We start from the raw sequence: 144179 nt of genomic DNA, 5'->3' as shown, positions 1-144179 counted from the left end.
GACCTGGGACCAACTCCAAAAGCGAGGCATACATGGCCCCCCTGTTATAGACATTTTTGGGCACTGCAACCCCAATCATAAATGTCCATAAACCAAGGGTTCTTAGGTGCCTAAAAGTGTTGTTCCAACCTCTAAAAGAACAAGGTCAACTGATTACATCTTCTCCCAGAAGTTCTCAATGAAAAACTGCTCAAAACTGGTCAAAACTGGACCATCTCACCTGCTCCATGGTCAAAGTGCGTTGCATCCCACCTAAATACACATAGTAGGTGCGATGCATCTTGAAAATCCATTCTATGGGGTGCGATGGGCGAAAGTGGACTAATGGCAGGGTCAATCTGCAAGGTGGAGGATCATGAAATCTTCTAGAAACTTCTCCTGTGACACTTGCCACTCTGCATTCACCCAGGGATGAGTAATAGATCATAAATCTCCAAGTGGAATCAAGAACTATCAGAGAGAGGACACTAATCAACTCTCAAAAGCTGACTCACCCCCCTTGCAAACATCTATATATGGATCCCTCATCCCAGAGATTCAAAGGCTGGAATTTTGTATCTTGTAAGGAAGTGTTGTTGGTTTCTTGGTGCAATATCATAGTGTTGGGTGATCTAAGCTTTTCATGAGGTGAAGAAGGGATTTCTTGCTGAGAGGATGATGTTGGGTTAGAACAATTGGTTGTAATCCTCTTTTCTCTTTCTTGATTATCAATAAAGCTATTCAAGTTTTCCTCCATATTCTTGTATGATCGATGTTATATGCATTTATGTGGTCAATATATATCTGGTCCTATATTGTTTATGATAATAGATCTATGTTCTTGGATAGTGTTATGCTGCTTTGATTCTACAGGTGCTCTTTGAAACTGGGTAGGCAAGGAAGCGAGTAGCAAAGATCTATTAGAAGGGAGAGGAATCAAGCAAGGAACCAAGCGCAAGACAGAGGTTGGTCTCCTTATTCCCCTCTTATCTATTTCTCATAAAGGAAAATGAAAGTAGTTTTAGTTTGTTTATTTCTAAGGTAGCTACCAGCCTTAGTGGGACTAGCAGCTCTGCATAGACAATAGTTTTCCCAATAACAAAATGGCGACTCCACTGGGGAGTGAATAGATTGTTTGTTTATCTGCATTTTTTTACTTTATAAACTTACAGACGGAGCCTGAAGTTAAGCCAACTAACCTTCAAACTGCATTTGCTATGCAAGTGCAAAGTATATCAATGCTGCTTCAATCTATCTCTGGGTTTTGTTTATAAACTGAAAAATTGATTTACAAACTCTCTAATTGCCCTTGTGGTGGCTCTAGTAACCTCTTTAGATCTACCCCTGTGATTGATTTACTGATTACCACTTGCTCGGCCTAAATCCCTGAACTAAGCTGAAAACTGTGACCCAGAACCCAGTTAAAGTCTCATCCCTGGTCCAGTGCACTGTCTCTTCCGTGAATTCTAGATGCATCACAATTCCTGAGTGTAGTAGGTGAGCTACATCTCTAGTTCACTGTGTTACAGGTGCACTGATCAGACAAGGCCTTTCTTGCTCCTAGATTTGGTTTCTGTGTTCACTATTTTCAGCTCTATTCAAGAGTTTTACTGCCTGTAGTCAGTACACCTCTATTGAAACCCCCTTCCTTGCCATTATTCAGCCTCCATTGTGCAAAGGATTGTAAATGTTTTTATGTATTTTGAGCCATCTTCAGTTCTCTTTTACAAAGAAGTAGCGTAATCGTACTGTTGTTTCTTGATTTGAAAGTGTCACAAGTGTTTTTTTCAGTCATAGAAGGGAATCTGATATTTCTTGATAGTCGATTACACTATTACACTTGTATTTGATTTGAATTAGTAGTTTTTCAAGTGTCGAAAGCAAGTTTTCATTTCCAAATCACAAAGTGTCAACATTGTCCTCATTTTGTCTTGAAGAGAAACTTGTTAGTAACGTTGCTTTGAAAAATAATTCAGATTTGTGCTTAGCTTTCTTTTTATCATTCACACATTAAGAAGGTTGAAAACAAATACATGCACGTGCATTTTGCATTTAGACTGTTTGTTGGTTTGATTAGGACAGTGCATCTAGTGTGTGCTCTCTGCTCTATGTTGAAAGAATGTCATCTCTCTTTCCTTAGTAGCTAGAATTTTCATTGCAAAAAGAAGATTAAATGACTGCTTATCATCTTATATTGCATTTTAGGAATTGTACATCTATATCATGCGGTGAACCTGAAAGGAAAATTTCTTAAGAAAGATCAACTGTAAAATAAATTTAATGAATCTAAAAACGCTTTAGAACCTAACGCACAACATTTAGAAGTCTAGGCTAGAGACGTATTCCGGCGTCGTAAAATATGGTAACTGTTGTTTTCATTGTTGGTTGGGTGATTCGTCCACCTTGAGACGATAAGTGCCAGTACGGACTTGTGCTCCCACGTACCGTCAATTATATATTGGAAGACCACAATAGGCTTTATCCTTTATCCATAGGAAGACGTGTTTTCCACCCTATCGATCGCAATGCACTGAACATAGCATTCGTGAAGATTGACTGTCGTACCGTAAAAGGTATTTTGTAGTTTTGTGATTGGTTTGGTAATCCCTCTGTCTAGATTTCTAGAGCAGTCTCTTTCGTTCCTCTTCGGAATCCTTAAAGGAAAAGGTCCATCTAAGCACTTGTCACTTCAGGCTCATTAAAAATCAAAGGCAACTAGAGTCATCTTTTGTTTTTTATCGACTCTTAAAAATTGAAAAAACAAGTTGTGTTAAAGCATCCAAAATTCATCTAATTCGGAAACATACTTCCCCTTGATTTTTAGTTGATTGAGTAATCCACAATCGTGGAAGAAAGTCAATTGAAACCCTGTCGTTCATGGAGGCTTATGAGTCGACGGTCTTTTTCTCCAGAATTGAAACCGTTACGGACAAAGCGAACTTGTTTAACTGGTTCCAAATCCCCTAGTAAAGTTATAACAAACATTCCAACACCATCGGAGACTCCGGTTACTCCAAACATTTCTGGTATCCCTACCTTTACAGAAGAAGTTCAGCAGCCACAAAAGGACAGTAGAACTGATCCTAGTGTGAAGGTAAACACTTCTATTACTGAACCAGCTCCATCTACAGCTGATTCGGCAGGTGTTATTCCCCAAACATCTGTCACTGCAGATTCTATACCTTCTTCGGCACCAGAGATATTTTATGGACCTGACGGTCTACCTCTTCCACCTGGTTTGATTGCTATAGAAGAGACCGTGGAGGATCCTCCAACTAGTACTCCATTGCGATTTGGAGTCGGGATCACTCTATATCCTTCTTCATCAGAAATTATTCTTCTGTCATCGGAAGCTCCTGTAGAATCGCTAAGAAATATTTTGGATAGACTAGAAATGTCTGAACAACCGTCGACATCTAGGACTATGTCATCCGACACAGCGACGGTAGAACTTCCTGCTGTCACTCCAACAATGTTCGCTGGCATACCATCTGTCCCAACTAGCTCTGAATCGCTAGAAGGGGCCCACTTAGGGGCTATTTCGACAGTATGGTCTGTCCCTGTTTGTTCATCCGGAATAGTGTCCAGGAACGCTTATGTTGAGTCTCAGCAAATTGATCCTTCAGGGTGTCAATTTGGGTAGTCTAGTTCTCAAGGACAAACAATTCCTTTGAGTACCGGATTACCGCCGTATGGGGGCAGTACACCCTTTCATTGTCTCCTCTGGGAGGACAACCATACAAGAGTTCACAACAAAATTCAAGTTATGATGGAATTACATCTAGCAGTTGGGTGCCAATACTACCTCAACAACCAAGAGTTGTATATTCGATGCAACAATGTTTACCTATGTCAAATATACCAACTACACCGGCTATTGTGACGGTGTCGCAAGTACAAGCATTGCCTGTTGTATGTCAACCTCAGGTTTCTCAGGTTGTAATGCAACAACCTCTTGTCATTGCGACTCAACCACAATCGCCAACTAGTGGAATGACACATGCCCAAATGGGTAAAATTACCCCTCATCTTGGTCAAATGGTTAGTATTAGACAATAGCACATGGTTTCGGAACCATGGCTGGTGCAATACCAACAACCACAATTCCAAAAAGTATACCCAGGATCTAAGCAACAAATCTTTGCAAATAGTGGGCAGCCGTATATTCAAAATGGCCAAAATCAACCATTATACAATGGTTATGCCCATCAACCTTACCAAAGTTACCAGCATCAAATGCATTATACTGGTATGCAAATACCAACTGCTCAGGAAATTCCATCATATCCTGGGTATGCTTCGCCAAACCTGAATCAACAGTTACCCTTCGTGGCAACTTTAGAGTTACCGGATCTAAATCGACTAATGAATGGTCCAATTGCTTACGCCCCTTGGTGGCCAGCGATTCCGCATAAAATTCCATCAGATATTCCTAAATTTAATGGAAATCAGGGTGAAGAACCGTCGAATCATGTGATTACATTTCATCTGTGGTGTTCATCAAACACCCTAAATGATGATTCGATTAGGCTTCGCCTTTTTGAGAGGACGTTAACTAGTCCAGCAGCAAAGTGGTATATCGAGTTACCCAGAGCTTCGTTTGACAACTTCAGTGCCCTAGCCACAACCTTTTTAACCCATTTTTAGTTACCAATAAGGTACAAAATGGGAACAGAACTTTTAACCAATTTCAAGCAAACAACGGCCACTCACATATCCGATCATATTCATGAGTGGCGACGTCGTCAAAGAATGGTAAAAACGTATGTTCCGATCAGCTTTTAGCTGAATGGTTTATTAAGTCATTATTACCTTCCATTATAGAAGATGTGGCAAAAGGAGGATTTGTCACCGAAGAGCAGGTTATTGCTCATGTGCATTATTTAGACTTGATTTATACTCAGTCTAGCACGCTCTACGATAAAATCCCCGATGCTCCCAGACCGGAATTTTTTGTCCCTCCTCCTCCTAAATCGAACAATGACTCTCATGTCGACAATGGCGTGATTGGTACGACAGACACAAAATCGACAAAGGCTACATCTAAAAAGGCCCATAAGATTTCCAGTCAAAATTCAAAAGAAGAACTTCTCGCCTCAGAAGTAAATGTTGTCTCGGCTGACAAAGGCAAAGAAACCAAGCAACTGGGAGGCAAGAAGAAAAACAAAGGGAAGAAGAAGAAACAGGAGGAATCATCACCTTGAAAATTCTTCTGCAAACCCTCCTGGAGATAGGAAATCAAAAAGTCCATGCTTAATATGTGATGAGGATCATTGGACAAGAGATTGTCCACATACAGCTGAGCTTAAAATATTCTTCAAGAATTCAAAAACCTCGGCAGTATTAACTAATCTGTTTCCAAATCTATGGATAAATCTGGTTGCTAGTGAAAATGCTTCCCCGTCCCAAGTGCAGATGTTGTCGGTTTCGAAACAACAAAATGATGGTTTGATATCGACAAGGAATAAAGATTATGGGAATCCACATCTGTCGAACAACAAGGATAAAGATCAACCTAGTAGTTCAACAACAACTTCGACAGAAGTTGCGTCGCCCATCATTCCAGAGCTAACAATAAAACCGCCAAAGGGCGTAGTACACAAGTCGACATTTAATCCTCGTGCCAGAGCAACACAACATTATAACATAGTAGAAGATCTGGCCCAATCGCCATCTGCTATGTCGACACTTGAAGTACTAAAAAATTGCCCATCCCAAAAGCAGGCTTTATTATCATCTATAGGTGGGATAGACCCAAAGGATTCTAATCTTGTGTCCTTTAATCACAAAGGATATGATCCTCAATTACCAGCTCAATTAGCTTTCCTCATTCAAGTGAAAGCCCTCAACAAAACTGTTCATCGAACCATTATTGATGAGGGGCATCTACATGTCTTATGTCGATGAGTTGCTGGAAAACTTTAGGATATCCAACCTTGTCATGATCTTTGACGACATTAAAAGCGTTTGACCGATGAACATATACCACATATGGTATTCTAAGTAACTTGCAAGTTGAACTAGGGGGGAAAACAGTAGAAATAGATGTCGAAGTAATCGACAGAAACCTCGATTACAACATCCTACTGGGAAGACCATGGATATATGCTATGGCTGCGGTTGTGTTGACCTACTTTAGGAAGATTTCATTTCCTTTTCAAGGAGGAATTACAATCGTCGACCAACAAACATTTATCCCCAATAGTTCCCAAGTTACGAGAAGCATTCTGATGATCCATGGAAGCCCCCATTCGCTTCAAAATATCGGAGTAGGCCTACTAAAAGACCCTATATTAATGGGGACTTTTGCCCTCCTGCCTCCAATCAATCTGGCAGAAGTGGCGACAGTAGGAGCCTACAATATGATATCTTCGACTCAAAAGATCTCAGAAAACGATATTAATATGGATCATCCGTAGGTATTGCCTCCCAGCCCAATAGAAATATTGTAGCAATCAATGTTTTTGGCATGGGAGGCAAACCCAAATCAACGCTCATCAAGCTTTTGGATAGATAGGTGTAAGGAATATGACACCCCTTCAGATCCTTGGTCATAAGTGCATTACACAGACGAAGGAATTGTTCAGTCAATGACAATTGAAGGGGCGCCATGGGAAGATTACCACCATCGTTCCCATCTTCCGCATTGTCAAGAAGATACTCTTGATGACCTTCATCATCCTTCGGTTTTTGATTTCCTATCAAATACTGTAAACACGGTGGATTCTGAGCGAAACTTGTCCAATATTGAAGAGACTATCGCCATAAATATCTCGACCAAAATGGATGTTGTAGAGAATATTTATGTTGGAAAATGTTGTTCTCCATCAAAACTGGAAATATATAATGCTCTCTTTCACGAATTCAGATATGTCTTCACTTGGTCATATGATATAATGCCAGGCATTGACTCGAGTATAGTTGAACATGAAATCAAGATGTATCCAGATGTCAACCCGGTACGACAACGGCTACGGCAGGTGCACCCCAAGAAAGCTGCTGCCATCAAGGAAAAAGTTGAGAAACTTCTCCATGCTGGTTTTATATACCCAGTTCCTCTAACCGACTGGGTATCAAACATTGTTCCTGTGATGAAAAAACAAGGAACGATTAGAGTGTGCGTCGATTATAGGGATGTAAATCAAGCTTGTCCGAAAGACAACTACCCTACACCCTTTATTGACCAGATAATTGATGAATGCGCCGGATGTGAAATCTTTTCACTTATGGATGGATTCTCTGGATATAATCAAATAAATATCTGCCCACAGGACCAGTCAAAGACTGCATTTATTTTTCCGCGGGCACATTTGCATATTGCAAATTACCCTTTGGTTTAAAGAACGTAGGGGCAACATTTCAGAGGGAAATGAATTATGCCTTCCATGACATCAAAAACATTGTTGAACCATATCTCGACGACCTTCCAGCTCATTCGCGAAAGCGAACCGATCATCCACAGTATTTGAGAGCAATATTTCTACGTTGCCGAAACTACAAGATACGACTCAATCCACACAAATGTGTGTTCTGTGTCAGTTCTGGTCATTTGCTTGGTTTGTAGTCTCAAAGGGCAGGATTCGTCTCGACCCATGTAAGGTTCAGGCAATCATAAATTTGCCTCCACCTTCAAATTTGCTTCAGATTCAGAAACTCCAAGGGAAATCAAACTTTCTGAGGAGGTTCATTACAAATTATGCCGAACTTGCTAAAGGTTATACACGTCTATTGAAAATGGAAGTGCCCTTCGTTTGGGATCAGGTTGCACAAGCTTCCTTTGATGCTTTAAAATAATCCCTAATGAAAGCATCATTAATGTATGCTCCTGATTATCAAAAAGACTTTAACCTGTATCTGGCTGCAGCGGATACAACCATCGCAATGGTTTTAGTTCAAGAAGACAACGGAATTGAACATCCTATATATTATTTGAGTAGGAACTTAAATGACACAGAAAGTAAGTATTCCTATGTTGAAAAGTTAGCTCTCGCAACTGTTCAAGCGATACAGGGATTTCGACACTATGTCCTCTTTCGAAAAACTACCATTTTCTCAGATTGCAACCCCATGACTTATATATTGTCGCGACAGTTGCTAGGGGGAAAATATTCGAAATGGATAGAAATTCTCCAAGAGTTTGACCTAGAATTCGTAAAATCCAAATCAAAGAAATCCCTAGTTTTTGTGGAACTACTATGCGATCTCCCATCGTCATCCAACGATGAAACATCCGAAGAAACCATCGTGGATGAATATTTGTTTCTGATATCTTCAAGCAATCTGTGGTATGGAGATATAATCATCTATCTCCAAACCCAAAAATATAGGTCTAATACCTCCTTGTCGGAACAAAAACGTATTCGATACCAATCAAAAGACTACATGATCGTCGGTGACACTCTACCATCGCGGTGTCGATACAGTTCTGAGGAGGTGCCTCACCCAAGAGGAGGCCGAAAAAGTCCTGAATGATTTCCATTTACGCACGTGTGGGGGGCATCAATTTGGTTATGCTACAGTGCAAATTTTTTTACGAGCAGGATACTTCTGGCCAACAATGTTCAAAGATTGCATAACCGCAGTCAGAAGTTGCCATGCATGTCAAATTTTTGATAGCAAAACCAGAAAACCACCCGCACCTCTGCAACTGATAGTTGTTGTTGGGCCATTCACCAAATGGGGCATTGATTTCACGACATGTAACCCCAGCTCGACCAGGGGGCCTGGGTATATCATAGTCGCCGTAGACTATTTTACCAAATGGGCCGAGGCGATGCGTACATTAGATAACACTGGTGAAACAGCTGCCCTTTTATTTTTTAATCATGTAGTCGCCAGATTCGGCGTTCCACAGGCTATAGTCACAGATCATGGATCGCATTTTTGCAATCACATGATGGTTGAATTGGCTGCCAAATTAGAGTTGTCCCATGACAGCTCTACTCCATATTACCCGTAGGCCAATGGACAAGTTGAAGAAATCAACAAAGTCCTGAAGTAGATGCTGCAAAGGATGATTGGAGTCCACAAAAGGAGTTGGCACCTAATCTTGTACTCAGCCTTGTGGGCATACCGAACATCGGTAAGGAATGCAACTGGGTTCACACCTTTTCAACTGGTGCACGACCTAGAAGTAATCATACCAGTTCAGTGTGAAATCTCGTCCCTCAAACTCAGAGTCGACCTTCTCCCCGGAACTTCAGAAGAGGAGGCTCGTTTCTTGGAACTAATCCAATTGGATGAAAGCCGTCGTGATGCTGCTTTGGCTAACGAAGCCCATAAGAAATGAGTCAAGGCGTAGTTCGACAAGAATGTCAAACCCCGTGTCTTCTTGGAAGGTGACTTGGTCTTACTTATGACCAGGAATCCGATAAATTGGGAGCAGGTAAGTTCAAGTCTTTATCGATGGGCCCCTATATTGTTAAGCGAGTGTTAGCAAAATGAGCCTACGAGTTAATGGATTATGACGGGATTCCACTAGCGCAACCCCGTAACGGGTTGTACCTTAAGCATTACTTTGCATGATTCAGTGTGGTAACCTATATGCTTTTGTTACATTTTTTTTTTTCGCTAAGAGTAATTGTTTTGGTCAAGTAATCCACTTTTTACATCTGTCACAGATGTCGAACCTATTGGAATCTTTCGTTGGATATGCCGACGGAGCGAGTCATAGTTTGCGGAATCTATCTTCTGCGGCCTGGGCCATTTTTGATCCAAGCGGCGAGTTAGTAAGTTTCAGAGGGGTATGTATTGGTCGGTCAACAAATAACATCATTGAATATAGAGTGTTGATAGAACTTATCTCTGATGCCATCACACATGGCATAAGCCGACTTTTCATCAGGCTAGACTCACAGCTCGTCATACTACAACTCACTGGTATCTACTCCGTCCGAAATCCAGCTATCTATCATATGTTCCTAAGGGTCAAGATTTTGGAAAGACAATTTGATTTCATTCAATATCAGCATATTTCCAGAAACTTAAACATATTAACAGACTCATTGGAAAATTATGTGTTAGATAGACATTTGCAACATTTCTAAAAAGAAGCATTTCATCAGTATTTGCATCAAGATCATGTAACTTAACCAAAATAAAACTCCGAAAATCAAAAATATATGTATAGTGGTTTATGTTTTACACATAATGTTTTGTAACCAAGAAAAAATTGGTCAAATGACCCAAAACTCAAAACTCTAGGGGGCACCCTAGTCTAATGACGCTGGTGATAACAAGTCACCACCTGTGCAATCATGTGTAACAGCCTAGTCCACCAACTCGACACACCAGTAGTATGTCGCTGCAACCTCAAGGGCAGCTCGTCGGTCCTCACGTCCGGAATACCAAGAGTAAGGCCCTCAACCTGATCCTGCAATGCTGAAAGAGTCTCGACCACATCAAGGTCGCGAAGGATAGCCCTTCCCGCACCCTCTCCTGCTGGAGCGGCAGCTGGCACTCTCAGGCGTACTACTGGTCAAACTGGTCCAACATCTGCATGAGCACATGATTTTTGATTAGTCCTGATAGAAGAAAGCACAAGAACATTATAAAGAGAAATGATAAATAGAGATATGGTCAGAGAATTTAACGATGACACCCCACTGCTCGCCAGCACGCAATACCAAATCCGGATCACCCTGGAAGTCCATACCAACATATGGATACTCGGAAAAAACCATCTCCTGACGGTTGAACCACTCGAAAAGGGTATCAGAGAAAGAAATCTGGGACTGACTAGCATTTCTGGCCATAAGGTCGACCCATCTCTGCAACTGTGGCTCAGTCGGTGGAGGCAAACCAAGTGAAACATACTGCGGCTGCATCAACGGGATCTTTTCCAACGCGAAAGCTGTCAAGATAGAACCATATCCAAAGTTCTTCAATCTTCCATTTTTCACCTTGGTCAGTTGTTCTTTCATCATAGAGAGTACTGCATCACACCAGTTGAACACCTTTGGTTCAAGGCATTGCAAGGCGTACTGCATATAAGACCTGTTGGCCACGTGAAGAGCCGCACTACTAGCAAGTCTAGCAAAAGTTAACAGAATGGTCCTTAGGGACCTATCAGTGATATCTCGGATAATGATCTTGCCATCCTTACTCAGCTGAGGTCCCTCTTTGCAATACCTGTAAATGTAATCTCTCGCAGATTCACCCCCACGGGCCAAACCTGAAGATGAGATAGGGTCACCTCGCCTCGATAATCCAGTCAAAAAATAGATGTCCATGATAATCAAGGGGATGGAATTGCCCCTAATCTGGAACAGCTGGGTGGTAGGATCCCATGCATCAAGAAAATATTGGAACAAGTTGATTTGTTGCCTCATGCAAGAGATGCGGAAAAACTTGAACAGGCCACAGTTCCGCAGTGAATTTACCGTAACCGGATCATGTAAAGCAAGCATGTTCTCTTCTTCATGCTCACGTTCTCGCCATGTAACAAGCATTTTGCTCCAATGAATCTTTGAAACAAACAAGAGAAGAGTCAAGGTCCTGATTTGGTGAGAACCAGGCAAAAATTTCCATGAAAAACTGTGCATAAATGGCCCTCTTTGCACCCATCACACCCCAGTAGTGTTCTAGGTGGGATGCATGCTGACTGGCCAATGGCCAAGCCAGCATGCATCGCACCTTTCGATGTAGAAGAGGTGCGATGGAGCCAGGGCGAGTTTTTCAAACCCCAGAGGCTCAGAAAAACCAGAAAACATGCTCAGAATGCAAAATGGAAAGGATGAAATTAAAGAGCCCAGGTTTAGCTCCTACCTGGTCTAGACGATGCCGAGAATCGTCCACAGAATCTCCCGGAATCAGTTAGTGAAAATCAAGGCAGAAAGCACCTCCAAAGCTCCAACAAACCAAAGTTCAAATGAAATGGTAAAATGAGAGGTAAAAAGCACTTTTAAATTACTTTTCATGTAATTCAAGTAAAATATTAGTGTTTTAACTCATTTTTCAAACGTATATTGTTCGTTTCTAACTAGTTTGTTGGAGCAATTGAGTAGGTAGTACGACCTTTGAAGAAGAAAGTTGTCAATGGTAAAATCAAGACAATCAATGACCATTATTTCGAGCAGTTTTAATGCGGAATTCAAGCTCGTTAAAAAATAAACATAAGCAATGAGCAAATGTTCCCCCAGAGTTTAAGCTCATTAAAAAATGAACCTTTCCGGTAAATAACCATTGTGAATGTATTATCACCAGCCTTTGAATCCTAGTCGTGTTCTCATCATCACCTCCACTCTGTATTGGCTGATCATTCACCTCCATTTGATTGTTTACCCTTTTTTAGGAACAACTACGAAGAGTGATCCTGTTAGCCATCCTTGTGACACTGCCGTGATTGGAAAATTCCAAACCTTACCTGGAATCAGCTGCTACCCATATTTATCACTCGTTCCTCAAAAAACGAGTCTCCTTTAAGCTCTTTTCAACTGACTCATAAAATATGAAAAGATTGCTGAGCCATTGGCCTCTACAGCTGGTTAAAGGGACCGTAAGTGCTATCCCTCCTTTAGATTTTAATCTTTTTGGACTTGAGGGATTATTACACAAAAAGATTGAGCGCTTGCTTTGTTCGGCTCGTTAAAAGTACCGAAAATCCATCCCTTTTATATTGTTTTATACTTTTTTGGACTCAAGGGATTATATGAGGAAAAATGATTATTGGAGTTTCCTTTACGTCCCTTTTTCAGACTCTCTAAAATTGAAAAGGACCGAGTTATCCTTGTCGCTAAACTCGTTAAAACCGAATAGCGACAAACTTGTCCGTACAGACAATAACAAGTTTCACTATCTCTAGGCTCATTAAAACATAGTGATGGGTTTGCCCGAAGGGAAAATTATAGAACAAGCATATGTTATCCTCCTCAAGCTTGACAAAAATAAAGAGGTACTGGTCAGTAATGACTGGGGAAAAATTGGGAAGAAAACTTGAAGAAACTTTATTGGTAGCAAGTCGTCGTTGAACATGACACTTTCACTCCTCATCCAAGTCGGGTTGGGTTGTTCCGTTCACTGGTCACATCACCATGGTTTCGTCACACCATCCATATTTGGGGTTAATGCTACCAATCCATCATGTCAGTGTCACCGATATGTTCAAGAGAAGTCGCTCAGAGAATTCGCCTGTGTCTCACCCATTGCAATACATTCACGCTCCATTCTTTCATGACCGCCACCCTGAACCTTATATCACCAGATCGTTTTCACCTCCGTTAAAATCATTTGCTTTGTTCTGTGTCATTGATGTGGGATTCACTAAGGCCCTCCTATGACAGATCGCTTCTTGTCCACATCAGCTCATTATCCAAGAAGTCGATCTATGAACAACCCTTTCAGTACTTTGAAGCTTGCATGCCTCAATGGCAAGTTTCTCACTTCCGGCGACAGGTTTACATCAATGGCCTTCGACCGAAAGATTTTGTGTGGTGTTCGATGCCAAGTCCCTTATTCACACCACGTGAATTGTACTGCAGTACCTTGAGGGTCATCATCATTATGGGTGGTTCCTCTTGCGCCTGTTAACAACTTACATCATTGGCTAGTAATCAGGTGATGTTTTTCCATGTTCGACTCTAGAATATCTCTCATGTGGATCGACTTGTACTTTGAGTGAAGATCGAATGAGATTGAAGACCCCGGATCTAGTTTCATCCATCCGGGCTGCGATATATATTCAGGAAAATAAAGACATCTAATGTACATCATTACTGCACAGATAATCATCCAATCTAAGGGATGATGGCTCTACCAGAATCATCAGTCTACACTCAGACGATTGTCTGTCTTATGTACATGAAAATGAATTTATAAAGCTGAGCATGGGAATGCCCGCCTTAGCTAGATCGTGAAAATATTATGAAGATAATGTGCTGTATTGTATCTTATTACAGGTCGCCTTCCGGCTTGAAAGAACTTCAGATCCTCATGATAAAGCATTTCACCCGACATCAACAGATTAACGACATCATGCTTTAGGGGGCAATTGTTATAGACATTTTTGGGCACTGCAACCCCAATCATAAATGTCCATAAACCAAGGGCTCTTAAGTCCCTAAAAGTGTTGTTCCAACCTCTAAAAGAACAAGGTCAACTGATTACATATTCTCCCAGAAGTTCTCCATGAAAAACTACTTAGAACTAGTCAAAACTAGACCATCTCACCTGCTCCATGGTCAAAGTGCACTGCATCCCACCTAAATACACATAGTAGGTGTGATTCATCTTGAAAAGCCCTTCTATGGGGTGCGATGGGCGAAAGTGGACAAATGGACGGGTAAATCTACAAGGTGGAGGATCATGGAATCTTCTAGAAACTTCTCCTGTGACATTTGCCTCTCTGCATTCGCCTAGGGATGAGTAAGAGACCATCAATCTCCAAGTGGAATCAAGAACTATCAGAGAGAGGACACTAATCAACTCTCAAAAGCTGACTCACCCCCCTTGCAAACATCTATATATGGATCCCTCATCCCAGAGATCCAGAGGTTGTAATTTTGTATCTTGTAAGGAAGTGCTACTGGTTTCTTGGTGCAATATCATAGTGTTGGGTGATCTAAGCTTTTCATGAGGTGAAGAAGGGCTTTCTTGCTGAGAGGATGATGCTGGGTCAAAACAATTGGTTGTAATGCTCTTTGCTCTTTCTTGATTATCAATAAAGCTATTCAAGTTTTCCTCCATATTCTTGTATGATTGATGTTATATGCATTTATGTGGTCAATATATATATGGTCCTATATTGTTTATGATAATAGATCTATGTTCTTGGATAGTGTTATGCTGCTTTGATTCTACAGGTGCTCTTTGAAACTGGGTAGACAAGGAAGCGAGTAGCAAAGATCTATCAGAAGGGAGAGGAATCAAGCAAGGAACCAAGCGCAAGACAGAGGTTGGTCTCCTTATTCCCCTCTTATCTATTTCTCATAAAGGAAAATGAAAGTAGTTTTAGTTAGTTTGTTTCTAAGGTAGCTACCAGCCTTAGTGGGACTAGCAACTTTGCATAGACACTAGTTTTCCCGATAACACCCCCCAAATGCAATCTTTGCAAGCAAGAACAGGAAACACAGGAACAACTCATGAAATCGTGTAAAGGAGCTCAACAACAATGGGAAGAGGTTAGGAAACTCTTTCGAAGGACTCACAGAGATCAACAGAGCATTAAAAACACAAGTAAAGTTTGGGGAGGTGGACAATTCACTAGCCTAGTGGTAAGAAGAGCCTGGAGTCGAACAATAGGGATGAATATGTGGATGATCTAGAAAGAAAGAAATAGAAGAATCTTCCAAAACAAAGAAATGACAAAAGACCAAATCTGAGGGAAAACATTGAGTCATATTTGTGAGACCATACTTGCGGACACTTGGAATGTAGAAGACTGGGAAACGACACCAGAAGAAGATCAGATTTTAGGGAAGTTGAACCCGCATCAAGGGATGGTGGCTCCTCAGATATGGAAAGAACCCAAGATTGGATATAAGAGCCCCATGCACTTCTCTCGCCCCATGGCTGGATTCATAAAGTTAAATTTCGATGGGGCATCCAAAGGAAATCCAGGCCCAGTAAGGATTTGATGACTCTTTCGGGATGATCAAGGCAGAACAAAATGGATTTACTCAGATAATGGTGGCATCATGAGCAACAATGAAGCTGAATTGATGGCAGTACGTTAAGGACTAAAGATAGCAATCAGAAATAGTTACAATAACCTGGAAGTGGAAGGGGACTCCCAAATGGTCATACATGTAATAAAAAAACGTAATAATGGAACCTCATGGGATAAAGTTACGCAGAGTTGGAGAACGACGAGTCTAATCCAGGAGCTGGAAATTATCATAAAAATATTTGAATATATGATTATTAAGCATGTTAGAAGAGAGGGCAAAAGACCAATGGATTTTCTTGCGAACTGGGGTGGCCACGAACAAGGAAGGAAACTGGATAACATATGGACTATGTATTCAGAGGACTCAGATTTAGAGCAGCTAAGAATGATTCTAAACCATGATAATCATGAAGACACGATTCAAAGGTAATAGAGATAGATGGCCCTCAATCGGGATGTGGAAAAAAGTAGGTGAGGGTGGCAGACGGGTTTATGATCATGGCAGGATAGCAAGACTAACCCATACGTACGACACCGTCCTTCCATCCAGAACAATGAGCTGCATGTCAGTGCAATTTTCAAAAAACCGGAGTGGGGGAGGTGGAAGAAAGGAGATGAGCAGTAGTGGCAGCGATAGTGGAAGAGAGAGAGGGATAGATGAGTGGTATTTTATGAAGATGGTGAAGCTTGAAGGAAGGGTAGACTAAGTTGGGAGGAAGAGGAGCAGGGCGAAGCACAAATGGAAGGAGCTTTCAAGGAGGTTAACGATTCCAGGTATGTTATCTCTGAGACCCCTTCAACCCTTTCCTCTGTCATAATTGGTAAAATTGATAAATTTATTACTTTTGAAGCCTCTGAGGAAGAAATGGACTGGTGTGAACCCGCTTTTCACTCTGCAATGCTTTGTGAGGGTCCATCGGGTTAGGATTAGGGAAGGTTTCTTGATGAATGGGGGAATTGTAGCCATGAGAATAGTTCGAGAAGAAAAGTGGGGGGCTGTATCAACCAACCCATTGCAAAGGTGTAGGGGGAGACTGAGGAAAGGGATATGAATATTTTGTCCCTAGCCCAACAGTTAATATAAATGACTGAAGGCCTTCTTAAATTCTTGCATCTCGAAAATGACAAGCATCGTAACACCCAAACAAATGGCAGAAACTATAGCAGGAGAAGAGGAATAACCACAGAGAAAAATGAAGAGGAAGACACTGATGCTAAACCTCAAAAACTGATCTATGTGAATGAAAATTGTCAACAGGATAAGGTATACAGCAGGATGGCATGCCTGGGTTGTGGCAGAGGGTGTGGAAGCAGAGGACGTCTGAGACAGGGGAATCAAGAGGAATAACTAGCAAATGCTCCAAGCAACTAGGGTAGAGGGAGAAGATCTACTTTGATAGCAATCCAGGAGGCTGCCAAAGCTTATAGGAAAGGTACGAGTGAAGAAATTCGTCAAGTTATTCAAGATATGGAGACCAGTGTGATGGAGGAACAGTCTGACTCCGAGACAGAAGGGTGGGCTGAAGTGATCAGTGATCCGGGGAATACGCGAGGAAGGTTGACGCTGTATAGGCAGACTCTTCATATCTACTGGGTGTTAAAACGCCTTCTGGCAAAAGCCTTGGAGCAGGTGGCGAAGGAAATGGCCGAAATTGCAAATGGTGTGCCAAACCTGCAAAAAGAAATGAAAAATTTCCAAGTTATCATGATCAAGCAGAATAACAAGCTGGAGGAAATGCATCAACAGCTGTCTCGGATGGCTCATACAACTCCAAGGCAGGCTGAACCAGTGGATATTCCCATGGATATGGACCTAAATATTGGTATCAGAAAGGAATGATCCTTTCGGGTTTCTTAAGTGTTTCAGTGAATCTTTTTGCTTTTACCATTTCATGCATGTTAGTAGCTTACTAAGTAGTTTCAGTTGTATAGTGCACATAGCCAGGATGGAAAGACTTGTTAAATTTTGTTTTTGGAATGCATACAGTAAACTAAGGTGGCCAACAGACCTGGTTTCCCTCCGGGGCAGGTTGAGGCCACCAATACGATGTATCTGGTCTCTTTGGTTATTTTAAATAGAAAAGAAAGGCACTACCTACACTTACAAAAAAAACAAATGGTTGAAAGAGAAAAACGCTCTCATGAAATTATGGAAAGTTATTATTCACACAGTCAATTATTCTACTTAACCATTTTGCAATCAAAGTATAAAGTACAAGACTGGTATGTGTTAAAAATATATGGTTAAGTAGAATAACCCTTATAATGGGTAAAATCTATTCTCATTACAATTGTAAGAACTGTATTAGTACATATATAGCTAAGATAGGTAAATAGAAGTAGGGTAAAATAAGGTTTACTACTCTCTATAAGAAATTTATACTTAGTTATTTGTACATATATGCAAGAACAGATAGATATGTAATATACAGATAAGTGTAGATAACAAGCTACATCGTTGGGTAAAAGTGTGGAGAACAAAAACGTAGTGACATGGAAAAGAATTGTCTATTACTAGTGAGTCATTTTACACACAGAAATATAATGATAAATTCAAAAAATTAAAATAATTTCTTCTAATGGGAATAGTGAATTCCATATATTTAAGAGGGGAAGAAAGACCAAGAAATAAACTTCTGTACTAAAAAAAATATTGAATAAAAATAACTCAGTGAATGTAAAGAATTATACAGTAAAAATTCACGACAAAATATATAAACAACTGTTTAATTTAAAAAAACAAACAATATAAAAATTGAGTCACATTATCATATATAGTTCGAAAACACCGTACTAAAGGATTTTTGGAAAATCCTTTGAGAAAAAGTAAAGAAAATGAAATTCTTCGGACAACAAAGGCGTTATGTCACTAATTTGCTTCCAATATAGGAAGGGACCGAAAAACTATGATATTTCCGTAATATAAAATAGTTAATTAAAACACTGGTGCAGGCAGCATGGACTCGAGAAGTAAAAGCCAAACATTCGAACTGGAAATAGACACATGTAAATTTGGTCAGAGTTTTCCAAGAAAATTTACCTTCACCAGTAAGATTAGTAATACCTATAGGAAAAATAGTTTGTAAAACTATGAAACAACATTACACAACCAGGGACTGAACATATAGAAAAGAAAAAGAAAACTTTGAGTTTTTTGCTAACAGCGTGATCATAATATAAGTTATTACCGAGGGTAAGGAAAGCATAGATTAGTGGAAGTGAAAAGTCCTCTGTGGTATTCCTCCAGAGAGAGTCAAATGACTACACAAAGGATCACACTAAAACCTTGAGGAAAAATGTTTGGAGATAATATTCCTCTGAATTCCTTAACACATACTAGATGCCCACAAAGGACTCACAAGCAGTAAAAAGGAGAATGAAAATATATTTAGACAAAACTAGTCTGCCAACACAATTATAAACAAATTAACGATATTTGACAGAGAAACTAAATAATTGTTGTGAAATGAGACTATGAGCTCACTTACCTCCACTGACAAGAGAGAAATGTGGAAGAGCATATCATCTCGTTTTACAGACGGAAGGTCAAAATAATGTAAACAACTTTAGAAAAATGTTGGGGGGAAAATCAACTATCGAACCCTAGCTGCATAATAGCTTCTCTGGTGAAAAATCATGAACAATTGAATGCTTAAAGGAATGGTAGGGTAGTCATTAAGGCACGATAAACCCAACAATGTTTCCACAACGTTGTTAAAATGAAGATTGATGCCAAATGTCAATTGGTAAGGTCAGCATACACAAACGTGGGGTCCCTTATTAAAAGCCACGTATACTGTGTAAGGTTCTTGAGAAATCTTGAAAACCAAACTTAGCCTTTTATATTTAGCAATACATGAATATATCAAAGTTAAAATTCCACATTTATAACAATGTAAAGGAGCTGGATTATTTAAAAGGTTTACGAAATCCAACCCATTGTGTTTAAAGCATTTCAAGGGCTATGAATGCTATACCTGAGCAGTGTGTACCTGTCAAAGGTTATATACATACGCTATAGTTTAATAATATGTGATAGGCAATATTGTTGTATGTTGAATTATAATGTTTACATATGTTAATGCAAATAAATTTGAAGTGTAATCCGAGATTACAATGGTAATCTTAACGGTTGATAATATAGATATAAAATGGTTAGTAAATCCACATCCTTTTTAATAAACAAGATAATGACACGGATTATAAATAAATAAATAAAGGATTAATAGAACAATGTGTATATAAAAAAAGTGACACTGTACATTTATGCATAGATCTTAAATCTGTTAAAAGATCAAAATGTTGTCATTAGCGGGCTGGAAAGTCTATTCTCTTGAAACGATATAGATTGTACGATGTTATCAGATGTATACATATCAACAAATAAATTAATACAACATCATTTGAAGATTGTATTATCCAATTTCACTAATAATACAAGAAGGTGTTATCGATGAAGGTGTTATTCATAAATAAAAGAAGATGGTATATAAGCTTTGATTAGGAATTGTTAATGTTATTAGTTAAGTAAACAAATAAATTAAATTAAGGGTGTGTACTGGAGTCATTAAAAGTGGTATCAAAGTTGTGAGTTACAACAGTGAGCTTCTTGGCTGAACAGATTAATCAACATAGTTCTATAGGATCACCGAGAGTTGGTGAGGTACACGACACTAAGTTAGGAAAGGTGGGTGGTGGAATCAACAATGCAAAAAAAAAGTAATATGAATTTTAAAGATAGATTAGATATTAAGGAAAACTAAGAAAGGTTGGCAAAATCCAAAGAGGAATAGGAGGAGATTAATGACTATTTGTTAAGAAATATGGAGTATCAAATATTTAGCAAGAAGAATCATAGGAAAGGGTCTAGAACCAAATCTACTAGTAGAACCAATTTCTTAACTCCTAGTGAAATCCAAATGAATGAGTTTTGTGATCAAGGAGAACATAAATCAAGTAGCAACACCTCTATGCCTAGAAAAACGACATCTTCCTCTGAGTTATGGGGAGAGTTTAAAAACATTAGGCTTCCTAATTTCAATGGATAATCTAAAGAAGGAGTGGAGGCATGGCTTCTTATGCTTCTTGGAAGGACAATATGTAGAATATATGGATTGAAGGAACCCATTGATAATGACATTCTGAAACCAACATCAGCTGATGCTCAATGTCTAGCAGAATGGAAGAAGTCTATAGCCAAGGTGAGGGGAATCATATTGGAGGGATGATAAGACCACATTGTCTCAAATATACATGACAAAGAGACTTCTAATGCAATGTGGAAAGCACTAAAATATTTGTTCTAGAATAGTAGTGACCATAGGAAGTTTATGCTCAAGGAAAAACTTCAAACTATCAAGATGTAAAAGAATGAGACTATTCTACTATACCTAAGTAGGTTCACACAATGTTCTGATAAAATTGGTCAAGTTGGTGTTACTACCAGAGAATACGATTTGGTAAGACTATCCCTTCTAGGCCTTCACAAGAGTTCTCACAACTACCAACATTTAGTGAATGGGAGGGAGAAACTACTGAATTGGGAGCACCCTTAGTCTGACTTGGTGCAAGAGGAAATAAGGTAGAATACCATATTTGGGACTTAATCCAAGGGTTAGGATGAAGAAAATTTTTCCTTGGCTGGAAAGGCAAAGAAGGGGAAAGGGAGGAAATCCCAATCTGAAGCAAATTCTAGTCAATGGGGCAAGAAGGAAGACTTATACAGAATCAAGTGCTTCCATTGTCATGAATTCAGGCACTATGCCATGAATTTTCCACACAAGAATATAAGCTAAAAGACCTCAAGAGAAGCACTAGGTGAAGCCTTGGCTTCATAGTTCGAGCTTCACTTTACTCTCATTACATGCATGGCCAGCATAGTGATGGGGAGCATATGGTACTTGGACAGTGGTGCCTCATTCCACATGATGGGGAATAGATATTCTTTTAGTGATTTGGAGGAGAAAGATCTCCAAATGCACATTGATATGAGAGATGATGGAAGGTACAATGAGAATAGGGTTGGTATAGTCACCTTTAAGAGGGAGTCATGCTCCCCTCTCAGACTTGATGATGTGATGTTTGTTCTAGGTCCAAAGAAAAATATTGTATTCGTTGTAGTTTTGGAAGACCGTGGTTATGACACATAGTCGCATAGCCACAGGAAAAGTGAAGTAGATCAAGGTTCGTGTGCAGAACCTGTATAAGCTAGATGTGGATGATTATGTTTCATTTAGCACAAAGGCGGAAAAGGTGCAAAGTCATGATGTTGGTGAAATTTGGCATAAAATACTTGGCCGTTTGAATCATGGGGGTTTGAAGATGATGAAGCATATAACCACAGGCCTCCCCAAAGGGACAATAGAGAAGCAAGACACATGCAAAGGGTGTAAATTGGGGAATTACACATAATCCACTTTCCATGATCAGGATAGCAAAGCACATGAAGTCCTTGAAAGGATCCACTCTGGTGTCTGTGGACCTTTCTCAACATCCTCCACTACGAGGTACAAATATTTTTTCATATTTATTGATGATTTATCATGGAAGTGGTACTTAGTCTTCATGTGGAAGAAGGATAAGGCATTCTCCAAGTTTCTAGATTTTGAGGCACAGGTTGAGAAAGAAACGGGAAAGAAGATGAAGGCTCTCAAAAGTGATAATGTGTTGAATGAACTTAGATTTTTTTGTGCAAAAGAAGGCATTTGATGATATTTGACAACATCCCATAACCCATAGCAGAATGGGGTAGCTGAGAGGGAGAACCACAACATTGTGGTAATAGTGAGGGCGACGTTGCATGATGATCACCTACCTCTAAATTTGTGGGCCGATCCATACAACACGACAATCTATTTTCAGAATAGGAGTCCTCATTGGATTCATGGCATGATTACCCTAGAAGAGACTTTCTCGAGGAGGAAGTCAGACGTGCCACACTTCACGATTTTTGGAGCCTCTATTGCTGCCATGTCTCCAAAGAATCAAGGAAGAAACTAGAGCCAACAAAAGAATTGGGATTATTTGTGAGTTACATAGAAACTCCCCACAACTACCGTGTATACTTGTCATCCCTTATAATGATAGTTATGTGAAGGGATCTAAAATTTGATGAAGACAAAGTCATGCAGTGCTCTATTGAGAGGGAGCTTGAGATCATACCAGAAGAGGAGATTTTAGCTCCAAAGGAAGAACCTCAAGAAGTTGTGAAGAAACCACAAGTTGAGGAGTGGAGAGTGGAGATAGCCAATGAGGAAGAAGCATCTAGAGAAGGTAGGAAGAGGAATAGGGAAGATAAGGGACTTGTGTAGGATGAATGTGGGTTCTTCTTCAAATTAGCATAGGTAGAGAAGGTCACTAGATTAGTACATTAGCTACATGGATCAAATGGCTGAGCTTGTAGAGGTTGAGCCATCCTCTTTCGAGGAAGAGGGAAAGACACTTGTATGGGTTGACGCAATGATGGAGGAGTGTGAATCCATTGTAAAAAATAGTTTTTTTGAAGTGGTCCTAAGACCAGCAAAAAAACCAGTTGTGGGTTCGAGATGGGTCTTCAAAGTGAAGCATGGAGAAGACGGAAGAATAGAAAAGTGCAAGACCAAATTTCTGGACAAGGGGTGCTCTTAGGTTGAGGGGATTGAGTATGAGGAGACCTTTTCTCCTGTAGCAAGGTACTCAGCCATCAGATCAATCCTTTCTCTAGCTACATAAATGGGGTAGAAGATGCACCAAATGGATATGAAAACAATATTCCTAAATGGATTTATTGAGGAGGAGTTGTATATCAAGAAACCAAAAGGCTTTGAGACTTTTGATTGGGAGTCTCATATTTCTAGACTCAAGCAAGTATTATATGGACTCAAGTAAGAAGCTTGTGCTTGGTACACTAAGATCGATAGCTATCTCACTGGTTTAGGCTTCACCAAAAGTGAAGCGATAGAAAGATGTATCATATTTTGGAAGAAGGTGAATTCTTGATTATTGTCTTATATGTTGATGACTTTATTTTGGTTGGTGATGAGAAGTTGATCAGATCTTGCAAGGAGGACATTGCCAGAGAGATTTAAATGAAGGATATGGGTCTCATGCACTACTTCGTCGGATTGGAACTATGGCAAGGTGATGGGGAACTATTTGTCTCTCGAGGAATGTATGCCAATGATATAATTCATAGGTTCCACATGGATAGATGCAAACCCATGGAGACACGTCTAGTGACCAACTGGAGGAAAGAGGATGCCACTTCAGGTGAGGAACTAGTTGCTACCATTTATTGGCAGTTGGTGGGTTCATTGATGTATCTCATGAACACATGCCCGGATATGTGCTATGTAGTCAACCAGTTGAACCAAGATATCATTAGGCCAACCAAACTATTTTGGAGGGAAGTTAATCATGTTCTAGAGTACCTCAAAGGCACTACCTAGTTTGGACTATGGGACAGACGAAGAGACTGAGTGAAGTTGTGTGGGATCACATCTGTAGATTAGATGTGGAGTCCATCATATTGAAAGAGTAAATTAGGTGTAATTTTAAGTGTTGAGTCCATAGCAGTTTCTTGGTACAACCAGAAGTAAATATTTGTGGCACTTAGCTCGAAAAAGATAGAATACACGGCTACAAGTAAAAAAACATGTGAGGTGATCTAGATGAGAAAGATACTTGTTGGATTGTTTGATCCAATGATGGATCCAATAGTGATCTGATGTGATAGTCAGATTCACATCAAGCTCTATGAAAATGTTTTTATTAATGATCGATCCAAACATATAAATATCAAGTATTACCATTTACTGATATCACCATTTACGAGCTTGTGTGCAGAGGCAAATAATGTTGTTGCAATACATTACAACAAGATGCCAATATTTTAACAAAGGCCATGTCAAGAAGGAAGTTTGAGTTCCACAGCTGTAGGATAGATGTGGTTGATAATCGCTTTCTTGTTGAGAGGGAGTGTTGAAAATGCAGCAATAAAATCTCAGTTTGACTTTGCCTTGGTCAAACTAGAGAAAATTCGAATTCCTATTTCAGCAAAAATCTTCGAGGTAGTTAACTGAGGTGACAAAGCACTTGTCACTTAGTCAACTCAATTAATTCAAATTGGGAAATATTGATTTCATTTCATATGATTTCTAATTTGTAGCAATCTATTTCAGTTAAGTTGAGTTATTGTTAGTTAAACTAGTTCTAACTATTAGAAGAACTAGTAGAGGTCTAGCTCTTGAAGTAGAACTTCAACCACACTCATCGATCAACCGGTTAGTTGATCAACCAGCCAAAAATAATTGTTTCATGTAGAGGATTTGATTTACCCAGTAGAGATTGAGATTCCAAGGCAGTTTAATATCAGTTGTAAACTATTCCGATGTATATAGATGGTGCATATAGTGAAATTAAGGACCTAGAGGAATTGCGCAATCCAACTGAGTGAATTTCCTAATTATAATAGGGGCTAATTTCCTCAAGGAACAATGCAACGAAATAGGAACTTGAAGGGCTTAAAAATTGGCTAAGTTTTGGCTAGAGTCAATCAGACAAGAAGAGAGATAGACTATATTCTTGCATGTTATGCTAAGGCTTGAAAAAGCATATGCATTCATCTCTATTCTTTGATTAACACAATACAGATAGGAAGGGGTATTGAGTAGTCTCTTTCCCCTAGATAAATCTCTATGCATGTGTGATCATTCTTATTGCATGTTAATTATTTGTGTTCTCTATCATGAATTGAATTCCGAAAAGTATTAGAGTAGATTTGAGTCTAGTGTTTTAGTAAATTTCATGAGCAGTTTCAGATATACACAATAATTTATACAATTAATGGAAGTAATACTTCGCATAATAATATTCTATGCACTAACCACTGATGTACCATGTATGTAAAACATGGGAATTATACTCATCATTTTCCCAATTTCCCTTGATATATGGATGGGTTAGTCCCTATCTATCACGCCTCCACTGTCATACCATCACTACCACTAACCCTGGATATTGATGATGCACCATCTACCATCTACTATGTCACTATCTCAAATAACCATTGGATGTCATAACCTTGTGCAATGTATCGTGAAACTCATCTCACCTATATATGTCCTTTACTCATCATATATTACTGCCACCACAAGACTTAGGTGACATATCCATCACATCAAGTGCCCAATCTACCTCTAGATGAGGATGCTACTGAAACAGTAAGTACCTCTACCATATTAAGATATGATCCCACTCCTAGTGTGGTTCCTGTCACACTGATGCAACTGTTAGAAGTTCAAACTACCCTATCACTTGGGCCATGGTAAGAGATTCATCTACCCCCTAGTAGTAATGACAAACGTAATCAAGAGCATATCCACCATGTTTCTTCATTCATGGTGAAGGTGATACTAGTAATTTACTCATCATTTCATGATGTTTATATTTCTTCATCCAAAACAAAGGTAGTGCAAACAACGACATCACTAACCCATCCCATCTATGTTGTTTCCTGATCCATTAGTCCTATGGAATCTAGTATGATATTGAATGCTTGCATGTCCACTCATACTTCGATACATGAACCATTACCTCATGACTCGTCGATGATGCCACCAAATTTCTTGGGTATCTTCCACTCTAATGAAGCCACCTTCATAGTCATGATAGAAACTGAGTGTCATTGGGATGCCATGCATCACTTTTCCTTCATTATACCAGGATGTGTCTTTAACATCATCACACCACCTATGACTAATATATGTGCAATAGAAACAAAGGATTTCATTCCCTCAAGTCATGTTTTCTATTTCAAAGGCCCCATCCCTACATCATATACCTTCATGGAAGGAAATACAGAAAACATATCTACTACCTTCAAGGTCAACATTTCAACTAAACCCAGTGATGTCCAAGAGATAACACTAGGGCAACTTACTCATTTAAAGAGGGTTTTTTGTACAAGGTCATATTCCAAGAATATCATGACATATTCACATGGACATATGCAAAAAATTATATTATTATTCATACCATTATAAAACACCATATCGACACTTGGTCAAATGCTTCTCCTATTCACTAGAACTAGTGTCCTCTATACCGATGAAAATACATAGCTATCAAAACTTAAATCATAAATTTTCATAAACCTGGTTTAATTTACCCTATCACTTACACCTATTAGGTGTCTAATCCTATACATGTAATAAAGAAACAAGATATCATTCAGATACATACTAATTTCTATAATTTGAGAAAAGAATATCCAAAGGACAATTCATTGACCTATGTGTCAACCAAAAAGCTCTATCCTTCAAAGATGGCTTCTCAAGCTACAACATATTCAAATATGTTATGCAGATTAGTACAACACTATATTTACCACCCTTTAGGGAACCTTGACTTATCATGTGATTTCCTTTGGCATAAAAAACATTAGCAGCGCCTTCTAATAAGCTATGAGTTATACCTTCCATGATATACCTAATATTATCCTAACCTACTTAGATTATCTCACTGCTCACTCAAAGCAGTGCTTTCAACACCCTTACACTCTTCGCTTTATGTTCCTATATCTTCCTCAATATAACCTCCGCTTAAACCCTATAAACTATGCTTTTATTTGTCTTGGCTAGATGCTTGCTTAGATTCATTGTTTCTTAGCATGGTATTATGGTGGACCCTCCCAAAGTACAAGTCATTCATGTGATCCCCGCACACAAAATGTTATTCCAATTCCATAGACTTCATGGCAAGGCCAACTTGTTACAATGCTTTATCCTAGACTATTCCACTTGCACTAACAAATTTTTCTTCACATCCTTCATCAAGGTCTCCCATTCAAATGGGATGAAAAAGTGCAACAAGATTTTAAGGATTTAAAGGGCACATTATCAAAAACACTATTAATTAGCCATCCTAATTATAACAAAGACTATACCATTTACCTATCATTATCTAAGGTAACCATCACAAGGGTATTAGTGCAAGAAGGAGCTTACAATAGAGATAATGTCATGTACTAAAAGAGTAAAAACTTATAAGTAGCAACTCTATGTTATGAACTAGACCAAAAAAATGTCCTTGCATTAGTGCACACAATCCAAAAACTACAACATTACATTATCCTAAGGACTATGAAACTATTCGCAGGTTTGAACAACATGGAATACCATCTTACATGTAGAATGATGAATCATAAATTTTCTCGATGGGTGGTCATTATTGATTAATTTAACCTTTACATTCCCTCACACAAGAGTAATAAAGTCACTGTACTTGTATAATTCAGCATTGATTTAACGCAAATACCAAAAGTCTACTATTTGATGATGCATTCATCAATGAACAACTCTTTGTTATCTCATCAGATAGCCTTGGTATGGTCATATTCTTATATAATTGGGAACCTAAAAGTTGGTGGGTTCATTTATGTATCTCATGAACACATGACCGGATATGTGCTATGCAGTCAACCAGCTGAGCCAAGATATCATTAGGCCAACCAAACTATTTTGGAGGGAAGTTAATCATGTTCTAGAGTACCTCAGAGGAACTACCCAGTTTGGACTATGGGACAGATGGACAGACTGAGTGGATTTGTGTTGGATCACATATGTAGATTAGATGTGGAGTCCATGAGATCGAAAGAGTAAATTAGGTGGAATTTTAAGTGTTGGGTCCATGGCGGTTTCTTGGTACAACCAGAAGTAAATATTTTTGGCCCTTAGCTCAAAAAAGGTAGAATACATGGCTGCAAGTCAAGCAACATGTGAGGCGATTTGGATGAGAAAGATAGTTGTTGGATTGTTTGATCCAATGATGGATCCAACTGTTATCTAATGTGATAGTCATAGTTGCATCAAGTTCTCTGAAAATGTTTGTAGTAACGATTGATCCACACATGTAGATATCAGGTATTACCATTTATTTATATCACTATTTATGGGATTGTGTGCAAAGGCGAATAATGTTGTTGCAATACATTACAACAAGATGCTAATATTTTAACAAAGGCCATGCCAAGAGGGAAGTTTGAGTTGCACAGCTGTAGGATAGATGTGGTTGATAATCCCTTTCTTGTTGAGAGGGAGTGTTGAAAATGCAGCAATAAAATCTCAGTTTGACTTTGCCTTGGTCAAACTAGAGAAAATTTGAATTCCTATTTCAGCAAAAATCTTGGAGGTAGTTAACTAAGTGACAAGGCACTTATCACTTGGTCAACTCAATTAATTCGACTCAGGAAATATTGAGTTCATTTCATATGATTGCTAATTTGTAGCAATCTATTTCAGTTAAATTGAGTTACTGTTATTTAAACTAGTTCTAACTATTAGAAGAACTAGTAGAGGTCAAGTTCTTGAAGTAGAACTTCAACCACACTTAGTGATCAATCGGTTAGTTGATCAACCAACCAAAATAGTTGTTGCATGCAAGAATTTGATTTGCCTAATAGAGATGGAGATTCCAAGGCAATTTACTATTAGTTGTAGACTATTCCCATGTGTATAGGTGGTGCATACAATGAAATTAAGGACCTAGAGGAATTGTGCAATGCGACTGACTAAATTTCCTAATTATAATAGGGGCTAATTTCCTCAAGGAACAATGCAAGGAAATAGGAACTTGGAGGGCTTGAAAATTGGCTAAGTTTTCACTAGCAAAAATCAATTAGGAAGAGAGATAGACTATAGACCTCCAGGTTACGCTGAGGCTTGAACAAGCATATGTATTCATCTCTATTCTTTGATTAGTGCAATACAGATAGGAAGGGGTATTGACTAGTTTATTTCCCCTAGATAAATCTTTATGCATGTGTGATCATTCTTATTGCATCTTAATTATTAGCGTTCTCTATCATGAATTGAATTCTGAAAAATAGTAGAGTAGATTTGAGTCTAGTGTTTTAGTAAATTCCATGAGCAGTTTCAGATAGAAACAATAATTTATACAACTAACAGAAGGAATACTTCACATAATAATATTCTATGCACTAACCACTGATGTACCATGTGTGTGCAACATGGGAATTATACTCATCATTGTCCCAATTTCCCTTGATATAGGGATGGGTTAGTCCCTACCTATCATGCCTCGACTGTCATACCATCGCTGCCACTAACCCTGGATATTGACGATGCACCATCCACCATCTGCTGTGTCACTATCTCAAATAATCAGTGGATGTCATAACCTTGTGCATTGTGTCGTGACACTCATCTCACCTATATATGTCTTTTACTCATCACATATTACTGACACCACAGGACTTAGGTGACATATCCATCACATCAAGTGCCCAATCTTCCTCTAGATGAGGATGCTACTGAAACGGTAAGTACCTCAACCATATCAAGAGATGATCCCACTCCTAGTGTGGTTCCTATCACACTGATGCAACTGTTAGAAGTTCAAACTACCCTATCACTTGGGCCATGGTAAGAGATTCATCTAACCCCTAGTAGTAATGACAAATGTAATCAAGAGCATATCTACTATGTTTCTTCATTCATGGTTAAGGTGATACTAGTCATTTACTCATCATGATATTTCTTTGTCCAAAACAATGGTAGTGCAAACACCGACATCACTAACCCATCCCATATATGTTGTTTCCTCCTCCATTAGTCCTATGGAATCTAGTATGATATTGAATGCTTGCATGTGCACTCATACTTCAATACACGAACCATTACTTCATGTCTCGTCGATGATGACACCAAATATCTTGGGTATCTTCCACTCTAATGAACCCACCTTCATAGTCATGATATAACCTGAGTGCCATTGGGATGCCATACATCACTCTTCCTTCATTATACCAGGATGTGACTTGACCACCATCACACCACCTATGACTAATATATGTGCAATAGAAACAAAGGATTTCATTCCCTCAAGCCATGTTTACTATTTCAAAAGCCCCATCCCTACATCATATACCTTCATGGAAGGAAATATAGAAAACATATGTACTACCTTCAAGGTCAACCTTTCAACTAAACCCGGGGTTGTCCAAGAGATAACACTAGGGGAAACTTACTCATTTAAAGAGTGGTTTTTGTAAAAGGTCATATTCCAAGAATATCATGACATATTCACATGGTCGTATGACCCTCCCAAAGTACAAGTCATTCATGTGATCCCCCCACCCAAAATGTTATTCCAATTCCATAGACTTCATGGCAAGGCCAACTTGTTAAAATGCTTTATCCTAGACTATTCCACTTGCACTAACAAATTTTTCTTCACATCCTTCATCAAGGTATCCCATTCAAATGGGATGAAAAAGTACAACAAGACTTTAAGGATTTAAAGGGTACATTATCAAAAGCAACATTAATTAGTCATCCTATTTATAACAAAGACTATATTATTTACGTGTCATTATCTGAGGTAACCATCACAAGGGTATTAGTGCAAGAAGCAGCTTACAATAGAGATAATTTCATTTACTAAATGAGTAAAAACTTGTAAGTAGCAACTCTATGTTGTGAACTAGATGAAAAAAATGTCCTTGCATTAGTGCACATAATCCAAAAACTACAACATTACATTATCGTAAGGACTATGAAACTATTTGCATGTTTGAACAACATGGAATACCTTCTTACATGTAGAATGATGAATCATAAATTTTCTCGATGGGTGGTCATTATTCAAGAATTTAACCTTTACATTCCCTCACACAAGAGTAATAAAGCCCTGGTACTTGTATAATTCAGCATTGATTTAACACAAATACCAAAAGTCTACTATTTGACGATGCATTCATCAATGAATAGCTCTTTGTTATCTCATCAGATAATCCTTGGTATGGTCAGATTCTTATCTAATTGGGAACCTAAAATTTTGGTCCTCACCTTTTGTGAGATGATTGAAAACATATCTTTCATTAGGCACCTCGATATCTCCTCATTGGACATGCTTTCTAACATCATGGAAATGATTTCATTTTATGTTAATGCATCACTTTTTAATAATATTAGTGAGTCTTAAATGAATTCCATAGCAAGGCCTTTAATGGAAATCTCTCTAGAATTTCAACCACTCATAAAATCCTTGAGACTAATTATTTTTGGTATTCACTATCTTGAGATTGGATATAGGTAGCCAAACAATTCACAAAATGTTAGCTTTATTTCCACCAAACACAATATTATTTGTCTCCATTGCATCTTATTATTTTAACAATCTCCTTATGCCAATGGGGCATTGATTTCATGACTTGTAATTCCTTGTCCAAGAATAATCACAAGTACATAGTCATCATCATCGACTACTTCAACAAGTGGATCAAGGCCATATCCACTTTCAATAACATCGTCAAATTGCGACTTGGTTTTTCTTTAACCAAGCCATTACAACATTTTGTGTCCCCAAGGAGATAGTGTCTAATGATCAGTAAAAATTTGACGATGATGCCTTCCATTAGATCACTTCTCTCCCTAGCTCCAGTCATGAATTTCCTTCCCCATAATATCCCAAATCTAGTGTCCAAATTAAAGTCGTCAATAATGATCTGAAAGCAATGTTGTAGTGCATGGTGAAAAAAATGAACAAAATTAGCATCACATGATGTTATTAGCCTTATGGATGTATTTAACATGAGTCAAAACCTCCATCAAGTTCACTCACTCCCACCTCATGCACAAAATTGAAGATGTCATACCTAAAGAATATGAGATCCACACTTTGCGCATTGGTATGGAACTCCACCAACATATCACTCCCCCTAAGAAATGGCTAAATCAACTAGAAAATGTTGATGAATATCAGTGAAATTATCTCCATCACAAGAAATCCATTAACAAATGATCCAAAGTAGCATACAATCACAACATTAACCCTCACACCTTTAGAATAGGGTACTTTTCCCTACATGATGTTGTTGCTAATGTGTACTTGGGACCTAGGAAGTCCAAAATATTATGGAAAGGGTTGTACATTGTCAAAAATTTCCTTTTAAAGAGACACGCATCCAAGATAAACCTCACAAAACATGTCTCAAACACCCCATCAATGGATTCAACATCAACAAATTCCATCAATGAAAATAATGTTTGGTGTCCCTTAGTTTTTTTTATACTTATTTTTCATCTCTTATGAGTTAATAGCCTCGAAAACATCTCTTTGATATTTTCCTTCTCATTTCCTCATAGATGGGTCACCCACCAGTGCACTTCCTTGATTTTGTTGATGGTGCTTCTTATTGGACGTAGAACCAAGCCTTGGAAACTTGTACCAATTACTCTCCCAATCATACCCTAATCCACACAAGAGGATCATGTATCATATCAAAAATAAAGAATTAAGTTGAATACCATGTCATCATAGGCCTAGTGGTTGATTCCATCCACTTTTTTCATTCACCACTTACATATGTTCCTTGACTCCTAGCTTGTAATCACCCAGGTAAACCACAATTGTTTAGGTTCATGATGCTTTTTTATTTAGAATGTAACTACATTCCAAGTTGTTAGGACGGAGTATTGACAACATAATACTTTCACATATATCATGAAGTTAGAGCCAATTCATCAACCCCATAGAAAATAATTTCATAGGATGGAAAGAATCACATTAATCATGAATAACCATCAACATACATGTAACAAAAAAACATGAAAAGCATCATAAATACATCATAGAACCATCACATCAGAAGAAACATGTCATACGAAAATACATCGCATGAGAACAAATACGCACACACACATACACACACACACACACACACAAAATGCTAAGAGCTTGCATAAATTTGTGGTTTTCAACCATCAATAATGTGGGAGAGCAAAAAAATATGGGGAAAATTATCATAAAGGATGCTTCCCCTCATAAAAAATGAGATGTACAAAAACAACACTAAGAGGGCCACAAAGTAAAGGTACCATCTTTCCCTCCTCCCCTATCAGTAGGAATATCTCATCATGCCCCTCATTCTCGTACCAAAATGAGTATTTCCATCGCTACCACCATTGATGCTCTCCAACATACCAAGTTTCTACTCTTCATATGGCGTCAACATTACATCAATGATATCCTCTCCCAAAATGGCCCAACAATCCTCTAGGTTTCCAAGAAGGATACTTGCCATCGTCTAGCATACATCCATATCATGATAGTCTAGAATCACTGCTTGTTTATGAAGCTAGCATATCTTCACATCACAGTGGTCCTCCTTCATCTTCTCCTAAACTAGGGTAACCCCTACCCCTACGCTAAAGAAAAACTCCAAACGTTATTGTTTGGGTCCCTATTGTTCTCCCTCTATCGTATGTACATGGCCAACTCTAATAGGACACCACCCATGATCACCTCCATGGGCATGATCTCCTATAATCAAAACCTCACATCCCCATGACCTCATACCTAAAACTAAACGCCAAGGGGCATATTAGTATCATCATACATAATTAAAGTATCCAAACTTGAGATAAATGCATATATTAATCAAACATGCTCATGTGCATGGCCATGCCTCACCTAGGGCCGGTAGCATGTCAAGGTCCTCGAACTCCACCCCGACATAGGGGAACTCTAGGATGATTTTTTGCATAGAAAGCCACCACTAATGGACCTTGTCAGTTAGAAATCACACCACCTCCCATCCCCGCTCACGAATCATGAGAATACCTTGCCTCATGATAGATTACCATCTAAGAGGAGTAACATCAAGGTGGATCTATGGCCATATCAACCCTGCCCATTCAATACAAACAATATAGAGGATAATCCTCAAGGAAAGCTTATGCATTCAGTGATCTATGGCCCTAGTTAGTTGTATAATATATTTTATGTGTAGAAGGTGAGCCCAATCATAGAATGTCTCCCTCGTAATCCTCTCCATTACCCTTAGCTATAAGCCTATAATATAGTAGAGCACTTAAAATCCTAACGGCCATGGTAGTTGTGCCCTGCATACTGATATCTTATATTGGCCAGATTTAGATGTCGTATCCCTTCACTTCCACAACCATATAGTTCTCCCCTCCAACTCCTCTAGAGCCTCCCTCAATCTTAGAGGCTCCGTGGGGACTTCTTCTCTGTAGGGCTATAGTTCCATTAGGAAGTAGATATGTACTTCCACTGTAATCTCTTGGTATTCCCCTCAAACCTAAAACACCCCCTATAGGGCCTGCAACAACTCATTAGGAAATGGAACAACTCCTGTTGTGACCAGATCAAGGGGCACTCAAACTAATTGAGTAGCCCCCACCTAGCTAGATCCTACCTCAAACAACGGTCATATTGCATGCATACTTTGATCTCTATGTAGTCTTCCACAATCTACATAGAAGTGGTGAGTCCCTTCCAAAAAAAATTATCACTGTTGCATTGACATAACTTAACCATACATAATTTCACTAACTGCACACATGTATCTCCCATAGGCATGCATGGACCCACATGTCTCTTTATTAAAAAAATGTGATTGCACCATGACTATTAGCCTTCCAAGTGTGCAACTCACTATATCCCTATACCCCATATAGTCATGGTTCTCAGTATGACTATACCCCATCCAATTGATATGCGAACATGGTTGGAACCCCTCCATACATGTAGCACACTACACACCTATGTAATTTATAGTTGCGGCCATTATAGCAACTGTGTACTTACCCTATGTGCAGTTCCCATATCTCCCACCAAAATTCTCACATGGTTGTGGGTCCACAAAGAAAAAGATGGCCATACAACCCCCCTAATCTACAATAAAAATTACAAGGGTGAAAGTGAGATGAATCACTAGTCTCTCTCATAATTACAAATGGTACTTTGATATCCTCATGAATGAGAAATTATCATGATCAAGCTCTGTAATTGTCGGCTCACATGCATCCAAATGTGGTGGAATAGTGGGCCCACCCACCTTTTATACACCTCATTCTCTAGCTTGCTCTAGACCATTTGGGAGCTCATGAGCTCCATTTCCCAAACTATTCATACCCTTAGGATCAACACAATGTGCATTTTGCATCATCCTCTTCCTTTGTCCATATCAAAATTTGGTCTTGTGGCCTCTCATCACTCTCATGGTTCTACTCAAGTGCGCCATTTTTTATCATTATCTTATTAGAATATTTACTTGGTTTATTTCATCAATCTATGGTTCTTTCACTTCTAGTTTTCTAGATCACGTTTACAACCCCAATTGTTTCACTCACACTAGTTACCCTATATGTAAGGTAACACAATGACACTAGAGGTATCATTTCCATCAAATTATCATGACAAATTCTTCCTTTCAGAATTTGCATAACCGAGTACATTCCCCTTTAGTTAACTATATGGACATTGAATCTCAATCACATTTTCCAACACATTCTTTTTACACTCGATAAATGTCAACATTCGGTCAAAAATTCATACACCACCATGGATTTCCTCATGTAGTAGTACACTTTGAATTACTAGCATCCTTGTCACATTGCCTCGCCCAGGAATCACTTCTTTGCATAATTCAAATCATTGCCTCATGCTTCAATGTTATCTTAATACTAACATCTCGTGTTCCTATGAACATAAAAATCTGATTGACATTAGATGTGCCACCTCATTTCTCACTTGGAATCTCACACCTTAACCAATAGTTGACCATTTTCATTATCATCATCCATTCTTCACCATCACACTGAGACTAGCTAAAGGGGCCCCCATCCTCTATTATTACTCCTTAACACCCTCACATAGGCTACCACAAAATTGGGTGCCTGTCTCCATGTTTTTACATTTAAAACCATCATTATATTCTTTTGGAATGTGTAAAAACATTTGTTGGAAACAATAAGCTCACCAATTACCATACTTTTGACATACTACCCAATGACAATATTGAGTTACCAATGGTTTGAACACTTACATTTTCATCACGTTCGCTTAATACCGACTTCATGTTGTGACCCACTACAATCCCTAGCCATCACATGATAATGGTCAACCCACTCTTTTAATTCAAAATAACCACCTATCAAACCCCCCTCCTCCAAAACATCCTTTCAATTCTAGGGGCATGCTTACCTCAGTTCATTTTCACTACCACCACCACCATTTTGCACCAACCATGATAGGTTGATAGTCTCCATTTCCCATTAATCTCACCCATGATGACCTATACACCTCATCATGGTTTAGTATCTCAATTTTCTTCATGTGGGTTTCTCGAAGAACCTCTATCTTTTAATATTTTTTTCTTCCTTCCTATAAACATTAGCTAATTTTCCAATAAGGAAGAAGTACATTGGTTTTCATTACCATAATTCAAATATGAATGTGGCATGGACTGATCTAACTAATCAATGTCCACAAAGTTCAACAACCTCTCTATCATTCAACTTCGACATTATTTCATGATGAGATGTCTCATACTTTGCGATAGTTTCAACTTTCTATTTTATTCAAAAAACCATGCACCACACCAGCAGCTCACCACCTATAGTTCCATCATCATTGGTTATGCCGGACACATGGGGGCATGCACATAATTAATAGTTTATTCTATTAGTGCACCCTTGAGACTGAAGCACTCGTCTATGCGAGCATCAATAATCATGTTCTCATCATTTTTTACAAGATCATTCTTGCACATACACATAATAATAATTGTAATTTTCATGCTCACAAGAATGGGACATGCATGCCTTGTATCTATAGTGTTTATGCTTTTGTTTAAATAGTGGATTCCATGGTTATCCATCAATATCCTTCCTCTATGTCTTCAACTAGGGTATCATTCTCTGGAAGTAGCATGATTCCATCAAGCATAATGTGTTTTGTTTTGGCTACACATATCCTTCTAACCTCACACATCATGGGGCAATTATTATCACATAAAAATTATGTACTAAAATATGCTAATAAGGGTTTGAACATGTTAAAGATCACCAAATTCAAAGGTTCTCAAAGTTCAAAAAATTTGGTGCTCACAAGCAAATGATTTCTTTTTACTAAACATAGTTTAATTAGTTCACACAAATCTTCTCTTCTAGGTTCACAAAAATAATTGTAGTTATTTCTTCGATAATCGCATGAATATTATGAAGTGATACATGAACCATTTGTGGAGAAAATCATCTTAATTCTTCCCCCCCCCTTCTCCACCCTACCCTGCTAGTAGGTGAAAGTAAAATATCAATTCCTGATTCTAAGGCCTCCACACCATTAACATTTTTATATTAATAATTTCAAAAAGATTATCAAGTAGCCCAAGCATATAAACTAAATGGATGCCTAAATGGTTGATAACTTTTGATAGGAAAAAATCCTAAAAATGACTTAACCGTAAAAAATTATTATTATTATTATTATATATAACAAGATTATGAATCAAGTAAATTCACTCCTACTTTACAGTGTCTCCAAATAGGATTTGTTAAAATAACATGGACCAATATCATGGCTTGTCAATGTGACAAAAGAACATAACTCATTTCATATGACACTTGCTAGCTCATTTCATGTGACACTTGCTAATATAACATTTTCTATAATTAATCAATCTAATTAAATGGGGAAAATGACATAGCTACTTTGGAGATAAATATCAACCTTTCATGTGTGCATAGTATTAAGAATATTCTAGAATATTTCATGAATGTAAAATCCCTAGCATCCACCTAATAATTCTTGATAATTAAACTAAAATTTTAAAAGCCCTATTTTAAAATAGACATGACTATCTATTTTTTTTGCAACTATTATTTAAACTAAAATGATATTGTTAAACTATTGGAGATGTCCTTTCAAACAATTATCCTTTAATAAATTTAAAAAATTCCAAATAATGTATTACATAAGAATGCAATATATTTTATAAAACAATATAATAATTATATCTAATATCATCCCCATATATATATATATATATATATGTTATATATATATATATATATATAAATATATATATTCACTATGAGATAATGGATCTACCTCTATGTAGTAATTTAACTATTAATGTCTATAAAATAATACATATTCTACTTCTTTTTGGATTTAAATATGTATTTTCTTAAGAGAAAACACATGCTCTTAATCATTAAACTCACTCTAATTATATATAATTGAGAAACAAGTGCTCTTAATCCTTAAACACGCTCAAATTATAGATAATTGAGATGTAAATTTGAAAGTACTAATTAAGTGGATAAATCAATTTTCAAATATAAAAAATTAAAAATCATTCTTTCTTCAAAAATTAACCATACAATTTTTTTGTAAAATAATTTATTTGAAAGTTTGTCAAACTTTTTGCAAGCATATAAATTCATTTTAAAATCACGCTCATAATGTCTTCTTTTGCACATATTTACATAGAAACCACTTATAATTTCTTTGACGGTATGGAAGGGATGTTGTAACGTCTTGTTATGTCCTATTATGTTATGTAATGTTACGGTATGTTATGTAATATTATGTACAAGGTTAGATGATTAAAACTATAAAAATAAAATTAATAATTTATATTAATTTTTAGTAATTACATAGGGGTTTCACTCAATGAACTTCTGACATATCAAGTGTGTTTATGGAATACTAAACAATACCCTTATTTTGACTATATATTGGAAAATATCTCTAAAAAACACATTATTTAACTCCCTACAACTTCTCAATTAAAAAAACCCCGACTTTCACTAAATATTGTAGGTACCATTTTTCATTAACATTTTTTATACCTACCAATATAAAAACCCTCCAGCCCCTATTATATGCTCAATATATTATTTCATTTTCTCATCAATATATATCCCCTAATATGAATGCATGTGGTATAGTATTGCTCACCGACTAAAGCCCCCATGATTAATTAATTAACTAGCGTGCACAATGCTTATAAGAACCTATGGTATTCATGTGGAATATACCCTATCAAAAAGGGGAAAGACTCTAAGTAAATGTTTCTTTTGGTATGGTTGTATGAAAAAACAAAACTTGTAAGTTGTAACTACTATCTTGTGTTTTGTTGGGTAATCTTTTAAACTATGTTGCCAAGAAACTTGGGTTTCACTGATTGAGATGTCACTTTTTGAAACAGGGTGTATGGATTCTTCTAGGGTATATTATAATTTATATCCATATATTATTTTATAAATTATAATATATATAAATTTGTATATTTTCCAACATTAAACAAGAAAAATAAAATATTTATGATTTAAACGTTAAAGATTTAAACACTCACATCATTGAACACCCAACATTCACATTAAAATTTCATTTACCTAAATATATAAAACTTACCATGTATTAAAAAATATATATGTAAAACCGACCATATCTTAAAAATGTAAAAAACCTAATATGTATTAAAAAACTCTTATGTATTAAAAAACTCTTAGTTGTAAGCTAACAAGTATAGGATCACTCTCCATTGTTATAAATTACTTTATGTATTTACTTAAATTCACATTATTTTATTAATCCAAAATTGTATCTAATTATCAACTTACATGCAAACCATTTACAAAATATGGTCACTCTGAAATTTCTTTCATTTAAATGGTTTAATATCAAAAATAAAAGCACCAATACTCTTTATTATATTTTATAATTTCGTGAAATCATGTATCTAACTATGAGTGTTAAACTTCACAAAATAAATAAATAAACCATTAAATAAAAATTATGATGTCTCCAATAATAAAATGGATATGTTTTAAAACAGCAAAAACGTTTGCGTAAACACCAAACGAAAAAGCCAGGGTTTTTGCTTTGTTATCTCATATTCATATCCATAAATCATTATTTTCGCTAGATTTTCTATTCAATTTTTCTGCTTTTGCTTTGTTATCTCATATCCATATCCATAAATCATTATTTTCGCTAGATTTTCTATTCAATTTTTCTGCTAAAAGAACTAGTGCATTAATTTTGAATACAGTGGGTTTCTTGATTTACAGTGTGAATGGGATGCTTTCATTTCGCATACCGGGTTACCTTAGTCGCTAGAAGATCTGATTGAAAATGTAACATGCAATACATACATCATACAAGGCGTTCCATATTTCAGTTTAATTTTTTAATTAAAATCTATATTTCAATACACACCACCCTAATTTCCTCGATTTTGTGGTTTTTTTTGGGGTTCCACGCCATTATCGGGTTCTCCGCACCCAATTAGACAAAACAACCCGAATTTGGGTACGTTTTGGAAGCACCCGTACTGGAACTTGGATCTTGGAGACGAGAAACCCGGCCAGGTTCGCTAACAGCGAGACACAGCTTTTAAATATTACTATAATAATTTTGTCAATTATATAATTTTAACTTTACACGGTTTAAAAAAAAACTCTTTCTGCACTCTCGATAAATCAGACGTAAACCTAAATACTTTGAAAAACATTCAAATAATTTTTTGTAGAAATCCTAAATTGTATTTTTAATGTTCAAAGTTGTTCACTGCCGATGATTGATGGATTGCTTTCTGGCCGAGGCGCGCTCAATGAGAAATCGACCTCCCCAATATCCAACTATGATAACTATGAACAGAAGAAAATATCGCAATCGTACGGTCGTGCTGCGAATGTAGAATTGGTGGTGAAAACATTGAACCAAACTGGATTTCCTCCCTGCGCTGCTTGTCAGACCGTTGTTACCGTAGAACAGTCGCTGCTTCGCATTGACATGAAATAAACCAAGATATTAGGGGAACCTTCTTGTTTTTGCTCGTTTGCATTGTAGTGTTAATATCTATACTGTTTATTATTTGTTATCTCATGTACGAAACAACTTGCAGTGATTTCGGTGTTTTTAATGAGGACACAATAGATTGGAAGGGTTTTTGGCACTTCATTGTTGACTTAAAAAAAATCACAATTCCAATTTTTATTTAAAAAAAAAAATGATTATATAACTCTTTAATATATATATTTAATTAAATAATTAACAGTTTATTTTGGAATTTTGAAAAATAATATATATATATATATATTTTAAAGTTAGTTAAAATTAATTTATAGTGTCTCAAAAATACCAGATTGCAACGTATCATCCATCAAGAATAGTGTATGAAACAATATTTACTACATTCATGTTATCATATCTTAAGATTAATCATGGATTTTTTTTTTCTTTTCTCTTGGAGACTTCAGTCAACTAAAGTATTAGGAACAATTGTAGATGGAACAACGATGCTATTTCTTTGAGATAACTTCATTACAAGGTTTTGTCATATTTGTCCATTCCTTGTCACTATACAATTGATCTTTGGGTATATTTTTTCCCACTCATTGTAGAAGCCACAATTATGGTTGAGGCTATTTCTTAGGATCTCCTCTGCTGTGGGATGAGATGGTGCTTCTTGAGGTTTCTACAGGAGTTCATTTGGTGGTATATTTCATCTATTGCTGAGGGTTGCCTTGCTTTTGAACTGAAGTATTCTTGGACCCTTTTGCTTCCTTTGTATCTTTCCATCCATGGCTCGATTTCATTGTATTCTTGGGGAAAAGGCCTCTTGCCAAAAAGGGCATAACTTTTGAAGATGACCAAGTTGTTGACAATTTTTGCAATAGAAAGAATTATTAGTATTTCAATAATCCAAGAGTTACAAATAAACCTTACCCCTCCCCTTGAGTAGGATTTTATGGGTCAATTGCATGAGGTACACTTAGACACATATGTGAGAAAATGTAATAATTCCCTTTGAAAGTCTTCAAGTGTCTATTTTAATGAAACTTCCCATTAAATTTCCCACACCTTCTAAAGTATCCAATTGTGTCAAATGGTTGGGTAAATTAGGAAGGCTTATTCGGACTTTAGTTGCCAATAATAGCATGGCAAGAGGATTAGAGTCACAAAACCATGGTTGCATTGAGAGACGAGATCAGACCCAAATCCGGTTCCTTCTCAAAAACCTTTTGTTGGTTCTCTTGACTTTTGAAGAGAGCCACAAAGAATCATTTTGACAAAAATAATAGCTCCACATTGTGAGATTAGTTATAGTATACCCATTCTTGTAAAGTAGATGTCACCGGCCAAAATCCATTTAAACGGAAAATAATGGCCTATCCTTCATAATCCACATCCATCAAGTTGGTTAAAACATTTTTCACTTCAAGAGATGGAGTTTTTGTTTCATGATCCACCACCAATGTCTGCCCTAAGAGATCTTTGGGGTTAGGAGATGAATGTCCTAGCTTTAGGACCTCCATAAAAGACTTGGTTTGGGATGAAGAAGGAACCCCCCATCATTTAGCTCCACCTTTCAGTCTTGCAATTAAATAATTAGCGATAAATGGCTATGCCATATTCTCTTAGGGATTTCAGATCTCGAAGCTTAATTTTTCCATATAAAAGTTGTAATGCTAGAGGAGATTCATAGCTGATCCTAGATTCTTGTGGTGAGTGAAGAGACGAGATCTAAGGCCTTAACCAACATGTAGAAGGAACCCCTAAAAATGGTTTCACAAAGACTAGAAAATTCACTACATTTGGGATAAAACCCTCATCTAAGATGTAGAAAAAACTCTGAGTTGAATAAGAATTCATTGGGTTGTCCATATATTGAGGCTAGATGGATGTCTTCATACCCTTTGGAGAAAGCAAGCTAACACCCACTAAAAGTACAAATATAGCAGAGTTAAAAAAGACATTGAAATCAAACCCTCCAAAAACATTTTCTTTGCCATAAACATGTAAATATTTAACATCACCATGAAGAAAGGCTGTAGCAAGGGTATCAATGGGAGATAGAAGCTTGACTGCAGTGGAAGTTGCGACCACAGTGCTATGGGTCAACCCAAACTAGCAATGATGTGGCTATGTTAGCCATGATGGTGATTACATCCATAACAAAGACCAGATCAAAAATATTTAAACATGTAAATATTTAACATCACCATGAAGAAAGGTTGTAGCAAGGGTATCAATGGGAGATAGAAAACTCTTGGATACTACCACATCCACAAAATCTTGCAGAGGAGTTTGGGTGGATGGCTAAAACTTTGTTGCTATTGCTTATTTGGTTCCCATTTCCATATTTAGAAACTTAATTGATAATTTAACCAATTTAATTAAAAGTAAAAAAAAAAAACATAATTATTTTAGAGATAAATCTCAACCTTTAATTTGTGTATACTATTAAGAATATTTTAAAATACCCCATAAAGTTAAATCTTTACGTTTTGAAGTTAATATTTTATAAATGTAATTTAACTTAAAATATTAATCTTAAATTACTAACATATATTCTTAATTATTAAATTGACTCAAATTATATATAATTGAAATATAAAATTTTAAAATACTAATTAAATATATAAATTAAAATTTCAAATAACCAAATTAAAAAAAATACATATGTCACACACATGTTATAGGTTTCTATTAAATAATACCGTATCCACATTCATATACAAACAAATTTATTTAGTTGAAAGGAAGAGATAGTGTAATGTTATAATTAATTTGTAAATTTGTAAATTTATTTTTATAAATTATAAATATAAATATAAATATAAATTTAAAGAACGAATTTATTTTACTAATTTTTTGCATTAAAACCACTTTATGTACATTCAAATACAAACAACTTTATTTAGTTGAGAGAAAGAGATACTGTAATGTTATAATTAATTTATAAATTTATTTTTATAGATTATAAATATAAATTTCAAGAACGAATTTTTTTTACCAATCTTTTTACATGCATATAAATTCATTTTAAAACCACTTTCAAAATGCCTTATTTCACACATATTTACATAGAAATTATTGATATTCTCATAAACAGGGCGAACAGAATTTGATATATAGCTACATGTCATGCTCATTTCCTTTGTATTTAAGGTAGCTTAACAATCAACCACCATAATATGTTAACTTACTCAGACTCAACGCAATTAGAATTGAGATTTTTATAACGAAGTCTATCGCGGTTGAAACAGATCGCAACATTTACATTAGAAGTGTGTACTTATTTTTCTCGACGGTCTCGTGCTTGCTTAATTGAAATTAAAACAATTTTTAAGATTATTTTGATAGATGATTACCTTATTTCATTTCATGTAATTTTGAATTGACGATGAATATAGATGAATAGTTAGGGTTTGACTATTTTTTAAGACATTAGTTCAAATCCCATTGAATTAACCAACCAATCAATAAATGCTTGGAAAAACATCAAAAATACCTTTTATAGAAATCCTAAAATGTGTTTTCAATGTTCAAAGTTGTTCAGTGTCACTGCTTATTGTTTTCTGATCCCGGCCGGCGCAATGAGCCAGGGAGCTCCCCGATACTGATACCATCTATCAAAACTATGAACAAAAAGAAAATATCGCACTCGTACAATCATGCTGCGAATCTAGAATTGGTTCTGAAAACATTGAACCAAACTTCATTTCCTCTCTGCCCTGCTTGTAAGACAGTTGTTAGGTACCATAGGACAGTCTCTTCTTCTCATTGAGATGAAATAAATGATGTACTGCTGATATTAGGGGAACTTGGCAAGTACCAACGACCTTTCAATGAGAATGGACTCCTCACAGAGTCATGGCCCACAGGCTACTCAAATCCTGATTGCCCTGGTTGCAAACCAGTTGTTACCCTAGGACGGTCGCTTCTTAACATTGACAGGAGAGATAGGCGTTTCTAACCATTGTAAGGGTTTTGGAATTTTTACGTTGCAATGGAGAGTTGGGTCAAAGGTCAAATTTTTATTTTTATGGTTTAAAATTTGTTTTGATTTGAGCATTGTGAATTTCTTTGAGATATTCTGATTATGGATTGTTGAGAATTGAAATTTTTAATTCTAAGAAATTTCTACCAAATTTTATATCTATATCTTATGTTACAAGAAATGGGAGGGTTGCCACAGGTGTAACAAACGAAACAGTTTTCTACAGTCGTTTTAGTTAATGGGTGCATATATTTTATGGGAAATCTTTTACAGGTCGTTTTCAGCCTTGTATTTTCACTTTTTATTGTAGATTTCATGCATGTATTCATTTAAAAATTTAGAGGTCTATGCCAAATATACAGAAAGTTGATCATTTCTATACTATTGTCTCTTTTTTTAAGTTGATTTGTTTTCCTTTAACATGTAGATTGTTAAAATTCATAGTTTAAACACTATTCTATATGTGGCTCAAGATTATATATATATATATATATATATATAATAAACAATAATTAGCCAAAAACGCAAATGCATAAAAATGTATATATTTAATAGTCAATTTCCTAAGCATAAATTTGGTATTCAAATTATTTAGTTTTTTTATAAAATTTAACCTGGAAATTTAGTTGAAACTATATTGAAAATTAAAACTAACTCTTATATTTTTCATTTTTATTTTTATTTTCTCTCTTCTCCAAACTCCATTTCCCCTACCTTGTCCTTTTCGTTCCCGTTTCTCGTTTCTAGTAACATAGTCTATATCTATTATAGCAGAAAATTTACCAGAAAACACTATAATTGTTTTACCAAAAAACACTATAAATCCTATAACAGACATACTACCACTGAGAAATAAACGTTGTGAAACGTACAGACGGGTCTGCAGAGAAAAATGGACTCCTCATTCGGTACTCAGAATCTCATATCCTGGCCGCCCTGCTGTGTAAGATAGTTGTTACTGCAGGGCAGTCGCTTTCTAACATTGACCTGAGATAAACGTTGTACAGCAGATAATTTGGGGGAGTACAAACCGGCTTTAAATATGAATGGACTCCTCGTGGATGTACCCACATCGTGTTTCATCAGTGACGGGCTCATGAAGCTAACCATATCACGTTTCATCAGTGACGGGCTCATGAAGCTAACCATATCGTGCTCTTCCAGTGAGCCGCTCTAGAACCCCGGAAAGTGGAAAGTGGAAATCATTGAAATAAGGACGGGTCTAAACAGCTGACGATTTTATCTACAACTTAATTTTACTTTTAGAATTTGGTGATTTATTTTTCAAAAATTTTGAAATTAAGTTTCAATTATAACACTTTCAAAAATCCCTGATATTTAAAATATAAAAAATTTGATAACTATAACCTAGATTTCTAAAACTTTCTGGGGAATTTCATCAAAATCTTGCTATTAAAACCATTTTTTCAACGTCAAATGGTTTTCTGCTTAAACTAAAACATAAAAAATTTCATAACTGTAACTTAGATTTCTAAAACTTTCTAGCGAATTTCATCAAAATCCTGCCATTAAACCATTTTTTCGACGTGAAACGGTTTTCTGTTTAGACTACACTTTGAAATAATGTCAATGCACTCCTCGCGAGTCCCGAGGGTACTCATTTCCGCGCTGCCCTGCTTGTAAGAATGGCAGTTGTTGCCATAGAATTGCGCTGGCATTGACGTGGTACAACAGATATCATTGGGATGTACAAACGGGCTTCCAGTAAGAATGGTCTCTTCATTGGGGTAGTCCCGGGGAAATGATAGTGAGGAGCTTTGCAATCAGGCAAAGCAGCGAATAGACTCATAAGGTAGTTGTACCATTGTGGGCGTCCCTGCCCTGCTTGTAAGATATTTGTTACCATACAACAGTCCTTCTGAACATTGGCATGAGATCAACGTTGTACAACAAATATTTTGGGGATGTACAAACGGGTTTTAAATAAGAATCGACTCTACATAGGGTACTTCATAGTAAGGGGTTTTGGAGTCTGGTGAACTAAAAATCATTGATTTTGATGTACAAACGGATTTTAAATAAGAATCGACAGCACATAACGTACTCCATAGTAAGGGGCTTTGGAATCTGGTGAACTGAAAATCATTGAAACCAATACTGATTTCGATCGTTGGGATGGACTGAGTGTCTCACTTTAATTAAGGCTGCAAATCGGAGAATGTAAAATTACAATTTCCAATGGTATAGAGATCATTTTTATCTTTCATTCAAGAAAATGATTTAGGAAGAGAAGCGCTTAACCAACGCCATCCTCACCATGGACACACTTTCAATAAATGCAGGTACAGTCACTTCTTAACGTGGCAAGCAAACCTTGACCATCAAGATGCTCCTCATAAATAAAGTTGAAATTGTCACCCAGATTCTCCTCCTAAATAAAGGTGAAATTGTGATGTTGTGCACATTTTGATAAAAACGGACAATCTATTAAAATTCCTAAATTTGAATTTATGATAATATTAAAATTTCTAAATTTGAATATACGACTGATTAATTTTTTAATATGATAAGCAAACTTTAAGTATCATATATGTATAGGAAATTGCAATGTATCATATATGTATAGGAAATTGCAATGTCTTGTAAAGTTACAATTTCCATCAAAATTTCCATATTTGTATTTTTTTTTTTCCAGAAGAAAAAATGGAAACTTTTTCACTCCACACTTTATTTATAAGTTATAAAGAACTGAAAACAAATTTTAAGCAATAATTAATTTATAAGGTATTGTTATTTTTGTTTGGAACTTACATTTTTATAAAATTCTTAAAAAACTTTGTCAGAAGTGTCTAACACACATTTTTGCTCTATATGAAGCATACTTTCTCCATCTTCCTCAACCCTTCTATGGCAAATAATTATAAATCGTCCTCAACTTAAAAACCTATTCTCTCCCAAAGGTACTGAAGTTTCCAACCTCACCATCCTTATGTAAATGTGGTGCTTATAACTCATAACTTTATGAATAATTAATGCTAAAAAAATACTCTCACTATTTTTAATTTTTGATCTAAAGTTGCATACAATGTTGCATGTCGGTCTTCACCATGAGTATGGGTAGACTTTCAAGTTTACCTCTAGTAGAGAGTCTTTATCATTCAACCATTTTTATTTTTATTTTATCTCACTTATGTCAATTCTATTTGAACATGTTCTTAAAGTGTTGAAACTCTGATCTTTTGCCTCTGTGAAAATTTGAGTTAAATTGCCAAATTCTATAGTTCTTGAAAATATTTGGGTTTACATGTGACTTTCTAAATTTGGTTTACTACCAAATTTAGCCAATTTCCTGAATCTTCGTCCAAACTTTCTGTGCTGCACTAAATTGTTGCTAACTCATTCACAATGCACTTCCCAAGTTTTAGTGCTTTGCAAGTTTGGTGCAATTCACCAAATTTGGTACATAATGCCAAATTTACAGTTGTTGACCCATTCACTCCTTAGGCTCTCAGTCTAGGCCTACAAGCCCTTAAATCATGGTTGTGGAATGATTATAAGCTTATATGCTAACATTGTGAAACCACCACATATAGCCTTCATTGGGTCCCTCCATGCTATATTCTTGAGGGCTTAACCGACACTGCAAACCTTTCATGTCCCCGTCTTAATGCACACACACGATCATGTCTTGGTGCTTTAACCTTTTACCCTCGACTCTTTATCAATTTTGCACCTTTCAATTCTTCTAAGATCGGTACTCTTGGGTTATGTGTCTCGTGAGGACCCACCATACCACTTATGTCCTTATCTTTGGTCCTCCACATACACCATGTATGCCACCTCTGGTCCATCATGTATTGGATCCTTGCCAACCTAAAGAAATTTACATGAGCACCTTTCTTCTGGGGTCACTCCTCCAGGATTACGTGTCCCAACGGGACCTGTGGCCCACACTTGGACTAATCAGCTAACAATTGGGGTGAGTTTTCTTTCCACACATGATCCTTTGTGTCCCAAAGCCTCATCAGCCTAGATGTTTAAGCCTCTGCACCCTTGAAATATTTTGGGGTTTCTCTTCTAGGGTGACGTGTAATTGTGGGGCCACTCCTTGCACATGTGGACCAATCATGAACTAGCGAGGTTAATTTTTCTTACCACCTGTAATCCTCCATGCTTCAAAATAATTTTCCAGTCGCTTCAGCCTATGCACCTTTCAAATCTTCCACAGTTACCCCTCCAGGATGATGTGTCTCTGTGATCCAGTATGCCACTTCTTGCAAGGGTTCCATGTGTCACTTGTTGAGTGGTGCTACATGTCACTCATTTTTGGTCCACTTGGGTTCCTGAAAATGTCAAATATGCATGACACATGTCACACCCTCATTGGTGCAACATCATGTTGATGTCATCATGCCATTGTGTCTGTATCATGCCTCCACATCACTCCCGTCATCCAATTAAATGATGCCATGTATCTCCTTTTAATTATCCCACGTTGTTCACTTGTATGATGGAAGAGGGGTTTCGGGCCTTTATTTTTCCATAAATTTATTTACTAAATTTAAAGAACTAGGCATGAATCTACGCAAGTGATAATATTTCAATTTCATCGGATACTGTCTCCCCAAAGATTTGGTCTCTCGTTCGCTTTGGATCTTTTAAGGCCAATCTTCTAGGTTGAGTTGTTTGTGTGGTCCTTCACTGGATAACTTGTGCCAATCATGGCTCAAATGTTCTACCACATCTCCTACCTCGTCAACCTACTCCTATCTTCCTATCATATCACCCCACCACTTAAACTTTGTGCACATCTTTGGATCTTCTAGGTTGACACGTTTGTGGGATCCTTTACATTACAAAATTCCACCAATTAATGGTTTTTCCACTACATATTCACTTAGCCATGTCCTCTCAACTTCATATCACCATAAAAGTTTCATCCTCGTTAGCTTTGGATCTTCTCAGGAATACTTTTCGTGTGTTAGTTGCTTGTGGGCTCCTTCACTGGATAACTTGTGCCAATCATAGTTCGAATGTACTACCATATCATTTACCTCATCATCCCACTACTATCATCCTACCATATCACCCCACCACTTAAACTTTGTGCACATCTATGGATCTTCTAGGGTGACGTGTTTGTGGGCTCCTCTGCAATAAAAAAATTTCACCAATCAATGTTTTTTCCACTACATATTCACTTAGCCATGTCCTCGCAACTCCATATCACCATAAAAATTTCATCCTCATTGGCTTTGGATCTTCTAGGGAATACTTTTCGAGTTGATGTGTCATATGGATCCACTTTTCTTACATTGTTCTCTTCTACAATTGGATTGCCATGTCACTTGTTCATGCCACCTTGCCTTGGATATCCTATCCCCAAGCCTTTACTTGCACTTGTCTCTGAAACTTCCTAGAAACACTATCCATGGTCACGTGGGCTCCATGGGGACCACCATTGCCACTCATGATCTTTTAAATTCACCAAGATCATCTTGACAGCTGTGTATCCACTTGGCTGACATTAGCACCTATACATTGATTGTGTTGTCGGGCCCATGGCCTAAAAACACCAAAATTTGATTTTCATCCTCAAAAATTTGACCATCAATAACTTCTAATATAGGGGGTGTTTTTCAGACTTCCATATACTGTTGGAAATATATTTAGAGCTCTATCTATCTGGAGTGTACTTTTAGGAGCCCTTGGGAAAATCTTCTTTACTAGACATAACTCCAAATATTAGTGACCTTAACCATCTCTTAGTAATGCCTTTGACATGCTCCTCAATCTTCTTGCACCCATCAATGAATTTGACATGAACCTACTTTCACCATAATCTTTTCCTTTGACATCAATGACAACCTATATTTAACACATGGCCATTAGGGAATTTTTTAGGGGCAAAATTCCAGCAATTGGCTATTTTTTTTTTACATTTTCAAAAAATGAATATTTGCCCATTTTCTTAAACATTTTTCTTTTTTTTTTTCGTATATGTGAGTAAATTGATGATATTCACCAAAAAATCACCATTTTTATTTGCAAATTACATGTTTTATATTTGAATATTCACCTACCTTCTATGTGGAGGAATTTTTAGAATAGAATTGTTTCCTATAATATAATACATAAACATAATATTTGAATCCTTAAAAATACCCTAACGACCATAGGTGATATATTTAAAACTTCCTTCATGTTATTCTATCTCCGTGAGTGGATGTTAATTCCTTTTGCCTCAGTAATCGTCCCACAAAATTTATTTTCCTCATCAACCATATCTCTAATAAACAAATTGGGAGTCATGTAATCATGCATATTGACGACATCCTACATTTTAGTAAAACCTATGATGACCACCTCTAACATGTCCATGCTATTCCAAATTTGTTACACATTAATAAGCTATAGGTAAAATGAAAAAGGCAGGCTTTTGATCAAATTTATGTTCACAATTTAGGTTTTCATTGCATTCTTGTTGATCTAAACAATATGAAGAAGCCATTAGAATAAGTGGTCCATTGCACTATGACAATGTTAAATAATTTATTGGGAAGGATAAATTTTCAAGGAATATATTCCTTTCTTTTCACAATATGAATGGCCCATGCATATCCTCTCCAATAAACATGCTTTTTCCTAGAAACGTGTTGTGAATAAGACCTTACATGCTTGAAAATATTTGTCCCACCTCTACTGTGTGCGTCCCTCACCTCCATTAACCTTTAGGGATAAAATATAATAAATTCCAATATGTTACTAGTACATAATACTTAAGAAAAGTAATTGTCTTTGAATTTACAATTAATAAAGCTTGTTCGATGTAATGGTATAGTGCAATGCTTTTTATGCACTAATTGAATATCTCAAAAATTAGTAGCAGTATTTTCATGGAAAGACAATTTCTTACATATAACCATCATCCGTTGGTTTTGCTAAACTCTCAAATTTCCTTCCTATATTCAACAATTTTAGTTGTTTATTTAGTATAAGAAGGGTAACAACAATATGATCGTGGATTTGTGCACTCATTATGCTCAAAATTTTTGTTCTTTCCTATGAAGAGTGGAAAGGGAAATATTCCTTCCATCCACATTTTGGCCTTATGGTGTAAGAACTAAACTCTTCAACTAGGAAAATCAAATTCATTTTCTACATTTATTCCTTCAAAATGGTTAGTTATATAAATGGAATAAATTATATGTGCATGATACTTAAAATAGACTTCTCCTCATTAAGGAGCCCAACTATTCCACCTGTGGAGGTCACCTTTTGGTTACAAAAAATTGCACCTTTTTTGAGCCTATTATGGTTTTCCTATAATGAAAAAATGGGTGATTTTCTTCATCCATAGTTTCACCATTACAACAAATCCAAACCAATCAATAATAGGATTCAACCTTCGTGAGCTCCTACATGGCCCTAGGAATCCATATCAATTGATTTTGTCAATGGCCTCCTTATGACAACTTTCCAACATAAATCAAACTTTCCCATTACATGTTGTTTTTCCAAGATGTTAGTCTTTATTCCCTACACCTAGGTATTTACTACTTAGGTTGTTGTAAACATTTTTTTCACTCATGTTAGATTACATTTTATCTTCCCTCTCACCATCATCTCTAATTGTGACTCCTAGTTCTTCATCCATTCCTACATGTCTCTCAATTTTATAATTTCATGGGTCATCGACTGCAATATTCCATTTCCTTTTAACTCTTTATAGGTAGACAACCAAATTCATAAACCACATCCTCATTTGTGCCCTCTCGATGTTATACTAAAAATGTAAGAAATGTGACAACTGGTTACTCAAATTTCAACATAACCATGTAATTAAATTGTCCATAGCTCTCCTAGACATTCTCCTTTTTAAGTATGCTATTGTTTTCAATCTATTGCATTGTATGAAATTTTCATCATGCTACCATATACTATTTTATGTCACTAATAGAAGGAAGAAGAATGTGTATTCTTCTTCTCAAAATATCTTACCATAAATTCCAATTGGATTTACTCTAGATTCATGAATAGGTAGGGCATGAACATCAACAATGTCATGCTAAATATGTAACCCAATAGGATCATTATAGCCTTCTAACACATTTCATGTTCATGAATAAGGTATAGCTTCCTTTTTTCATCTTCCACAAGTAGTGTTTCAAGAACCAACAACATCATAATAACTATCCTCTATAATATAGTTAGTACAAAATTATCTATAGTTAATTTACAAGTATCTAGAAAATGTACTAAATTGGATTCAAATTTGATATTAATTCTAGTGGACTTAAGCTTTCGTCTATCATTAATGTGAACAAACTAAAGTTCTATTCATTATCCTAGCTAGAAGAGGATGTTCCATTACTTTATTGCGCTTACAACATTTTCAATTTCTACTCTCCATTATGTGAGGATATACTAAGTTAAACATACACACTCATTTGTTGCATCATGTCACAAATAAATCTCATTCGGTGGGATAACATAGCCATCATCACACTCAAATATGGTGGTTAATGACACAAGATTTTCATACCAAGTTCCCTCATTTTTTTGAGAAATATTTGGAATCCTTTAACACAACCTAAAAGGGTTTAATGTGCCCCAAGGGGTGACTGCAAAGGAGATACAACAATGTTAATCCATTTCTTCTTATTATTAGTTCATTTTCATTTTTGAGCAAAAATATTATAGTGGTACCATAGGTACAAGAAGTTTCTTATTCAAATCATTGTAATGAAAATATAAGAGTGTTGAAAATTTTAGGAATGCACATAAATTCCTATTTGGATTTCTTTGTCTGTAATTAAACCTCTATGCACATTCCATGCATGTTTTACATTTCCTTGCATGTTATGCTTATAAATTTGCAATGTGATTTTCTGAAACTTTGTGAGTGTCTTTAAAAGAGCAAACATGTTCCTTTATGTATAAAAAAAGGGTCTTCACACCTAAACAAGGTTGGAGAGATTATGTGCGCTCATGGGGAATATGGTTTTGTATTTGGATTGGCGTTGGTATAATTATTAATTGTGAACCTAGGAATTGGCTATGAGAACCATAAGAAGAGTTTCCCCTTGTGGATTCATAACCTCAAGTAATGGTTGGGATCTATTATATAAACAATTGGTTGTTTAGGGAGCCTATGATAGAGTGGAATGTCCTTAATTTATAGCTCAATGCTTGATTATTTTTTGTTAAATATTACACCTAATTGTAAACAAAATGCAAGGTTATTGTATTTTATATGCTACAAAATATTATTTCTAACTTAGGCAATTCGATGCTCATGATTTCAATGCGTAAGCATGGATGAAAATATTATAGAGTTGCATGCATGTGTTCACTTTGAAATTAATGGATAAAGGTTATTTTCAATTTATTTCCATTTCTAAATGTTATAAGTCGTCCATATAATAGATTTTGCTATGAGATACAAAATGTTGGTGGGAATTTGGGTGGTTAAGAGAGTACCCATATCCTCAAAGTGTTGCTAGTTGGTGGGAAATTTTTAGAATAGGTAAGCATTCATGAATGTACTTATGAATTGTGTTGAATTAATGTTTACTTATTAAGATATATATAATAGTTTGAATTAATTTATAATTTATTTAATTTTGACTGCTTCTATTATCCTGGATTATAAATTATTGTGTCATGTGTAATTGAATGGTATTACTTTGTTCAATAAATATCTAATGTAATGTGTGTAACGGTAATTAGTTGATAACATAGAAAAGAGATATGATATTATAAAAGAAAACATGGTGTTCATTTGGATGATTAAAAGAGAATCCTATATATTTGAAGTACGCAAAGGGTATTGAGCACATTATAGAATGGTATCAAAGCTACTAGTTAGGATGTTGGAGTTTCCAATGTCATCATTTTATGGGCCAATTTTTTTTGTATATGAAAACAAAGGGGTTTTCTTTACAAGTGTGTAACAAAAATTTTCCATGAGAATAATTGAGGAAAATATTATTTGATGCTTACAAATATTTGGTTGAGTATTCTAATTACTAGATTGGAATGTGTTGTTAGAGTATTTGGTATGCATGGTGGAACCCATATTATTGCTATGCATTGATGAATACCATTAACAAATGTGAGGAGACCCAGTAATAATTAAAGTGAACTCCAACTTACCTAGCACAATCTAAAAAGTGTAAATAGAGTAGCTAATTCCAAACACTCATAGAATCATTTGATCAAGAGTTAACGATATAAAACCACTATGCATTGCAAGAGGACCTACCATTGATAATGGAGTGCTCTAGGGTACTAGCTAGTTTCTAGATCCCTCTTCTAGATAATGAGTTAGCTTTTATAGGAAGAGTGTTAGTATGAAATATTTTTGCAAGTGTGCAAAAACCCTTTCATTTAATTTATATGTGACTTATAACCCTAACAACATACTATGGTTGCTTCTATGTTTCGGATATGTAATAAAACATGAGAGAAAACCCTACAATAAAATAGATCATGAAAATAGAAACATATATTATGAGAAAAGTGTAATAACCCAAAGGAGAAGTTGAATAAATGACAACTTTATTAATGAATACACTTGGTAAGGAAAAATTACAGAATGGGCCTGCAGCTCTTCCTCTGTGGGATGGGTCCTTTTCTTGTCCTTGTGCTTCAACAATGTGCTTCTCTCTCTCAATTTTAAATGGATAAAAAAACAAAAAGTGCTTGAACTCAAGTGGGGTCTCAAATGCTATGAGGAGATAATGTTGATGATGAAAATGGTCATGATGAAGAATGGAGAGAAAACCATCTTATTTATAACAAAATATTGAGCTAAATTAGGAAATAGAAAATAATAAAATATTATTGACTAAATCAAAATCTAGTTGTGAATACTTTATTATACTTTTGAGAGGGAAAATATATTCAAAATGATCATATATCTTTATTTAGAAAGTGGTTGAAGTAATTAACAAATAAAAATGATTTATTAATCACTTTGTGAGAATTAAAGAAAATATGAATTTGAAATAATTATTAAATAATGATTTAACAATTACCTCAAAAGGAAATTGTGGAATAAACAAGGAATAATAAATAAACTGTATTTCTTTTAAATATTCTAGGGTGATAAAGACAAAAGTGATGAGAAATAATCATCAAATAATGATTTAATAATTATTGCTAGAGAATATTAAATAAATAATGATTTATTTAATAATTCTCATTGGGTTTTTGAGTTATAAAGAGAAATAATTTAAGCAAAGTGGTTTACTAAATTACTTCCTATGGTGAAACGAGGTTTACCATGGTAAATTAATCTTACGAGATGTTCTTTGGTTAACCCAGTAAGAAATTGTTAGGTGATCATTTTTGGGTGATAATGGATTCCCCCCCAACATAAGAGTGTTAGAAGAAAATCGTATGACCAAAATATGTTGTAGGTTTCACTTTGATGAGACACTGAAGGTGAGTCCTAGAGAGAGAGAGAGAGAGAGAGAGAGAGAGAGAGAGAGAGAGAGAGAGAGAGAGAGAGAGAGAGAGAATGGAGGGGGTGAGGCCTACTTATTTGAAATAAGTCTCTTTTTATTGGTATGTACATAAACTTAATACCCACTGAGATAACTAAGTACAAATAATAATGGTGTTCCCAAAAATGTGGATATGAGAAAAAAAGTACATGACACATGATATGCTAGCAATAATGGGCCAGAAAATGATACAATCAATCCCATATACATAATGTGCATGGAAAACAAAGGTCAAGACTAGATACAATAACATCTATTGATCTGAGTACATGAGACATAATTTTCCCCCAATCTAACATAGTGAAGGGAGTTCATAACAAACAAGCCTTGTTGAAAAATAAAGGGCTCTGAAGATATGAAAAGATCATCTAAAGGAGATGACCATGTTGTGGGCATTATGATCGACGAAGGCCAAGATATTCAAATCTAAGGAACCGCATCTAAGGATCGATCATAATCTATTGTCATTCGGTCATGTGGGGGGATACCTAAAGGACCACCCCCTCATGTGGTCTGAAACATTTCACACACACTCAAGAAACACTGGTATAATCTTCTAGATCAGTGGACCATCAAGCGTACGGTTCTCGATTAGGCAATAATAAGTTGGATTCAAGCATAGGAGAAAATACCAAGTCAAATGGAAATGTTGATTAGCTCTGCTTGATCCAAGGCACTGAACAATGATGAAGGCTCGAACCAAGATACACTACCCTATAGAATACTCTCATAGAATAAATTTGTTGAAGTCGACAAAAAAGGGCTCGCTAGAGTTGAGGTAATGAGGATTCCTCAACAAAGACACGAGGATCATAATAATGTGACATATAGACTGACACCGGGGATGATGATGAATGTAAAGGATGAGTGTTGGACTGATGAATTCCCTTGTCAGAGAATATTATACAAGTTTGACCTAGAAATGATTGATTCGATTCTAGAGGGGGATGGTTAATTACTTAAATGAAGGCTTTTCAAAGACATCTCAGTATAGCTGGAGGCCACATATGAGTGAAATGGGATGAATGCAATGCAACAATGGATGATGGACTATATTAGGACACATTGGAACTTTGAACAGACTCCATGGATGCAAGGTTGACTCATCTGTTATGCTCTGAACGAGGGTGAGGCAATGATGTTGCCATATGGGGGAGGCCCGATGGGGACTATAAAAACATGAGTAAATAATGGTTATTCATGAAGAAAATCAACATGTGAGTTAATAATTCTGGTGCAAAAGTGGTGCCAGAGTATAGGTGACTCATATGAAGGGATTCAATTTGAATTGGCGGCAAAGTGAGACCTCATGGAAAAATGGTTTCCGAGTGAAGTTTCAAATTACCAAACACAAGGAGAGACAAACTATAAATCTCAATGAGAGATTTCTAATGATGTTGATGGTTCATCGAACCAACCTACGATTCACTAGTAATGGTCAACATAAAATCTAGGGTTTTTTATAACCACCCCCTCCTAGATTTAACCACTTTCACTGGTTTGCCTAGGGTAAACATGAGTTGAGGGTCACTATGATAAGAATCAGCCTCCTATATGAACTTAAGGAAATGAATTCAACAACTTAAGACTTTATTGACCTCCCTCACGTGCTACATGACCTCCAGGAGCAATCCAACCCCGTTAGGTGTCCAACCCTTGAGTTAACCTAGATTTTCATTGAACTAAACCATTAGTCACTCCCATGAAAAGGCCTCCATGTGACTACAACCATCCAGTTTCTCGCACAATAATGCAAGGGACAGACTGTAGTCTTTTTCAACGAGTTTTGTGCCAAATACTTCAAGATTTAAGTCACTTTTCAGGGCTAGTCTCCATACCATTGCCCAAAACTTGATGAGACTTTCCAACACAATGAAATACACAAAGACAAAGCCTCTAACACAAAACTTGATCAAGGACTTGGCCTAAGAAAACCTAGCCATGTCATACATTCTACCAAACACATGATGAACATGCAACCTACAGGTTATGAATGCATATCTAAACATAGAGATCTTAAACTTGTTTGATTTTTACCAAGAAGGATTCATGCCCTGTCAAAATAGCTACAATAACATCTATTAGGCCATGCATTAAATAACCTTTCATTTATCAACCAAACATGATAAGAGTCTTAACTTGAATCTGTCATAAAACCATGCTGATAACTAGGTGCATATAACCAATAAAATAAAAATGATACAAAGACCACTAAAACCACATAATAAAAGTACATTTACAGATCAAATAAAAGATAATATTAGCTCTTATTAATCATATGAAAAATCAAACCAAGTCAAGGACTTCCATGTACCACCCAACCATAGATTGGGTTGAACCAAATATTTCTTTCATCCAATCACCCCATGCCATATTCAAAGCATGAATGTGGGATATTGTGCGATAAACCAATACATAGACAACCAAGGGAATCGAGAAGTTAAACCACCTCCACCCTCAACATACAGTGATCTCATCTAAATCGGTCCTGAGATCACAAAACCAAAACGAGCTTGGATGCCTCAGAATACCTTCACCATGCCTTGAGGAATTTTTTGTCACCACCCACCTATTGAGGGCTTCTTGGAGAAAACCATCTCCACCCCCAACCCTTCGGATTTTCCTGAGACCGCCTCACGTGGATCCAAAACCTTCCAAGAATCCAAAACTCAACCGAGAAAGAATCCCATCACACCATGGCTATCTGGAAATAGAATGGAAAGGCTAAAAAAATGTTAAAACTTGAAAAAATGCATGTCACCAACAACAAGGAGACCTAATACACACATGCATATACCATGCATGCCAAAACTATCTAGGAAATCATACATGAAATCTGTTACCTGCAAGTAGTCCTTCCAAAGATGCTTGATCCAACTTTTCCTTTATTTATCCTTGCCTTCCATGTCCTTCCTTAGTTTTCCTTATCCTCCCTTTGCTTGCTTGTTTTCCTTCTTCTCTTGCTACTCTTCTCCTCTCTCAGACTGCTTCCAAAACTAAATTGACAAAAAGGCTATGAATTGATCCTCATCAACCTTTTTATTATGGAGGTCTCTATTTTCTCTAATTTCCATTATTTGCCATGATTTTCCTGCTCACATGAAACCTGTGACATTTCACCTTCCTTTTCTCCTATTTTCTATTTTCATAAATTAAAATCCCAATTCATGCCTATTTTCCTTTTCAACGCATTTTCCATTGCCTCTGCCAATTTCCCATAGCCATAATAAACCAAATGAGCATCCACACTAGGATGTTTTGCCCAAAATTAAGCTTTGAATACGTGTGTGATGACCGTGGGCTTATTTTGACTTTATTAACTTTGTTACATGAAATTTTAACCTAGGGCTATTAAAAACCCCTCTCCCTTAGGGGAACATTGTCCTTGGTGTTCTATGACACCTACAACCAAAAAGACTATTGAAAACCAAAACATACTGCCCATGGATTTTTATAACTTAGCTCGTTGCAGTATTTACAATGAACAACCTGCTAAAAACATGACAATCATACAATGTAATGGAGATTTATAATGCAACTCATTATGGTATTTACAATAACAACCACATATACTTTTACACATTTCATTCAACTAGAAAATAACCATACTTTTTATGGAGCATTATAAATCTAGATTGATACAGTATTTGTAATAATATAAACATATATAGATATGCACATTTTCTCAACCAACAAATAAAAGGATACGATGTCTCCATCAGCAACAATGGAATCCAAAGGTTCACACCTCCACCCTTAAAGTAATACCAGGATTCACCTCCTTCCCAAGAAGTTCAAAACCCACTGCCAAAGTCAGACTTGCATCTAATGTCCACTGCTACGATCCTTGCGCTACCTATTACCTTAGTGAACAATCGCCGACTCATTGTTCCAGGGCACACTCCCAATGTGCATTTGATTCCTTTTGGAAATGCTAAGTACCAAAACAAATCCATTCGCCAACCTTTCCTTCTCTGCTACATAGTCACTCGAGAAGTCCAGTCACCCCTTCTGTGGAGTCACTCACCTTCCAAGTTCCCCGACATCCCCTTTCTCGGGAGATTGATCCCTAGGAAAGGTTTCCTCACATCTTGTTGTGTTGTACAACAACCCCCCATTTCATAAAAAATTTCTTTAAAAAGCATAATATGAAATAGGTCCCTTTTAGACATAGATGTGTGAATAAATTGGTATTAACTCATTATTAGAAAAAACCCTCATTAAAAGGTCCAACTGAAATATGATATACCTTTCAAACAATGATAAAATAGGTCTTTTAAACAAATCATAAAGCTTTTCATTATTACGATAAAGCGATCGCAAGATCGCATATCGCAATAATAAGAAAAACATATATAAAGACCCATTGAATTACTCTGATCCGAAAACGGAAATCGCTATCATAAATCGGGGAAAGGCAAAGCACATCGTATATATAAGGCATCCCCCCCCATTCCTCCGATGTGATAAGAGGTATCGCTATTGGCCATCGGTTGTAGCAATCAATTCATTAACTATGACACCTTCAAATCCCTCGATGTGATAAGGCGTATCGCCATCGGCGATTTCGCAATAGCGTAAGTAAAGTGACCCAAGCCCCTTCCCGATTGCAATACATTAAATCAAGGCACGTGTTTCTAAGCATATTAAAGATTGGCATGCATTATACCACCTTTGGTGATTGAACGATATTTTGGACTATTATTAAAACCCTCCCTTTCACATCACCAATCATCAAATACGATTAGCCGCAAAAAATCTAAGCCATGCTTGAATCGATTATTCACCATATAGATGTTATGAGGGATATTTAAAAGCTCCCTTATCATGATTGACAGGTGAAGTGGCTAATTAATGAAGCAGTTATGCTGAGATTTTCCACTTAGATTCTATCTGTGGCAATTTCACGATGATCTTTGATTATTCGTTAAAAGATATAACTCTTTCATATTGGCTCATGTTATCTATTTCTCTATATCACACTAGTTTCCTTCCTTGTGCAGAATTCCGTCGAAATATCATGTTTTAAGCAAATGGGAAAGAAATCCAAGAGATCCGTAGCAGCAGCAGCTACTGCAGTAACAGTCCAGCCCACCAGTGAACCAGGACCAAGCAAAAAGGGCCTAATCTCAAACACTGCATGTCTCGGACTTGGAAATACAAGATGGCAAAGCATCTATAATTTAATTGAGGTAGAAGAACCGGAGGAAGTGTCGGAAGAAGCTACTGCAGGCTCAACTAATAAATCAGACGCCTCCTTGAAAGATTTGGTCGACTCATTTTTGCATAGGATAGCAGCTCGGGAGAAATTTCTTCCTTACACTGATGTGGTCAGATGGGTGGTCGAACAACTTCCAGTTTCTAATAGGATGTTTTGCACAGTTGATGGAAGTGTTTTTGGTTCATTTCAGCCTCACGACTTAAGGAAAATGTATCATTTTCCCGAACCTAAAAATAAATACAACAAAGCTTTTCTGGAGAAATTCGCAGAGGAGAATGAGACGGAAACAGCCCCGATTAGACAATGGAGACAGAATCCTGCAAAGAACAAACATGAATCATCGGGTAAGTACTCCGTGGATTCCCTATCATCTCCTTATTGTTATGCTGGGGCAATGATGTGTAGGATATGGGGAATGCATGATTCAAAAAAATTTACTATCGAAATGGTTCCTTTAATGGAAGTGGCTATTAGTAGTTATGTCATGGATTGGGCGAATATATTGTCTGATAAATTAGCCTCTGCAATTCTTGATTTTAGATTCAATTCACTCAAAACCACCAAGACGATTTCCCCCTTCTATTACAGTGCTTATGTTATGGATATGCTTTGCTTTAATTCCGAATACCCAATACTTGGGTGGAGGTGGATGCCACAGGACCCTAAGCCAATCCATATCTATCATCAGATGTTATGGAAGGCACATTATAAAGACCACTTGTATCAAATCTATAATGGTTTCATGTTGCCTATCTATTATGCCATTTTTGATAAGCCTGCTCCAGGGATTTCCGAGGAGGCAGAAGTTGACTTGATTGCTGTGGGGAATTGGTTCGGAGAAGACAATTTCACATATATAAGGCTGTTTAGTAGTGCCACAAGACCCCATGTCTTCCCATTGTATGTACCTGATAAACTGTTGGCACGAGAGTTAGTTAACCAAATAACAACAGCTAGAACATCCAAAACTCTTAGGACTTCTAAAAACCAGTCATGGCCCATATTCTCTTTGAGATGTGGTGTTTATACACTACTTGATTACAAACATGCTGAGAAGGAGACAGGAAAAATAAATATTCCCTATCTTGCGACCATCTCTAACAGGCAATTCGATCCCTGGAAGGTTGCCTATAATGTGCTTGAATAGGCCAAACTTACTAAGTTTGACCATGAAAAAGATAAATTTGACGACCTATTTTCTTCAGCAGAATCATTGTCTCAGGTTAAAACATTGGCCAAGATGAAATATAATGATGAAGGACTGGTAGAATTCAATAGGCTCAGAGAACAAAGGTTGCAAACTCTGCCCCTGGACTTATTTGCTACTATACCAACAACTAAGTCAAGTGAGCCTGAACAAAAGAGTATTGACTATCCTCCTACTATACAGAAAATTCCTGAAAAGGGAAAAGAGCCAGAAAAAGGAAAAGAGCAGGGAACAGAGCAAGAGAAAGAAAAGAAGAAGGACAGTAAAGTTATTGATTTAGAGACTCAAATTGATCCCAAACTCCTCAAAGAGTGGCAACAATTTGATTATATTATAAACAATCCCGAGACTTCACAAGGATTCGACACACCCCAAGTAACAGTCAGTCAAGAAACGACCACGACTATGGTTCCAATTGAAGGAACCAGCGGCCTACCCATTAGCAAAGATGCGGAAATAATTCCTAAAGATCCATCTGATCAAATTTTTTTATAGATAGAAGACATACCACCATTAGATGTCTTTTATAGTCCCAAGCACAGGGCTGTGGTGAAAAGACAGAGGAAAATGAGGAGACTTGATCAATCTTCCCTTTTGCCAGATCAAATAGAGATGGCTAATGTGGTGTGGAAGGAGGAATTTAACCCTTCTGATGACCTTACGAAACTTTCCCAATATGCCGGAGCGTATTCAGAAGCCACCATGGATAAAGCCTCGAAAGTAAGTAATCTCCTTAAGGAAAAAGATCAAATAATTTGTTCATTTCAGTCGCAGGTGTCTGAAGCACAACAAAAACTAGAACAATTAGAACAACAACTATCAATACAGTGGTAGACAAACAGTCAATTAAATGAGCAATTGCTCAAAGAGAAATAGAGGATAGACTCGAGTGCAGTATAGAAACAAAGGGAATTGTCCGAAGCATTGGCCAGATTAAAGGTGATGAATGAACAAATGAGCAAGACTAAGGATGAGCGAATCGCTCAACTGTCACAAGAAGTAGAAAAGTTCAGAGCCTTCCTCAAATAGAAGAGTTCAGAACATAATCTCTACAAATCAATAAGGCATTGATTACACAACTAAAACTGCTATGTCATAACATTTCTCTGGTTGAGCCTCTTTGTGAGATTACTACATCAATAGTTGATAAATCAATTGAAGCTAGGCAGGATTTAGAACAGGCCGATGAGACCTTAACCAGCTTTCTTGCTTGGCAAGACTCCCGTGAAGGACAAGCTGCGGATCTGCCCAAAATTCTAGAGTCACACAAAGACATCCTTTTCCTAGAATGGCAGTCGCAACTAATGAAGGAAGAAAGAGAAACCTCAAGATGTCGGTTATCTACTAGCAATTTAATTGAATTTGTCAATGACACTCTTTATCTGTCTAACATGATTTCACAGTGTAATCCAGGTAAATTGACATCGGCCAAAGCCTTGTAACAAACATGCAGTCAGGAATTAGAAAAGAATGGAAGACTAATCGCTGGCATCCAAAGTTTAACTTGGGATGCCTTTTGGTTTTTCTTAATCAAGCCATACAGTTAGAGGGCCGCACTCAAATGTTTAACTGATGCCATCAGTTGCATGATTCCCGAGATCCAAGATGCCACATATTCCGCCCAACTGAATTCTCGTCTAAGTCGCCCTCAAGAATTGCAACCGATGCTAGATATCTGCCAGTTCAAGCCGAAGGGAGATCATCCAAAACAATGAATCATGCTACCGACTGAGTACAAGCAGATTTTGAGGAGATATTCACAATATAGTTGTACCATTTAAATAGCACTTTTATTTTGTAATTAGTTAGCTTAATTAGTATTTATAGGCCCTTTCATGCATTTGGAAAGGGTCCTCAGTTTTTATATAAACTCAAATCAGTAAGTCACACTATTTTGCTTCTGATCTATTTTTTATGAATTCTAGGCCAGTATTCTGAATTTTGACAAAGAAAGCTTTGATGATATGTGCACTATTGCCTTTTGTGGAAGTGTTTCTAACTTAGAAGAAGGAATTTGAATGCGATTGATATTGGGAGTGATTCAAATAACATATGGTACTATTATCTATGCTCTTGTGTCATTATTTTATATGAATCGGCATTCGTTTAGATTTTCTATCATTGAATATATGTATGTGTTTTAACAACAATCCTTGTACTTTTCACTATTGAATGTCTAAGGACTGTTATTCTTTCAATCATATCTATGTCTATGATATATATGAGGAATAGTGTAATAATGTTTGCTTGATTACTTTGTTCAACTATTTGGGCTTAGTAATTATCATATGAATAAATATCTTTGTTTACCAACAAGAGTCATCTATATGCCTGTTTGTGGATGAAGACCATCAAAAGTTACGCTAGAAGCAGCAATTTCCCGGGATAGGATAGTTGTTTATAATTTTACTTTTAGATTAAATCATTCATCCATTATCATTATATATTAGAGAATCAATCATTTATCCATCCTATTTACCAATCATTGGGAAACTGGTCCCATTATATCCAGTCGGAGCCACCACACCAAACGGAAAAGGAGCTGCCTTTAAGGTCTGGACTGCGTGGTTATCCCCGATGTTGATGCAACAATTTTCGAGGCATCAACACATCTGAAGGTCCAAATGCTAAGGCATATTGCTACCTCAAAACCATCATACTGGTGATAGCATGCTCATGGAAATCAATGGACAATATAGGGTATCAGTGTCCCACAATGGCCTTGGTCCTGAATGCTTTACCAACATATTCTTGCTTATTCCAATTACTTTTGTCATTGCTGCTAATTCTTGCAATTAGTTTCAACCACCAAACCTGGTCATTTCCGTGTGTTCCTGTACCAAGCACATAATTCACACTAGACTAAAAATGAATTGAAATAAATTCAAATCATACCTCATTGGTGGACCATCAATAAGGTACGCTTAAAATTCTATTTACTTCCTGTCACAATAAATCAAACTAAATCTTTGATCAAATCATCATGTATAAACATATCACATTAGGTTATCTCAACCTGCAACCATCATAAATCGAAATAATAAATCACATGCATAATTAAAACTGAAATAAAATGGTTATACTTATATTTAAAATGGTTCTTTACTTTTTCCTTTATTCTTTATCCTTTTTGTACACACATTGAATCAGTTTCCAAACTTGACAAGCACCCAGTGCCTTCTCTTTAAGAAACAAGGGAATCTAGAGACTAAATCCCCTTCTCCCTCAATATCAACAATTAAGGGTATCCTGAGGCTAAACTGCATCAACCTTCAATATCAATAAAAAATGGCATCAAAACACCACCTCAACCCTCAATAGCAATAACAATGGCCTAGAGAGTCCCATACCTATTTGTCTCATCACACTACACAATACATACACATACATAGAGTACACTACAACACATACACCAACATCCAGTGTACAACATGACAAATATGCCTATGCCTACTGTACAACACAACACATACACCTACACCTAGTGTACAACACAAAACATACACCTACACCTGATGTACAATGCCACACATACACCTACACCCGGTGTAAAACATGACACATACACCTACACCCAGTGTACAACATGACACATACACCTACACCTAGTGTATAACACAATACATATACTTACACATCATGCAATACCACAAATACACATGTCGTGATACATTGACCACAAAATACCCATAACACCATACCAAATATACACAACACCCAATGTAAAGAACACTTCTCGAACAACATGTACACAACACCCAATGTACATTGCACCACCTGCACAACATGTACACATCACCACATGCACACAACGCCACATGTACAACATGTACACAACACCACATGCACACAATACCACATATTGTACAACATGTACACAACACCATATGTATACAACACTGGATATCCAACATGCCCATGATACCATATGTACACAACACCACATATACAACACGTACACAACACCAAATGTACATAGCACTGCTATACAACACATACACAACAACATATGCACATAGCACCACATATACAACACACACATAACACTATATTTACACAATACCATATATGCAACATGCACACAACACCATAGGTACATCATGTATAATAGATACACAATAGTAGTACTGCACATCCACAACCACGCTGTCTCTTCTAGGAAACCTTACTTCTAGTGTCTTCCCACTGCCCATTATTGTCCTAGCATGTCGTAGATTCCACTGCTTTCATTCTGTTGATGTATCCCTCAACATTACCTATCATAGCATAAACCTAGACATAGTATAATCACATAATATCAAATAATATCCATATAATACTAACCTCATAAATCTGTCAAGGCTACACTTCCCACCTGATTCCTCATGAAACCAAGAACCTTTTCATGCCATTCACTTGCATCTGCAATCATTCCTCCACAAGGATGATCCTAGCCAATCCTTTCAGATAATGGCATACATATACATACATATACATATACATATACATATACGTCAACATCATCATAATCACAACAAAATTACCAGATATCATAAGGTCAAGGTTAAGAAAACTTCGTTTATCTATACACAACATTGAGAACAACAGTTCCCAACGTAGGCAAGGCATCTGACACCTCAAATCCATTTACTTTACCTTTTTTGTTACCTTTCTCATGAATATACTACCACCATCCATTGATCCCAATCGACTCATCCAATACAATTGATTGCCATACTCTTGGCTTCATCTACCCTTTACTCATGCACCAAGCTTCATTCAAGTCTTACATTACCTATTGGACTTTATTCAACTCTCCCCAATCTCCAATAACTTTCTTCTTTTCCAAACCAATTCCCAAGACTCTCAAAATGTAAAAGGGAAAGAACAAAAGAAAACCATGAAAAAACAATAAAAATACAACACCACAAACAAGGTGGGATGGCTATGCACCAGACATAAACAAAAATGAAAATCAAGTGCCAGAAAATCACCAAAACACCGAAAAGACAAGACTAGAAACAAACGCCATGATTCACTCCTCATGGGTTCCCAATGCTTCCAAGGGAAATTTCAACCCGAGCATTCTTCAAGATTTCATGGAAGTCTCTCCTTCCATGCAACTCCTATATCATACTTCCATAAACACACAATTGTCGGTGCATAGATATAATAACAATATACTAATTACCTTACCTTGTTGTGCCAAGAACATTGCATTGTACCTAAACACATTGATGCCATCTATCAAAGGACTCCAATTACTTGATGAATCTAGCCATAACTAGAAACCAAATGTTATATATGTCAAATGCATATTCATGAATATAGCACATATCCATATAGTGTCAGAAAAAATCAAGGTGCGGAAGACGTCATGTATTCATGCAAGCACTCATTCATTTGTAACTACTATTTCCAAACATGTCCAAAGCAATTCTCACCCAATTCCTTTATTTTACCTTTTTCCTTGATGCAATCAAGTCTTACTATGGATTGTCACATCACCCAACTATTAGCTATATAAACAAATTAATTGTTACCTTGTCATGCTAATACCAATCATATTGACGTGAAATTGTTTGCACATGTGAGCCACATGTTCTAAATAACAAGAAATTAGATCTATTGATTTGAATCAACCTTTACCAAGACTAACAACCATTTCATAGTCAAATTATATTCATTAGTCATAATACTACGACTATCACCCACTTGTACTCAAGTGCATATCAGTTTTCTCATCACATAATCTATTAGTACAACCATCTTAAGACAATATCATTCCTTGATGCAATCTTATAGACACATACTCATATCATGAATTTAATCAAACATTGAAGGAACCTGAAAACATACCATGTTTGATAAACCAAATAGACAACATAATCAAACTCATACCTCAATGTATCTCAGAGGAGGCTATTACATATGCACAAGTCAATCCAGAATAGAAATCATAAATATATCGACTCATAGTTGAACATCATAACCATAATAATCTTCATAGTTTGTTCCATATTAGCATGATACGTATAACATCAATATCTTAACCAATGACCATAATCATCATGCATATGATCATAATGCATATAACGACAAGTTACTACCACCCATGGATATCTGATGCATGTGTATAGGATTACACTAATTAACAAGCATCTATCACGCATGTAACCATAACAACAATATAATGATAGACATGCATATAATGACCATTAACCAACATACCTACATACCCAACATACAAACCTGTATGACGATCCGCTCTTACCCTGAGGTCCAATGCTGCATCCTTGCTTTGATGATCTGCATCTCTTGCTCTATCTCAACCTGCAAATTAGCATGATAACATACCAACAACATCATGATGACACAAAATTCATGCAATTATCTCATGCACAAAAACCATAACCATGACAATGCATGCATAACAACATGCATCTAACCCATCCAGTCCAAGAGTTGAACCATGCTCTGATAGCACCCTGTAACTGCTTCCTCCCACATTTACCCACTTTCAATGGTTTTCCCAGGGTAAACATGACCTAAGGGTCACTATGATAAGAATTAACCTCCTATATGACCTTAATGAAATGGATTTGACAACTTAAGACATCACTGAACTCCCTTAGGTGCTACATGACCTCCAGGAGCAACCCAACCCCTCCAAGTGTCCAACCCTTGAGTTAACGTAGCCTTTCACTTAACTAAACCCCATGTCACTCCCATGAAAAGGCATCCATGTGACTAAAACCTTCTAGTTGCTCCCACAAGCCTACAAGGGATAGGTTGCAATCCTTTTTAGTAAGTTTTGTGCGATATTTAAGCCACTTTTGAGGGATGGTATCCAGACCACTACCCAAAACTTGATGAGACTTCTCAAGACAATAAATGACACCAAGAAAAAGACTTTAACACAAAACTTCAATAAGTTGTTTCCCTAACCAATCCTAACCATGATAGACATTCTGTCAAACACGTGATGAACATCAAACCTATACATCATGAATGCATATTTGAACATAGAGATCTGAAACTTGTCTGAGGTTTACCAAGAAGGACTAATGCCCTCCCACAATAGTTGCAATAGCATCTATTAGGTCATGCATTAAATAACCTTTCATTTATCAACCAAACATGATAAGACCATAACTTGAATATGTCATAAAGCCATGCTTATAATCATCATATAAATAGCAAAATAATAATGATAAAACAACCATTAAAGCCACATAATAACAAGGACATTTACACATCAAAGAAAAGAGAAACTTAGTTGTTATTAACCATATGCAAAATCCAACCAAGTCAGGAACTTCCATGTACTACCCAACAATAGATTGGGCTAAACCAAATTTTTATTTCATCCAATCACCCCAAACCATATTCCAAACATGAATACAGGCTCTTCTAGGATAAACCAATCCATAGGTTAAACCACCTACACCCTCACCATAACATGATCTCACCTAAACCAGTCCCTAGATCAAGAAAAAAACTGAGCTTGGATACCTTATAATTCCTTCAACATCCCTTGATGATTTTCCTATCTCTACCTAGTGATTGAGGGCTTCCCAAAAAAAACCATCTCCATCTCAAACCCTTGTGATTTTCCTGAGACCACCTCACCCAGATCCAAAACCTTATGGAAATCCAAAGATCAAGTGAGAAGGAATACCATCACACCATTACTATCAAGAAATGGAAATTAAAATATAAAACCACTGCCAAATCCCAAAAAAATCCATGCCACTGAAGAAAAATAAACCAAATACACACATGAATATACCATTCATTCCAAAACTAGTAGGAAATTGTACATGCAATCTATTACCTGCAAGTGTTCCTGTTGAAGCTTCTTAATTCATCTTTTCCTTTCATTATCCTTGCTTTCCTTTTCCTTCCTTAACTTTCCTTGTCCTTCCTTTGCTTTCCTTGTACTTCCTTTGCTTGCTTGTTTTCCTTCTCCTCTTTGAGACTAATTACAAAACTAAACTCACAAACATGTTGTGAACTGATCCTCAAAAGCCCTTTTATCATTGAGGCCACTATTTTCTTCAATTTCCATTATTTTTCTTCAATTTACTTCTCACATGCAACCATTGACCTTTCACCTCCCTTTTCTCCTATTTTCTTTTATTTTCATAAACTAGAATGCCAATTAATGCCTCTTTTCCTTTTTAAATACTTTGTGATTGCCTTTTCCAATTTTACCTAGCCATAATAAACCAAGTGAACACCCACACTAAGATTTTTTTCCCAACATTTAGCTTGGAATACGTGTCCCATCACCTTGGTCTTATTTTTACTTTATTACATCAACTTTTAACTCGAAGTTGTCACATTTTCCCTATAAAAGGGATTCTTGCCCCCAAATCCAATTCATTTGCACATTGGGTTGTTGCAAAATTTGGAGAGGAGGAGGAGGCCCTAAATCTTTGTGAGCTCATAGCGGATAAACCAACCGTCGAAATTTAGACCTATGACTTTCAAGTATGTGTCCTAACCTTACTCATCATTTTCCATGGATTAAATTTTTAGATTACGACCTTAGTTGACTTGGGAAAACCCTTTCTCTACTTCATGGTCATAACAAACCTATTAGGCCTATTTCTTCACCCTAGGGTGCAGAAAAGGGGTTGAAAAGTGCACCCCACACAATGTTTGGAGGGAAAACTATGGCCAAAACCTGAGGGAGAAACAATGTTGGGGGTTTCCTAAAAGTTGAATCTGAGGTCTGAAAATGTATATTATGACTCTAAAATAAAAAAAAAATATGGTTTTTGGTAGGTATGGTAGATTTAAAGCTGCTATGGAGAGAATGGGACTTTGAAGATATTTGTACTGAGATTTAAGGGAATCAAGTTGTTAGAGGGGCTCTAGCACGATATGGGTTACTCAAGTTCTTGGAGAACCCATTAATGATGGCGGGCGAGACACTTTTATCCTAGATTGTGAGCTAATGTGACCTACATTGGGAGGCCTTTGTGATACAGGGGCATATGATCAAGATCATGTTCCAAGACATATATATTTTGATAGGGTTTCCACCCTTGTGGGTTGTGGGAGTGATTCATGTAGTGTTGCCTCATGGGAGGCATATTAGAGAGTTTATGGATCGTCATTGTGTACTTGTAACTCAGGTAAACAATACAAAAATTTAGATACAGCCTGTAGAGGCTTCAGGCACAAGATATGACCAGAAATGTGGTATGGATCTTGGGTAGTCTTGCCTTCTAGTGCATTTCTAGAAGGCAAATAATGATAATGGAGAGTGTACTGGGAGGGACGTACTATGGGTGGGCACAGATGTTGATGACTTCACTGAAATGTCAATTGGGTCTATGCATGTAGAGGGCCAATGACAATTGTTCTTTCAGGACATGCTCATTCTTCTTTGAGAATATCCCTATCATCTGATCACATGTACAGATTTGTGATGGGGGATCACAAGAGACTAGGATGCACTGCTATGGGAAACTACTGTGATGGGATGGGGGAGGGGAGTCAGACAGGCCTTCCAACCTAAGTTCTTTGCTAATTGCGATCAGATCCCACTTTACATAGACAACTATCCATACAACAAAATGAACTTCTAGGGGGATCATGATGTACCATGTCCACTAGGACAAGCATGGGGATCAGATGGTAAGACAGTTATTATATTTGGTTGTATGTATAGTTTAGAAAATATATGTATGTGGTAATGATTTTAAAACTTGTGTCATGTAGATATAGCATAGCTGAAGCCGACATGATATCTGGGACACGTTGCGTCACCTGGGGCTATAGGTCAAAAGGGGTCAACATTACAACAAAGACTAGATAGTGATGTATTACTAAAGGATCTCTATTGTAAGCTAGACCTAGTACTTACCAGGGTTTCAGAGTATGGGTGACACGAGTTGGAAGAACATTATAGAAATATGTCTATGAGTCTTCCCTCTGATTAGCAAGTGATCTTGAGGCATGGAACAATAGTTGGTCAGGCAGTTAGAGACTTACAAGCTAGGGGAGTGGCCCCACTACCCTGGGACCTTCCAGGGGAAATGATTAGACATATGGGCATGTGTGCCCCCATTTTTGTATGTAGCATGTTATGGGAATGTCAGATGTATTTAGAGTAGTGTAATCCAAACACTATACGATGGATATCATGATACAAATTATGGTTATGCATCTTTTTGTGATGATGTGGTTCTCCATTTGTTTATTTAATGGATGTCTTCTTGCATATGCATGTGATAAATTCCAATCTAGAATTTTGTTTGCAATGGAATCTACATAGTTATTTTGTTCTCTTGGAACACTATTGAATGAAATGCATACGAATTCACGTGCCAAAATATTAACACGTAAATATTTTCTAAATATACACACATGATAATCGCCATTCAATTGCATGATGAGTAGAAAGAAATAAAGACAAAAATGAAGGTGAATTATGTGATGATCGAAGGAATCAACTAACAAACTTATCATTGCATCATATTCAACTTGATTATTGGTGGAATATCTGATGATAATACCGTTGAAGTGTACTAAAGAATGCAAAGGGGTAAAAATGGCCCAAGCTGCTGAGGCTAGATTCCTCGAAAAGAAACTCGCACCATCGACGTAAACGATATATGGGGTTGATGATGGATCCATCTAAAAGGAACAATAGGAGAATGAATGAGATGATGGGGGATGAAATCTACCTAAATGTAGTAAAGAAAAGAGAATGTTCATGCATTTCAATGAGAAATTCTATGGGTAGAATTTATTCAGGTAGAGTGTATTTCGAGGGTTGGGAAGAATTTCTCCTTATGGATCCTCTAGAAGGTATGCCCCATTTCCCAAAAACTTACGAATGATATAAGGACTATACCATAATGGTTCAAACTTCCAATTCCCTAGGAAATCATCAACTTGGTTATAGACAAGAACAAGGTAAAAGGGTGGACTTTATGGTCAAATTGAAATTTGGTGTGATTTTTGGCTGCTTCAATGGTTTGTAAGGAAACATGGTAGTCTCGATTGGTGCGTTGAAGCATGATGAATCATTGTTCTAAATGTTGGATGTCCAGGAGGAGTTCAAAAGCAAGGTGGATGGAGGGAATTTCACACTCGATCAGTAAGACTAACTATTGTCCATAGACAAGGTGGAAAGAAGTGAACCCAGTGGCAGTTTTGACAGATGTTCTATAGGCACACAATGTAGGGAAGATCATAAGATGTGAGTTGATCTTGTGCTTATTTACCATCTACTGAAGCATATATTTAAGGATTTTATTGACAACATCAACTTTTCCATTTCCTTAAGGGTAATGAGATGATGAATATTGATGTTCAAATCCCAACAGTGAGGATAGCTCATGCCATATCTCATCTTCAAATTGTGCGATGCTAAAAAATGAATTGTTTCGAAACCCTGAATCGAGTGATAACATGGTTAAAGAAAAAGAAGGTTACAGTAGCTGTGGTGTTATTAATTACAAGTATGGCCTCAACCCATTTGGTGAAATAGTTGAAAACCATAATAATATAATTATGGTTATTAGCAGATGAAGTTCAACACTCCATAAATTTAATGGCCCATTTATAGAAAGGACTGGTTGCAATGACAGGATGGAGGGGAGCGGGCGGAGCTGAAGCCTTTGGGGAATATAATTGATAATTATGATAGTGTTTGACTTCCTTAATGCAATCGCTAAAGACATAAGTAATTTTTTTTCTCTAATGCATGATTTTCTAGGTATTGGCCATTCTAGAGAGATGGTTACCACAAGCCCCAAAATGATAGGCATTGAACACTTCTGTAGCTTCTGGAGGAAGGAAAGTGTCGACAACGAGAGTATAGAGATTGTCATTGATGAGGAGATAGTGAGGAGCTTGATGTCAAATACGTCATTGATCATCACAAGTAAGATGGGGGTTGAATTTCTGGGTTCACAAATAAGTGAGGATGTCCATACCAAGGGACATCTAAGTTTATAATAAACAAGTGTTCATCTAGAAGGTCGTCATTTACTGACAGGTCTAGTGCACTAGTATGGATAAAACTTTCTTACTCCTGGGTGTGACAAATTATAAATCAAATTCCTAAAGGGTAACGATCCAACAAGAATATTTTACATTAATGATCCAACAACTCAAGAGGAAAGCCATGGGGTCAGAATTAACCACAACTTTGATGGTACGAATAAGGATATAATGACGGAGTTTCTAAAAAGAGAACATAATAACCAACTCTGAATTTTCTTCGTGTCAATAGGGAATAGGGGCTTTGTAAAGGTTCTTATTGAAATAATAGATGAAATTCGCATTTTCGGTTCAATATTCCTATATTTAGACCCCGATAACTAAATAGGTGGAAGCTGAGATATACAAGATGAAGTCCCTCTCGAAGTTACATGAGCTAATAAAGGGAGAAAAAATTTGGGAACATTTGAGGGCATCAAAGAACTATTGAGCTTAATCATAAAAAATAAATGGAATGTTAGATCAAAGGAGTCTAAGAAACCCATGAGACGTGGTGGTGTAGTAAGGAACAAATCGATGAAGAAATTTGGCTTTTCCCTTGGAGCCTTTTTAGTTTGCAATCTGTGTGAGGAGGAGGAAGTTTAAGGATACCTTGAACTTTGAGAGGGTCAAGGGTGAAACAATCTTTGGACAAAATGAAGCCAAAAATCCACCCAGAAAGAACACAAAAGACACACTTAAGGGGATTAAGTCGAATGTTATACTTGCAACATTAGAGGAAGATGGTGTACAAATCATCAAGCTATTGCGACCGGAGTTTGGAATGAGTAGTGAGAACGTCTAGATACACAAGGATAATGTGAGCCAGGTCATTAAAACAATAGGACATGGCATGCTAAAAAATGACCCCAACGTTCTGTAAACTAATAGGCATGATCCTATAAGCAAAAGTTCCCATGGACTAGTAAAGGTAATTTTTAGGTGATCAAAAAACAAATACATATTTAGTTGTACCTCAAGAATCCATCCATAAATTATAAGACCTCATGTCCTGCACACTCGTCAATGATTTGGTCAATGAAAGGTGTGGGGAGATTGTCTTTGGGATAATATTTTCTCATATCATGCAAGTTTGTGCAAACATGAATGGTGCCTTATTTTTTCAAAACAGGAATAGGGTTAGACACCCATGTGTTGTACTCAATAGGATAAATGAAACAAACCTACTTGAGCTTATCAATTTCATATTTTATATCATATTTCTTAGATGGATGAATAGGCATTTTCTTATGGAGGATGGGAATGGCATCAAGCCATGTGTCGATGTGATTTTCGATAATGAGAGGATCAATTTTGAGCATATTAGAATAAGACTATGTGAAAACATCACAAAATTCTTTGAATAACCTAGTGTAAGCTTCAATTTCTTTCGGGGTACATTATGTCCCCAAGGTTATATTTTCTTCAACCCTTGATTTATTTGAAATGTTAATCGTGATGGTAGGGGAAATGTTGGCCATATTTCCTTCTTTTAAATCATCTAGTGTAGGGATGCGAGTTTTTAACCAATCGATCTCACTATAAATAAATTCTTTGGATTCCGCAATATATTGATCATGTGTTTGATGTGGAAGGAAGTACGTAGGATCATACATATCCTCCCAATGATAATAAGGGGCAGTCATGGCTTCCATGATGTCTTCACCAGAATGAAAGATGGGAGGATAGGAGGAAGAAAGACCACATCATGAAGATGAACTACGTAAAACATTGTCATCAGAGACAAGTTTCACATACACATTGTCACAAGGGTTGGACACATGACTAGCAGATGTGACATCTACCGATATTGAGCCCAAAGTGTCCTCCAAAGAAGGTTTGAAAGAGGAAAAATACCAAAATCCTAAAGACTATGAATAGATTGACCGCATGGATGACGAAAGGAAGAGAATAGGGGCATAAATATCTTTCATATCAACATTAAGATGGTGAAACACAATGGTGGGTTGAGAAACCTTTTATCTTGGTGAAAAATTGGGGCAAGAACCCACAGGTAGAGGGGAACTGGAATCACTATGAGAAAAATCTAGCTCATGAAGCACTTGAAGTGTGTCACAAAAGTTTTCGAGATGAGAAAAGTGATGGGAATAATGTCCATGATTATCACACAAATCATAAGGGTGCTTTTTGCAGAAGGTTTTGTTCTCCTTTGTGGGCTTGGCTAAGATAACATGGAACTCAGAAATGTTAGGGTCAAGAAAAGTATCAAAGACCACATTCTTAATATGGGGGAGATAAGGAAAATTATTGGTGGAATTCCCAACAACATCACACAAAGCACATGGAGGAGAGGGTTTAGATGGCTTACGAGGAGTGGGAGCGGCTTGGGGCACCTTGTTTTTTTTATATTTTTTTCTAACATTTTCCACCCTCACCAAGTTATTTCACAAGAGGAGTGGCTTCCTACTAAGGTTGCTCTGGAACTAAAGCAAAGGAAGGTATAGTAAGAACCAATTGGACTAGGGTCAAAGTTGTATAAGGTTTGAGTTGGTTAGGGGGAGCTTTTACAAGAGGATTAATGTACCAAATCGAGATCCCCAATGTGGTGTTAAGAAGAATCAATGTGGCCATTACAGGAGTGGAAAGGATCCACGATGGCAGGAATAAGAAATGTAACGATCTGGAGGAACTGCACCTATGTGGGAAATACCTGGGGGAACTATTCTTGCTGGAAAAGGACGAGGAGAGATACCAACAAGAGCGAACTAGCTTGGAGGAATTGTACATGAAGGATGAGAGGCGCCTTGAGTAGGATGTTGTAGAGGAACTGTCTATTGGGAAGACATACTAGATTGCTTTCCTGTGCCACATGAGATTGACATTATACAACAAATATTTTGGGGATGTACAAACCGGTTTTAAATAAGAATCGACTCCACATAGGGTACTCCATAGTAAGGGGCTTTGGAATCTGTTGAACTAAAAATCATTGATTTGGACGTACAAACGGGTTTTAAATAAGAATTGATTGCACATAACATACTTCATAGTAAGGGTTTTTGGAATCTGGTGAACTCAAAATCATTGAAATCAATACTGATTTCGATCATTGGGATGGATTGAGTTTCTCACTTTAATTAAGGTTGCAAATTAGAGAATGTAAAACTACAATTTCCAATGGTATAGAGATCATTTTTATCTTTCATTCAAGAAAATGAGTTAGGGAGGGAAGCGTTTAACCAACACCATCATCATCATGGACACACTTTCAATAAATATAGGTATAGTCACTTCTTAACGTGGCAAGCAAACCTTGACCATCAAGATGCTCCTCATAAATAAAGTTGAAATTGTCACCTAGATTCTCCTCCTAAATAAAGGTGAAATTGTGATGTTGTGCATATTTTGATAAAATAGGACAATCTATTAAAATTTCTAAATTTGAATTTATGATAATGTTAAAATTTCTAAATTTGAATATATGACTGATTAATTTTTTAATATGAGAAGAATAATTTAAGTATCATATATGTATAGGAAATTGCAATGTTTTGTAAAGTTCCAATTCCCATCAAAATTTCCATATTTTTATTTCTTTTTCTTCCAAGAAGGAAAAATGGAAACATTTTCACTCCACACTTTATTTATAAGTTATAAATAACTGAAAACAAATTTTAAACAACAATTGATTTATAAGGTATTTTTATTTTTGTTTGAAACTTTACATTTTTTTAAAGTTCTTACAAAGACTTTCTCGAAAGTGTCTAACACATTCTGCTCAATATGAAGCATAATTTCTCCATCTTCCTCAACACTTCTAAAGAAAATAATTATAAATCCTCCACAACTGAAAAAGTTGTTCTCTCCCAAGGGTACTGAAGTTTCCAACCTCACCATCCTTATGCAAATGTGGTGCTTGTAACTCATAACTTTATGTGTAATTAATGGTAAAAAAATATTCTCTCACTATTTTTAGTGTTTGAGCTAAATTTACATACAATGTTTCATTTCGGTCCTCACCATGAGTATGGGTAGGCTTTCAAGTTTACCTCTAGTATAGAGACCATCACATAACCCCTCACTTGTCTTGTACCATTGAAGCACATGTCTCACTAGCAACGTCTCTTTTTATGTGTGGTGGGCCCTTTCAAGTACCAAAAGCCATTTAGCATTCTATATACCTTATTCTTGATGGGCCTTTCCCTAATTCTCCCTGTTATCACTCAGAATTTTCCTTAGAATTTATTAGAAGAAGGAAGAAACTGAGGTAACCACAAACCAAGATTTTAGGTATAGGCTCTAGCCAACCTATGACTCAGAGAGGACTCTCACTATATAATTTAGCTTTGTTTCTTATGGGATTTCTGGCTAGTCCTTAGTGTTCCTTGGGGTTTTGGTTTTGATTTGAAGGTTGGGTGGTGGAATTATTAGAGTAGATGGATAGAGCTAGGTCTTCACGCCATTGGGCTATGGAGTCAACAAATGGATAGCAGGACTGGACCAATTCATTAAGGGAATGTTCACAGGGCAGGCTAGCAGAGCGAAATGAAAATCTTTAGGCCTAATGGGTGAAGTAATTCTAACCAGGGTGAAAGGGAACTCAAGAATCCATAGACCAGGATCAGAATGAAGAATAGAGGATAATCATAAACAAAGGGAAATTAAGAATCCTTTGCTATAGATCACAATAAGTCACCTAAAATAAGGAGAAATAAAGAATTCCTTAACTTAGATTTGTGAAGAAAACATATAATAATGCATGACAGTCAAGATAGAGTGCATTTAAGCAATTTCTGAAATATCATTCCATGTTATAACATTTAGATTTTAGAGATACATAAAAGATTATGGAAAAAACTTGAATAAAAACAACATTGAACATGAGAGAATACTTATTTGTATTTCGCTTTACACAAGAATCCTGTAAAATATCGGATCTTTATTCCTTGATCCAGCAAGCCAACCCAGTCATTGATATAATAGAATTTTTTATTTGAGAGAAAAAGTCTATAGAAATATTTTGGAATCCACCCCTACATACTTCAAATTGTGAAGTATTTGTACAAAAACTTATTAAAAAATATCTCAAAACAACTTGAGATGTATTTTAGGAAATACAAATATCTTCTTGCAAGAAGATAGAGACAACTAATGAACTATTTCTTGTTGTCCCTTTTATTATGGTTGTGATGGCCTTTATGGTTGAGGTGTAGCCCTTTATGCTGGCTTACAGTTGTGGAGTTTCATGCTGGAATCTTATTTTCTTTCATCTTTCAACTGATACTCTTTAACCTTGATACCCTTTGACCCTGTTGTGCTGTTTCTACCTATTTCACCCTACTGCCTTCATTTTTACTGCACAGTAACTTTCAGCTGTTTATTTATCACAGTGAATCTGTCATTGTCTCCCACCATTCTACATCTGGTAATTTCACGTTTACCATTCTCCTATATATTTCATCAGCCTCAGTATAATTTGCAAATTTGGGCTTGGTGAGGAACAATTGTTTTACCTCATGCTCAAGGAAAAAAAAGTTCTCAAATGTATCATGTAATACTTTGCTAGTGGGTAGGGATTTATTGCATGAAGAACTAGCTTTTTCCTTAACCAATTTCTAAGTCTTTCACGATAGTCCAACTATGTCATGAGTTTGTCATTGATGACCATAGGACTGGGCAATCCTTTCTCCGTAAAAATCTAAAATTTAGCCATGAACCTATCAATGGCTACCTGCATATGGTGGCACTTTTCTTCCAAATTAAGCATAAGGTTCCTTTTGGAAACGACCTTCATTATTTCTAAGATGGTAGCAGTCCTATCTTCTATATTTAGCTCTTGGAGCTCATATTTATTCTTGCTGTTGAAGAAGTCGATGAGTCTATTTGCATCCTCTGGCTTATTTCCCAACTCCTCCTTTACTTTTTGGATAGCTTCAGTAGCTACCTTTACTAGCTTTGTTTTCTCAAAAATAAATTGGATTGATGGCCAAATATCATTGACAAAGTCAATGATATTGGCCCATAGCATTTCCTTGGTTTTTTCAAGTGGATTTTCCAGTGTTAAATCCTTATCTAGGATTTTGATTCTTCACCCATTCTTTGTGCCTTTTGTGTTTCTTCTTTTTGCTTGAGTTGGGCTAGTTTGCAATCAATTTCCAACTTTGCCACCTTTTCCTTTAGATTTTTCATCTCTGTATTCTAGATGGCCATTTCTTCCATGGCTTTCACAACTTCTTCTACTTTCTCTCCTGATGTACCTGCTGCTGATGTACATTATGTTGTTGCTAGCAATGCTGTTGCAAGTTGAATTGTAGGTGCCAAAGCTGCTACTAGTGTGGATGGAACTGCTGTAGAGACTGTGGGGATAACATTTGTTGAAGAGATGGCCACATCTGCTTGTTTTAATTGGATCAAAGTATCCAATTCCTTTTCAGTCTCTTTCAGTTGGTCATTCAATTTCAAGAGTAAGTCCAAGATTTCTTCATGCACCTACTGGCTTCTAGGACATCCAATGCTTGTGGATGATGTAGCTGGGGTATCTTTAGCTGCTTCTTGAGTGTAGCGATATCATTATTTTTCTTCTTAATTAGTTGTTATGTGGCTTTTATATCCTTGGGATCATGTCCCAATTCAATTACTAAGTCCTCTAAGGACTTGATTCTTGTGTCCTTGGCCTATGAGGAGGCCTTCTCCAACTGGAATTATGCAGATATGAGTGGTTTAATAGAGTCTGGTTTCGAGTAAAATGGAAGGGAAGATCTTCTTTACAACAGGTCCGGAAAGGAGAGCAAGGTTACACAAATGAGGTTTAGAGATAATGGTTTTTCATATTTGGTAATGATCACGAAAGCTTGCCTCCTAGTTGGGAATAATCGATACCACTTGCCGGAAGAGAAGGTTTGATAATGAGAGCGAAAAAAAGAGAGAAAAAAACCGCTTGCCTCCATGTTCGGTAATTAATCATTCCCTATAAATCTAAGGGTGGCTATCCCCTATAGCTTTCAGGGTGGTCATACCTCCATGGCTCTTCTTAGGACGGTTATACTCCTATAGCTCTTAAGATGGTCATACTTACATGGCTTTTAAGACAATCATTCCCCCATAACTCTAAGGGTGGTCATCACTCTCAGGACTATCATATCCCTGCTCTCAAGGTGGGAAAACCCCTATAAATATTAAGGGTGGTCCATCTATATCCATAGCTCTATTATCCCCCCACAGCTATCAGGGCAGTCATATCTTCATAGCTCTCAGGACGGGCCATCTCTCCATAGCTCTTAGGCTTGTAAATCCTCTATTGCTTTCAGCTAACCACTCCTTAGTACAGTAAATCCTACTAGAGAGAATCTAGCTTCAGTCTTAGTAACTTTCCCTAAGGTATTAGAGAGAGACTGCCTTAATTAAGGTCTTGCTTACGGTAATAGCTCTACGGTACGGTAAATAGACTTAAGGTCTTGCCTCCGCTTCCGTATTAAGCTCTAAAGACTTCCAAAGTTCCACTTTAGAATGCCTTAAGCCTACGCCCAGGTCACTTAGCACGTAGATACTTGCCAGAGACTTACCATAGCCTCCCCAGTCCCCTCTGGCCGCACCTTCCTCGCCAGCCAACTCAGAAGACTAACCAACATCGCTCAATCATTCACTATTGAGTATCAGTTCCTTGCGTAGTTTTTTAAGGAATTCTATAGTTGGTGGGTAGCTATGGCCTTTCTTGTCAATGTGGAGTATATCATCTCCCCTTCTTGTTTGTGTAGCTCAATCTGGTCTATGGGATGGATATCCCTTGCCAGCACTTCAAAATCTACTTTCTTGAAATGTGAGGCTGTTTTTGGTTGTTGAGTTGTAGGCTTGATAAAATTCATGTACATTTACCCCTCTTTGATATCAAGGCCAATATTAGCCTGGTTTGATTGGTATGGGTCATCTTCTGTTACTGGGCATAAGTTTGGACCTTAAGCTTCTCATTCCTTGTTTTTATTTCCCTATACCTTTCCTTGATGTCTTGGTCTTTGTCAGCAGGCATTCTGGACGAAGATACTTCAAGACTGAGCTACCTTTCCAACACCTGAGTTTTTGATGTGGAGGGTGTGCCTTCCGATGGGGTGATGGGCTTGCTCCTATTTCCTTCTGTGTTGGTGACTTCTAATGTTTCCTTTGTGTATTCCTGTTCAGAGATAGGACTCACTCTCTATCTTTTTGCTTGGCTTGTATCTGCATAAGTTTGTGAAGTGGCCCTTGCTGATGTGATGGCTCTTCTCCTCATTTAGGGGAGTCTGCACAACTAAGGGGGTACTCATGGTTGTCTCTAGCCTGCTTGATTATTCTGGCACCTGCAGGAAAGAACCCTCATTAAGTTGTTCTTCCAGATCGATTACAACATTCTCTATGTCTATTATAGTGCTTTCTTGATCAACTAGGGTTCCTTCCACCCATTCTGATTGGTTGGCATAGGCTTCAGTCTCATGTATGGTATGGTGAATAAAAGGTTCCAGATTGACCTTTTTCCTCTTCTTGGTGACGAATTCCAAAGGGTCATATCTCCAAACAAAACTTCTTTGGAATTTCATATTATATAGTATCAAATCTACCTCTTTCACAACCTCCCTAGAGTTACATATGAAGGGGCCTAATTGGTCTTTTATTTTCAAATTGGCCTTCTTATTGGCATTGACAAAGTTTACCTCATCTGTATTGATAATTTGCCTATAGTATTCTAATGCAAACAACCTCATAGGGAGGTATCTTGGCCATTTATATGGTGCAAGCATGCAACCATATATCCTAATTTCTGTGTGGTTCTTGTAAAGGTACCAGTCACCCACTTTGGCATGCTTTGTCATTTGAAGGACTCTCTTTATTTCTGGACTGATTCTTGGAGGAGGGTTTCCAGTCAACATTGTCATAACTAGATGTACAAATAAGTCAATGAAGTCTAAATAAGAGTATGGAGACTGATACTCGTGGATTAATGGGGTCCAAAAAATGACTGACCTGGGTTGACCCTTGGTGTCCAACTTTTGGAGGGTGAATGGGAATTTCTCTGATCGATAATATAAGAACATATGGTATAAAACTGAGGAGTATTTGAAAACCCTTTCATTCCCCATTATTGTAAACTGCTTATGCATCCTGTCAGCTATGAATGTGGCAAAGTCATAAATGGTTGTAGGAGGCTGTCCTGGGGTATAGATGGACATGAAAGCGAGGATAATTTCATCAATATACTCACTTGTGGAGTAACCCAAAACACAAGATATCATAGCTACAATATTTTGGCCCCAAGGGGAAAATATAGTTGCTACATATGGAGGGGGGGCTTTAGGGATGTGCTTCTCTTCTATGATGAAGGTTTGGAGAAATTGGGCCAATTTTGCAGAGCTGAGTTTGGGATATAAGTCCAATAGATATTTAATTGAGAGGGGAGTGAGGTTTGAACCTAGTTGGAGCTGCAGCATTTCATTTATAGACTCAACAGTGATGGTGAAGAGGATCTTCTGTTCATGAGACATGATGGTTCTGTGACTTGGGACATAACAAGCATAGCACATATGCACAATTTTAGGAAAAATGTGGACTTGGGGGAGCTAGTACTTGGGAAAATTTAACTCCCAATGGTGAATTTCATCAGCCTGGTTCAGGAACTTCTCCCTACTTTGACAATGTATTTTAAGCAGAAGCTTTATGATAGTGGTATCTCTTATCTAGAAATCTTTATTAGCTAGGGGAAGGTGGTCCAGGTCTAAATGGGGTGTAGAGATGGGTCCCACATCCATAGCAATTGGGACAACCATACTCAGTTCTTGTGGATTTGAGTATGGGGGTAATTTCAAGTTTTTTAGGGAAACAGTATTATGCAAGGAGTAGGCTTGAGCTCTTGAGCATTTTTAATTATGTTTTAACTTAACTAAAAACACTCAACAACTAGTTACTTTGAAATTGATAGGGTATTTGGTCAATTCTAGTTTAAATACCTGGAACTGGGGTGAATTGGCTCTGAGTAGGGTGGTTGGTGACTGCAAGTGGTTGAAGGGGCTTTGTATAGGCTGCAAGGCCGACTGGGTTGTCTGCAGCATCTTTGGAGTGAAGTTGTATGTGGGTTGATGGCTTCGATGTTTGCAGGTATTGTGCATGCATATAGAGGCTTGTAGATGAAAATTCAGTGAAAACAAACAATTTTGGGGATTTTGGCTTTTATACACAATAAGTTTTTTTTGGCGGGTACAGGTGAATAGTTGTTAATTTGTTGCATAGCGGGAGGGTCGTAAGTAGTTCATTTTGCATGACTTCTGGGCACTCGGTGGTATTTGGGAGGGGCTACCAAATTCCACTCATCGAATGACACGTAGAATTAGGGGCCATGGGGAATACCACTTTATCTGGTGGGTAAAGGATGGATGTCAGATTCGCCTGATATGGATGAGAGCCTTCGGATGAGGAGGGGGATGATCACATGATAATCAGGTGGAGAAGTTGGGGGGAGGCTACTGGGGGGCCCAACGGGCACTTAATTACGGCAGTATCAGGGTTTAATAATGGCTTAAAGTGAGATTAGGCTATTGGGGTAATTAATGTAGGATTAAAGGGGACTTTATTAACATGATCGTAGATCAACCAGTTAAAGGTTTTGGTCGGGTTTTAGGTGAAAATCATAGGTTATAATTAAACTAGGGTATAGGGTTAATTTATACATAGGAGTTAAATATATACAGAAATTGGATTTATCAGGATTTAATATAATAAAGTTAGTAATTAATATGAAAGATGGGCAGAAAAGGGAAGAACAATAAGAAAAATACTTTTTTGTGAATTACATGTTTTCACATATTTACATTAATACTTAGGGTAAAGCATTTTTTTGGGTTTTTGGTATGAATAGTGTTTTATATAGGGGAAAATTGCTTTTCCTAGGCAAAAAGTGTTTTAACCTTAGGAAAAGGAGTATTATTAGGGAAATGAATGAAATGAAAGGGGGATGAACTTTTATGAGGGGAATCTAGCACTTGATATCCATAAGTCATTCAGCCGAGGGTCTGGTCCCTCCAAAAGTCAAAGAAATGCTCTGAGCCTCTTTGACTTAAAGGTTTTAAGTACTTTGAACTTTATTATGGGGAATTAGTTAAGTAAAGAGGTGAAATGAATGGGGGAAGTTAATTAATTGACTTTGAAACCCATTTGCATGCTTGATTGTCCCTTCATATTTGGAACATATGATGAAAGATGTTAAATATGCTTTTTTGTCTAATCAATCATTATACTTCTACAACCTTTCTTCTACTTACCCATCTACTTATCCTACCATTTTTTCTTCACTTTATTAGGGCACATTTAAGCTATCAAACCCTTATCAATATTTTCTTTTCCTTACACATCAAACTATCTAAATTTATCCTTATATCATCCAAAGGCTCAGATTAAACAGTTGAGCTTCTTTTATTTACTCTACCTATCTAATTATCTCCCAAGATTACACTGTTTGGTTAGATTTTATTCTCTATATATAAACATAAAATAGCCAAGTTTAAACATTTTGACTAACATCGATTGGGGCAAGGATTACAAGTTCTACACAATCATTTATTATGCATAAAATTAAATAGGAGTGCCATTTTGACTTGTACACTTTCCATGGTCTCTTTTGTCTTTTGGGGTTCATATATTTCATTTTTTTTGACCTATTTTCATTCTTTTTGGCCTTTGATTATTCTTTTAGGACAATGCCTCTTTACATTTTTTTATTTTTTTTAATATGGAAAACATTTGCAGAAAGAAAAGGTATGTACAATATTACAAGGCTTAATCTCAATCAATCTAAATTATGATTCATATTGGTATAGGAACCTAATAGTGGCTCCACTTGGGGATGGCATTTCCTAGTGAAATGTCAAGAACTTTGTAGATCAGTACCTCTAAATTGTTGTTGATGTTAACTTGAAAAATTATCCTCTATGCCTCTGCATTATTGATACTTATGATAGTGAATCTTTAAAGCTCAGGGTCTTCTATTTGGGCTTCAACTTCAATGACCACCATCTAATCCAATCTAAAATTTTGGAAAAGAAGTGGAATATGTACAATGGAAAGTAAAAATTAGTAGTTAGGTTCAAAATAGTGTTTGAGCATTTGACCATTCACTATTCCACCTTTTTCCTCTGTACCATCCATTTCTCTGAGGAAGAAAGCATTATTACTTCTGAAAGCATAAATGACATATGGGACTTTCCATAGGAAATCAAATTTCCCATGTTTACCTTTATCTTCCCTCCTTGAATCCCATTTTAGGACTTTTTCACCAAGGTAGAAAGCTTCAGCCTTGGTTCTCTTGTCAAAAATCTTCTTAATCCTTCCCTCCACAACCTGAGAGCTGATATATACTTCTTCCCTGATTTGTTGAAGATGTATTGTTTGGTTGATTCTTCTTTGGATACTATTTGGTTCCACCTGCAACTCTTGAAGCAGCTTCATCACTGGTGTTCCCAAGGAGGATGGAAAGACAACTTCCATCCCATAAACTAGTTGGTAGGGAGAGGTACCAATTGATTTCTTTGTGGTTAGTATGTCTGCCCATAAGGCATTGACTAGCTTTTTATTCCATGTTTCCTTATTGTCCTCCAACAACTTTTTTATTATGTTCACCAAGCTTTTGTTTGAGGACTCTTCCAATCTATTTCCTTGAGGATAATAGGTTGTAGAATGGCCCAGGGTTATATGAGACTTGTTGTAGAAATCTAACATCCTTTTGGACTTAAAGGCTACTGCATTATCAGTGATGATCTTAGTTGGACATCCAAATATTCATAGAATGTTGGTTTATAGGAAGGTTATGATAACAGTTTCAATGGCTTGCCTTGAAGGTATGGCCTCTATCCATTTCGTGAAATAGTTTGTGGCAATGAGGATCCATTTGTGTTGGGTAGAGGAAGGTGGGTGAATCTCACCAATGAAGTTTAAACCCCATTGTTGAAAATGTGCTTGAACAGAGATTTGTTTTAGGGGTAAAGGTAGAAGCTTTTTATTTCCCTCAAAAATTTGAAATTTGTGACAAGAGGTCACATGTTGTAATACTTTGTCCGATTCATCTTTTAATAAATAGTTGAGAAGAATACCTTCATGATTCCTCCAAAACAAAGCATTGTCTATTATACAAAATTTTAAGGACTTTATCTTCAAAAATCTACTTTTGGTCTTAGATAATCCAGGAAGAGCTTGTAAATTTTGTAAAACATAAATGATATCAGCATACCATGTTGATTCAATAAAGGCCTGACTGATTAGTGGAGTCGCCATCTCCTCTTCATTATCTATTTGTGCAATAATGTTTATATCCAGGGCCTGATAGTTTGATTCAGCCATGAGCTTGGCTAATCATTGGCCCTTGATTAACTTAGTTGGTCTGATTTCTATGTCATATTCTAAAATAGTAGCAATCCTTTTTCCCCTCTTTCCATGTGGACCACCCTGAGTTAGGATGTATTTGACTACTGAGTTGGGAACATAGGCTACTATATGAGAATATAAAATGTATACTCTAAAGTCCTTGATAGGTTTGAGCAAAGCAAAAGCTTGTTTTTCCATTATGTTGTATTTTAAGGGGGCGTCTCTTAGTGCCTTGCTAAAGAAAGCAATAGGTTGTTGATAGGCCTGGTCATTTTTTTGCAGTAAAACTGCAACAATCATGTGCTCAGAAGCAAAGGAAAATAAGATGAAATCTATGTCAAATTTTGGACTGATCAAAACTAGTGTCCTAGTTAAGGCTAGTTTAATGTCTTCAAAGGATTTCTTAGCCTCAACAGACGATTTGATGGTCAAATATTTTTGCAACATATTGTTCAGTGATCTAACTAATTCTACTAGATTAGAAATAAATCTCCTAATAAGGTTAATTTTCCCTAAGAAAGCTTGTAATTCTCTGATATTCCTTGGATGTTTTATTTGTAAGATGGCTTCTATTCTTGTAGGGTCTATTCAGATGCCATCTTTCAAAATTATATGACCTAATAAATTTCCTTCTTCTAATCCAAACAAAGACTTCTTGGGGTTCAATGAAATTCCATATTTCTTGCATTTAATAAAAACTTTCCTTAGATGATCCAAATATTGGTTGCCAGATTTTGAAAATACAGTAATGTCATCTAGGTATATCACTAGGAAATCATCGATTTCTTTGGCAAAGGCTATATCCATAGCCCTCTGGAAAGTGGCTCCTGCATTTAGTCCGAAAGGCATTTTCACACACATGAATGTGCCCCAACGAGTAGTGGAGGTGGTTTTGGCTTGGTCATCAGGATGAACTAAGATCTGATTGTAACCAGAAAATCCATCCAATAATGAGATCCTGGTTGATCCAACTACCCTTTGAAAAATATGGTCCATTTTGGGTAGAGGGTAATTGTCTTTAAGGGATACTTTCTGGAGGTTTGTAAGGTCCACACCGAGTCTGATCTTGCCAAATTTCTTCCTAGTTGGCACTAGGTTTGAAACCCAATCATAAAATCTGATTGGTGCAATTATCTTAGCATCATACATTCTATCGATTTCCTTTTCAATTGAAGGTAATAGGACAGGATTTATCCTTCTAAGTTTTTTTCTGAAAGGTTTTTGATTTTCTTTTATAGGGATTGTGTGTTGTATGATGCTGGTGTCATAGGATTTGAGGTCCTCATAACTCCAAGCAAAGACATCCTGAAATTTTTTTAATAACTCAATGTATTTTAATTTTTCATTGGGAGGTAATTATTTAGAAAGTTTGATCAATTTTGGATTTTCATCAGTGCCAATATTACACTCCTCCATATCAGATTTCAAAGGTTCCACTTTAGGATTTCTAGTAACATCATTTGAATCAAACAGGTCTTACAAAGTGGTTAATCCCTTAGGTAAGAAATTGTCTTTGAGATTGATTACTTTAGTGTCTTCGCTAATTATCTCATCAATCTCAACTTGCTCTAGGTTTTCTACATCTAATTTTGTAAATCTAGTAGGATGGAATCTATCTATCTCCTCACCTTCTATCTCGTTTATTTCTATTTTATCTTTAGTGTTAGGATCTGTTAGAGCCTAGATTTGCCTCAGGCTGAAAAGACAAGGTTCTAGGTCCACATCAAACCATGCTCAGCCTCATAGCTAGCCCTACGAGGATAGGAGAGCGCTCTCTCTGGGTCAATCTTAGTGAAAGATAACCGATGGGGCTTGAGATGACTGATTTAACAACTGATCTTAGGCTAGGTATGAAGTGGAAAGTTTTGATTTGAGTTTTTGGGGGTTTTGTTGGAAAAAAGGGACAGGCAAATTTTGGGTCTGGGGATGAGGCCAGATTTTTACAGAGTTCAGGTAGGGGCAAGATAGGCAGTAGTTTTGATGCTTTGAATTGAATGAATGTGTGGATCAGAGTGGTGAGGAGCTAAGGAGGGCAAGAGGGTCTCAAGAGTCCTCCTCAAACAGATGAAAACATGAAGAATTAAACAAAATATCTAGGCAGAGCATAGCAGTCCAATGAATTCTACCTTAATCACTCATTTGTTTAATTGTAGAAGACAAGAGAATGGAAAATGATACACATAAACATCAGTGAACTTAAAAATACATAGAGAAACATACCGTCAAAACATAGAGCCACATGGATCCCAACAAGTGCTGCAAAACCCTGGTCCTTCCTTTGCCAAAATTGCAGAAATGAATTGTACAATAGAGTGCCAAGCAATCCCAAGTATCCAACCATGAAAATGACTTAGAAAGTACATAATATAGACAAGCCAAACCTATTCCCTTACCTCTAGGGGTCGAGCTCATCATTCTAGGAGCTGTTTGAACCAATTCTAAACAAGGAACTGAAATCTAGGTAGTCAAACAACTTACCCCTATATGCTAGGAAACTGATTCATTCATTTAATTTTCACCTTTTAGTGAATGAATCTTCTAGAACAAGTAAATATGTGCCAAAATTACCTCATAGTCATCAAGTTACATCGAGATAGATCAATAATTACATCAAAAAGTAAAATTGGTCAAAACTGGGTGAAATTCTGAGCTGCTGAGTGAAAAACAAGCCAAAATTCTCTATGCACCGTGCCAAAATTTGTATGCGTCACGCCACTTTGGAGCTGATTTTGAGGCACTTCCTAAAGTCCAAATTGAGCACAAGTGTGCTTGTTGGAAAAAATTACCTATCTAATTTCCAACCCAAGTGGAATTTCTGCATTTGGATGTCATTTGCCCCTCCAAAGCCTAAATCTCCCAAGACTACTTCCGGTGGGTACAAAAGGTGGCAGAAAGGTCATTTTTAGGGTGTTTTTGACACTTCAGGCAACCCAGAACTTGATGAAATCCTTAGGTAATCCATGAGCATGCATAACATTTCATGAAAAATTCATAAATACAAATTTTTCCTCCATAGGACTTCCCAATTATAAGCGCGTGCCAAGTAGCGCTACGCATTAGGCAGAAAAACCTGTTTTGTAACCAAAAATTTCGAAATTGACAAAATTTTCTCCAAATTCCTTGAAATTTGGGCTGTAGGTCCCCAATAAAGTACCATGCTCAGCCAAAAAAGCTTCGGCCAAAATTTGGAGTCGATCATGCTCCTTTTGCCTCTTTTGCTTCTTTGTCGCCTTCTTCAATTTTGCCTTTAGATTCCTTATTCGTGCCTCAGAACTCATCTATCGCACCCTGTAATGGAAAACCATAGGTCTCAACAATGCTTTATCTATATCGGCCTTGTCTAATAGTCTCTCCAAGTAGATGTTGATTCTTTCGAGCCAAGACTCCCAATCATCACTAATCTCTTGCTCCAATGAAGTGAGCTCAATCCTCCTCCTTTGTGTAGTTTGGCGATTCTTGCGGATGTTTTGTAACTCCATGATTGCTTTCTGATCTTCAAGCTATTTTTTCCTCTACTCCAAGTATCTCATAGTCCACTTAGCCCTCTCCAAGTCAAGGGATAAGGCTTTGATCTCTATTTGCTACTCCTGGATGATCTCCCTAAGTTTGGCACTTTCCGGGCCCATATCTGTATCACCATCATGAATGAGAATGAAGTTGGTCTCTTGTTCACCTTAAGGCCCCTCATCCTATATTGGCCTCTTGCCTTTGTCCTATACCTGTGGTGCTGATGTCAGAAGCGAGGCCCCTTCCACACCGGGTGGAGATAACACTCGCTTTGCTGCTGCAAACAATCCTCTCGTGCCTCTCTGATAGGTCACATATGCCGGCACACTAGTAGTCTCTACCTCCTGACCTCCATGCTGATATGAAGGTTCACCGGTATGATGGAAAACCTCCTGATGAACTACTGAAGCTTTGAAAAACTCACGGGAAATGAAATCCTCCCATGTAATACCCTGCAAACCAAGCTGATGCACAACAATGATCTTGATGACTGCATAGCGGTAAATGTTGTTGTACTGCTGTTCTGGAGTCTTCTTCTGCACAAGAGTGGTCATCCTCTTGATGTTTTGGCACATGAAATACAGAATGTTCATGAACCTCACTCTCATGAAATGCATCAGTAACCTGATATGGTATACATAGAGGCGTGAGAAGCGACCATCACAACTGAAGTAACTGGTAATGAGTCTCATCAACGGTGCATAAGGTTCCTTCATAAACTAAAATGGGAATACTCTCCTCAGCTGCTTCAAATAGCTAGGCCTAATGTAAGGTTCATAATATGATCTATCCAGCTGCTGCCTCTTGTTCCACTCTTCCCCTATATTCGGTATCCCGGCAACCTCAGAGATGGTTTCTGGTGTCAAGGTGAAGTTTACTCAAGCAAGAGTAACATGACTATCATGAAAATGTAAAACAAAAAACTGAATTAACTCCTGGCGATGCTGGATCTGAGCAATCATCTCACAATACTAAAAGCATGACATTTTCTGAAATCATGTCATTGCAAGCGGGCAGGCTTGCAATTGCGTTAAGGAAGTAGGCTCTTCTCTGACATGTCTGCCACCTTTTCGAGGCCTTCTCGACACATTAAGCTCAGTGGTTGAGTCACTGTTTTTCTCATATTCTTGCTCATATGATGAATCTGCCTCTGTCATGGTGCTGCAATGTGTATATCAAGTAGGTGTTTGGTTTGGTTTGAAAATCAGATGTTTTGTTTTCAATGCCAATGTGCCACAGAAAAATGAGGGATTGTGAGGAATATGGGACAAGGGGAAAAGTGGACGGTGAAAATTATCAAGTGAAACCTTTAAAATGAGAAAACAGTCACTTGACTGTGTTTAGGGAGTGGGGATTTAGGGATTTTGTGAATGATATGAAAGGAGAATGATAGGGAATGATAGGAGTTTAGTATAGGGAAAATGGGAAGCAGGGATATGAGTGTTTTGGGAGTTTAATAATGATAGGATTATGGAAGGGAAGCAATCACAAGTGAGAGAGGAGACTTGGCACCAAAATCATCATTTGAAAATATCAATCACAAAACCAAATGGAGCAGAATTTGATATAAATGTACGGTTTATATTTTCACACTTCAAACCTTTAAAGCTTCCCTCCAAACAATACCCAACCAAACTAAATTCAATAGCAAGAATTCTTAGACTTACTTGGAGCAAAAGACATGGTGTTATTTGAGTTTTGATGACTTCCAGGATAAAAAACTGGCCTGTTGGCTCTGCGCGCCGCGCACAAACCCAGTGCGCTGCACCTCCTGGATGCGGCGCGACAGTGTAAATTAACACTGCGGAATTTCACCCAATGTGCCGCACAGCCTGTGTGTGTTGTGTCCTCCTCCAATGCACTGCGTGGCCCTTCAACGCACAGTCAAACAAAAAATTTCTTCCTTTAACCCTCAAATCAATACCCTTTGACCTCTTGGCATAGCAATGAAAGTTTCAAGCAATGAACATGTCTAATGGAATGATGGGTTTTGATTTTTAATGAAGCCACAATGATTTTTGTCTTGGAGGTTCTGTGCGCCGCACGCAAGCTCAGTGCGTCGCGCGACCTGTGTGCACTGTGCCAGTGGAGAAAAGCACTGTGGCAGGAGGCCCAATGCGTTGCGTAGCCTATGTGCGTCGCGCTCTAACCCAATGCGCCGCGCAGGCAATAAACACAGTCTTGGCTTTCAAAATCACCTTCTCACCACTAACTTTGACGTTTCTTGATCTCCTTGGATGCAAATGACATTATACACACAAAAAAATCTTTATAAAGACATGGCTTTGATTTTTGGTTCTCAAAAACCCATTTTTGTAATGTTTTAGCTTTTGGAACTTTCTCACTTTAATACAAACCCTGTTCTTCTGTTTCTTCTTTGATTTTTGTCTTAGAATGATGAAATTCTTGTCAATTTTTTGCAGGGATGATGGCATCGAGTTTGGGCGAAGGATGACCAAGGCTGCATCTGAAGAATTCAACAACTGAAAAACTTTTGAAAATTACATGGAAATTTATTACAAAACGAAATGACGAATTTTCTTCAAAACAGAGTTTTGAAGAAAAGTCATAATCCATCCATATGACGATAAAAGTTTGTGAAATAAAACCTCCCTCTGGCCTGCTGGCATTATTGGACACTTTGATGACACAATTTGTGAAACCCTAGACCTAGTGACTGAAATGACTCTGCTGATCAAAAGACTAAACCAAGACTGCAAGTGATTTTAAAAGCTTAATTAAAAGACCTGAGCCAACAGGTATAAGGCATGAGGGGTAATGAATAACAAGACCCTCCTGTCATATTATGGCATGCCCCTAGCAGAATGAAAATAAAAGAACTGAATGAGACACCTAAAAATGAAATGCAATAAGAGAAATGATCTCTGACGAAGGGATGACCAGACCGACTCTAACATTGGCTCCAATGGGGATGGTAGCTCCTTGGAGGTGCCAAGAATAGTAGATCTCTGGAAGAGCTAGACAGTGCCTTCATCCATTGGGCTATGGAGTCATTATTTTGACAATCAACACTTGACTCATTTATTGACTAAAACCTGACTCAAACTGACTCAATAGTGAATCTGAAATGTCTAAAAAACTGACTCGCCAAGCTGAACTCAAAACTGAAATCTTCCTTCAGAATTATAGCCTTCACTTCGGGCCCCAAACTGAAGAAAAGATCACAACACACACTTGCAATGATACGGAAATAAAATGGTATTTATAGTGGTAATGTAAACAGCAGAAATAACTCAAAAATGATATCGCTTGAGCAGCCGACCATTGACCAGCCCTCTGGGACAATCTTCCCCGTTCATCTCCTTCAGAAGAAAGGCATTCTGATGCCAATATGCTGTAATCTTAAAAGGACCTTTCCAAAGATTTTCAAACTTACCGTGCTTGCCCTTTTCCTCATTCCTTGCATCCCACTTCAGCACCACATCATCCAACTGAAATTTGTCCGCCTTTGCTTTTCTGTCATAAATTTTCTTAATTCTCTCCTACAACTTGAATGTGTCTTAAAAAACTTCTTCCCATGTCTGCTGCAAATGAATCATTTGATTTAGTCTTCTCTGCATTGGATCATCTTCACTACCAGTCTCCTAAAGAAGTTTGACTACGGGAGCTGCGAGAGAGGTAGGAAACACTGTATCAACTCCATAAACTAGCTCAAAAGGGGACATACCAATGGATTTCTTCTGACTCACTCGATCTGCACAAAGTGCATGGACCAACTTCTTATGCCAACTTTTCTTGTTTATTTCCAGCAACTTCTTAATGATATTAACCAAAGATTTGTTGGAAGACTCCGCTAAGCCATTGCCTTTTGGATGATAGGCAGTTGAGTGCCCCAAAGTAATGTGATATTTATTACAAACCTCAACCATCCTTTTTGATTTGAAAGCTGCTGTGTTATCAGTGATTAGCTTATTCGGGCAACCAAAACAAGACAAAATATTCTTCTTAAGGAATGAAATTATTACCGCATCTGTAGCTTTCCTAGTGGGAATTTCTTCGATCCACTTCATGAAATAATCTGTCGCCATGAGGATCCATCTATGCTGACCTGAAAAAGCAGGATGGATTTCACCAATGAAATCCAACCCCCACTGCTGAAAAGGAGCACTCACCTCAATGGGCTTAAGAGGCAAAGGCTATAATTTTTGCTTTCCTTCAAAAATCTGATAGTTATGACAACTCTTGACAGTCTTGAACACATCAACAAACAATGTCGGCCAATAGTATACGGCTCTTAGAATTTTATTTGATGTTGTTTTCCAATAAAGGTGACCGTCACAATCTCCTTTATGGAAATCCTCCATGACTTGCTTCACTTCTTCTTCCACCAAACAATTTAACAAAACACCACTGGGATCTTTCCAATAAAGTGCAGAATTCAAAATACAAAACTTAGCAGCTTTTAACTTAATATTTCTAGCCTTGATTCTAGCCATACTAGGTGGTGAGGACAAATTCTGAAGCACATATATGATATCTGAATACCATGGAGAAAGAACAAAGATTTTAGCTACCTAAATTGACGGACCTTGCTCATTTTCATCGGACATAGCAGCAATCAGATTTATGTCTAAGACATGCAGATTTGATTCAACCATTAACTTTGCCAATCCCTGTCCTTTAACATGCTTTGTGAGCCTTATCTCCACATCATACTCTAGCAAAGCTGCAATCCACTTGCCATGTCTTCCTTCTGGATCTGTTTGGACCAAAATATCTTTGACAGCAGTGTTAGGAACATAAGCGAAAATATGGGAATGCAGAATATATACCTGAAAACCTTTCAATGCTTTTACAAGTGCAAGGGCTTGTTTCTCAATAATGTTGTATTTCAAAGCAACATCTCTTATAGTTCGGCTGAAGAAAGCAATTGGTCTTTCATGCTCATATTTTTTCTGCATTAATACAGCTGCCATAGTATGCTCTGAAGCAAATGAAAACAATATAAAATCCTGAGTGTAATCCGGGCTGATTAGGACTGGAACTGAAGAAAGAGCCAATTTTACTAGATTGAAAGATTTTATAGCCTCTTCGGTCCATTTCACTTGGCTGTCCTTCTTAAGCATGTTTGTAATCTCTCTTAGGTGTTCAGCAAGATTAGGTACAAAGCAGCATAAAAAATTCATCTTACCATTAAAAGATTGAGTCTCCTTCTTGTTCCGAGGAAGATCAATTTGTTGAATCGCTTCTACACATGCTGGATCAATACGAATGCCATATTCTGATATGATGTGTCCAAGTAGTTTGCCTTCATCCATGGTGAACAAGCTCTTCTTCGGATTCAGAGACACACCATATTTTCTACACTTTTGAAAGACAGTTTTCAAATGATACATGTGTTCTTCATCTGAATTAGAAAACACCATCAAATCATCAAGGTACACCACCAAAAAGACATCCTTCTCATTTGTGAAAGCCATATCCATTGCCCACTGAAATGTGGCACCTGCGTTCTTCAAACTGAAAGGCATTTTAGCATAATGAAAAGTCCCCCATGGAGTGGTGAACACTGTTTTGCCTCGGTCATCTTCATGGACCAAAATTTGGTTATATCCAGAATAACCATCGAGTAGTGACATACGAGATGCTCCTACTACTCGTTGAAGTATGTGATCCATTTTTGGCATCGGATAATTATCCTTCAATGAAAATTTCTTGAGATTCCTAAAATCAATGCACAAACGAATCTCACCTATCCTCTTTTGTATGGGCACCAAATTAGATATCCAATTGGAAAATTTGATGGAATGATGATTCTGATTTGTACAACCTATTTACCTCCTTCTCAATTGATGGCAGCAATTTTGGATTAAGCCTTCTTAACTTCTGTCTAAAAGGTTTCTGATTGGGCTTAATAGGAATTGTGTGTTGAATTATATTGGTATCATATGTCTTCAAGTCGAAATAGTCCCAAGCAAACACATCAGCAAAGGATGAAAACAAACTAATATATTTGGCCTTCACCTTTTGTGGCAATGCTTTGGACAACTTTACCATCTTCGGATGTTCAACTGTTCCAATATTCACCTCTTCGACTCCTTTCTCTGTTGGCTGCAATGTTGGTTTGCGGGCTACATCATCATGATCAAAAAGTTCTTCTAAAGGTATCAAGCCTTTAGGAATCACATTATCCTTGTGCTGCAACACTTCCAATTGATTGATCTGCACATCATCTTTTCCATCATCATGTTCTACATCAATTGAGGTATCTTTGAACTTACCTTTGTTTTGCAAAAAATCATCAATCTCCTCATCATCTTGGAAAACTTGCCAATATCTCTGATTGTCCGGGACAATCAGATAATGTTTCAAATTACTCGCTGCTTTATCAAGTGCATCAGCAATACTATTTTGAATACGAGGCACACACGTCAAGGTATAATATGAAAACCGCTTCAAGATGTCTAGAACAACATTCCAGTATGCTCGCATCCGCGGATGCTTTGCTTGATATTCGCCTTTAACTTGCTTAATCACCAATTCGGAGTCGCCATATACAGAAATCCCCTTAGCATTCAGCTTTCTTAGGATTTTTAGGCCAGTAATCAAAGCTTCGTACTCAGCCTCATTGTTTGAGCAATCAAAAGCAAACTTGTAAGAACATACCCGCACATTACTAGGCACTTTGTTCGGAGTAGAAAAAGGACTGCGTACCCAAATACCAATTCCAACACCATCATTTCCCACTGCTCCATCGAAATACATGGTCCACAGACCATCTTCCTCTTCTTCTAAGTGCTGAAACTCTGTTTGTTGTATTTTTTCTGCTTGCTGTCCATTATCTTTTCCTGATCGCTGAATGGTATTGTCCTGTTCTTAACTTTCTTTCTTCAAAACTTCTCTGAAATTCTCTGTGATTTTTCGAATATCATCTGCTGCAACTAACTGACTATCAATCTCACAGAAACTATCTGAATACAAAACAAAAGACTCTAAATCTGTATCTACATAATTAACCGGATGATTAATGGGTTTCTCCTTGCTTGTAATCATGTATTTCATTTTCTGGTCCCGATAAAGTTTTCTCATTTGGCCAAACACAGGAATCAATTTTTCTCTTGGCATAGGAGAAACCAAGTTGCATAGTTCCTTTAATATTTGCTCCCCAAGATCTAGAAAGAAGCATGCCAAATCTAGGAGGTATATCCGCCACCACCACATCCATCAAAACTTTTTTAGCCGAAATCTGATCCAAACTGACCACCAAGTCTTTAATGAGCCCAATACATCTCACCCTGCTAGAATCAAATGAATAAAGATCATGGCATTTCCTAGTGATGTCCAAACCCAACTTCTCCATGATAACCTTCAGCATAAGATTGTGGGAGGTGCCAGAATCAAACATAGCATTATGCAACACAAACTCATGCACTCTCAAACTAATATAAAACGGAGGCACATCACTGTCTGGAGACTCACCATTCAATGTTGGTCCAAAAATCAGTTCAGGTTGATCATCTTCCACACTCACCATATCATACATTGGATCAAAATTTAAGATTTTGGAGACCTGAACTCTATAATTGTTGTTCCTCATCATTTCAGTCAAGGGAATGGATACCTTTAATTTAGAAATTTCATTTTCTAAACTAAAAGTAGAGGTCTTTTCTACTTCTTTGGCTGGAACATCTTTCTTTTCAGCTTTATCTTTTGATACAATTGGCTGGTTGACTCTTTCATTTTCTGGTGGAGATTTTCCAAGAGTAGGATCAACAACTTCTTTTCCTTTATTTGGTACAACATGTGGGTCATTCTTAGATGTTGGAACTTCCTTTCTCTTCTAGATTGGATTGATGGGGACATTTCTGTTTCTTAGTGAATACTGATGCTGTTGGGCAGACAAGGAATGCATATAACCTCTCTGATACTCATCTGACTCCTCTTCAAGAGCTGTGTCATTCGCCAAGGTAAAATCTGCATCCTACTGTACAACTGACTTTCTGCATACTCATCATCTTCAGTGATAAAGGTGGGCATATCATCAGGAGTAAAGAAGTGATTTTCTTCCCCTATTACGTTGTCTTCATCATCAGATTCGGGACCAACAAAATTCTGCTGAAGAGGTGTCTTTACTTGCTGCTGTTGTGATGCCGGTTCTTGTGCTCGTTGCTCACGCTGTTTGATCCTGAATTGAGGTTGCTGCTGTCCACAGAAATTAGGATTCCAGATCTTTGGTTTAGGCTTATCAAGTGTTAACCTTTCAATCATCTTCTCTACCTTGCGGAGCACTTGATCTGAGGTAGAAGCTTCTTCCTTTATTGAGACTCTCTTCTCAGCTTTCAATCTAGCTCTCTTGTCATTCAAATTTTCCTCAACACTAATAGCAATTTTCTGCATTTCTTCTAAGGTAGCTAGATCTCTCTCTCTTAATTGATAAGCCATGTCTGGATCAAAACCATTTGGGTACTTAAGCAAAGATGACTTTCTAGATGGCCTCAAATCATCAGGAATTGCATTATAAACCGCATTAGATCTAATACAATAGTCTTGCATGGACTCACCAACATTCTGCTTAATCTTGGTATATTCAGAAGTGATTTGAAGAGGATCTTTCTTAACTTCCTAGCAATCCAAGAACTGTCTTTGAAGCTCTTCTAATGTGAGAATACTTCTAGCTGTCAAAGCTCTAAACCATTTTGTTACCTCACCTGCGAATGTCTGCATGAATAATCTCATGGTTACATTTTCTGCATCAATCTCATGAAGCTCGAAGAAATCCTTCATTTTGTCCACATGTTGCTGAGCCGTGGTACCTTGAGGAGTGCCATCAAACAAAGGAATTTTACTCTGATAATATGCGGGCATGTCACCCAAAACTTGAGGCAGCGTAAGAGGTGCAAACCGAGTAGCCATTGCTCTTGGTAGCGTTCTTGGTGAAGTTGGAGGAGTGGGTGCAGCTGATGTGTGAGGTGAGTGAGGAGGTGTATGCGGAGGCGAAGCAATCTTTGATGTAGAAGGAGTGGATGGAGGTGAATTTACAACAGACTTTTGATTAGAAATAGTAGGCTGTGGGGGAAGGGTGGGAATGAAGGGAGGTTCAGTAGGAATTTTTGAGGTGGATGCCATTACGGAAGATCCAAGGGATGCAGATGCAGCTTCTTGGAAATCAGCGTTATTTGAAGCATGAATTTCACTCTCAAGGTGCTTCAAGATAAAATTCTCAATTGATTTATTGTTTCTTTCAACTTCAAGAGTTGCAGCAAAGTCAGGATCTGGGACTATAGAACAAAGAGCACTTTCGGATTTGGTTTCAAACAATGACAATTCAAACTTTTCATCAAAATCAAGCTCTTCAAGATACTTAAAAATTGCAGGACATGAACGAGATTTAAACACGGGAGTCATAGAGCTCTCTTGGCGAAGGAGTCTTGGAATCAAATTGGGATTTTCGTAGACAAGGGGAGGATTTGGATCTGGATTAGCTCTGGTATATCTCTTTGAAGCCAGCGTGTTATTTTCAAGAAATCAAAGGGACATAAATAACTTGTTCAGCCTTTCGAATTCTAAACTTATCATCCAAAAGCTTAGAATCCTCAAATGTACTGGGGCGATTTATAGGTCAAGTGTCACGATTACAAGCTAGACCAGAGATTGACTGAAGCAGCGTTTATCTACTTGCGCTAATGCAAAGCAAAAGCATTTCAAAGGATACTTGGCATAACTTCAGGCTCCGTCTGTAGCTTATAAAAAAAATGACATCAATAAGCAAACCATTTTGTATCCCTAGTATGGTCACCACTATGTTAGAGCCTAGATTTGCCTCAGGCTGAAAAGACAAGGTTCTAGGTCCACATCAAACCACGCCCAGCCTCGTAGCTAGCCCTACGAGGATAGGAGAGGGCTCTCTCTGGGTCAATCTCAGTGAAAGATAATTGATGGGGCTTGAGATGACTGATTTAACAACAAATCTTAGGCTAGGTATGAAGTGCAAAGTTTTGATTTGAGTTTTTGGGGGTTTTGTTAGAAAAAAGGGACAGGAAAATTTTGGGTCCGGGGATGAGGCCAGATTTTGCAGAGTTTAGGTACGGGCAAGATAGGCAGTAGTTTTGATGCTTTGAATTGAATGAATGTGTGGATTAGACTGGTGAGGAGCTAAGGAGGGCAAGAGGGTCTCAAGAGTCCTCCTCAAACAGATGAAAACATGAAGAATTAAACAAAATATCCAGGCAGAGCATAACAGTCCAATGAATTCTACCTTAATCACTCATTTGTTTAATTGCAGAAGACAAGAGAAGGGAAAATTATACACATAAACATCAATGAACTTACAAATACATAGAGAAACACACCATCAAAACATAGAGCCACATGGATCCCAACAAGTGCTACAAAACCCTGGTCCTTCCTTTGCCAAAATTGCAGAAATGAAATGTACAATAGAGTGCCAAGGAATCCAAAGTATCCAACCCTGAAAATGACTTAGAAAGTGCATGATATAGACAAGCCAAACCTATTCCCTTGCCTCTAGGGGTCGAGCTCATCATTCTAGGAGCTGTTTGAACCAATTCTAAACAAGGAACTGAAATCTAGGTAGTCAAATAACTTACCCCTATCTGCTAGGAAACTGATTCATTCATTTAATTTTCACCTTTTAGTGAATGAATCTTCTAGAACAAGTAAATATGTGCCAAAATTTCCTCATAGTCATCAATTTATATCAAGATAGATCAACAATTACATCAAAAAGTAAAATTGGTCAAAACTGGGCGAAATTCTGAGCTGCTGAGTGGAAAACAGGCCAAAATTCTCTATGCGCCACGCCAAAATCTGTATGCATCACGCCACTTTGGAGCTGATTTTGAGGCACTTCCTGAAGTCAAAATTGAGCCCAAGTGTGCTTTTTGGAAAGCCTTGCCTGTCTACTTTCGAACCCAAGTAAAATTTCTATATTTGGATGTCATTTTCCCCTCCAAAACCTCAATCTCGCAAGACTGCTTCCTGTGGGTGCAAAAGGTGGTAGAAAGGTCATTTTAAGGGTGTTTTTGACCCTTTAGGCAACCTAGAACTTGATGAAATCCTTAGGTAATGCATGAGCATGCATAACTTTTGATGAAAAATTCAGAAATACAAAGTTTTCCTCCAGAGGACTTCCCAATTATAAGCGTGCGCCAAGTGGCGCTACGCGTTGGGTAGAAAAACATGTTTTGTAACCAAAAATTTCAAAATTTACAAAATTTTCTCCAAATATATTGAAATTTGGGCTGTAGGTCCCCAATCAAGTACCATGCACAGCCAAAGAAGCTTTGGCCAAAATTTGGAGTCGATCATGCTCCTTTTTCCTCTTTTGCTTCTTTGTCGCCTTCTTCAATTTTTCCTTTAGATTCCTTATTCGTGCCTTGGAACTCATATGTCGCGCCTTGTAATCGAAAAAATTATGTCTCAACAATGCTTTATCCCTATCGGCCTTTTCCAACAGTCTCTCCAAGTGGATGTTGATTCTTTTGAGCCAAGACTCCCGATCATCATTAATCTCTTGCTCCAATGAAGTGAGCTCAATCCTCCTCCTTTGTGCAGCTTGGCGATTCTCGCGGATGTTTTGAAACTCCATGATTGCTTGCTGATCTTCAAGTTGTTTGTTCCTTTTATCCAAGTATCTCATAGTCCACTTAGCCCTCTCCAAGTCAAGGGATAAGGCTTTGATCTCTGTTTGCTGCTCCTGGATGATCTCCCAAAGTTTGGCACTTTCCGGGCCCATATTTGTATCATCATCATGAATGAGAATGAAGTCGGTATCTTGTTCACCTGAAGGCCCCTCATCCTACATTGGCCTCTTGCCCTTCTCCTGTACCTGTGGTGCTGATGTTGGAAGCAAGGCCCCTTCCACACTGGGTGGAGATAACACTCGCTTTGCTACTGCAAACAATCCTCTCGTGCCTCTCTGATAGGTGACATATGCCGGCACACTAGTAGTCTATGCCTCTTGACCTCCAGGCTGATATGAAGGTTCACCCGTATGATGGACAACCTCTTGATGAACTACTAACGCTGTGAAAAATTCACGGGAAATGAAATCTTCCCATGTGATACCCTGCAAATCAAGCTGATGCACAACAATGATCTTGATGAGTGCATAGTGGTAAATGTTGTTGTACTGCTATTCCAGAGTCTTCTTCTGCACAAGAGTGGTCATCCTCTTGATGTTTTGGCACATGGAATACAAAATGTTCATGAACCTCACTCTCGTGAATGCATTAGTAACCTGATATGATATGCATAGAGGTGTGAGAAGCGACCTTCACAACTGAAGTATCTGATAATGAGTCTCATCATCAGTGCATAAGATTCCTTCAGAAACTAAAATGGGAATACTCTCCTGAGCTACTTCAAATATCTAGGCCTGATGTAAGGTTCATAATATGATCTATCCAGCTGCTGCCTCTTGTTCCACTCTTCCCCTATATTCGGTAGCCCGGTGGCTTGAGAGATGGTTTTTGGTGTCAAGGTGAAGTTTACTCCAGCAAGAGTAACATGACTATCATGCAAATGTAAAACAAACCACCGAAATAACTCCCAACGATGCTGGATCTGAGCAATCATCTCACAATACTGAAAGCATGTCATTGCAAGCGGGCAGGCCTGCAATTGAGTTAAGGAAGTAGGCTCTTCTCTGACATGTCTGCCACCTTTTCGAGGCCTTCTCGGCACATTAAGCTCAGTGGTTGAGTCATTTTTTTGCTCATGTTCTTGCTCATATGATGAATTCGTCTCTGTCATGGTGCTGCAATGTGTATACCAAGTAGGTGTTTGATTTGGTTTGAAAATTAGATGTTTTGTTTTCAATGCCAATGTGCCACAGAAAAATGAGGGATTGTGAGGAATATGGGACAAGGGGAAAAGTGGACAGTGAAAATTATCAAGTGAAAGCTTTAAAATGAGCAAACAGTCATTTGACTATGTTTAGGGAGTGGGGATTTAGGGATTTTGTGAATGATACGAGAGGAGAATGATAGGCAATGATAGGAGTTTAGTATAGGGAAAAGGGGAAGCAGGGATATGAGTGTTTTGGGAGTTTAATAATGATAGGATTATGAAATGGAAGGGATCACAAGTGAGAGAGGAGACTTGGCACCAAAATCATCATTTGAAAACATCAATCAGAAAACCCGATGGAGCAGATTTTGATATAAATGTAGGGTTTATATTTTCACACTTCAAACCTTTAAAGATTCCCTCCAAACAATACCTAACCAAACTAAATTCAATAGCAATAATGCTCAGACTTACTTGGAGCAAAAGACATGGTGTTATTTGAGTTTTGATGACTGCCGAGATAAAAAACTGGCCTGTCAGGTCTGTGTGTCGCGCACAAACCCAATGTGCCGCGCCTCCTGGATGCGGCGCGACAGTGTAAATTAACACTGCGGAATTTCGCCCAATGCACCGCGCAGTCTATGTGTGCCGCGACCTCCTCCAATGTGCCGCGCGGCCCTTCAACGCACAGTTAAACACAAAATTTCTTCCTTTAACCCTCAAATCAATACCCTTTGACCTCTTAGCATAGCAATGAAAGTTTCAAGCAATGAACATGTCTAATGGAATGATGGGTTTTGATTTTTATTGAAGCCACAATTATTTTTGTCTTGGAGGTTTTGTGTGCCGCGCGTAAGCCTAGTGTGCCATGCAACCTGTGTACGCCGCGTCAGTGGAGAAGAGCGCTGTGGCAGGTGGCCCAAATCTCCTTGGATGCAAATGGCATTATACACACAGAAAAATCTTTATAAAGACATGGCTTTGATTTTTGGTTCTCAAAAACCCATCTTTGTAATGTTTTAGCTTTTGGCACTTTTTCACTTTAATACAAACCCTGTTCTTTTGTTTCTTCTTTGATTTTTGGCTTAGAATGATGAAATTCTTGTCAATTTTTTGCAGAGATGATGGCATCGAGTTTGGGAAAAGGATGACCAGGGCTGCATCTAAAGAATTCAACAACTGAAAAACTTTTAAAAATTACATGGAAATTTATTACAAAACGAAATGACGAATTTTCTTCAAAACGGAGTTTTGAAGAGAAGTCATAATCCATCCATATGGCGACAAAATTTTGTGAAATAAAACCTCCCTCTAGCCTGTTGGCATTATTGGACACTTTGATGACACAATTTGTGAAACCCTAGACCTAGTGACTGAAATGACTCTGCTGATCAAAAGACTAAAATGGGACTGTAAGTGACTTTAAAAGCTTGATTAAAAGACCTGAGCCACCAGGTATAAGGCATGAGGGGTAATGAATAACAAGACCCTCCCGTCAGATTATGGTATGCCCCTAATGGAATGCAAATAAAATAACTGAATGAGACACCTAAAAATGAAATGCAATAAGAGAAATGATCTCTGACGGAGGGATGACCAGACCGACTCTAACAGGATCTATTGTTGGTCTATGTTATATTCTTTCCATGACTAGTCCGCGTAGTTAACCAGGTTTTAGAGGGGCACTCGTAACCCACATTATGGGGTCCAGGGTAACGCCCCAAAAAATTTTGGTTTTGGACCCTATGTTAGGTTGGGTGGACCCACCTATGGTTTTGTGCATGATTTTCACACATGTTTTTGGACGCGATGGTTTTTTGGTCCATGGTATTGGATGCTTCGGCATGTATAAATGTTTATTGTAACATTGAAAGGAACATAATGAAAAATCAAGCTGGTAGTCCTGGTTTTGGGATCCAGGGGAAACTCTCTGTGTATATGTGTTTTGAGTGTTATGCTCTCACATTGTTTATTTTCTGTGTTTTAGAATTCGTATGCAGGTAATTACTGTATGGGGTTAAAACCTACATTTGGTATCTGAGCTGTTTTGGCTTCAAGGGGACGCCTTTGTTGCTGAGGGGTTTCGCTTGGGCCTATGGTAGACCCTGTTTAGTGGGAGATCTGTGAGATCGATTTTGGTGGTGAAAGAAGATGGTGAGCAGTGGAAAGATAGAGATTGAGAAAATTAATGGTCAGAGTTTTGAGTTGTGGAAAATCAAGATGAAGGATCTGTTGGTGGATAAAGATTAGTGGATCATGGTAGATCCAGGTACTAAACCAACCAGAGTGTTTGATGAAGAATGGAAGAAGTTGGATCGGAAGGAAAAGAGCACAATACGATTGTGTGTCTCAGATTCAGTATTGCTGAATGTATCAGGGGAAGCTATGGCGAAGGCTTTGTGGGACAAGTTAGGGACTTTGTACCAATCTAAGTCTCTGGTGAATAAACTATTCCTACGGAAAAAGTTGTATAACCTGAGGATGAAAGATGGAGACTCGGTGACAGAGCATCTGAATGCATTTAATACTGTGGTAAGTCAGTTAGCATCTGTTGATATTAAAATTTTAGATGAAGATAAGTGCATCAATTTTTTGTGTTCTCTACCAGATTTGTGGGATAGTCTGGTTATTGCAATAGGTAGCAATGCAACTGCCTTGCAGTTTGATGAAATAGTCTCAGCCTTGCTGACGGAGGAGATGAGACGGAAAAATATGGAGAGCCAGAATGGTGATGCCTTGTCTATATGACGATGGTCCCAGAAAAGCAAAAAAAATAAGTCAATCAAGTGGGAGATCTAAATCTAGAGAGAGATCTAAATCTCCAGGAAAACCTGTAAAGGTGGTGTGCTGGAAATGCGGAAAGGAAGGCCACTTTAAAAGGGATTGTAAATCTAAAGCTCCTGAAAAAGGAATGGGATCTGATGAGGCTCCTTCTGCAGAGGCGAAAACCACCTCAGATTAAGGTGGGGATGTGTACTTGGCTTCTTCAAGTACACATGTAGATCATGAGGCATGGTTGATTGAATCAAGTGCATCCTTTCACTTCACTCCCCATAGAGAGTGGTTCTGTGAGTATGAGAAATATGATGGTGGTGATGTCTTCTTGAGGGATGACAGGAAGGCTAGAATCATTAGTTGTGGAAAAGTAAAGTTGAAGTTGCAAGGTGGAAGGGTTAGAATACTTCCAAGTGTTCTACATATTCCTGCATTAGACAGAAATTTGATTTCTGTAAGCAAGTTGGATGATGCAGGTGTAAAAATAGTGTTCGAGAAGGATACCTGCAAAATGGTTCAGGGAGCACTGGTATTGATGTGGGGAGTTCGGATTGGAACTCTGTACAAGCTGCAAGGTAGCACTGTTATTGATGGGTGCAACAGTTCTATGGTTCCTGAAAGTGGAGCAAAAAATCAAGTGGTCTCTGGAGAGAAGACCATGCTGTGGCATCAAAGGCTTGGACATATTGGAGAGAAGGATCTTCGAATACTTCATGGTAAAGGTATGGGAGAAGGTATGACTAATAACTCTCTGTATTTTGATTTATTTAAAAATTGTTTATATGGGAAGCAGAATCGGGTGAGTTTCCCCAGTGGTAGTAGAAGGGTGAAATAGATATTGGAGCTTGTGCACAGTGATGTGTTTGGACCTATGAAGGTTCCATCACTGGGTAATTTTGTGTACTATGTATCATCTATAGATTACTTCTCAAGGAATACATGGATATATTTCCTTAAGAAGAAATCTGAAGTCTCTGTGTGGGTTTAAAAAGTCACGAAGGATGTGGTATCAGAAATTTGATACATTTATACAGGGACTTGGCTTCACCAGAAGTAAAGCAGATCATTGTGTGTATTTTAAATTAATTGGTGACTGTGTTATTTATCTAGTCTTATATGTGGACGATATGTTGCTAGTTGGAAATGACAAAGAAGTTATCCAGGATTTGAAGACCCAATTGTCCTCCAAATTCCACATGAAAGATCTTGGTGCTACAAACTATATTTTGGGCATGGAAATTAAAAGAGATCGGGCAAAGAGGAAGCTCTGGTTAAACCAGAGGAAGTATGTCAAGAAAATATTACAGAGGTTTAATATGCAGGATAGTAAACCGGTGAAGGTTCCTATTCTTGTAGGTGTGAGGTTATGTGTTGAACGATGTCCCAAGACACAAGAAGAGGAAGAGGACATGTCCCGTGTTCCATATGCAAGTGCAGTCAGTAGCCTTATGTATGCAATGTTTTGTACTAGACCAGACATTGCACATGCAGTGGGAGTATTGAGCAGGTTTATGTCAAAACCAGGAAAGGAGCAATGGACAGCAGTGAAGCGAGTTTTCAGGTATTTGCGTGACACTAGTGATTATGATTTGTGCTACCAAGGAAGACCACGATTGGAAAGAGTGTTGGATATTCATGGATTTGTTGATGTAGACTGGGCTGGAGATCTAGATCAGAGAAGATCTACAAGTGGGTATGTGTTTAACCTATTTGGAGGTGCAGTCAGTTGGATGAGTAAGAAACAATCTGTAGTGGCACTATCAACTATAGACGCAGAATACATGGTAGCCACTCATGCAAGCAAGGAAGCAGTTTGGTTGCAAAGATTGTGTTCAGGTATGGAGTTAGTAAAGGAAGCTATAAGGATAGACTGTAACAGCCAAAGTGAATTTTTCTTAGCAAAGAACCTTGCATATCATTCAAAGACAAAGCACATTGATGTTCAGTATCACTTTCTGAGGGATATGATAGAAGACAAAAAGGTGTTGCTGGTAAAGGTGGACACTTTGAAGAATACTACAGATGCATTGACAAAATCTGTGAGCTTTGAGAAGTTCTCTTGGTGTAGAGAAACAATGGGCATTGTAGGGTTGGATAAATGACTAAGCTCTCTTTTTCCCCCCTGTGGAAAGAAAACAACAAGTGGGAGAATGTTGGGCTGTGTTATATTCTTTCCATGACTAGCCCACATAGTTAACCAGGGGTTAGAGGGGGGGAGGTCACAGGGGGTTTGAGGGGCACCCGTAACCCCACTTTATGGGATCAGGGGCAGCGCCCCCACAAATTTTGGTTTTGGACCCTATGTTACGTCGAGCAGACCCACCTATGGTTTTGTGCATGATTTTCGCACATGTTTTTGGATGTAATGGTTTTTGGCCCATGGCTTTGGACGCAAAGGTTTTTTGGTCAATGCTATTGGATGCTTCATCATGTATAAATATGTATTGTAACATTGAAAGGAACATAATGAAAAATGAGGCTGATAGTCCCGGTTTTGGGATCCAGGGGAAAATCTCTGTGTATATGTGTTTTGAGTGTTATGCTCTCGCATCGTTTATTTTCTGTAATTTATAATTTGTATGCAGGTAATTACTGTACGGGGTTAAAACCTACATCTATTGATGTGTCAGTATCTATATTTCTATTTACAAATTCTTTTTCTAAAATCAATTTTTTTATTTGTTTGTTATCAGCAAATATTTGCCAGTTCTTCAAATTATCTGCAATGGTAGAACTGTGCCTTATTTCAGCAGTGTACTGATAGTTAAACTGAAAGGGTACCTTGCAAGTGCTGCCAAACATTGCTAAACTATGAGCCTACATATTATGTTTTCTAGGAATTACAACTTTGGTTTGTACGAAAGTGTTTAGTATTTCTACAATGGTTCCTCTGTAACAACTTAATCTAGGGTCTTTAGTCACATATATAGCATTAATTTGTTTTTCAGTGATTTGGAGTCTCCCATGACGAAAAATCTTATAGCTCCTAGCTTCCTAACTAATTTAAGACCTAAAATTAGTGCTTCATACTCAGCCATATTGTTAATACATTTAAAATTTAGTCTGTATGCATGGACTTATGAGTAATAATTCTCTAGATTGTATATCCAAACTCCTACTCCTACTCCAAACTTATTGACTGACCCATCAAACTCCAGATGCCACAATATCTCATGCTCATAATTAGCATGAACTGTTTCCACCAACTTTTCCTCAACTTGACTACCTTGTTTAGTGGAAAGTTCTAAAGTTTGGACAATTTCCTTTTGGTTTGAAACTGCAATTTCTTTTGGTTTTGTATCAACACTCTGTAAAATATTTCCTTCTGTTTCATCAGTATTATACAAAATAAAAGAATCAATGTCTGAATGTATAGAGTAGATGGGAAAGTTTTGAGGCCAATCCTGGCTACGCACCATGTATTTCATTAAAGTTTCTCAATACAACTTCTTGGGTTGTCCAAAAACAAAAATGGTTGCATATGACATATCAAGTTGTAGAGATCCCTAAAGTTTGGCTCCCCATGACCTGGATAACAGCACGCCATACATCAGTGGGATGTCAACAACTACAATATCCATAAGGATGCTCTTGGTAGGATATTTAACTAAGGTAACACAGAGGTATTTAATCAACCCCAGACACTTTATTTGACTTGAGTCAAATGAAAATAAGTCCTTGTAAGGTCTTGTAATGTCTAGGTCCAATTTTTCCATTACTGATTTGGGCATTAAGTTGTGGGAGGCACCAGAATCCAACATTGAATTATGAAGAATTTTGTCATGGATGCCAAGGCTAAGTAGAAAGGTGGTATTCCTCCTTCTAGTGGTTTTCCATTGACATCTGGACCAAATATAAGTTTAGGTTGTTCATCAAACAGCTTAACATAATCCTCATGTTCAACAAGGTTCAGGGTCTAGTTTATCTGTGTTTTGTAGGTTTCATTCTTGATTAACTCCATCAAAGGGACTGAAATCTTTAGCTTAGCTACCTTTGCTCCCAAATTAAAAGGCAAAGGGGATTTCTCTGTTTGAGGGTTTGGACTTTTGACAGCATGGATTTGAGTGGGATGGTCTTCTTTTCCTTTATTAGGGACTTCTTTTTGTGAATTTTCCAATTTAGTATTTTGAGGTGTGTCCACTGGTTTTTTGTGGGGAATTGCAGTAGAGGGTTGATCATCAGAAGGTTGATTAGGGGTTATATCTTCAATGTTAGGGCCAAAATGATTCTAGTTTTGTCTGCGGAGAATCTGGAGGATTTTAGAAACCAGGGCTTCTTTGATTTTCATTGGTTGATTTGGCACTATTTTTTTGGTTTGGTCGGAGATATCAGAATTCTTTTTACTCCTTAGGTTATACTGCTTATGTACTTCAAAGCTGACAGAATCATAACCTTGTTTATAATCAAATGACTCTCTGGACTGGATTTGCAATTGCTGCAGCATATGCAATTCTTGATCATCTTGGGTCATAAAAACAACACCTTCATCATCTAATCCCATCAGGTTAATCTATGTATCTTGCTATGGGTCTTCAGGATGGGATGTTTCTACATAATTTTCCTAGAAAGGAGGTCTTATATTCTGATCATGTTCATTTTTTCCAGTATTTTGGTTTTGGTTTTTCCTAAAGTTCGGGTTTCTAACTGGAGGTGCTTGTCGATTACCCCACTGGTGTTTCCTCTCTATATTCTCTATTTTCTCCTTTAACTTTTCCATGCCTTTTGCTAAGCTATCTATTTTAATATCAGAGGGTGAAGGCTCATCTTTAGATGATCCTCTTCTTTCATTCATAACTCTAGGTCTTTTAGCTAATAAACTAGCCTCTACACTTTCTGCTACACTTTGCATATCTTCTAGGGTTGGGGGGTTTCTTTCCTTGAGCAGGAATGCCATGTCTATGTCAAAACCATCAGGGAACTTTGTTAATGCTAAGTCAGGTGGGGGTCTAAGATTACCTGGAATCACATTGTATATATTGCTAAATCTGGTGCAGTAATCTTAAACAGTTACATTAGATCCTCTCCTAATATTTTCATATTTAGAAAGGATTTGTAGAGGATTATTTTTCTTTTCCCATCTATTAAATTTTTTTGTTGAAATACTTCTAAACTATCAATACTATTATCAGGCAGTGATATAAACCATTTTTTAATATCACCCGCTAATGTCTGAGAAAATAATCTCATTTGGACATCCATAATATCAATTTCATGAAGTTCAAAGTAGTCTGTCATTTTATTAACATGATGCTATGTGATGTAGTGTCCTATGCCATCAAATTAGACAATTTTACTCTGGTATTCTGCTAGCATGGCACCAAGTGGAACATGTAAGACAAGGGGAGCATATCTATTTTCCATGGCTATAAGCTGGGAAGGGATAAAATGTGGGGTTGAGGCACTGGAAGGTGATGTAGTAGTGAAGAATGAACTAGGACCAGCATGTCGTATCTGGGATATGATAGGTTAGTAAGGGAGTGAGGGTATGAATGGAGGTGGGGAATGAACTTCAGAGGTTGAAGGGAATAATGGTGAACTAAGAGTAGTGGATATTGGTTCAGAAAGCTTAGAATTCCTAGTAGTAGTAAGGGATGACTGTGGGGAATTCAGAATATATTGATCAATTGACTAATTGGCCTTTTGGACTTCGAGGTCTACAATAAAATTTTTATCTAGATTAATTTCATCAAGTGCACTTCTAGACCTTTTTCTAAATAGGGAAACATGAAATGGCACATCAAAGGGAAGGTCTTCTAAAAAAAACCACTCATCAAGGCACGAATCAGTTTTGATTAAGGGCATTTGACTAACTAAACGTTCTTCTCTTTTGGGTCTTCTCGAAATCAAGTTGGGATTATCAACTACTAGGGCAGGGTTTGGATTTGGATTAGCTCTATTGTAGTGAGTTCTCCTTGAATCCAAAATTTTGAAGCTTTTTCTAATTACTTTCTTTTTGTGAGATTTTGTAAATAACTTCTAATAAACCCTTTAAGGGGCTTGAAATAAATATTTAAAATTTTCTTAAAGGTTTATTAAGACTAAGGATTTGATTCCCCAATGGAGTCACCACTATGTTATCACAAGAATTTTCCTTAGAAGTTATCAGAAGAAGGAAGAAACCAAGGTAACAACGAACCAATCTTTTAAGTATAGGCTCTAGCCAACGTATGACTCAGAGAGGGCTCTCTCTATATAATTTAGCTTTGTTTCTTATGGGATTTTAGGCTAGTTCTTAGTGTTCCTTGGGGTTCTAGTTTTGATTTGAAGGTTGGGTGGTGAAATTCTTAGAGCATATGGATAGAGCTAGGTCTTCAAGCCATTGGGCTATGGAGTCAACAAATGGATAGCAGGACTAGACCAATTCATTAAAGGGAAAGTTCACAGAGCAGGTTAGTAGGGTGAAATGCAAATCTTTAGGCCTAATGGGTGAAGTAATTCTAACCACGGTGAAAGGGCAGTTAAGAATCCTTAGACTGTGATCAGAATGAAGAAAAGAGGATAATCATGAACAAAGGGCAATTAAGAATCCTTTGCTATAGATCACAAGAAGTCACCTAAACTAAGGAGCAATCAAGAATTCCTTAACTTAGATTTGTGAAGAAAACATATAATAATGCATAACAGTCAAGACAAAGTGCATTTAAGAAATTTCTGAAATATCATTCCATGTTATAACATTTAGATTTTAGAGATACATAAAATATTATGGAAAAAACTTGAAGAAAAACAACATTGAACATGAGAGAATACTTATTTGTATTTCGCTTTACACAAGAATCCTATAAAATATCTGATCTTTATTCCTTGATCCAGCAAGCCAATCCAGTCATTGATATAATAGAATTTCTTATTTGAGAGAAAAAGTCTATAGAAATGTTTTGGAATCCACCCCTACATACTTCAAATTTTGAAGTATTTGTACAAAAAAATATTACAAAATATCTCAAAACAACTTGAGATTTATTTTAGGAAATACAAATATCTTCTTGCAAGAAGATAGAGACAACTAATGAACTATTTCTTGTTGGCCCTTTTATAATGGTTGTGTTGGCCTTTATGGTTGAGGTGTAGCCCTTTATGATGGCTTACAGTTGTGGAGTTCCATGCTGGAAGCTTCTTTGATTTCATCTTTCAACTGATGCTCTTTAACCCTAATGCCCTTTGACCGTGTTGTGTTGTTTTTACCTATTTCACCCTACTGCCTTCATTTTTACTGCGCAGTAACTTTCAGCTGTTTATTTATCACAGTAAATCTATCATTGTCTCCCACCATTCTGCATCTGGTAATTTCAAATTTACCATTCTCCTGTAGATTTCATCAACCTCAATATGCTTTGCAAAATTGGGCTTGGTGAGGAACAAATGTTTTACTTCATACTCAAGGAAAAACAAGTTCTTAAATGCATCATATAATACTTTGCCTGTGGGCAGGGCTTTAATGGATGAAGAACTGGCTTATTCCTTAGCAAATTTTCTAAGTCTATCACCATAGTCCAACTGTGTCACGAGCTTGTCATTGATGACCATAGGACTGGGCAGACCTTTCTCCCTCAAAATCTGAAATTTAGCCATGAACCTATCAATGGCTACCTGCATATTGTGCCATTTTCTTCCAAATTAAGCATATGGTTCCTTTTGGAAAGGACATTCCTTATTTCTAAAATGGCAGTAGTCCTATCTTCTATATTTTAACTCTTCGACCTCATATTTATTCTTTCTGTTGAGGAAGTGGATAAGTCTATTTGCATCCTCTAACTTATTTCCCAACTCCTCCTTTACTTTTTAGATAGCTTTAGTAGCTAGCTTTACTAGCTCTGTATTCTCAAAAATAACTTGGATTGATGGCCAAATATCATTGATAGAGTCAATGATATTGGACCATAGCATTTCCTTGGTTTGTCCAAGTGGCTTTTCCAGTGTTAAATCCTTCTCTAGGATTTTTCTTCTTTCACCCATTCTCTATGCCTTTTGTGTTTCTTCTTTTTGCTTAAGTTGGGCTAGTTTGGAATCAGTTTCCCACTTTGCCACCTTTTCCTTTAGCTTTTTCATCTTTGTAGCCTGGATGGTCATTTCTTCCATGGATTTCACAAGTTTTGCTACTTTCTCTCCTGATGTACCTATTGTTGATGTAGATTCTGTTGTTGGTGGCAAGGCTATTGCAAGTGGAACTATAGGTGCCAAAGCTATTGCTAGTGTGGATGGAAATGCTATAGAGACTGTGGGGATAACATTTGTTGAAGATGTGGCCACATCTGCTTGTTTTAATTGGATCAAAGTATCCAATTCATTTTCAGTCTCTTTCAGTTGGTCATTCAATTTCAAGACTAAGTCCATGAGTTCTTCATGCCCTTGTCGGGCTTCTAAGACTTCTAGTGTTTGTGGATGATGCAGCTAGGGTATCTTTTGCTGCTTCTTGAGTGCAGTGATATCATCATTTTTCTTCTTAATTAGCTGTTATGTGGCTTTTATATCCTTGGGATCATGTCCCAATTCAATTGCAAAGTCCTCTAAGGACTTGATTCTTGTGTCTTTGGCCTATGAGGAGGGTTTCTCCAACTGGAATTATGCAGATCTGATGTTTAAGGAATTCTGTAGTTGGTGGGTAGCTATGGCCTTTCCTGTCAATGTGGAGTATATCATCTCCCCTTCTTGTTTGTGTAGCTCAATCTGGTCTATGGGATGAATATCCCTTGTGAGCACATCAAAATATACTTTCTTGAAATCTGAGGCTGTTTTTGGCTGTTGAGTTGTAGGCTTGATAAAAGTCATCTACATTTCCCCTCTTTGATATTGAAGGCCAAAATTAGCCTAATTTTATTGGTATGGGTCATCTTTAGGTACTAGTCATAAGTTTTGACCTTAAGCTTCTCATTCCTTGCTTTTATTTCCTTGTACCTTTCCTTGATGTCTTGGTCTTTGTCAGCAGGAATTTTGAAGGAAGATACTTCAAGATTGAGCTGTCTTTCCAACATGTGATTTTGTGATGTGGAGGGTGCGCCTTCTGATCGGGTGATGGGCCTGCTCCTGTTTCATTCTGTGTTGGTGACTTCTATTGTTTCCTCTATGTATTCCGATTCAAAGACAGGACTCACTCTCTGTGTTTTTGCTTGGCTTGTATCTGCATAAGTATGTGAAGTGGCCCTTGCTGATGTGGTGGCCTCCTCCCTACTTATTTTTAGGCTCTTGTCCTCATTTAGAGGAATCTACACAACTAAGGGGGTACTCATGGTTGTCTATGGTCTGCTTGACTGCTCTGGCCTGTCTGACTATTTTGGCCTGCTTGATTGTTCTAGCCTGCTTGATTGTTCTAGACTTCTTGAATGTTCTGGCACCTGCAAGAAAGAACCCTCATCAAGTTGTTTTTCCAGATCGATTAGAGCATTCTCTATGTCTATTATAGTTGTGTCTTGATCAACTAGGGTTCCTTCCACCCATTCTAATTGGTTGGCATAGGCTTCAATCTCAGGTATGGGATGGTGAATAAGAGGTCCTAGCTTGACCTTTTTCCTCTTCTTGGTGATGAATTCCAAAGGGTCATATCTCCAAACAAAACTTCTTTGTAATTTCATATTCTGTAGTATCAAATCTGCCTCTTTCCCACCCTCCCTAGAGTTACATATGAAGGGGCCTAATTGGTCTTTTATTTTGAAATTGGCTTTCTTCTTGGCATTGAAAAAGTTTACCTCATCTGCATTGATAATTTTCCTATAGTATTCTAATGCAAACAACCTCATAAGGAGGTATCTTGGCAATTTATATGGTGCAAGAATGCAACCATATATCTTGATTTCTGTGTGGTTCTAGTAAAGGTACCAGTCACCCACTTTGGTCAGCTTTGATAGTTGAAGGACTCTATTTATGTCTGGAATGATTCTTGGAGGAGGGTTTCCAGTCAACATTGTCATAACTGGATGTACAAATAATTCAATAAAGTCTGAATAAGGGTATGGAGATTAATACTCGTGGATTAATGGGGTCCAAAAAATGATTGACCTGGGTTGACCCTTGGTGTCCAGTTTTTTGAGGGTGAATGGGAATTTTTTTGATTGATAATGTAAGAACATATCATATAAAATTGAGGAGTATTTGAAGACCCTTTCATTCCCCATTCTTGTGAACTGCTCATGCATCATGGCAGCTATGAATGTGGAAAAGTCATAAATGGTTGCAGGAGGCTGTCCTAGGGTATAGATAGACACAAAAGCCAAGAAAATTTCATATATATACTCACTTGTGGAGTAACCCAAAACACAAGATATCATGGCTACAATATTTCGGCCCTAAGGGGAAAATATAGTTGCTACATATGGAGGGGGGTCTTTAGGGATGTGCTTCTCTTCTCTAATGAAGGTTTGGAGCAATTGGGCCAATTTTGCAGAGCTGAGTTTGGGATATAAGTCCAACAGATCTCCAATTGAGAGGGGAGTTAGGTTTGGCCTTGGTTGGAGCTGCAACATTTCATTTATAGACTCAGTAGTGATCGTGAAAAGGACCTTCCAATCATAAGACATGATGTTTCTATGACTTGGGACATAACAAGCATAGCACATATGCACCATTTTAGGAAAAATGTGGACTTGGGGGAACTGGTACTTGGGAAAATTTGACTCCCAAAGGCCAATTTCATCAGCCTGGTTCAGGAACTTGTCCCTACTTTGGAAATGTATTTTGAGCAAGAGCTTTATGACAGTGGTATCTTTTATTTGGAAATCTTTATCAGCTAGGGTAAGGTGGTCCAGGTCTAAATGGGGTGTAGAGATGGGTCTCACATCCATAGCAATTGGGACAACCATACTTATTTCTTGTGGATTTGAGTATGGGGGGTAATTTCAAGTCTTTCAGGGCAACGGTATTCTGTAGGGAGTAGGCTTGAGCTCTTGAGTATTTTTAATTAATTTTTAACTTAACTAAAAACACCCAACAAGTGGTTACTTTGAAATTGACAGGGTATTTGGTGAATTCTAGTTTAAATACCTAGAACTGGGGTGAATTGGCTCTGAGTAGGGTGGCTGGCAATTGCAACTGGTCAAAGGGCTTTGTATAGGCTGCAAGGCTGACTGGGTTGTCTGCGACATCTTTGGAGTGAAATTGTACTTGGGTTAATGGCTTCGACATTTGCAGCAGTCGTGCATGCCTACAGAGGCTTGCAGATGAAAATTCAACGAAAACAAACAATTTTTGGGCTTTTGGCTTTTATACGCAAAAAGTTATTTTTTGGTGGGTATGGGGTGAATAGTGGTTAATTTGTCGCATAAGGGGAGGGCAGTAAGCAGTTCATTTCACACTGCTTTTGGGTGCGCAGTTGTATTTGGGAGGGGCCGCCCAATTCCACTCATCGAATGACAGATAGCATGGGGGACCAAGGGGAATACCACTTTATCGGGTGGGTAAAGAAAAAACGTTGGGTTGGCCCGATATGGATGAGAGTCGTCGGATGAGGAGGGGGATGATCGCATGGTGATTGGGTGGAGAAGCTACATGGAGGCTAGTGGGGGGCCCGGCTGGCACTTAATTATGGTGGTATCAGGGTTTAATAATGGCTTAAGGTGAGATTAGGCTATCGGGGTAATTAACTAAGGATTAAAGGGGGCTTTATTAACTTGATCGCAGATCAACCAATTAAAGTTTTTGGTTGGGTTTTAGGTGAAAATCATAGTTTATAATTAAACTAGGGTGTAGGGTTAATTCATACATAGGAGTTAAATATATACAAGAAATTGGGTTTATCGGGATTTAATATAATAAAGTTAGTAATTAATATGAAAAATGAGCAGAAAAGGGAAAAACACTAAGACAAATGCTTTTTGTGAATTACATGTTTTCACATATTTACATTAATACTTAGGGTAAAGCATCTTTGTGGGTTTTTGGTATGAAAAGTGTTTTATGTAAGGTAAAATTGCTTTTCCTCGGCAAAAAGTGTTTTAACCTTAGGAAAATGAATGAACTAAAGGGGGGGTGAACTTTTATGAGGGTAATCTAGCACTTGATATCCATAAGTCATTGAGCCAAGGTACCGGTCCCTCCAAAAGTCAGAGAAATGCTCTGAGCCTCTTTAACTTAAAATTTTTAAGTACTTTGAACTTTATTATGGGGAATTAGTTAAGTAAAGAGGTGAAATGAATTGGGGAAGTTAATTAATTGAGTTTGAAATCCATTTGCATGCTTGATTGTCCATTTATATTTGGAATATATGATGAAAGATGATAAATATGCTTTTTTGTCTAATCAATCATCATACTTCTGCAACCTTTCTTCTACTTACCCATCTACTTATCCTGCCATTTTTTCTTCACTTTGTTAGGGTGCATTTAAGCTAGCAAACCCTTATCAATATTTTCTTTTCCTTACATAACAAACTATCTAAATTTATCCTTATATCATCGAAGGGCTCAGATTAAACAATTGAGCTCCTTCTATTTACTCTACCTATCTAATTATCTGCAAAGATTACATTGTTTGGTTAGATTCTATTCTCTATCTATAAACATAAAAATGAAGACATGAAATAGCCATGTTTAAACATTTTGACTATCATGGATTGTGGCAAGGATTACAAGTTACACACAATCATTTGTTATGCATAAAATTAAATAGGAGTGCCATTTTGACTTGTACACTTTTCGTGGTATCTTTTGTCTTTTGGGGTTCATATATTTCATTTTTTTGACCTATTTTCATTCTTTTTGTCCTTTGATTATTTTTTTAGGACATACCCTCTTTATATTTTTTATTTTTTTTAATATGGAAAACTTTTGCAGAAAGCAAAGGTATGTACAATATTACAAGGCTTAATCTAAGTCAATCAAAATTATGATTCCTATTGGTATAAGAACCCAACACTCCCACACAAATATTATCTCCTACGAAAAGTGAAAAAGTTGATAAAATATTGTACCAACTTTTCGAAATAGAAAAGATACAACCTAGTTACTCTCCTTTCTCTCCAACCTTTATCATATCAAAGAAGAAAAATAAAAAGGAAAAGAGGAATGAGTGATTATAGGGCAATCAATAAATTCACTATTAAGAATCAGTATCCCTTGCCTCGAATTGAGGATTTATTAGATCATCCTACACATGCTTACCACTATACTATTTGGTTTTTCAAGCCAACCACCATAACATGCACACGGTGTTAGAATCTAGGACACTACTTAGGGTGGTGAATCACTACTGTGACCAAATTATACAACTATTTTCAAATTAAACTTTTCAAGAAAATTAACAACCATTCATGTAAGAAAAACAATCAATATATGAAGGACATATGAACATTATCAATATCATACACCTATGTAACATTCAAAGAAACAAATCTTCTTCTTCATTCCTTTATCGAAGGCAAGCTACAATTAGCTTTTACATCACTGCCCTGCAAGCTTCTACTTGCATACTTCTCACATTGTCAATTGAAGGAAGCTACCACTGAACGGAGATACTACCCCTAGTTTTATCCGTTACTGCTGAAAGGAAGATCCTACTCCTTAATTTATTAGTCGTTACTAAAAAGAGATACAACGCCTGAAATGCAAGCTACCACTTGCTAACCATGTCGATCCATCTTTCATTAATTTTCAAACTCAAATCAACAAGACTTTATAGCTTCAAGCAAAACCTGTCTTACTACTATACCTCAACGCCTTCCTTGCACGGATAAACTCCTTTATACTCTCTTAAAAAACGACCTTGCTACTTACATCACTCAACCACCTCAAATCACCTCTCTCAATACCTCAGTTACCATCAAGACACCTTTAGCAATTATTATTTACTTATTTCTAACCTCTACCGCATACATCGACAACACCATTAAAAAATATCATCAATGCATTCTTTGCACTTTAAAGCACCTTTTAGATACCAAATTTTATCTATGATTCACCCTTGATGCATTCTAACATTATGCATCTTGTTGCACCAACAACCACCAATTTGGTTGTTTGATTTGCTTATAAAGGAACTTGAATGATATTTTTAGTTTTAAAACTTTATTTAAATTCAACTCTTTATCATTCATGAATTCTTATTTCTATTTTATCCCGCTTATGTCAAATTTTTTGAAGATGTTCTTAAGGTGTTGAAACTTTGATATTCTACTTGTGTGAAAATTTGAGTTAAATTACCAAATTTTATAGTTATGAAAAATATTGGGTTTTACTTGTGACTTTCTAAATTTGGTTTACTATCAAATTTGGCCAATTTCCTAAATCTTCCTCCAAACTTTCTATGCTGCACTAAATTGTTGCCAACTCATTCACACCGCACTTTCCAATTTTTAGTGCTTTGCATTTTGGTGCAATTCACCAAATTTGGTACATAATAATGCCAAATTTATAGTTGTTGACCCAGTCACTCCTTAGGCTCTCAGTCTAGGTCTACAAGCCCTTAAATCGTGGTTGTCGAATGATTATAAGCTTGAATGCTAACATTGTGAGACAACCACATACAACCTTCAGTGGGTCCCTCCATGCTATATCCTTGAGGGCTTAACCATCACTGTAAACCTTTCATGCCCCCATCTTAATGCACACACATGGCCATGTCCTAGTGCTTTAACCTTAACCCTCAACTCTTTATGAACTGTGAACCTTCCAATTCTTCTAAGATCGGTACTCTTGGGTTATGTTTCTAGTGAGGACCCACCATAACACTTGTGTCCTTATCATTGGTCCTCCACTTACACCACTTATGCCACCTCTGGTCCATCATCAACCTAAATAAAGATACATGAGCACCTTTCTTCCGGGGTCACTCCTCCAGGATTACATGTCCCAACGGGACCTGTGGCACACAGTTGGACTAATCAGCTAACAATTGGGGTGAGTTTTCTTTCCACGCATAATCCTTTGTGTCACAAAGCCTCATTAACCTGGATGTTTAAGCCTGTGCACCCTCAAAATATTTTGAGGCTTCTCTTCCGAGGTGACATGTCACTATGGGGAAACTCCTTGCACATATGGAATAATCATGAACCAGCGAGACTAATTTTTCTTACCACCCATAATCCTCCATGTTTTAGAATAATTTTCTAGTTTCTTCAGCGTACGCACCATTCAAATCTTCCACGGTTACCCCTCCAGGGTGACGTGTCTCTACGAGCTAGTATGCCACATCATGCAAGGGTTCCATGTGTCACTTGTTGAGTGGTGCTACATGTCACTCATTTTTGGTCCACTTTGGTTTTTGAAAATGTCAAATTTGCATGACACATGTCACACCCTCATTGGTGCCACATCATGTTAATGTCATCATGCTATTGTGTCTGCATCGTGCCTCCACATCACTCCCGTCATCCAATCAAATGATGCCAGGTATCTTCTTTTAATTATCCCATGTTGTTCACTTGTATGATGGAAGAGGGGTCTGGATCCTTTATTTTTCCATAAATTTATTTAGTAAATTTAAAGAAATCGACATGAATCTATGCAAGAAATAAAATTTCCTCAGATATTGTCTCCCTAGAAATTTGGTCTCCTATTCACTTTGGATCTTCTGAGGCCAATCTTCTGGCATGAGTTGCCTATGGGGTCCTTCACTGGATAACTTGTGACAATCATGGCTCAAATGTTCCACCACATCTCATACCTCATCATCCCACCCCTATATTCCTATCATATCACCTCACCACTTAAACTTTGTGCACATCTCTGGATATTCTAGGGTGATTTGTTTGTGGGCTCCTCTACATTACAAAATTCCACCAATTAATGATTTTTCCACTACATATTCACTCAGCCACGTCCTCGAAACTCCATATCACCATAAACGTTTCATCCTTATTGGCTTTGAATCTTCTCGGTAATACTTTACAGGTGTGAGTTGTTTGTGGGGTCGTTCGCTGGATAACTTGTGCCAATCATGGCTCTAATGTGCTACCATATCACCTACCTCATCATCCAACTCCTATCTTCCTACCATATTACCCCACCACTTAAAATTTGTGCACATCTATGGATCTTCTAGTGTGACGTGTTTGTGGGATCCTCTGCATTACAAAATTTCACCAATAAATGATTTTTCCACTACATATTGACTCAGTCACATCCTCGCAACTCCATATCACCATAAAAATTTCATCCTCATTGGCTTTGGATCTTCTGGGGAATACTTTTTGAGGTGATGTGTCATATGGCTCCACTTTTCTTACGTTGTGCTCTTCTACAATTGGACTACGACATCACTTGTTCATGCCACTTGTCCTGGATATCCTATCCCTGAGACTTTACTTGCATTTGTCTTTGCAACTTCCTAGAAACATTATCCATGCTTATGTGGACTCCATGGGGACCACCATTGTCCCTCATGATCTTTGAAATTCACCAATATCATCCTGGCAGCTGTGTGCCCACTTGGCTAATCTTGGCACCTTTACATTGATTGTGTTGTGGGGCCCATGGCCTAAAAACACCAAAATTTGACTTTCACCCTCAAAATTTTGACCAAAAATAACTTCTGATATAGGGGGTCTTTTTCAGGCTTCCATATACTATTGGAAATATATTTTAGAGCTCTATCTATCTAGAGTTCACTTTTAGGAGCCCGTGGGCAAATCTTCTTTACTAGACATAGCTCCAAATATTAGTGACCTTAGCCATCTTTTAGTAATGCCTTTAACATGCTTCTCAATCTTCTTGCACCCATCAATGCCTTTGAAATGAACCTACTTTCACCCTAATATTTCCTTTGACATCAATGACAACCTATATCTAACACATGGCCATTAAGGAATTTTTTAGGGGCAAAATTTCACCAATTGGCTATTTTTTGTACATTTTTCTAAAAAGGAATGTTTGCCCATTTTCTTAAACATTTTTCTAGTTTTTTTCGTATATGTGAGTAAATTGATTATATTCACCAAAAATCACCATTTTTATTTGCAAATTACATGTTTTATTATTGAATATTTACCTAACTTCTATGTGTAGAAATTTTCAGACTAGAATTGTTGCCTATAATACAATACATAGGCATAATATTTGAATCCTTAAAAATACTATAATGACCATAGGTGATATATTTAAAACTACCTTCATGTTATTTTATCTCTGTGAGTGGATGTTAATTCTTTTTTGCCTCAATAATGGTCCCACCAAATTTATTTGCCTCATCAACCATATCTCTAATAAAAAACTTGGGAGTTATGTAATCATGCATATTGATGACATCCTACATTTTAGTAAAACCTATGATGACCACCTCTAACATGTCCATACTATTCGAAATTTGTTACATATTCATAAGCTATTGGTAAAATGAAGAAAACACTCTTTTGATGAAATTTATGTTCAAAATTTAGGTTTTCATGGCATTCTTGTTGATCTAAACAATATGAAGAAACCATTGGAATAAGTGGTCCATTGCACTACGACTAAGCTAAATAATTTGTTGGAGAGGATAAATTTTCAAGGAAAATATATTCCTTTCTTTTCACAATAAGAATTCCCCATGCATATCCTCTCAAATCAACATGCTTTTTCCTAGAAACTTGTTGTGAATAAGACCTTGCACACTTGAAAATATTTGTCCCACCTCTATTATGTGCCTGCCTCACCTCCATTAACCTTTAGGGATAAAATATAACAAATTTTAATATGTTACCAGTACAAAATACTTAAGAAAAGTAATTTTATTTTCATTTACAATTAATAAAGCTTGTTTGATGTAAAGGTATAGTGCAATGCTTACCACACATATTTTTTATGCACTAATTGAATATCTCAAACATTAGTAGTAGTATTTGCATGGAAAGACAATTTCTTACATATAACCATCATAATTTGGTTTTTCTAAACTCTCAAATTTCCTTCCTATATTCAACAACTTTAGTTGTTTATTTAGTATAAGAAGGGTAACAACAATATTATCATGGATTTGTGCACTCATCATGCTACAAAAATTTGTTCTTTCCTATGAAGAGTGGAAAGGGAAATATTCCTTCCACCCATATTTTGGCCTCATGTTGTAAGAACTACACTCTTCAACTAGGAAAATCAAATTCATTCTCTAGATTTATTCCTCCAAAATGGTTAAATATACAAATGGAATAAATTATATGTGCATGATATTTAAAATAGACTTCTCCTCATTAAGGAGCCCAACTATTTCACTTGTGGAGGTCACTTTTGGGTTGCAAAAAATTGCACCATTTGAAAGCCTATTATTTTTTTCCTATAATGAAAAAATGGGTGTTTTTCTTCATTTGTAGTTGCACCATTACAACACATCCAAATCAATCAATAATAGGGTTCAACCTTTGTGAACTCCTACTTTGCCCTAGGAATCCATATCAATTGATTTTATCAATGGCCTCTTTATGACAAATTTCCAACCTAAATCAAACTTTCCCATTACATGTTGTTTTTCCAGGATGTTAGTCTTTATTCCCTACACCTGGGTATTTACTACTTAAATTGTTGTAAACATTTTTTTCACTCATGTTAGATTACATTTTATCCTCCCTCTCACCATCATCTCTAATTGTGATTCCTATTCCTTCATCCATTCCTAGATGTCTCTTAATTTGATCATTTCATGGGTCATCAACTGCAATATTCCATTTCCTTTCAACTCTTTATAAGTGGACAAACAAATTCATAAACCACATCGTCATTTGTGCCCTCTCGACGTTTTACTAAAAATGTAAGCAATGTGACAATTATTTACAAAAATTTCAACATAACCATAATTAAATTGTCCATAGCTCTACTAGACATTCTCCTTTTTAAGTATGCTATTGTTTTCAATCTATTGCATTGTATGAAATGTTTATCATGCTACCATATACTATTTTATCCCACAAATAGAAGGAAGAAATTTTTTCTTCTTCTTCTCGAAATACCTTACCATAAATTCCAATTGGATTTACTCTAGATTCATGAATAGGTAGGGCATGCACACGAACAACCTCATGCCAGATATATAATTGTTACACAAATTTTTTTCACTATCCCTGTACTCCCCATCTACAATCCTAGACGACCTCTACAGTGTACCTAACATGCCTTCCCATCATGAAGAAACTACCAGTATGTACCTCTTCATGAGCAGAATATTTCCTCTTTGCATCATTTCCCAAGAATCTTCCTTCTATCCTAGTTTACAAGACTGGTGCTACTGACTAGTTTTCTCCTCACATCGATTTACAGAGGTTAAAAATAATCCTCACAATGATTGTATCGACTGATCCCTTTCTAGTCACATTGATGCTCTTTTGGAAGGTTTTTTAAATAAGGAGCCAAATTTTCCATGTCTAGAAGCTTCGTAACGGAAGTCTAGTAGATGGTTGGGCTGGATAGAGCTGAGGAAATCAGTTTGGGCTCATTTCCCCTATTAGGATGGAACAACCTGAAGAGATAATACCTTCTCCCATGATGAGAGGAACCATCTCCGATCCATCCAAACTATATAAGACTCTCTTTTTCCGAAGCAAATGATAGTTGGAGTTTTGGAGCAAGTGTGAATAACCAGAAAGTCATTTATAGCTTATAGCTTTCTAGTGTGTGTTTGAGGGAGAATAGTGTGATTTTGGTTTGGTTTGAGACTAGGGGGAAAGAGGCCTTAAACTTCCATTTTTTGGGGCTATCCATGAAGTGCTAGCAGAAGTGTGGAAACCTCGATACATCGGAGGAGACCAACAACGTGAAGGCACCGATTGTAATCTCTTTTTGATTTATATTAACACAACTATCAATTGATTTCCTACATGAAGTGTCATTTTACATCTTTATGGCTTAATGTTCCTTGACCTATTAAGTAGGCCGAATACAATATTGCATGGCGTCAAGTTTTTTGTTATTATAGTTTTCTTGTTTCAAGTATTTGAAGGAAGGAAACGAGAGATAGCTGGAGTGAGGAAGTAGGATCATCACCAAGTGGAATAGCATTCTAAGAGGTAGGCCCTCTTAATAGATTCTAGCTTGAGGAGATTTTCCATAGATTGTTTGTTTGTGGCCAGACCCGCTCTCTCAGGCTAGAGGAATTGTTTGTGTCCACACTGAGAATTTACCTGCACCACAAATTGATGACTTTGCTGGGGAGCCAATCCTTCTGTTTGATTGATTGTCATTTTATGGTTTTGTGTGAACTTTTCTAGTGTCACCATTTCCCTTTACTGTTCTCTTCTTTGTTTTTTTTTACTACTTTGAGCTTGAAATTTTACAGTGGCAAGTCTAGTCTTAGCCTTTGAAAAACTTTATAATTTTCCTTGAATCCTCGGTTAGAGCATTTATTTTTCTAACATTCGTGCCCATCAGCACGAGTTTCTCAAAAATAGTCGCGTCGACCCCCTTTTGGCACGTGTGTTTAGTTAGGTAGTCACACCGATTTCTGTAGGTGAAGTTCAGGGTTTACCTTAGATCATAGCCAATGTGTCTTTCCCTTTTGATTTCTATCTCTCAGCTTGTTGTGACAATATTCTCTCTCGCTGGAAAGCTCTTTTAGCTTGGTTTGTATTATTGGTTGATTTTCATTTCCTTTACTTGGTTTCTTGGGTTTTTGGATGGTGTATAACCCTAGGGCACCTAGGTCATCACCCATTCACTTGTTTGCCTACTCATAAAGTCAAGTCCATAGTCAAATTTTCTCCTTCCATTTTGTTTGATTAGTCCTTTCGTTGCTTCGATTTCCATTTAACAAGTTTGAAAAGTTTCATTTAGTGTTTGAGCGTCTCTTTTTCGGCACAGATTACATTTCCCACCTTGTTTTTGTTTCAATCTTTGCTTCATTAGTTTTGAAAGGAATTCTCTTTTATGCTCTCTTGTGATTGATTGTATTGCAAATGTTTCATTCAAATGTGAAGTGTTTGTGAAAGATTCATTCCTTAATTTCATTGAAAATACATAATTCTAGTTTGTTGCATCAATATGTTACACTAGTTAGCATCATTGAAAGATAGAGTTTCATCATCACTTGCATTGGAAAAGAAATGAATTCTTTTTATTAGTGAAAGGGATACTTGAAGTGCATTTGATAGGAAAGTTAGGAATTGGAAACAGTTTTTCATCATTATTGTTTTCAAAAGGCGAAATAGTGAAAAACAATTTTTCTTTCACTTGCTTATTTTGTTGCATTTGAGTGTGATCTCTACTCTCATTAGTGTAGAAAATTTATCGAATTGAAAGGGTCTCATCTCATTTAGCTACATATAGGTGTTTTTGAGTCACATAGATAAGGCTTGAAAACTGAGACATAATTTCAAGATAAACTCTAAAATGTACTCAATTAGCCTAAGGTGCATTTGAAATCTAACGATCACATCTTAGAAGGTCTAGGCTAGAGATGTGTTCCGGTGTCTTAAAACATAGCAGTTGTCATTTGCTTTGGCATTAGACAGCACTAGTATAGACTTGTGCTCCCCATATCATTGAGTATATCAAGGGAGACCCCACTAGGTTGCAATCCTTTATCGATAGGAATCCAATTCTACCGCCTTGTAAACGTGATACACCGAACACAACATTCGGGGAGATTGTCTACCCGTACTTCTCGGTTCACCGGGAGGTATTTTGCAGTTCACGGTTACCTAGTAATCCTTTTTACCTAGATCATCCTGAGTAGTCATTTTGATCTTTTTGACTCCCTAAATATAAAAGATCACCCGAGCACTTGTCCTTTCGAGCTCGTTTCAAACCGAAAGTGATAGAGTCACCTTTGCTTCTTTCTCAACTCTTAAAACATGATAGAGCACCAGTTTGTTTTTACGTCTTAAAAATTGTTTCCCACGATTTTATAACATCCTTGTTAGTCTTTTTAGACCGTTTCATGAGTATACCTTCAATTACATTTTAAAGCCCTGGAAATCGATCTCTATTTTTGGTTATTTGAGACAAGATTATCATGGTTGAACCAACTAGTTCACCTAGTTCCTCTTCCTCTCGTCTCTCTAAAAGATTGTCTGAGGAGCCTTTTCCTGAATTTCCACATTCGCTTCAGGACCAAGTTGTTGAGATTGGAATTGTTCTAAGCATTTAACCTTTGTCATATCATCCTCCCCCTTCAGATACTGGGCCATTTTCTGACATTGGCACGGATTCTCTGGATAACCTTATCCAGACTCCCGAGAGTCCACCAATTTCTGAAGGTCAACTTGGACTAGTTGTTTATCCTTCGAATCCTTTGTTCGATCTTGTTGTGATATCACCACAGTGTCCATACAGTCCATACGATCAGCCCGGTATTCCTTTGGAATTATCCCCTTGGACATCTTTAGTAGTCTGTCATCATCTGCTTTAACTTATGGAATTAGAAGGTGAAATTCCAATCTCCTCTTCGGGTCACTCAGAGGTTTCCACTCCGGCTCACAGTCGAGGAGAAGGAATATCCTCTCCCCCCTGAAGGTTTCCCTTACACACAAAGCATTCTGACTAGTGTTCATCCTGAGTTACCATGTAATTACGTGACTTTAGCTCAGTTAGTTTCATGCATGCCTACTGCATCATCATTATATCATAACCCTATTTGGGCATCGAGTGTTATGTTTACCATGGGTCCATTCATTCAGAACTTGACCACCCAACAAACAGTGATTTCTGTAGTCACTTCAGTTTCGGTAAAACCCACCATTCCCAATCCTCTTGTTTCGACAGTCTAGGTGACCCATCTGATTCAACCAACGATCTCGAGTCATGTCGCTGTCAGTTCTTTGATTCCTCCAGTAAGTGGATAGGTTGTTCCACCACCTGGGGGGAAGAGTCCAAATGTTTCTATGATGTCTAGCACAACCAATGTGAGTGGCTCACAACCTCACATGGTCGGGATGAACCAACCCTCTTTGAGTAACATTTAAAATCTTGTTGGTCCTGGTCGATCAAGTAATGTACAGTACCAGCAGCCTAATGTTGGTCTATCTAGGTCAAGTAATGTCTAGTACCAATAGCCCAATGTTGGTCTGTCTAGGTCAACTCACGTCCAGTACCAGCAACCCCATATGGCTCAAGGTCAATACCAACCTCCTTATGTTCCATATGGTACACAAGCGATGGTTAATCTGTCATACATCCCTCAGCCTAGACCCTATGTCCAACTTGGTCCATCTGCTGTGCCCGCTGGGTATGGCCAGATACAGTTCGAAAACTTTCAAGCTGTCATTCTGGGAACTGTTCAAGTATATTTACAACAACAAGGTAAACTCCTGTAGCACCAAGGGAAACCTTCGTTGCAGCAGTGGCCATCAATGCAACAACAAGGCCAAATCATGCCATAGCAAGGACAACTACAACAACCATAGGGGAAACCCTCACAATAGTTGCAGCAAACCATGCAGCCACAGATGCAGTATGCACTGCAATCCTCCTAGCCCATGCCTTCACAAGGTCAACCTCTGCAACCATAGGGACAACCTTTATAGCCGCAAGGTCAACCCTTGTAGCCACAAGGTTAACTCGAGTAGCAGCAACCCTTATACTCATATCAATGGGGTCAACCCTTGCAAGGGTAGGGCTAGGGTCAAGTCTTGTAGTAGCAAACACAAAATCCTTAGGTCTAAGGGAAGCAGGTTCAGCATCCTTTTGTCCAAGGACAACAAGTCCAAAATCCTTATGTCCAAAGACAATAGGCACATAATCCTTACATCCAAGGGCAGGAGGTCCAACACCCATTCTTTTAGGGGCAGCAGGTCAAAACCCTCATGCACAGGGACATCAGGCACGAAATCCATATGTTCAAGGCCAATAGGCTCAACAACCTTTTAACCAGTATATTTCTTATCAACAGCCTCTGACTCGATAGTCTCAAGGCTTTAAAGGTTAGAATCCTCCCTGCGGGCAAGGTAACCTACAGTGGGGGCAAAATCAAATGCCTTATGGACAAAACCCTCCACTTTTGGGAAAAAATCTGTACTAGAAGGGATGGGTCCTGCCAGATGGACCCCCTTATCGACCTCAAATGCCTTTCAATACTCAATTGGCATTCTTAGCTACAATGGAACTGCCAGATGTGTCTAGAATCATGAATGATCCAATTATTCATTCACCATACTGTCCTCCAGTTTCGTCCAAGATTCCGAGCGATTGTCCAAGGTTTGAAGGAAAAGCGAAAGAGGACCCTCAAGCCCATGTGATGACATATCACCTCTGGTGCTCCTCGAATTCCTACATTGATGATTCGATTCGTCTTCGTCTTTTACAACAAACTCTTATAGGAGTTGCGGTTAAGTGGTATATCGAGCTCCCTTGTAATACCTATCATGATTTTAACACTCTCGCCATGGCCTTTCTCACACATTTCTAGTTGCCAGCTCACTATGAAACGGGCACTCATCTATTAACGTCACTCAAGCAAGACACAATGACTCACATCTTTGATCACATGCATAAATGGAGACGTAGGCACCGTCTGATTAAGTTTAAAATTGTTGATCAGTTGTTGACCAAGTGGTTCAACAAATCATTTGTAAAAAAAATTCCCAAGGACATTGCTATGGGTGGTTGCATCACTAAGGAGCAAGCAATCACACATGCCAAGTCTCTAGGCCCTGTCTATTCATAGTTTGGAATGTTATATGATGTGATACCTGATGCGCCCAGACCATCATCTGATTTGAAGACATCTAAATCTTCTACTACCCCTCCTGTTGATGGAGTAATTGGTTCAGTGACTCAGACCCTTGTAAAATCTTCTTCCAAATAGAAGTCGGTCTCCAACACTGCTCCCAATGACTCCTCTCGCAATGCATCTAGCCCTGGTAAAACCTCGAAGGTTCACATTGTCCAGTTTATTGCAGTGGATAAATCCTATAAATTTAAGAATAAAGGAAAAGGCAGGGGTAAAGTTGATTCCCCAAAACAGGGTCCTCCTAAACCATCTGCTAGTGATGCTTTCCAACAAAAACCTAAGTATCCATGCCTCATCTGTGAGGAGGATCACTATACTAAGGATTGTCCCAGACGGTCTAAGGTTAGTCTTTTTCTAAAAGGGACCCCAGCTATCCTGAAATATCCCTTTCCATCCCAGCAGTCTCAAATGGTAGACCAGCCTCAGTCATGTGCTTCCTCGGGTTCACAAGTGTTCATGATGAGTACCCCGATTAACATGGCTATCAAGTCAAAATATTATTAAACTCCTGCCCCATCAGCAGGGAAAGAGAAAGAAGGTAGCCCTTCTTCTTCCGCCCCATCGAGTTTTGGTCCTCTCCATATAGAGTGACCTAATCCTGATTCTGCCATTCGACCACCTTCTCGAGGTGTGCTTCGAAAGTCCTTGTACAATCCCAACACTCGAGCGGTTCAACATTATAACATTGTTGAAGATTTGGCTCAAGTGCCATCAGTTATGTCTACTCTCGAGGTCCTTCAAAGCTGTCCTTCTAAGCAAAAATAATTACTTTCGGCTATTGGGGGTATTGATCCAGCTGACTCTAATCTCATCTATTTTGACCTGGAAAACCACTTTCCGCATTTACCTCATCAAATTTCCCTTTTCATTCAGGTAATCATAAATTTTAAAACCATTTATAGGAACATCATCGGTGAAGGTGCTTCTACTTGCATCATGTTTGTCACTTATTGGAAGGCAATTGGTTCTCCTACTCTGAGCCAGCCCCCTAACACTTTGGAAGCTTTTTATGGGTATAGTTTGTGACCATTCGATGTCCTTCCCAACCTTGCCATTACCTTGGAGGGAAAGACAGTACATGTCGAGGTAGACATCATTGACACTAATCTTAACTACAATCATCTACTTGGAAGGAGTTGGATCCATGCCATGCATGCTATAGGCTCCTCCCTCTTCCGCGTGATTCATTTTCCCCATCAAGGGAAGATAGTCACAGTCGACCAAGTGTCCTTCTTTGACTCTTCCTCCTTAGATGGTAATGTTCCATATGTTAAGCACACCAGTGCTCCTTATGAGAGTGTGGGTGCAGGAATTTTCAAAGATCCTTCCTTGATGGGCATATTTCCACTCCCACCTCCTCATGTTGCCTCTCTCAACATGATTTTGGTCAAGCCTAATCCTTGGGTCGTTCCTTCAGTAAATCTTGCTGATACATGGGGTGAGGTTATGCCATTAAGTCCCATCGAAATTGATTACATGGAAATTGTTTCAACCTCACCTCCGATATCCTCTGATCATCCTATTTCAAGAACACCTCTCGATGCATATTCTCAATCCTCATGGCTTGGTTCATCAAAATCCCCTAATCCCTTAGGCGATACTTTTCTTTCTGATGAAAGTATCATGGAAGTAATGTCTCTAGAGGAAGTACTTTGGAACAACACTCATCATCATTCCTCATTATTGCCTAGCCCAACAATCATGTCTATTTGTCTCGAGGAGTTCTCTTCTCAGTTCCCGTCCCTTCCGCTTCAGACACTGTTCATGACTAACGAATTTTGGTTGGAAGGGAACATGGGTAAAATTACCCAAACGAAGTTAATTGATATTTCTATCAAACCTGCTGTCATTGAAAATTTCTATATCGGGGTAACTTGTTCTCTAGGAGAGATCAAGATCTATACTTGTATGTTCCAAGAATTTCGGGATGTTTTCACATGGTCATATGAATAAACGCCCAACATTGACCCACGTACAGTCGTGCATGAGATTCCAACTTATCCTGATGTGAAACCCATTCACCAACAGCTTCATCCAGTGCACCCTAGAAAAGCAGTCGCCATTATGGGTGAAGTTGAAAAACTTCTAAAATTTGGATTTATTTATCTGATCCCTCTTACAGATTGGGTGTCAAGTATTGTACCAGCGACAAAGAAGCAAGGCACTATTCACGTTTGCGTCGATTACCGTGATCTCAAGTGTGCCTATCATAAAGATAACTACCCCACTCCCTTCATTTACCAGATCATTGACGAATGTGTCGAGAATGAATTCTTTTCTTTTATGGATAGTTTTTATGGCTACAACTAGATAAACATTGTGTTGTCTGATCAAGATAAGACAACCTTCATCTGTCCGTGGGGGACCTTTGTGTACAAAAATCTCCCTTTTGGCTTTAAGGATGCTGAGGCCACATTTCAGAGAGAGATGTCTTATGCGATGTCTTATGCATTCCATGACATTTGAAACATTGTTCAACCTTACTTTGATGATCTCCCTACTCATTCTTGTAACCGCCATGATCATCCTGATCATCTCCAGCAAATTTTTCTTTGTTGTAGACACTACAACATTCAACTGAATGTGCATAAATGTGTCTTCTGCGTGGAATCTGGATGACTCGTTGGCTTTATAGTTTCGAAGGAAAGCATTCACCTTGATCCTTTTAAAGTTGAGGCCACAGTTAATTTACCCCTCCAGCTTCATTGCATCAACTGCAGAGTCTACAGGGAAAATATTTCCTCCGTCATTTCGTACCAAACAACGTTGAGCTAGCTTCAGGGTTCACCCAGTTGCTCAAGCAAGGAACCCCATTTGTCTGGGATGAGGTTGATCAAAAGTCTTTTGATGACCTAAAGACTATCCTCATCAATGCTCCTTTGCTACATCCCCCGAATTATCATCACGATTACTTCCTTTATCTAGCTACAGCCTCTATTATTATCGCCATGGTGCTGGTATAAGACGATAAAGAAGGTAATGAACATGTTATTTATTACCTCAGTCGCAATATCCTTGACATTGAGACACATTATGATCATGTTGAGAAGTTGTCTTTGGCTACCGTACAGGTTGTTCAGTGCTTTTGGCACTACATTCAACTCCGCACTACCACTATGATTTCGTAATGCAACCCCATGACCTACATCCTAACTTGTCAATTCCTAGGGGGAAATATTCGAAGTGGATTGTTATCCTCCTAGAATTTGATTTGGTGTTTGCTACTGCCAAATCTAAGAAATCACTGGTCTTTGCTGAGTTGATTTTGTCCGTTCCCTCTGCCTCTCTCCCTGCTGGTGTCGATGAGCAGCTCCCGGATGAGACTCTTTTCTTAATTAGCACTCTCGACCCTTGGTATGGTGATATCATTGTATATCTCCATACATCCACCTTCCGGTCTCCAATGACCAAGGATGATCATCGATGCATTTGGCATCAATATCAACCTTACCGGATCATTGGATATACCTTATACCACATCGTTTTCAATTCAATTCTTTGTTGTTGTCTCACTCTTGAGGAGGCTAAGAGAGTCTTAAATGGCTGTCATTCTAGTGCATGTGGCAGTCACCTGTCTAGATATGCTATTGCTTAGAAAATCCTTTGCACTGGTTATTTTTGGCCCTCTAGCTTCAAGGATTGCATCCTTGCCATTCGCAAGTGCCATGAATGACAAATTTATCAGCATAAGATACATTCCCCACCCACTCACCTACACCCCGTTATTACCATCAGTACTTTTTCCAAATGGGACATCGACTATATGACCTATAACCCTCATTTGGTTGGGGGGCATGGGTATAATATTGTTGCTATGAACTATTTCAACAAATGGCTCGAATTAATGCCTACATACTCTACGGACAGTAAAAAATAGCTCAGTTTCTATTCAATCACATTATTTCTAGGTTTGGAGTGCCTCAACCCATTGTTACCAACCATGGCTCCCATTTTCAAGATTACATGATGGCTAAGCTGACCTCTACATTGGGTTTGCACCACAATGGCTCAACCCCATACTACCCTTAGGTCAATGGCTAAGTTGATGTTGTGAACAAATTTTTGGTCATGATGCTTTAGCTCACCATTGGGATGCACAAGTACAATTAGCATCTCATGCTCTTTTCAGCTCTGTGGGCTTACCAAACATCAACTAAGGACACAACTAGATTCACACCGTTCCAGCTAGTCTATGGTCTGGAAGCAACTTTACGGATTGAGTGCGAAATTCCATCCTTCAAGCTAGCTATCAAACTTCTCCCTGAGAACTCACACTAGGAAGAGCATCTCTTGTACCTAGAATGATTTGATGAGACTCACCATCTTGCTTCTTTGGTTATCAAACCACAGAAAAATCGGGTCAAATCCCACTTTGAACAGTCTATCTCTCCTCGAGCCTTTTCTGAGGGCGATTTGGTTCTTCTATATGATCAGGCTAATGATAAGATGGGGGTAGGCAAGTTCGAACCCTTGTGGCATGGGCCTTACATTGTTAAATATGTATTATAGGAAGGGGCATATGAGCTCATTGACTATGAGGGAAATGTCTTAGAAAAGCCCTGGAATGGGCTTTATCTCAAAAAGTACTATTCTTAGGTCACCTTGCATGGATACTTTTGTACAATAGTGTGTCATTCATTTTTGTACAATGTGGTTTAGTGTGTTATTTTGCAAGCAGCTTCCCTGCTTATTATATTTTTCCTTCTTTGCAGATGTCGGTGTCTACTCACATTGGCTTCGCTGATGGTTCTTTCCATAGTACCTGGGATCTATCATCCACAGCATGGGCCATTTATGACCCCCATTGTGAGTTGATTGATATTTAAGGCATATTTCTAGGTTAAACAACTAATGACATCGCTGAGTATAGCACAGTTATCGAATTATTATCAGAAGTTATTACTCTTGGCATCCGGGAATTGGTTGTCAATCTTGATTCACAACTTGTTGTTCTTCATCTTAATGGGCAATATTGCATCAGAAACCCTCAGAAGATGAGAATGTATCTAGGTATTCATCTGCTAGAGAGAAATTTTGATTACATTACATATCATCATATTCCTCGAGACATGAATACATTAATAGATGCATTAGCTAATTATGTGCTGGATAGGCATTTGAGAAACATGTAACAACTCAAAAAAAAAAATTCTACCATAGTAAGCAATGAAGTACAACATATATATCTCTCTCTATATATATATGTGTGTGTGTGTGTCCTGGTAATGTCTGTCATAAATGAAAACCTCAAAAAATAATATGTGTGTTCGAAATACATCGGTGGCTCGTAGGCCTAAATAATATGGAATGCTAGACCTATGCACTAAATAACATGATGCTAATGACAACATGTAACTGCTAGAACTACATGATTAGAAGTCGACGAATCCAATCTAACACCCCCACCATATGCCTCTAGTACTGGAGTGGGACATCACCCATCCGAGCATACTTTGGGATCCCATGGGTCCAGTCCTCGAGATTCTGCGCAATATCCTCATCGTTTTCATTTCCCTCATGATAAGAGCAACATCAAACTACTGAGCAACACACTTGTCGATCGAGGACATCCCTACAAGACATGCAGGTCCAACATCTGCATTCATAAAATTGAAGTTTCATGAACACATATATTTTAAAAATAATAAAAAACATCAAAAAAAATAAATCGTTTCTTTTTTACCTCCATCATTAAAATCCTCCCCTTTTGGGAGTGGCATATTTGGATCTTCATGGAAGTTGGTACCATTGTAAGGCCAATCCTCCACTATGATCATTGTCATCATAGCCACGAGAAAAAGGCGGGCTTATAGGACATCTGTTGGCCCCCCGTAAACCTGGGCATCAACTCGCTCTAACAAACATCAGTGGGTCTCATGGCATTGGCGAATCTACCTCAATATGTCGGTATTGGAACAATGACACCCATTCTAGGAAGAAGGTCACTAGCACAGATCTGAAACATAAATATTTCAGGTTTCTCGCCTTATCGTTTGATAGCTAGCGCTTCATGTTGATATTCATAGCTTTTGCCCAGTTAAAGATAGTGGGCACCATGCAATCCATAGCGTACTAAAAATTTGACTTGTTGGTTTGATGTGGCACTTGCGACCCAGCCACTCCATTGATGGTCAACAGTAGCACTCTCAACACAAGATCCCGAACAGTGATAATCTCGATCTTGCCACTTTTGGATTTGAGAGCTTCTGGGCAATGTTTGGCAAGTAGTCTAGTAACACTTGCCCCAATTGGCCTCGAACAATATAGGTTGAGTGGTTCTCCTCTTCAGGACAGTCCTGTGATGAAATAAATGTATGAAGTCTCCAACCCTAGCTCTTGGTCACCGATGATTGAAAATTTCCTAATTCACATCCCAGAGACTGATCAGGTACTGTAGCAACTCGAGTTGGGCCCATAGACTTGGTGTAAGAAATAATTTGAGGAGGCCACAGTTCCTCCAAGCCTCCAAGCAATTTGTATTAGGTATTGCTTTAGTATCAATATCCTCATGCTCACGTTCTTTCCAATCCACCATTTTTCACGATTTCTTCCTGTGAAAATGATGTAATCAAGTCAATGATCATCCTTGGCTGGAAAATTTGGGTTCAAATGGTCGAATTGAGCAAAAAACATGGAAATAATTTCCTCATGGCATCGACATGACTGTTTTAAACACAGTGGTGCCGATGACATAGTTGGCAATCTTAGCAACCCCCAATTGACGCGATTCCATGCTCGGAAATTGTGTCGACGAGGGTGAATTTTTTTTGCCAAAAGTTCCCCATAAAACCCAAAAAAATGGATAAAAATAGGAAAAAATAGTATGAAAATGGAGCTTAAGGTCTTGGCTCTTACCTTCAACTGATGGCTCCATGAATGATGTTGGCCATGGAATCCCCCCACATCATGTTTTGGGGCTCAAAGCCTAAGTTTTGTTCAAAGGTTTTGTAAGGCTCGGTGAATTGCGGGCGTGGAGAGCAAAGTATAGGTTAAGTCATAGGTTTGTCCACTCTAAAGTATTGTAATGTAATGTAAAGTCATGTCAGCCTACCCATGGTCGTGGACCATGGGATTGTATAAATAGAGTGAGGCTCTAAGCTGTAAAATAGGAGAGGAAGAATAAGAGAGAATAGGAATGGTTCGAGCATAGAGTAGGAGTCTAAGTGTATTGGGTCGTAGTAGTAGGGAGAGACTCTATAGCTAACTGCGCAGAGGCCTAGTAGAGTCCGCAGCTAAGTGTGCGGACCCCAACAAGTGAGTGCTCAGGATGGTGTTGAGTTTATAATCTTGATCGAAGAATAATAAAGAGAAGTTGATTCCTATTTCTGTGTATCTACTTGTGCAATGCCTTCTTTACATTTATACTATCTTATTTATTGCGTACACTGATATGATTGCTAAATATGCTGTAATAATCATTAGTACTACACCAATAAGTTAAGTAATTGGGTAATAACAGATCAAATAGCAAGGGACTTGAGTATTATACGGGTTGTGCCCCAAGTACAGTTGATGGAAGTAGCATTGCAGGTTGCAAAGGGATAGCAAGTGCGCATAGAGGCATGTGCGAAGGGTCAAAATGGAAATCTCTAGAAGCTCATCAGACATCCCCAGGGTGTGAAAACCTATTTCTAGTGTCCTCCCATACTACTTCGGGTGAGACCTCAGTCTGCGCTCTGTAGATTCTTGCCGAAAGGGCTAGTGGTACTGGGATTTGCTTGGCTAAATCACCTCTGAACCTAGGTCAAGTGCATACAAGCCAACAAATGGTTCCGTTTCCAGGAACGGTATCTACATAAGAGATGTTTGATGTCATGCCACTGGAATCCAACAAAGAAAGAAATTGAAGAGTGGTTGGAAAAGAAGATTCACAAGTTCACGACGCAGGAAAATAGAACTCCATGAGTATCTAAGGAATAGTGGTTGGAGCACTACTTGTATATGGAAATCCATGAAATTTTCTTGGCACCCTTTCCTCCTGAGTTGTATGAGTGGATCGCGAAGTTAACAGATAGAAAGGGAAGGTGTAGGCTCAACAAACTAATAGTGTGGACTCCAGAATTAGTGCACAGACTAGAATCATTAGGAGATAAGATCACATGAGCTATGGACCATTGGCTCAACTGAATAATAGGGGGATTTATCACTAAGTTTGCTGTAGACATCACTGTCAGTTACAGTGAGGCGGAGCGATGTTTCCTCAAGGGACCTCGAGGTAAGTATACTAAATCTTTGAAAACTTGGATTAAGATGCTATTATGTGAAATGTTTGTTATGTGAATAAATTAATGTTTGGGACTATGCAAAGCGGGAAGATCTACAGAAGTGGAAGTAGTGAAGAGTTGGAAACCAGTCCCTTAATTTCACCCTCGCGGGAAAGCGAGAAAGAGCTCACGAAAGTTTCTCCGAGAAGTTCAGTCAGTCTGATAAGGCATTGTATTCTGCGTTTACCCCCACCACCTACATCGCCACCCGTCTCACCCTGCTCACCTCCTTCTCCACCCACCCCACCTCTGCCACCACCATAGTTCAGTATGGAAAATGTGATCAAACTACCGATATTGAGAGGAGTGGGGAATGAAGATCCGGACCAATTCTGGTTTGTGGTAAGAGCAGTATGGGAAGCACAAGGTGTCATGGATGAAAATATTAAGAAGGCTATGCTGGTGAGCACATCACAGGATCATGCATTAATGTGGTATATCAAGAATTCTAATGTCCACCCAAAAGAAGGAATCATAGAGATCTAGGCCGCTCTGAACAGGGAATTTAGCAAGCCAAAAATTAGAAACACAATCAATCATCAAGTTTAAGGAGATCATGATGCTCCCAAGCGAGACCCCGTAGGATCTGGAGCAAAGGCTAAGGAGTACGATTCGCGAAGCCAATATGATGTTGACAGATGGACAACATCACGCATGGTTTGTGGCATCACTTACGCCACACTTAAGGATGGTGCTGTCACAGCAAAAACTTTCCACCCAGGCTGAAGCATTGGAGATGGCAATGAGATTACATGAGACCCCGTTAGAAGACCCTGGGTTGGGAGTCCAAAAAATCCACGTGCGACTATAGAATCTGTGTATGGAAATGAAAATTTTGAAACAGGAAAGACATCTCGACTAGAAGCACGCGAGGAAGTATGGTGCATAAAATGCAAACGCCAAGGGCACGACAAGGACCACAGTCTAGTGTTCGTGAACTACTTGGTAGGAGGAGGGATGATTCCGTTAGGACCTGAGGCATAGGCAGGGCCAAGCGTGATGTCTTCATTATGGTATGCAATCTGTCAGATAGGAGGAAAACACACCACGGATAATTGTCATCTGTTACAAATGTATACGCAGACGTCCCAGTAATTGTTTTGTAATTTCTACAGGTCGGTAGGCCATGATGAACGCACCTGGCGAAGCTATGAACTAATGATGGATCCAACTCTTGCCTACAGGGTGCAGACTGAAACGTGAGCCCTCGACCCAAATGTAGGGATGGCGTGTGTTGGATTTCAGGGGCGTAGTCGAGGTCAAGGCAGACAACTAATTTGTTACAATTGGAGAGGGCCAGGGCACTATGCCCGTGATTGCACAAACACGACAAGAACATCATGTCGGTACTGTACTCAGTTTGATCATGAGGTAGAAGAATTCCCTTCGCTGATAGTGAGGATGTGTGAGAAAGGGGTACTCCAGCCCCCTCCAACTCAGAATTTGCAGATGATGAGGTCTGAGCCGTCCGAAGAAGACCTGAATGTAAACATGATGCTTAGGAGTGGTAGGACCATGGGAGATGATAAAGGGAAGTGGCCAGAAGAAAGTGCATGGGTTGGTAGGGCTCCCACAAAGGAACATGAATTTGATTTATAATGCATGAAGGAGACATTCATGGAAGCTAAGAAGAGCTTTATGGAGGTCTCCACTTCAGGTAGTAAGGATCAACTAGAACCAGGGATGGATCCTTCAATGCTCACTAACTTTCTAGAGACATGCATGAAACTGCTGCGCGATAGTAAGGAAGACAAAGGACTACAGGAACTTATCACTATGTGCGCAGGGTCAGGAGAATTGTGCGTGGTCTGGAAACTTGGAATGCATGCATTGTGCATGCGAAGGGAAATGAGGTTGACTGCACAAACCAGTGAATATGAAATGGATTAGGTAATCCTGGATTTGGGTTTGGATGTGAATATACTACCAAAGCAAACATGGGAATGCATGGGGATATCCACGTTACAATGGTCCCCTATTCAGTTATGAATGGCGAACCAATAGAATATTTTTCCCATGGGAAGATTGCACAGGGTAATAGTCGATATTGTAGGTGTGAGTGCCCAAGCGAATTTTGAAGTGATAGAGGTTTTCGATGATAGTAATCCCCATCCCGCACTACTAGGAATAGATTGGGCCACTAATAGGAAAGGAGTCATAAATCTGAAGAAGCGCAAAATGATCTTTGAGAAAAAGTAACTACGTGTATTAGTATCGCTACATCCAGTTGAAGGAGCACGATACACTGAACTAGTGCGTGACGATGATAGTGATGATGAACTCGATTGTATTTACAAGATAACTATACGAGACTAGGATTGAGTGAATCTGATTACAGATCAAAGGATTTCGTGGGAGCGCGAAAGCTCCTACACTTCGGATTCAGACGAAGAACTAGAACAATGGGAGAATTAGCTGCACGAAGTAACAACATTGAATTGCAACGTGATGATCAGATCATTGCATTGCGTGACAACAAAGGCAACGGATTCACTGACATATGATAGGTTGATAGTGGCGGATGAATTCCTTAGGAAAATTTGAAAGCACGGCTATAAAACAGCAGCGGTTCGATGCACTAAAGTGGGCACTGCGCACAACACCTGCACAATGGTGGGGTACGCATCAAGGAAATTTTGAGGACCGGTGCAGATGTAGAAGAATGATGTGCCTACGATTCAAGAAACCACAGATATGGCTAGTAGAGAAATATTACAGAAGATATGATCCCCACGCACACCTCACGAAATGGACCAAGGTCTACGGGGAAGAGCCATAGCCTGAATGGGTACATTTATTCTACCATACCATGGATGTCATACCCATGAATTGGTATACTGAGATGGAGCTCCGCCATGGTATGGGCGAATGGGATCTCTTGCGTGAGGGATTTTTGTTAACCTTCACTTTTGAATATCGTTGGTCGAATACTATTGATGATGCGCTACAAGTAGTAAAATCCACTATCTTCAAGATACCACAAGAGCCAATGGGAGTACATCAGCCAGAATGGGCAACACAGTTAAGCAGCGCACTAGAGTGTTATAACGTAAACGTTGAGGAGGATGATGAGGACCCATGAAACATTAATATTTTAGAAACGGAAGGCTATCACGAGATTCGTGGACCATTACTTGAAAACACTTACATCACCACAATGCTAAAGACAAAGCAGGTCAACATTGGAATGGAGGCAGAGCTGAAGTACGCAACACTTGGGGACTATTAGGACGATGATATGGTCAATAAGGTTGCTGAGTTACTCCACGAATACCAAGACTTGTTCCCAAACAAAATTACAGACTTAAAAGGGATCGTTGGTGATTTAGGGATGATGAAGATCACCCTGAAACCCAACGTGAAACCAGTTAAGCAGCGGCCTTACCACTTGAATCCAAATTCTAAAGAAAAGGTCTGTGACGAATTAGACAAAATGCTCGTAGCCGAAATTATTTAACTAGTGGAAGAATTTGATTGGGTGAGTCCTATGGTAGTACAAGAGAAAAAACAGAAGGGGGAAATAAGAATATACGTAGACCTCAGGAAGTTGAATGACACCTGTGTACACGATCCATTCCCAACACCATTCATAGATGAAGTACTGTAGAATGTTGGTGCTTAGGAAGCATACTCGTTCACGGATGGGTTCTCAGGGTACCATCAGATCAATATCGCACCGAAAGATAGGATCAAAATTAACTTCGCAATAGAATGGTGCTGCTTTCAATACACCTTTATGTCGTTTGGATTGAGGAACGCGCTAGCTATATTTTTGGGCATTGTGGTAGCCGCATTCAAAGAATACATCCAAAAGTTTTTGGAGGTATATCTGGATGATTGGAATGTCTTTGGATTAGTTAAGCATCATGTAGCGAGCTTACGTTGATGCTGGATACTTGC

Source organism: Pinus tabuliformis, chromosome 8 (genome assembly GCF_031772625.1).
Source record: "Pinus tabuliformis cultivar Carrire ecotype Pingquan chromosome 8, CPIR1, whole genome shotgun sequence".
NCBI classification, from domain to species: Eukaryota; Viridiplantae; Streptophyta; class Pinopsida; order Pinales; family Pinaceae; genus Pinus; species Pinus tabuliformis.
Note: the sequence above shows the minus strand (reverse complement) of the source record.